The sequence below is a fragment of the Sapajus apella genome, unplaced genomic scaffold (genome assembly GCF_009761245.1).
Source record: "Sapajus apella isolate SASKATOON/1434 unplaced genomic scaffold, GSC_monkey_1.0 scaffold55, whole genome shotgun sequence".
NCBI classification, from domain to species: Eukaryota; Metazoa; Chordata; class Mammalia; order Primates; family Cebidae; genus Sapajus; species Sapajus apella.
In genome coordinates, this window is record NW_022436995.1 from 9983406 (window position 1) to 10127584 (window position 144179).

The window sequence follows — 144179 nt, forward strand, 5'->3', positions numbered from 1 at the left end:
CCTGAGTTCTGCGATCTTGTTTAGCAAATTAATCAAACCCAAGGAGGGAGTCATGGGAACCTGGATTTATAGTGGGTTGGTCAGAAGCACAGCAAACAGCTGGGGGCTTGTGACTGGTATCTAGGAAGGGGGGCGGTCTTGTGGGACCTGGCACTATCTCCAGAGAATAGTGTGGCATTGAATTGGAGCTCACCCAGCTGGTGTCTGCTACAGATGGCTCGGTGTATGGAGAAATACCCCCACACATCTGGGGTCACAGAAGAATTCTATGCTATGTTGTGGTGAGTAGAGAACAGAAAAAACACACTTTGGTTTTTCCTCTATATCTAGAAGGAATAGACCCTAGGAACAGTACTTGGATTTTATGTCTCATTGTGTCCTCCATGGTCTCCAGTACAGGCTGGTATAATGGTGGTTCCTCAAAAAAAGCTTGGTCAAAGGAATGAATAAACAGAAGGAAGGAAGGAGGGATAGACGGATAGGTAGGTGAATGAATGGATGAATGGTGTGCCACCCTGCAAGCAGCATTGACGGAACTCTATTACTGATTACTGTTTGCATTTTGTTTTCCTCCCACCCTCTTTTCCTTCCTTCAGATATTTTTTGCTTCCTTAGTTCTCACCAACCCCATCTTTGGCTCCATTGTGAGCGTCCTTTCTCATAAATTCACTCTCTTGAGATCAGAATGAAAAGCTGGGTCAATTTTCCATTAATTAATTCATTAATTAATTGAGTCAATAACTGTTTATTGAGCTCCAGCTATTTCTTTGTCCATTCATGCAGTCACTTGACAAGATGTTTATTGAGCGCCAGTGGTGTGTCTGATGTGGTGCCAGGAACTAACCGATGGGGAAACAGAAAGATCTAAGCAAGATCCCTGCTCTCTGGGGTCCAACATCTAAATGACAAAGTGGACAGAAACCAGCAAACACTGAGCATTGCTGACCCATTGCTCCCACCCTGATCAGTGTCCCCCCCTGTCAGGTTGTGAAGGTCAACCCACCTCCAAACCCCAAGCTGTTTAGCCTCTTGTTCTCTGTTAATTGGTCTAACAGGTTGCCTGCAGTGGCCACATAATTAATATGGCATTTGCAGAGGCAGGCAGGTGCTGTCTGCTCGCTACCTCCCTCCACCCTGATTCTTGCCTCATCTTCAGTCTTTCCTGCTCCTTCCTCATCTGAATCCTCAGAGCTCAGAATTAGAAGACATTTTGGGGAGCTTCTGGTTCTCCAGTGCGGAGCACAGGTGCCCCATCCACAGCCTCCCAGAAGCTTGTCCCTTACTGTGGCCCCCACCTCCAGCAACAGCCTGCTCTCTCTGCTCCATGAGCGTCCTGTCCTACTCCATGAAGGCATGTTGCCATGTTCAGCTCAAGTTGACCCACTTTGTCTGGACTGCATAAGTTAGAGCTCAGGATAATCCTGATTCATCTTTTGAGCTGCAGCCTTTCAGATTTTAAAATTATAGCTATTATGTTCCTTTTCAGGATTTTTCTCGAGGATAAATATTTCAAGTTTCTCAGTTTTTCAAAATTCAAATATGACTTCTCACAATCCTGAAGATGATTCTCTGGACAGCCTCCTGTTTCTCTAGAGACCCCTCAAAATGTGCCCCATTCCCCCAAACTGACTACTGCAAAGAGGGCTGCCCAGCAATTGAGGTCAGCTGGATTATTGCCTGTTTTTTTGTTTTGTTTTGTTTTGTTTTGTTTTTTGGAGGGGACGGAGTCTCACTGTTGCCCAGGCTGGAATGCAGTGGCACAATCTCAGCTCACTGCAATCTGCTTCCTGGGTTCAAGCGATTCTCCTGCCTCAGCCTCCCGAGTAGCTGGGATTACAGGTGTCCACCACCTCGCCAAGCTATTTTTTTCTACTTTAGTATAGATGGGTTTTCACCATGTTGCTCAGGCTGGTCTCGAACTCCTGACGTTGTGATCTGCCTGCCTCGGCCTCCCAAAGTGCTGGGATTACAGGCATGAGCCACTGTGCCCAACCTATTGCCTGGTTTTAAGTGACCACTTTATTCCTACTTCTGTACCCTAAGTTTTTATTAACTACGATATACATATTATTAGCTCTTATTGAACTTAGAGGCAACTAAAAGTACCAAGTCTTCTTGACATGGATAAAATAAAATAGCCTTGTATGTTAAGGTTAAAATAATCCACAAGGATTATCTACTAGTCCAATCTACTAATTTTACAGGAAAGGAAACTGAGGCCCAGAGAGGTCACGGGACAGTGCAAAGTCTCATAGTTTGAGTGGAGTTGGGCAGAGCCAGGACTCCTAACTCCTGATCCAGTGCTCTTTCGAGGACACCAGGCTGCCTCCTGATTGGCAGCCATTTTGGGGGGGAAATAGACTGCGTCTTCTACTTTCAAGTCAGTTTTTCTCATGCAGTGTTTTATGCTATTGGATGTTTGAACCTAACGCACGACTCTGGGTTTAGCCTTTTGGGATTTCATCTTATTCATTTCATTTAATCTGCCGAGATAATTTCCAGCTTGATTTTGTGAGACATTGCAGTGGCAGGTCCTCCCAGGCTTGTGTCAGGCTGATGTATGGAATGTTCTCGAGCTCTGGGTGCTTTTCATTCTGTGCCCTGTGCCAGCGTGTTCCACCGCAAGCCTGGCCGAGGAGACGCACTGTCTGAAGCCAGACGCACGCGCGCTTCCTCCTCCCAGTCCGTCTGCCTGGTGGATGTCTTCCACGTGAGTCTCTCTCCCCCAACTTGCCTCTTGTCCTGCTTACTAGGTAGGAGCCCCACAAATCCATCTCAACTGTACCACCAGAGTGGAACTTAGAGTCAAATATGCCAAGCAGGATTTTGTTTTACTTTGCGAAATAGTCTTTCTTGAGAATCTACCTGTTGTAGTTAAAAAAAAAAAATCCCCAAACTAAGCATACATACAGACATGTTTCCTATCTCTTTATGAACTCACATGATTAATCTCTCCTTAGTTTTCTTATCTGTGTTAGGGGAGGAGACAGAAACTCAGGGCTAGTGAGCATCTGCTCTGTGCCAGCAGCTATGTCAGGGGCTTCATTTGTGTTTGCCTTTCATTTAACTGTCAACACAAGCCTGCAGATGATATCCCCATTTCAAAGAAGAGAAAACTGACCTAGGAGAAGTTAATTTACCAAGGCTTATCCAGCTAGTAAGTGACAGAGTTTCCTTACCCTCTGCCTTCCCTTGCTGAGTTACTACAAAAATCAAATAACTTAGTAATAAATGTCAAGCTGCTTTGAAAAGTATAAAGCACTCTGTAAACATAAGGGAGAATTGCTAAAATACTGAGGTTCCTCACTTGCTTTCTCTCTCCTTCTTCTTATCTGTTGCCTCCCTAAAGTATAAGCAGCTGCCTTTGGTCCAGACCTATCAAAGAAATGTCATAAAACTATTTTTCAAAATGTCAAATGCCTGTGTACTTTAGCCCAAAGTAATTATGCCCTTTGATTTTCTCGAAGTCACAATGCAAAACCCTGGGAGCTTTGAGGATGTGCCTTTTCTCCTCCATCCTGAACTAATGGAAATCAAGGCTGAAGGCTGAGCCTGCTGGGGAGTCCACAAGAGCCCTTCGGTGCCACAGAGGTCTGGCTTGACTTTGGCAGGTCTCCAGCAGTGACCACAGAGTGCTAAATAATAATAGGGTTGAATTATTTATCCAGAGCCTAATGACTCATGATGCCATGGTCCACTTCTACCAGGGTTCCAGGTCTAAGGTGAGTGGGTGACAGAGGGAGGACTGCAGTCCTGGCCTCTGGACCACCAGTGGTCACACCCCACCATCATCCCACCCCATGTAAAGCAGGCAGAGCTCAAGCACCGTGCCTGGAGGGCAACTAACATTTCAGTGACATTATTGGGTATTTACACTAAGCTAGATATTTGTGCATGCAATTTCCCACTGCATCTCCGAAACAATCTTTATTTTCCATGTCTTTCCTGATAAAGAAAGTGAAGCTTATGTTTCAGGTTACACACTTGGCAAAGCGTAGAGCTGGAACAAGATCCAGGCCTGACATTTCTAAGATATCATGTGTTATTTCTCTTAGAATTCCTCTTTCCTGACAATCATATTTAAAAGCATAATCTGGGATGTGTAGATGGTGCCAAGCCCAGTCTTGGGGCGCAGTGGATTCTTCCTGTGGTCTTTAGGGCCCTCTGTGATCTGATCTCATTCTGGATTCTTCTTATCAGACACAATGCTTTTCATCATCAGAATTACCTGGAAGCTTTAAAATACAGATTGTTGGAATCCATCCTTGGTCTACTGTCATCCAAATATTTGGTACTGGAACCAATTATCTGTATTTTTAAGCCTTCCAAGTGATTGTGATCATCAGTTAGTTTAGAAACTATCATCTTACACAGAAATTCACTTCCAAGTTCCCATCCATATTCCCATTTGTGCGACCTTGCTCGATTCCATGGACTTCACTTAGATTGGCTTTTTTTTCTATCCCACCCATTGTTCTCATCCAGCTCACACCCTATCACCTCTGTAAGGATCTTGGCTCCCATAGCTTCCAGGAATGCTCCATCATCTGTGTTCCATTAACATCTTTGGCTCTCAGCTGACATGTATTAGTCAGGATGAGAGTTTAGAAGCTATCTGAGAGACCCAAAACAGCAGTTTTGCCTCATTTAACACCTAGAAATATATCCCTGTCTTCTCTCACAGTATAGGAATAATCAGTCCATTGGCGGCCCCAGGACATCAGGGACCCAGGCTCCTGCAATCTGGTTGCTCATCCCTACAATGGTGCCTTTGTTCTAGTAGCCCAAGATGGCTCATCACCACGTCCATAGACACTGGAAAAAGGGAAAATGGAGTAAGAAAAAGCAATGACAAAGAATTGCACACAACAATTAGGATCACCTTCCACTGTCCAGAACTTGATCACATAGCCACACTTAGCTGCAACCAAGGTTGAGAGATTTTAACTTTATTTTGCATCAATACAGGCCTAGTAAAAATGAAGGTTCTGTTAATTGGGGTACTGGATGGGACAATGGATATCGGGGAGCAACTTAGCAGTTTCAACTTCTACTTGGAGTTGTAATTTTCTGTCTATGCCTGTATTCCCAGCTAGACTATAAAAGCTCCATGAGAACTAGGCCCCTGACCTAACACCTGTTTGTGATCCTTCTAGGAAGGCACTAGATCAACCAGTACCACTGGTTGGCAAGATAGACCAGAGTGATTGACAAAGCTCTGGACTTGAACTTCGATTTTAGTCCTTGTTTCCTACAGTTTAGTACAAGTTTCTTAACCTCTCTGGGCTTTAGTTTCATAGAACCGTAAAATTTAGTTGAAAGTCACCTTCGATATTATCTAGTGCAACCTGCTCCTTTGGTAACCAGAAAGTACAGTGACTCGTCCAGGACACAAAGCTTTATAAATAGAAGCGCCAGAGACTGTGTCTCCTAGAAACCAACCCAAGGACAGCACTAAGGTGTCTTCTCATATCCAGAAAATGGGCACAAGGGATAAGGTGATCTTTAAGCTTCCTTCCAATTCAGAAACTCTGAGTCACATACACAGTCACATTTGTACCCCTTGCTCAAATTAAGTACAAAATGGGATAATTTCCAAGCATTGAATCACTGCATCCTGCTGGATCTTGCTATGTACTTCAGCAGCTTAGACAGACGCTCAAGAGGTAGAAAAGTTCAGTGCTTTGGGTTCCAGGGTTATGTAAGAAGCAAACTGGGTGGAGAAGGCAAAGGAGAGATACTTGGGTGACCCCGCTATCTGGTGACAAGCAGCAATATTCCCTGTGAGCTTCTTAGGAGATGACACAGCTCTAGGTGTTATGCAGTGGCTGCCCTCAGGGAATTTGGAATCCAGGTCACACACAGTTAAATAGCAATAGAGGAGGGTGTAGGTAACATTAAACAGAAGAAACATCACCAGGCAAACTGGCTGTAATAATAATAACAGCTTCCATTTATTGCTCCACTGCAGTGTGTGCCCCACACGGTGATAGGTATTTATTTTATAGGCTTGATCTCATTAAATCCTCACGACAAGCTTCTGGGATTACTGAAGGTCATACAGCTGGTAAGTGGTGATTAATTGTCAGAGGAGTGGTGTGAAGAACATAAATTATGAAGCAGTTCAGAAGGAGGGAAGCCTGAGGATGGAGTGGTCTGGGAAGGCTCTGTGAGGAAGGAGAGAGTTAAACAGGATCCTGAGGATCAGTGGGACGTGAAGGAGGTGGGAAAGAGGGAAAGTGAGTGTAGGTGGCAAAGGCAACACAGGTGCAGGGGACGCTGAGTCAACAAATTCCCAAGTAAAGTACGGGAGTAATTAAATCCAAGGGCGAACATCCAAGCTGCGGAATTGTGGGACTAGGGAGTGGTGGGGTCAATGAAACGCCCAGTGATCATTCCTGGAGAAGGATGAAAGGTCAGTGGAAGTCCCATAGCTCACACGTGGCCTGCTGCAAAAGAAAAAAGGAAAGAAAATGACTGAAAAACTCTAAGGGACTTGTGTCAAGGGACTTGCAAAAAAGAATGTTTTTTCATCCAGGAATCTCTCTTCAAGGGTTTAAACTAACAAAAATTCCAGAGACAGAGTGAAAACTGAAAGCAAATGTCGAAATAATAGGAAAATTCTTGACTATATTATGGCACATATACATGATCCAATGTTATATAGCCTTTACAGAACATACTTTTGAAAAATGTGTAATGATTTCATATAATGTCAAGAAGCAGAATGCAGGCCAGATGCAGTGGTTCATGCCTGTTATCCCAGCAGTTTGGGAGGCCAAGGAAGGGGATCGCTTGAGCCCAGGAGTTTGAGACTGTCCTGGACAACATGGCGAAAACCTGGCTCTACAGAAACAAACAAACAAAAACAAACAAAAAACTCCACACGAATTAGCCAGGGGTGGTGGTGCATGCCCATAGCCCCAGTACTTGAGAGGCTGAGCTGGAGGATTGCTTGATCCTGGGAAGCTGAGGCTGGGGTAAGCCATGATCACACCACTGCACTCCAGCCCAGGTGACAGAGGGAGTCCTTGTCTCAAAAACAAAACAGCCGGGCGCGGTGGCTCACGCTTGTAATCCCAGCACTTTGGGAGGCCGAGGACGGTGGATCATGAGGTCAAGAGATCGAGACCATCCTGGTCAACATGGTGAAACCCCGTCTCTACTAAAAATACAAAAAAAAATTAGCTGGGCATGGTGGCACGTGCCTGTAATCCCAGCTACTCAGGAGGCTGAGGCAGGAGAATTGCCTGAACCCGGGAGGCGGAGGTTGCGGTGAGCCGAGATCGTGCCATTGCACTCCAGCCTGGGTAACAAGAGCGAAACTCCGTCTCAAAAAAAAAAAAAAAAAAAAAAAAAAAACACCCCTCCCCCAAAAAACAAAACAAAGAAGCAAAATGCAAAAGCTATAGTACCACAGTTCATAATTTTAAATTATATGTATGTATAAATTATGTAAAATCATATGTGAGTGTACACACATAGAAAAAAAGATGGAAGGAAAGACAGCATATTTACTGTGGTTATCATCACAGAGGAAGAATGGGGGTAAGTTTTGCTTTAGACTTTTCCTTTTCTATATTTACTAAGTTATGTTCAGTGAGCACACACTTTTATAGCAATAAAAGTGTTCATTTAAAATTTTTTAAATTTAAAATGCTCATCCTCTGCCATGAAACGATATTTATAAACATCTTGCTTTGTCTTCAAAGATAATTCATTGTCTCTGCCTTCAGTATGCAGACACAAATGTTTCAACCAAATGATTATTCAGTCATTGCTGAATCCATAGATTTTTTGAAAGTTCATTTAAATCGGGCCTTCCTGGGTTCCCATGTAAAGCGCCCAGCTCCATGGCTCCCACGGGACTGGAAACATTAAAGTCTCCCATTAATGTTCTCTGAAGCCATTTAGATAAATTGTCTTCCCCAAGGTCATAAATCCTAAATGAACGACACCCTTATTTCAGGGGACAGGTACCAAAGCCTCTTTCAAACTCGATGATTTATGTATCTGTGGCTTGCAGAATGTCAGGGGTCCTTCATCAATATCCACAGGGCCTTCTCAGGTATTGAAACATACCACATGTGATGGAAAGACGTTACTGTACTTGGGTCAATAGTTTTCACCTTTATCCGTCCTGATTGCTTTGGTTTGGGGGTTTATTTATTTTTCTTTCTTCCACTGAAATGGTTGGGATATGAGCTGAGTAAGAGAGGCAGTGCATTAAATATAACTTGATCAGAATCCCAGGCTGTCTTTGCCCTCACTGCAATAGGGGCAACATAAAGGTTAATAACTGAGAGAGGCCCCCACGCACTTAACCACAGTGTAGCACCCCATCACCAAGTGACAATTAGGAACTCTCCCTGAATGCCAATAACTAGTGATCAAACAGAGCTTCACCCAAACCAGGCGCACTTCTGCATTAGCTCAGCTCTCCATTCATCACTGAGCTGACAGCTTGCAGAGCTCAGTGTTGAGCATGCGGCTCTGTCTTTGTTTTACCCAGTGAAATGATCTATGCTACCAGGACTGAGTGGAAGAAGAGCAGGGGAGGGAAGGAGGGAAATGAAATAGGCTTGTCTTTGGCATGGCTGGGCAACAGTGCCAAGTGTCTGTTTGAAACTTGAAGAGAAATATCACATAATGATCTTGCTTGTGCCTGCTTGCGACTTTCTGGCTCTCAGACAAGGATGGCCCTACCTTAAATAGTTCTCTTTTTGGAGACAGCATGACAAATTGAAGCAAGCACATAGCCAGCTGTGTGATTTGGGCTAAGTCACTCTGGGCCTTTGTTTTCTCATCCATAGAATGAAGGGGTAGATGAGAACAGTGATTTTCAAACCAGGTTTCTCAGAGTGTTAGGGTTCATAGGGGCATCCCAGACCCTGCAAGGGCATGCTTCCTGCAAAGGCAGAGGTGAGGAGGTTAGCAAAATCCAGGCACAGCTGCTCCATGTTGGCTCATTGAATTTTATTAGTAGGCTACTTTAAAATGTGCAGAACATGGTCATGCGTTCTAATTTCATTTGGTCCTCACGATTTGTAAGGTAATTAGGACAGCTATGACCAACTATTCCAGTAATTATTGCTATGTTACAAACCAGCTGAAGACTCTATGTCACTAGACTACCATTTTATTATGTTCACGGATTCTTTGACCCCGGAATTTGGATGGGCACAACAGGAAATGCTCTTCTCTGCTCCATAATGTCTGAGACCTCGGCCAGAGACACTAAAGGCTGGTGGTGACTAATCAGCCATGGGCTAGACTCATCTGGATGTGTCCTTACTCATTTCAGCTGAGCTCCTGACTGGAGCACCGGCACACGGCCTTTCTCTGGGGTTGTCACATGGGCTGGTTTGGGCTTCCTCACACAATGGCAGCTGAACTCCAAGGGCTGGCGTCCCAAGAACAAGGCAGCATTGCACTGTATTTTTATCATCTGAACTCAGAAGTAGTTACATAGTGTTGCTTCTGCCACACCCTGTTGGTTGAGGCAGCCCCAAAATTTCAACCAGGATCAAAGGAGGGACAAGATGGGAGAAGGATCAATGTCACAGGAGAGGAACAGCATGTGGAATGGGAGACAGTGTTGTATTTTCTTGAAAAAATATAATCTGCCAAGCCCTCTTCATGTGAAAGATGAGGAAAGAGACAGAGGAGAATTCACACACATTTACTAAGAGCAGAGCTAGGACTAGTGCCAATTACTTCAGATTCGAGCCCTCGCTTTGTCATGCTGCTTTGGGTTCTTCATTTCATCTTTCTGAGTTAACTCTTTATTAATTCAGTGAATAGACTCATTAAAATATGAATCCTCGTCATGGCAATGCACGGCCAGCCCAGGAAACTGCATCTTCTCGTGGATAGAACACTTCTCTCATCTGTTCTCAGAAAGTTGGAGTGAAAAATATATATTAATTCCATTAAAATTAAGTTAAAAGGCAAGGCTATTCATGTCTCTTTCTAGCCTTCAGCTCAGCACCAGGAATATAACTGGTTCTTAGTAAAGGATTAGGTGTTTTGTTTGTTGTGAATCAACATTTGCTTTTAAATCCTTTCCAAAGTCAAAGCTATATAAACAATTCTTTAAGGTTGTTTCGATTCTTTGATGGTTCCTACTTGGAGTTTACTTTTATCTTCATCCATTCTGACAACACCTAAGTGTATTTATTTCCAATTTACCAACAAGAAAAATGAGAGAGCCAAGGACACAAGGTAAAGTCTGAGGAAAGAGTTGGAATCTGAGGGAAGTCATGAAATAGGATTTTTTTTTTAATTAATTCAGCAGCCATCAGTTGGGAACTGACAATGCCTGGTCCTACATTTGACACAGAATCCAAAGACAAGGTGACAATGGTCCCTGCCATAGAGAGCCTCAGTCTCCAGGAGACATCTAGGTCATCCAATATAATCAGCGCTGAAAGAGGGCCTGAACAAAACACTGATGGGACACAGAGAAAGCAGCTATGGGCACTGCCTGGGGGATTGGATGGCTTCACAGAGGCGATAACATTTAACCTGGACCTGGAGGGAGAGGTAAGAGCTGTCCAGGCAGAGGCAGCGAGCTGGGACAATAGACCTGAGCATAGGGAATGCACATGAGGAAACACAGAGACGTGAAAGGACATAATGTGTCTTGAGAAAGATAGACATCTGGCCAGTGTGGGAGGGTAGCTGTGAAGGGTGGGCAGACAAGCAGGGAAGCAGACTGGAAAACTGAGGTCAGATTGTAAAGGAGTGCCGATAGCATCTCTAGATACTTCCTTTCTGTAAACTTTATCTTCCTCATAGTCCCACCTTACCCCTACTTCTGAGATCTTGATCTCTACCTCTCCACAATTAAAACCTACTCTGGAGAATGTTGGATATCAGTCATTTACACTATAGTATAAATTATATTATGTATAGACTAAAAGCCCATGTGTTCTTTCTTAGAGCATTTTCTTAATTAGAAATTTTATTTCAGGCCGGGCACGGTGGCTCATGCCTGTAATCCCAGCACTTTGGGAGGCCGAGGCAGGTGGATCACGAGGTCAAGAGATCGAGACCATCCTGGTCAACATGGTGAAACCCCGTCTCTACTAAAACTACAAAAAATTAGCTGGGCATGGTGGCGCGTGCCTGTAATCCCAGCTACTCAGGAGGCTGAGGCAGGAGAATTGCCTGAACCCAGGAGGCGGAGGTTGCGGTGAGCCGAGATCGCGCCATTGCACTCCGGCCTGGGTAACAAGAGGGAAACTCCGTCTCAAAAAAAAAAAAAAAAAAAAAAAAAATTTATTTCAGCTTATTAAACAAAAGGCTATGTCTCTCTTATTTGAAAGAATGCTGTGGCGATTCTTCTTATGGCCAATGAAATCCCAGCCCAGAGTGAGAGTCTTGTAGGGAAACATTCACCACTCTGTACCGGACACAGAATCCTGGGCCAAACTAACCACTTGTCCAACTCAATGTGCCTGCATCATTCCTGGCCATTTTGAGCTCCCTTGGTCTCTGGATAAGAGCTTAACTATTCCAAGAGCTGCTAACCACTTCTCCCAATAAAATACAATATACAACCCATAATGATCAACATCAGCAAGCCAAACTCCTTGGCATGGGGCAGAATGTAAATGTTAAGAGTCTCATAGCTCACTGCCTATAAAAATTCTTTAATGTGTGTCTAAGTAATAGGTGATTGTCCACTGCCTACAGCTAGAGTGATAATTCCAGCTCCTCTTTCCTAAAAGAGATGAGTATTGATTCTCTATCCGAGAACATGTGGGTTACAGTGATATTCGGGGAAAGCCAGATCTTGCCAACATATGGACACAGTTCATTTACAGTTCTGCAAGTGACGGAGAAGCGAATTTCCTTAGGGCTTTCTTTCCCCCCCCCTTTTTTTTTCTTTTGAGACAGGGTCTCACTCCATCACCCAGGCTGGAGTTCAGTGGCATGATCGTGGCTCACTGCACTCGGCTCCTGGGCGGAAGCAATCCTTTCACCTCAGCCCCCTGAAGAGCCCTGTACCACCACGCCTGGCCCTTCTTTCATTGTTGATTGGTATCAGGTACTGCCTTATCTCTTAACCCATAAGTGGTGTTCTCATCTTCCCCTTGTTGCCATCCTTGAAGTCTCCCTGACTTGGTATTAGAAGGCACTTGACTGATCGTTAAACTCCATTCTTATTGATTTTTCTCAACTTCTCCTTTAACCTCTTCTTTCTGCCATCTCTCATGCCCAACCCCATCGATGGCTTCTTGATTTGTCTCACCTCCTGATCGCTGGTTTCCTGATCTCCCGCTGCACTGATGAGCTTTGTTCCATGCCTTGCTGTCCTCTGTGGTTGCCAAAGCTATTTTGTACCCTTCTATATACAACTCTATCCAATCCCTCCTCCAGTATTATTACGCAAACATTGAGTCATTTGTAATGTGGCTGTCGCTTCTGTCCCTGGAACATGGTCCCTGCACGGAGAAAGAGGTTCTTGTCTTGTTCCCCTGTGTCCCAAGCCGCTGCCTGTGCCATGATCCAAGTTGCCAGATCTACATCTCATCCTTCTGCTTGAACCCCTACCCTGCCTGATTCCTTTCTAAGTGTTCCTGTCGTATCCTTTAGAATAGAGATTCTGTCTTGCCCTCACCATGAAAACTGTGTTCTCATGGACTGGAGTCTAGTGGGAGTTCCAGTCCTTGGATTCCAAGACTCCCTGCTGTCATGCTCAGCTAATGCCAGGCTATGGCTGCTGGGACCGCCTTAGAGACCCTGACTTCCAATCTGGTTCTCATCCCTTGCCTGTCCATCTCATCTCTGGTCATTGTACTTCGTTTCCCTGCATGGACTTCTTCCTGCCATCTGTTGCTGGGTCTGCCCAGAAATCTGCCATATCTCACTGATTAATGCCAGGTTAGGCCAACTGCTGTGACAAACAACCCCATGTCTCAGCAGCTTCACACAGTAACATGTTTATTTCTCATATCAGTCCAAGTGTTCAACAGATGATTCAGGGACCCGCTCCTTCCATCCAGCGAGCCCTCCATCTCTACTACCTTGGAATCCTTAACTGGTTCCTCTGTATCCAGCCAACCAGTGGATGAGAGAGGCAAGATAGCAAAGGAGATATTAGGAGACTTTTAGGGGCTGACCAAGAAGTGATGTTCATTGCTTTGACTTCATCATCACTGGCTAAAACTAGTATCTGACTTTACCTAGAAGATGAAGTCTTCCTGAGTGCCAGGGGAAAAAGAAACGATCTGGTGTAAGAGTGGCATTGTCTCTGCTACGCAGTGGAACATCTGTTTTCTAAGTGCTGTCTCTTCCCAATGCAGCTTACATCTCCCACTCCAGCTTATCATTCTGCCCAAAGTCTGGAAATGACTGGACTCCTGAGAAGACATTTCAGAAGCAACAGAAAATGGGGACCAGAGTTTTTGCCTTCCTATCACCTGAGCAGAAGGTGGTTCCCAAGGGGAAGCACCCCCAGGGGGACCCTCAAGCCCTACACAATCTTGCAAATTGGGCTCTTTTTGACAAGTGACGGCCTTTCATTTCTTCCAAGAAATATTCTTTTTCCCCTCCTGCGGACTTGTTCAGAGAAGAGAAACTCAAGTGATAGGTGCTTTGCAAATATCTAGATGAAGAGGGAAAATGGCATGAGAAAAAATTTAGACAAAACAAAGTTGATCACCATGGAAACCATCTTTAGAACACACTGAGGAAAAGAAATCATTGTTAACATGGCTCAGATTTTGCAGAGATGTCTAATCACCAAATTCAATTTTAGACCCTTCAATCATTGCTACCTTCAAAATGTCAGGGTTGTTATGACCACAGCACATGCTGATTTTCTGGGAACCCTCCTCTTACTCATCTAATAACCTTTAACGAAGATAATGCTTTAATTAAGGCAACTTACTGTTTCCCCGTTGGTTAATTTGAAATCAGTGAAAGGTCAAGTTACCATTAAACACAGTGAGTTTACTAAGCTATTTTAGAAGTATTTTTATTCTGACAACAGAGGCTTGTAAGAATATGGCCAATAGTTAGTTGAAATGTGAACAAGGAAAATAGGAGGTTTGTCTTTTGGATGGCGTGGTAAGAAAAAGAGAAATCATTCTTAATTACATGAAAGCAGTTTTTCTTAGAGTTTTCTGCCCTAATAGATGTGAAAAAGTCTACAGGTATGGATGACCGTTGGTCAATAATAATGATTCAATATGGCTGTTTAAACAAAATCTTTAGGGGCTGCTAATAAACAGTTTGTTCCAAGGGCTTCTAAAGAAATGTCAGAAGAAAGGCAGTGGCTTTTGCAAGTGAGACGTCAGAGATGGAGGGTCACCACCATCCAGGTGCTGGGCTTCCACCTTGCAGGCACAGAAATGTAGCGTCTGCCCATGGTTATCTGCCCACCAGTCTCATGGGGCTTCATCCCTGTTCATTCTCCAGATTCCCAGTCTTTCTGGGGAAAAAGTTCCCATTTCTCTGTCTCACTCTGTCTCTCTGTCTTTCTCTCTCTCTGTCTTTCTCTCTCTCCCTCTCTCTCTCTCTCTTTCTCTCTCTCTCTCTCTCATTATACACCTTGAAAGCAAGGATGTCTTTCTCATTGGAAGGCATGGCCAGAGTTTGATCTTGTAGTCCCAGGGTAGTAAGTTACAAACTATGCATTCTGAGGCCTTTTGGAAAATTTATATGTATACTGTACATGTTAGAGACAGGGTCTCACTTTGTCACCCAGGTTGGAGTGCAGTGGCACAATCATAGCTCACTGCAGCCTTGAACTCCTGTGATCCTTCTGCCTCAGCCTCCTGAGTAGCTGGAATTACAGGCATGAACCACCACACTCGGCTTGGAAAATGGATTTGTGCTCTGTTCTCTATTTTCCTTGACCTTAGTCTTAGTACATACGTGTGGGCTGAGAGAGAAAGGAGCCAGTGTGCCTATGTGAAATAGAAGGCAAGTCTGGATAAAATTATGAGCTCATTTCTTCCTTTCTCTCACTTCCTCTTGCAAATGTTTGTTGAGCATGTACTACGTACTAGCTATTCTCTCTGGTGCCACTAGTATTTCTTTTGTGTGCCTCATTTCCCTCTCTGTAGCTTTTCTTCTTCCTACTTCACGTATCAGATTCCCTCCTGTCCTTCACTTCCCTGTGATCACAAAACCTATTCTTAGGAAAGTTGAGCTGTGAGTTGTTTGCACTTTTGTGCAAATGTAAGTTGTTTTAATTTAATCTTTTGTTGTTGTATCAAATGATTCCCTGTTCAAGAATTTTTAGACACAGTTTGCAAGCAGGGAAGATATTTTCAAAGTAGAAGGCCTTCTCCAAAACCTTAGAGTCACACCATCTGTTGACCACCTACTTGGAATATGCATGAGATTGTCCCTTTCCTTGGCTTTTTTGTATAATCAAAACAGATAATGGAATTGATCAACCTCAGAAGAACATGCCAACATTGCTATTAGGATAAAGTCCCAAAGCCTTTTACATAGCACACAAGACCCTGCATAATCCTGCCTCCTACCTAACTCTTTAGACTCTTTCTGTGTCATTGGAGGAAAGCCATATTGGAATTTTGTCAGATCTTTGATCAAAATACCATCTAATCTTAGCATGCTTCTGCTTGGAGCGTTCTACTTGTCAACCTCCCTCACCATGCTAACTCCTACTCCTGTTTCACGTCTCATCTTAGATGTTAGTTCTTCTGACAAGCCTTCGCTGACTCTCAGGAGCCTAATGAGAGTGGGATTAGGCTCCCTGACACATGATCTGATAGCACCCAATAATTTTCATAGCCCTTCTCATAGTTGTGCTTATTTATTTCATGGAAGTATACTTCATTAATTTTGGTCTTTACACTGTCTTGTCTATTATTTTGTATCAAACATCTATCAGAGTGGTGGGCTTACAGTAAATATCTGTGGAATGTATACATGACCAAACTTAAATACTAAATCTCTAAGTCAAAACTTCATCAGGAGTCCCCTTGCAGTCTGGGAAGAAGTGGATTAGCTGTGCCTTGCTAAGTGGTCACCTACTGTTAAGGTAATTCCACCTTGGACAGAAACCCGTACTTGGGTTGTGCCCTCATTGTCTCATGTCCAGGATTTCCCCACTTCAACTCGTGAGATCATACCAGGTTAATCTTCCCCAAACTCTGGTTTGACCAGGTCATTCTTCTGCTCAAAAGCCTCTGATGGATTAGAGTTGGCTACAGAATAAAGTTCAGACTCCACCTGGCCTTCCTCAAGCTCTTCTGTATGTTGATCCTGACCTCTATTTCTGTATTAACTTCCTTTCTAAGATGAATTGTTCGTTCCGGCAGACATTTTTACTCACTGACTTTAAGCTTTTGTTTATTTTCTCTACCCAGAAGCACCTCCTGTCTTTCTGTTTATAAAACTTCTATCCATTCTGAGAGAACAACTCATATTCCATCTTCTCTGTTCAATAGTCTCAGGCCACTTGTGTTAGAACCCTTTCAGGTGCAAGTGATGAGGGTGTCCTCAAATTTCTCCAAGTACAAAAGAGAACCTACTGTAAATACATGCAAAGTACTGTGTATTTCGAATTTTAATTGAGTCTGCATGGGTTCTCCCCTACCCCCACAAAGGAAAATTGAGACATTTTACCTATTCTTCTGCTTATATGTCTCAGTTTTCCTTTGGAGAACCACCCACGCCTCATGCTCCATTCATGCAGTTCCGTGAGGCTGACCCCACCCGTGGGTTTCAGGAGTGGAAGTTTTTTCTATCTCTGGGGGAAGTCCTCTCTCCATCTGCTTCTTTCTTCCTACAGCTTCTGGCAAGCTCTGTAGCTTAAGCCTGCATTCTTACACGTTGGAGTCATCCAATAAGTATTAGTTGATTATATTTGACAATGAGGAGTTGAGGGAAGGGTGGAAGACTCAGGTTTTCTCTGCAATTGTGTGGTTCAAAGACTTAATTTTTGCCCTCACTGCTAAAGGAAATCAAAGGTCAACACATCTGTGTTATGGCATTTGAATCACGGAGATCCAAATGTATCTCAATATATTTTCTTAGCTGTAAGTTATCTCCTGGTCAGCTTGGAGATCCCAATATATCTCAAATATATTTTCTTAGCCATAAGTCATCTCCTGGTCAACTTGGAAGTCATTTGACTCTTTGTATGTATGGCCAATCTATATAGCTCTTACATAGGTAAAACGAATTCATACAGGCAATGTACATAACTCAGCCAGCTTTTTATGGGGATTTTCCTTGCTTTTAATAAAGAAATCACTCTTTCACTGAATTTCAATTCACAATGATAAGACTTCAGAAATACAGTATTATATTCAGAAAGACTTTCAATCTTCTTGCTGCTCAAACACCTCTTGCTCTCATGTGGGCACTTTAATGTTGTCAGGATGTCAATTCTATTTCGACAGAGTCCTTATAAATGGAATTTTCCCCTTTTTATTCTTAGCTAACATGAATGGGTAACAGGATGTTTGAGTTTTCTCCTCTGTTTTCATAAAAACATACTTTCCCACAAGACTGGTGGAAAACAGTATGGTTATGAAGCGCTCTAAGCTTTGAAGAGAGAACGTTTCCTCTGGTCCTCAACACCTACTGTTCACTATCTCCAAATAGCTCCACAGTTATTGTTCTCTCTAATTGCTGTGATGCTTCGAAGAGTCTGAAGGCATTGGAATCTTTGTTTCCACCAAGAAATGGCTTCTACTTTCTTTTGGTGCAGTACCACTTGAGTTTCAGTTGTAAAGAGTTATGGCTACAAATCCATTGTCCTTTGCTCTTTACATAATGCTAGGGCCTGTCGATTAGAAGGATGTAAATGTTTACATCTTTTGACCAGGAGCAGGAGTAGACTGAACTACACTCAACACCCTTGTATTAGCTATCTATTGCTGTGTAAAAAGTGATCCTGACATGAAGTATCCTCAAACAATAAACATGTATTATCTCACACATTTTCTGTGTGGAATCTGGGAGAGGTTTAGCTGGGTGGTTCTGGCTCAGGACATCTCATGAGGTTATGCCAAGGTGTTGGCCTGGGGCTGTAGACATCGGAAGGCTTTTCTGGGGCTGGACTGGGGTTTTCAAAATGGCTTATTCACATAGGTATTGGCTGGAAGCCTGTTTCTTGCTCATGGAAGCCCCTGCTTGAAGGCCCTTATGGCATGGCAGCTGGCTTCCTCCAGAGTAAGTGATCAGAGAGAGAGAGACCATGGAAGAAGCTGCAATGCCTTATAACCTTGTCTTAGAAGCAGTCACTTTGGCCATATTCTACTTGCTAGAACTCAGTTACTAGGTATAGCCCATACTCTGGGAGGGGAATTGAGCCCCACTTCTTGAGAGAAGGTATATAAAATAATTTTGGGACATATTTTTAAACTGCCACTGTTCTCTTGATTTCCCTCCTTTATGATTGGCTATCTGCAAAACACAAACATACAGACAAACAAACAAACCAAGGTCAGGGGTTTAGTCTGGAGTCAGCATACGAACAGGTAAATACTGTTCCCTCAATCTTGAGGTAATTCACACAGAATTTCATGCTTCCAACCTAACCAAATAGGTGCTCCTCAAAGCTCTAAAAGGATGAAGTGGAAATTCCGACTGAGAGAGCCAGATTTTTAAACAATACTGTCTTCTGTGCCCTTGTGAATATGCAGTGGCCAGGAGGTAGCTTTTCTGGGGCAGTGCTCAGAGAATGGGACACCAGGAAGGCTTCAGAACGGAGATAGAGCTGCTTGGCTGTACTCACCTAGACTAATAGGTCAGAATGGAGGCAGCAGATGGTAAGACCTGAGTAAGAAGCTAGCTAGTTCTATTCTGCTGGTTGGCAAAGGCCAGTCACAGATGGTGACAGGGAGGCTACAAGTAGATCCCAGTTCTGGGATCAAGCAAGTGCCAAAGCTTCACACTAAAATTATCCGCAGCACCACTGAGCGATGTACAGGATCCACAGGCAGAATTCTAGGTTTGGATAGCAAAAACGGAGACCACAGTGGTTCTGGCCCCTCGGTGGCTCTACGCGCACAACATGAGGAAGGGAACATTTGGTACCAGATGGAGAGGTTGCGGGAACAGAGCATGACTGTCAGACCACAGAGTGAAGCATCGCACCATACAGACAGATGGCCGAGAGGGGTGCCCCACTCTGTGACAGCTCGCTGCCTTTTGAATACTCTTACTGCCTGTGTACCCTTCAAATGGGCCTCTTCAAAAACTTCTACTTCCAAAGCATTTTTATCTAGAAGTCAAATGTAAGTGTTCCAAGCTTGACTCCAGGCTGCGAGCACTTTATAACTTTGCTATTTCCTCACATTTCGAGACTACCAGGTTTCCGATACACTAAGTAACAAGGGAATCATAGAATGGTATAACTTATGAAACCGAGCATTGAAGAAAAGATGTCATATAACGATAGAGTCTTTCCAGTACATTCTTGCTATTAAGACTCCCGTGCACAGGGGTTGGGAAACATAGAAAATGCACAGATTTATACTTCAAGATGTAGGTCAACTCTACATGTCATTACCCTACCAAGGAATTCAGTGGCTCTGCTGGTACCACCTTTAGATGCAGGCAGGCAGGGATCCCCTTTAAAGGCTCTGCTCCGGCCCTTCACCATCTGTGTTTCTACATCTGAGGAGGAGACCATTAAGCCAAGAAATGCATCCACCTGGAGGTGACTGTACCCCTTCAGGCCCCACATCAGGTACCCAGGAGCCAGTATTCCCTACCCAAACGGCCCTAAGCCACTTCCAGAGCCTGCAGAAGCTTCTCCCCTACATCCTGAGATGTGCGTCCTGGACCTGTGGAATAGCCAAGAAATGACTGTTTTGGAGGGAAGAGAGTGAAGACGGAGTTTGGACATGGGGGCTGAGTGTTTGTGGAATGGAGGTACCCGGCACTGTAGGGCTGAAGGGGCCACGGGAAGCAAAGGGGGAAAGGCTGCACCACGTGGGGACCCGCTCTCTCTGACCTGCCTTGTTCCAGCAAGGAGCTCTGAGAAGTCTCAAAATTCTCAATTCAAACTGGGTCTTCCAAGTTGTTGTGATAGTATATTTGTCAAGGTGAAAGGATACAACGCTTTTAGTTCACCGTTTGTTAGCTTTTTAACTTTTATATATTTAGACATTTGGTGTTTGGGTCTCCATGTGTGGCCTTCTCATGGGCGCTACAAATATTAAAATTGGTCCCCGTTCCCCATTTAATATGGAATCCAAGTCAAATCAGCTTGGCCTGATTTTTAAGGCCTTTTACTATTTGGTTTTTCTCTAATCTTACCTCCCACTACTTTTCGGCAGGAATCTTCTATTTGTCAAACCCGTCAATCCACAGCCCAGGCTCAGCCACATCCTTTTCTCTGTGCTCAGGTTCACATTATTTTTCTCCTCTGAAAGGCCTCCATTTCTGCCTTGCATTATATGGCCAACCTACTGTTTCATTAGGACCCAGCTCAAGCCTCACAGCCATGTCTCCTCCCTCTGGACTATTCTAACAGCTTTTGTCTCAGCCACTTATTGGCACTCAAAGTGTGCAACTGTGTGTGGCCATTTTTCCTGTGATGCACAAGGTGTGGCTATAAGATAAGGAGACATAAATATGCAAGCTTTCAAACCAGGACAGGGGACAGGAAAAAAAAAAAAGAAGAGTCACCAAAGAATCAGGAGAATGTAGTTAGACAGCTACTAAGGGAAGAGATGTCAACATTGTCAATAAGCTGAGACAGGTCACCGAGAAAGAGACCCAAAAATAGACCATTCTTCCAGGAGGAAAGAGGTCTTTTGTAACCATTGAGAGAATAGCAGATTGTGTGAGCAAAAGCAACACTGTAGTGGGAAAAAGAAGAGATGAGAAAGTGGAGACAGCAAATATACTTTTATTAATTTATTTAGAGACTGGGTCTCAATCTATGACCCAGGCTGGAGTGCAGTGGTAAGGTCACAGTTTACTGCCACCTCAACCACCCAGGCTCAAGCGATCCTCTCAGTCCCCCCAACCCCTGCCAATAGCTGGGACTATAGGTGTGTGCCACCACATCTGGCTAATTTTCTGTATTTTTTGTAGATATGGGAGTTTCATTCTGTTCCCAGCTGGTTTTGAACCCCTGGGCTCAGGCAATCTTCCAAACTTGGCCTCCCAAAGTGTTGGGATTACAGTTATGAGCCACAGTGTCCAGCAGAAAATAGACTTTAATGTTTCTCAAGAAGGGTGATTCCTATGAGAAGGAGAAGGTAGTTTGGGTGGAAGAGATTGGGTGGTTTTGTTCTGTTCAAAGGATGTGTGAGACTATGTGGGAGACAGAATTTAGGTTAGAGGAAGAAATTAATAATGGGGAAAGAATAGCTGAATAAAATCTGGGAATGGCTGAGAGTGCACAGGTGCAGGGGTTAAACTTGAGGAGAAAGGACACTTCTTACTGTGGGTAAGGGACTGAAGAAGGGAAGATGAATGAAGCTACAGGATAGGTATAATAATGAAAAGACTGGACTTAAGTGTGAAGCCATTGGCTGCCATTATAGAGGAAAGGCTAGGAAAGCCGTATTTTCTGGGGCCAGGCCCAGATTTCACATATTTAAGTATAACAGTCTTCATTTATTCCTTTCACATTATTCAGTGCCCTGCGTGCGCCAAATACTACTGGGCACTGGGGTCTATAAAGGTACGACTTTTCATGTACTTTTGGAATTTGTTATGTTGGTAACTCGAGATTTACTAAGTAGAAATAAATACAGTCATCAGACGAGTCCTTTGTGAGACCAGATGTCCCGGGTCGGGGTTTGAAAAACATGGGCATCTTAACAATGGTGCCCTGTTTAAGGTGGAGAGGGAGGAGAGGCCAAAATCGGGGAAAGGAATTAAACGGAGGTTTAGACGCGGGTAACCGGAGTGGGTGGGCAACCTGGAAGATGGGAACCCCCTGCGCACTTCAGACAACGCTGTAACCAAGGGTAACCGCGCCTCGGTTTACACCGCTGTGAAGAGCAGCCTTCTTCCCAAACCAGGTGTAACTACGGCGGCCTGGCTGGACCACACACAAACCAAGCACGTCAACCCCGCCGCCAACGTCCACTGCCTCCTACTAGTTCAGGTCACTACGGCCTTTGCTCAGTTTATTAAGGAGGGGCGGAGAAGGGGCGGGGCGCATCGCCTTTCTTCTTTTGCAATTGGTCGTAGTAGACTCCGGGGCCTGCCTCCCGTCCCGCCGCCGACAGGCTGCCAGGACTGTCACTCGAGTAGCTGCCGCTGCCGCCCCCGCCCCCTGCCGCGGCCCCGCCCCTCCCCGTGGCTGGGATCTCGCGGGAAGAGCTGCGGGCACGGCGGTGGGTCGGTCTCCCTGGCGCGGAGCGGGAGGGCTTTTCTCACACGAGCGCTTCCTAGCTGAGAGGCTGGAGCTGCAGCCCCGCAGGCCTGAGCCGTCCCTTGCCTGCCGTCTCCTTCCCTTTCTCAGGGCTCCCTGGTCTGCTCGCCCTCCGACGCTGCTCAGGTTAGAAAGCGCGGAGCGCGTCGCGGCTGAGAAGCGGTCGGGGAGCGGGGACACGGAACGGCCGGGGCAGGCGGGCTCCTGACGGGGGCGGCTCCGGGGGTGCGCGGCGCTGCCTGGTGGGCGCGAGGCTTGCCGGTGTTTGGGAGTACGGGGCGCGAGAGGGCGGTGCAGTGGGATCCGGGCGCGGGCGCCCAGGGGCGGTGTTAGCGGGTGCCGGAGCTCCAGAGGTGAGGGGGCAATTTCTTAGGGGTCCTGGGGGCTCTTCCGGCTTGAGGTGGGGGTGGGTGGCGGCACTCGGGGTCCCGGGTCTTTGACGTTGAGGGAGATTTATTAGGGTCTTGGGCTTCTTTGAGGTGCTGTCGCGGGGTTCCGGGACAAGGGGTCCTTTTATCCGGGTCCGAAGCTCTTTGGGGGCAGAGAATGCAGTTTAGCAAGGTTTACACCGGTGTAAACCCTGCCTCTGGAGGCAGACCGTTAGGGTCTTGTGGGTTCTTTGAGCGGACGTGAGCGTCCGTTTCGCATTGCTGGGATGAAGAAGCGGGGTGTCCGGGTTCTGGGGACAGGGGTCTGTTCATCGGCGTCTCTGAGAGCTGTGGATCCGCTCCACGGGGGCCGGGGCCGCCTTCCGGGGTTGTTGGGGGCTGAGGGTGTACGGCGGCGACCAGCGTCTGTACCGGGGTTTCTGCTTTGCCCAGAGGGGGGCGGTAACTTGGCATGGTCTCCAGTCTTTTGGAGGCGACGGGGCGAGTTAGCTGGTCCCCGGGCGATCTCTCGGGGTGGGCGCGGCTCAGTGGGCGCTGGGTCCACTGTGGGCGGAAGAGGGCTTTAGTGCCACCGCGAGCCCGCCCAGTCTGCGGCTGGGCAACATCCTGAAACGTTTTGGTTCAGGTCTCCTTCTCTCTGGATGAGGTTTACTCAATGCTTAGTTGGACGATTGATCGGTGTTGTTGCCTAGTTGAAGAAGCAGCGCATTTGTTCTGCCGTTTTCTTTTCTCTGCCCCGGGATCCCTGTGGGGCCACGCTGGTCTCGCTGGGGCTCAGGGAGCTAGAGTGGCAGCACCTTAGGTGGGCATTTGGTCTGCAGGTTCTTTAAGAGGCCAGTGTCCGCAGGTTGAGCGTGGATACAGCTCCTGAGCAACTGGAATCTGTTGAGGGTAGGGAAGACTGATTTTGGCTTGCTTTTCTAAGTGGCGGTCTGCCTTGCTGATCCTGCATTATTAGATCTGTTCTGAAGTCTTGCCTGAGTGAGTGTTAGGCAGTCAGGTAGTGCTGGAAAGCGTGTTCTGTCTGGCGTCTTTCTGTCCTTTGAAAAGCATTTGTTGAGAGGGTTAACTTCGAATTCAACTTCCAGAAAACAATGGAATTTGAAATCTCAAAGCTAGAGCTCTGCAAAAGCGTTTTCTGTGACCTGTAAGGATGGTTAATCGAGGTCTTTAAGAGAATCTTACTTAGCAGTTTTATTGCATTGTAAAAGTGTATTTAGCCTTGGATATTACAGAGGTTTTGGTAACTAGCGCAGGCTTGGGCGAGATTTATTTATTTATTTATTTATTTTTATTTTTATTTTTTTTTTTGGGGACGGAGTTTCGCTCTTGTTACCCAGGCTGGAGTGCAATGGCGCGATCTCAGCTCACCGCAACCTCCGCCTCCTGGGTTCAGGCAATTCTCCTGCCTCAGCCTCCTGAAATGATATGTATTTATGTGTATTGGTTAAAAAAAATTGTATAGGACAGAAAGCCTGTGGGTTTGCCTGACATTTCTTTTGGTTAGTTGCTCTATCACAGAGGCCTGTATATGAAATTTAATGTGGTAGGCAGTGAAGTCCGTATACAGAGCTATTCTGTAAATGTGTAATCTGGGGATAACAGACAAATATGAGTATACCAAACCAAATAATTTTGCCTGCCTTAGTTTTTCTTCGTGTCAGGTTTTTTTTTTTTTTTTTCTTGTTTTTTGGTTTGTTTGTTTTGAAACAGGGACTGGTTCTGCCTCCCAGGCTGGATTGTGACATCGCTGTCATGGCTCACTGCAGCCTTGACCTCAGGAGCTCAAGCATCCCTCCCAGTTCAAATTCCCATCCCCACCCCCAGTGGGGTAGCTGGAATTACATGGCATTTGCTTGACTAATTTTATTTATTTATTCAGTTAATTAAAGGCCAGGTCTTGTGCTGTTGCCCAGGCTGGTCTTGAACTCCTGCCTCAAGTGATCTTCCAGCCTCAGCCTCCCAAAGTGCTGGGATTTATAGGCATGAGTCAACGTGCCAGTTCTCTTAGACATACTTTTTAAAAAGATGTCATTTCTTCTGATCTGACAGATTAGGGATAATGTACTTAATTTTGGAATTTTTACGTCATTTTGAAAAACGAGGGAATCCCACACAGCAATATTTAATACTTTGAAGGGACTAACATAAGTTTTGTTGTTGTTGTTATTCAGACCAAAATAACCTGGTTGACTTTTTACAGCTGTCACAACTGATTGCTTGAGCAGATATTTCGATTGGAATGACAGCCCCCAAATCCTTAAGCAGATCTTATTTTTCCTGACTATTTTTGGGAGAAAAAGAACAAATTAAGCAGGTTTCAGGAACTTTTTTTTTTTTTTAAAAAGAGCTTTCATGATTTCTAAGTAAGGCATTGACTGATATGTCAACAAATATTTGATTATTTGCTAGGTGTCACAGCTTTGGAGATACACTGATTAAAGCTGTCATGTGACTTTCCTCTCTAAGTCAACAGAGAGAGGAAGACAACAAATACAGTTAAAAAATTGTGATGCTGCTAAGGAAGAAATACACAGGATACTTGAGATTCAGCTCTTCTTTTTTTTTTTAAATAACCCCTGAATGATAATACAATTGATATCTGTTGTGATCATCAGAAACCAAAGCGAAATAGTTAACTGCCTTCTGAATTGTTAAAGAAGAAATGATCAGTAGAGTTTTAGGTGTTAAATATATGTTGACTGTTTGTAGATGCTTGTGCTGTGTAAGCATACAAAAGTCTATAAGGATACACATCAGACTTAACCATGTTTGGATGATTCTTCAGGAGGGAGCTGCAGAGGAATAGAAGACAGTGGTTTAGTTTTATAGTTTTATATTACTTGAATCTATTTCAATGAACAGGCATTACTTTTAAGTACCAGTTATAGAAGCCCCCAAATTAAAACATTTCAGTCACTATGCAAATTGGTGAAATGTACAGTATTTATAAGGCTTTTGTCAGTTACCACTTCCACCTGTGTATACTAATGAAGGAAAAGAGTATTTCAAGTATCTGAAAATTATAAGGGGGTGCAGGGTGGGGTGGTGGCACTGCAAAATAAGAAAAGACATAGACCTAAGGAAAATGTTAAAACATTTTAAGGTTGTTGGATATTTAGTTATGTAAAGATAAATTAATTTTAGGACTTTCTTTTATCAAATTTAATTGTTTCCTGAGTTGGAAAAAGGAAATCTTTAGATTCCTAGAGAAGAATAGGGTGGGGGAATAGGTATTCTTATTGTGATACAGGCTTCAGGAAGTTTCTTTTTGTCAAACATATACACATCTAATAGATACATTTTGCTTGTGAAGCATACAAACCATAAAAATAGTTTTATAGTTTCATTATTACACTGCTGAAAATGACAGTACCAAAGTGTCAAAGTGTCTTTTGAATTATCATTCAGAGTTCTAGAATCATAAATGTGATATACTAAAGCAGTTTCTAGAAAGGAACACTGTGCTACTCATGGTGTGTCCTTGGATAATTCCTTAGTCTTTCAGGGCCCCAGTTTTCATATATACACATATGACTTATACATACATACATACATTAGATATATATATATATTTTTGTTTTAATCATATATACATATATAACATATATGTATGTTATACGTTGTATACATATATATGAATATAATATGTATAATACATAAAATATGTATAAAGGATATATAAACACACACACATCTATACATAGAGTTTTTATATTGCAAGTCTGCAGTATTATATGTACAAAAAGGAAGAGATACCTTAAGAATAGCTAGTTCTCAGGATACAAATAGTTCCATGTAATTTTTACATATTATACCTAATTTTAGAAGCCTCTTCTTTTTAAAGATACATGACAAGTATTTAATTCCAGAATATAGATTCATGTAGGTAGATGATTTTCTTTGTATAATTTAGCTTTATCTGTTAAAGCATTATTATTTTTAGTTCTGATCCTTGGTTCTGTAGTAGATTATCTATATGATAATATGTCCTTATTTAACTCTGGATATAGAATGAAGTCTCTAGTGGTTGTCTCCAGACTTGACCCCCTTTCATCCATCCTTACACTACTGCCAAGGTGATTTTTCTAAAGTGCAAGTCGTTTTTTTTATCTTTGCTTATTTTATCATCGTTTATATTTCAACTTTTAAGTTGAGGGGTACATGTGCAGAATGGGCAGGGGGGTTTGTTACACAGGTAAATATGTGCCATGGTGGTTTACTGCACAGATCATCCCATCACCCAGGTATTAAGCCCAGCATCCATTAGCTATTCTTCTCTTCCTGATGTTCTCTCTCCCCACCCCTACCCTGGTTCTTTATCAGCCTCAACTCTCTATCATTACAAGGCCTTTCATCATCTGGCTCATCTTATGCATTTCCCCCACCATAAATCTCCAGTTCCACCTGTACTAATACGAGCGGTTTACTGAATGAGCCATGCTGTTTCCTGACTCAGAGCCTTCACATATGTTCTTTCTACTGTTTAGAATGCTTTTCCTTCTATTGTCTTGCTGGCAGAGTCTACTGATTTTTCAAGATACAACATAAGCACTGTCTGCCTTTTTTCTTTTTTTTTGTTATCACTTTTTCTTTTTTTCTTTCTTTACTTTTTAAGTCTTCTGGTCCTTCTGGTCCCAACCCTAGGTGTTACTTACTCACTGTATCATGTTTCACATCATTCATTCTCTTGTGTTTACTAATGTGTTGTAATTATGTCTCTCTTTCCTCTTGGACTCAAAGGCAGGTTTATATTTGTCTTACTACTTTTTGAATTCCTGTTGTTTATTTATACATAATTGGCTATCATTACATGTTTGAACTCTAAATACCAAGATTGTTATGTTCATAATGTCAATGAGTTAAACTCAAATCTCAATCTTGTCCTGTTTTCCTAAAATTTGGGGGTTTCTAAAGTATCTTATTCTCTTGCCCCATGACCACAAACTGTTATGAGAATGGTAGTTCTTAGCTTTGTGTTTAAGAAGTAAGATTTCTAGCACTTTAAGAGGTGAGGGTTACTCTGTTAAACTTGTGGAAAAGTCTTATGGAATTTTGAGGCAACTACTAATCCTTATCTTCAAAATTGCTAGGAGAGATATTAACTAGTTTGGGTGTTTTAAATCTTGAATCTCATTATTAGGTAGATATTTTACCTGGGCTGCTTTGTACTTAGAAAATGATAGTAGCTGATGTGTGCAGGTTTTTACATAGGCTTTAATAATTGCTTTACATACATTGACTTTAATTTTCAAAACATATCCTGAACATTTAATAACTTGCTCAGTGTTATTGTCTACTAAGATGCAGACTATGACTAATCTAGGCCTGACTGACTCTAGACTCTATGCTTTTTCTACTACACTGCTTTCTGAATATGACTGCTTATTCAGTGTTTAAAATTACTAACAGATATTTAATTCATTCTGTAAATTGAAGAAGTAGGTTCTACGGTTTATCCATTCAGTTCTTCCAAAAAAGCTAAAGTAGACAATTTGAGATTGGTTGGACTTTAGAGACCATTTAATCCAACTCCTTCCTTTAGCATATGAGGAAACACATATGCAAGAGTGGTGGCATGGTGTGCTCAAGATCACATGACTAGTTGGTCTATAAGATTTTCTTTGTTAAGCTGGTTGTGAACACTGGTGTTATAAAACTGAAAGGGATACCAGATGCCTGATTTTACCCCAAGGGAAAAATGAAGCCTAGAATGGCTTTTTAGAAAAGTGATGCTGAGGATCTGAGAGCCTTACGGACATGGATCAGAGAAAATCCTGACTTTGGATCATAACATGTGGAGACATGGCAGAGCCTTTACCCACATGGTTCCCTAATCTTGGCCTCTTTCCTTCCACTTTTTCTATTTAAAAATTTGTCCACAGTTGACTGATCTTATGCCTGCCGGATTGTTAGAGCATCAGCCTTGCCAGTTATCATTTAAGTGCCAACTATGGGCCAACTAATAGGAATACAGAAATGCGTGAAGTCTAGTCACTACCCTGAGGAGGCTTGGTCTGTTTGGGAGGGGGAGGCAGTATAGATCGAATTGCAAGGTAGTATATAAAGATACCAAGAGTAATACAGCTTTAGCAGCTCAGAAGATTAGATAAATGTGGGCTGGGTTAGTGGTTACAGAAATGTCTATATAGAAAAGTTTCTACTTAATTCTTTAAATGAAGAGTTGGGATGGTGTGGAAGGAGAAAAACACTTGGGAAAAGTTTGTTGTTGTTGTTGTTGTTGTTTTTAATCTCAGCTTTTGCTAATCTTATGCTTGCTCACTTTCCTTCAGTCACACTCCTCACTGTTTCATAAGGTCTGTAACATGTTCTTTCAGATATCTGAATGTCTCCCTCCCTCACTTCCTTTAGGTCTTAATTAAAGTATTATTCTTTAGCTGAGGACTTTACTGGTTACCTTGTTCAAAATGACAATGTCTCTTCCACACATACTCTTTCTATCCTTCTTGCCTGCTTTGTTTATTTTTTTTGCTTTTCACTATCCAACATACTCTAAATTTTTATTGTCTTTCTACCTTTACTAAAAAAAATGTAAAAGCCAGACATGGTGGTGCATGCCTGTAGTGCTACCTACCTGGGACGGTGAGGTTGGAGGATTGCTTGAGCCCAGGACTTTGAGACCAGCCTGGACAAGATAGTGAGACCCTGGCTCAAAAGTAAGTTAAATTAAATGAAAAATGAAAAAATGTAAGACCCTCCAGGATAGGGATTTTTACCCATTTTAGTCAATGCTATATCGTCAACATACAGAGCAGTATCTTTTACAAAGTAGGCGCTCAAATTTTTGTTAAATTAATAAGACAGTGAAACTTTAAAAGATCATTTGATCTAATACTCTCTTCTTTTCTTTCTTTCTTGCTGGCAGGCATGGAGAAAGAGGAACTTTCCATTCCATCCGTATCATTTTTTTCTCTTTGATACTGAGTTTTGCACTTGTTGTCCAGACCGCAGTGTAATGGCTTGATCTTGGCTCACTGCAACCTCCGCCTCTCAGGTTCAAGTGATTCTCCTGCCTCAGGCTCCCGAGTAGCTGGGATTCCAGGTGTGTGCTACCACGCCCGGCTAGTTTTGTATTTTTAGTAGAGACGGAGTTTCTCCATGTTGGTTAGGCTGGTCTTGAACTCTTGACCTTGGGTGATCTGCCCACCTCAGCCTCCCAAAGTGCTGAGATTACAGGTGTGAGCTACTGCACTCTGCCCATCCATTCCATTTTTTTAAAAAAATGATAGGACTCAAGTAAAAAAACGTATACAATAAAGTACACAAATCATAAGTGTACAGCCCAATGAATTACATGTAACCAACATTCAGATCAGGATAGAGAACATTTCCAGGATCGTGGAATCCTCCCTCCTCTTCTTAGTCAATGCTTAACAAAAGTTACCACTTTTCTGATCACCATCACTGTAGATTAATTGTGCTTATTCCTGAGCTTCACTTAAGTGGAATAAAATCATTCTTTTATGTCTAATTTCCTCTGTCGAACATTACATCTGTGAGATCCATGGTTTTTGTGTTAGTAATAGTTATTCTTTTTCGTTGTTCTGTATTATTTCATTGTATGAGTATCTATGTGTCTCTTCTACTGTTGACAGACATTTGGGCTGTTTCCAGTTTTTAGTTCTTAGAAGCAAAGCTACCATAAACAATTTTGTACATGTGTTTTGGTGTGCATAAAAATTCATTATTTGGCAAAGCATTTCATTTAAATATAAAATTATCTCCATATATATACATATATACACGTAATTCTTATGCTCACATGGTTCTTATCACATGAGAGATGATCATTAAATGATTAAAGATGAATTATTAACTAATCTTTTAAGGTTATTTCAGATGTATTAAAATAATTTTTTCTTTGTGCTAACAACATTGATGAAAGTCTTAGTACATAGTCTTTCTCCATACCTGATTTGTTTAAAGAATAGGAATTAAAAACATACAGTCAAAAGGTAAGACCTTAAAGAAAATTAGATATTGCCATATTGCTTTCTAGAAAGATGCTAATTTATATGCAAATATGGAACATTAGTTTTAAAAAACCTTTTGGAATTTGATAAGCAAAATATCTTTTTAAATTTGTATTTCTTTGATTGTAAGTGAAGTTGAAACATTCTAAATTGTTTTAAAGCAATTTGATGTTAAAATATTTATAATAAAACAATTTTTAAAAGAATGCCGCAGACATTGTCTTGTAAGGCAAAAGATATTTTAACTACAATTCATGTTCTTTATTGTAGTTTTTCCTTTTAATAGATAAATTTTGAATAGTTGTTACAAAAACATACAAAATTCAGAGACAGAACTACAGTTGTCCCAGAGGCAGCCTTTGTTACCAGTCTTTTTCTGTATACTTCTAAAGATATTATAGACTATGGATATATATGTATATGTGTATAAATGTGTGTATATGGGTATGTGTGTAAATGTATGTATATATAATATGTAAGTGTGTGTTCATATATGTGTGTAGTATGTGTATATATGTGCCAAAACATTAGATGAATTATGGAAACCATTCATTAAAATACTGTCTGGTTTAGATGTGATATTGTGTACCATTTTGTGTACTAAAAATTAGAAAGGGTCTAGCTATGATTAGTAGCTGGCTACTGGCCCAGGAGGAAGAAAAGCAGGGTCTGGCTATTGGATCAGTTCTTTGACAGTAGCACTTCTGTTTATAGTGATGATTCTGTAGTACTGTTCCAAAGTGAAAAGCCAAGTTTTTGAAAATTAGACAGATGATACCTGAAAGATACTCTTTAAATGTTGTAAAGCTATTTGGAAGTATTTAGGAGAACGAAACTTTATTTAAGCATTTTAGGATTTATTTGCTTGACAGTTATAGTTTTAGCATAATTCCTATGACTACTGTTTAACAGTGAAAATTTGAGCTTGAATAATTGCAAATAAAATTCTTCATTTTCTTAAACTTTTATTTCCCTAATTTAAAAACCCGTCAGCCTCAATATAAACATATTTTTAAAATATTTTAAGACATTTTCATGATAATATATAGTAGTAGTTTGTCTCATACAGAAAATATTTTTGAGCTTGACTGGAATGTCACTGTTTTAAATAAATGGTTTGAGCAACAAGAGTCAAAAATTTTAATTGGATTCTGCAGGGTTTTGATGGTTTAGGGAAAAGATAGTTACTTTTGGGATAGATTCTTTTTAAGGCCCCTATTTCAAAAACTAAAATTTGGGGATAACTATTGTTTACTGAATACTAACTCATTGATGTAGTCAAGGGTAAGTTAGGGGTATTATAAGAATTCCTGTTTACTGGAATTCATGTCTCCTACTAAGGATAGGGTATAAAACTCTTAAGGGCTGCTGAAAGAATTTATACCTAATTGTGGATGGTGATCTTTGGGTAATTTGAAGAAACAATTTGTCAGAGGGAAGAGATCATCTTGATTTTTAAAAAATATTCAATTTTGAAATAGTTATATCTTTATAGGAGAATTGCAAAGATAGTACAGAAAATTTCCATATGCTATGTACCCTTCATTTAGCTTTCTCTAATGTTAACGTCTTATGTAATCTTGTCATATTGATCAAAACTAAGAAATTCATAGTTTTTAAAAGGTAATTCAGTTAACCTTTTTTTTTTTTGAAGACCTGCTATGTAGAAAAGAGTATTTTGACTGCTGAAATACGTACAAGATGGGAAAACAAGTACAGTTTACAAATAATGACAATAGACTGATGAGCTTGGTGTCATTCCTTGAACAAATTCTTAAACAGATTATTGAACACATGTGTCGTTGGTACTTACAAAAGAAGGCACTGACCACTAGGAGCCATCATGGGTTCACAAAGAACAAGTCGTGACACCTAGCTTCACTTTTTTTCTCATAGGATAAGTAAACTATTAATAGTAGGTATATCAGAAGATGTTTTGGCCATGGTGTATGTAGAATTATTACTACGTTTATTGGATTTTAAATTATGTGCTGGGCACTGGATTACGTGCTTTTACATAGGTTGTCTCATTAAGTTGTTGTTTTACAGATGAGGAGAGGAACATACAGTATATATGTATATATTATGCATATAGCATTTGACATCCTCTTATGATATCGTTTTAGACTAGATGGAAAATGTGGTCTGAATAGTTACATAGATAGATGGATTTCTAATTGATTACATGTCCATATCCCGAGCTTGATGATTACTGGGCTCATATTAAAATTAAACTGCAGTACATTCTTAGTGGTGTGCCTCAAGAAGCCATTGTGTCCTATTTAAGATTTTTATCAGTTACTCTCAAAATTGTGAGGGAATGCTGGTATATGTACAGAATCAGGATCTTTACTCACTCTTACTGCCTAATTTCTAATAGAAAGACTGTATTAAGAAAATATTTGTTATGAAATGTTACAAGATTTTATATTTGTTGTGTAGATATTTGATAAATACAGGCCTGTAAATGAATTTTTTTTTTTCAGAAGCCTACATAAATACAAGGTGGGAAACTTGGAGGGCTAACAGCAGTAGATGTGTGTTTGTTTTAAGCAGAGGTGTGTGGTTGGGTGTGTCTCCTTATTTGTCTGTAGTTGGTGAGTCAGTGGCTTTTTATAACTATCCCCAAAACTAACACCTGCTTAAACTACATTATTTTGAAGCATATTGTCCAAAATAGTTGATTATTCTTTTCGACTCAGCATCTAGCTTAGTTCTGTTCTATTTGCCACATTTTAGGGTAGGCATTGATAAACAATATAGTGAGAGGAGAGTAATCAGAATGAAGCAGTGTCTTGAAACAGGTAGTTGCAAAGTAATTGAAACATTTGAGGTTTTTTAGCATGGAAGAAAGAAGATTTGGGGTATATGATAATACTTTTTGAATTGGGTAATTGGATGATCCTTAATGTTCTTCCTGACTCAAATCTGGGATTTATTTTTTTATTTTTTATTTTATTTTATTTTTATTTTTATTTTTTTCTTATTCCTTAAGTTCTGGGGTACATTTGCAGATCGTGCAGATTTGTTACGGGAGATTGTACAGATTCGTTACCGGAGATCGTGCAGATTTGTTGCATAGTTATACACGTGCCATGGTGGTGGTTTGCTGCATCCATCGCGTCATCATCTACATTAGGTATTTCCCCTAATGCTATCCCTCCCCAGTCCCCCATCCCCCAGACTCTGGTGTGTGATGTTCCCCTCCCTGTGTTCGTCGTGTGTTCTCATTGTTTGACACCCACTTATGAGTGAGAACATGCAGTGTTTGGTTTTCTGTTCTTGTGTCAGTTTGCTGAGAATAATGGTTTCCCGTTTCATCCATGTCCCTGTAAAGGACACGAATGCATCCATTTTTACGGCTGCATAGTATTCCATGGTGTATATGTGCCACATTTTCTTTATCCATTCTCTCATTGATGGGCATTTGGATTAGTTCCAAGTCTTTGCTATTGTGAACAGTGCTGCAGTAAACATAAGTGTGGATGTGTCTTTATAATAGAATGATTTATAATTCTTTGGGTATATACCAAGTAATGGGATTGCTGAGTCAAATGGTATTTCTATTTCTGGATCCTTGAGGGATTGCCACACTGTTTTCCACAGCGGTTGAATTAATTTACAGTCCCACCAACAATGTAAACATATTCCTATTTCTCCACATCCTCTCCAGCATCTGTTGTCTCCTGATTTTTTAATGATTGCCATTCTAACTGGCGTGAGGTGGTATCTCAGTGTGGTTTTGATTTGCATTTCTCTAATGACCAGTGATGATGAGCTTTTCTTCATATGTTTGTTGGCTGCATAAATGCCTTCTTTTGAAAAGTGTCTGTTCATATCCTTTGCCCACTTTTTGATGGGGTTATTTTTTTCTTGTAAATTTATTAAAGTTCTCTGTAGATTCTGGATGTTAGCCCTTTGTCAGATGGGTAGATTGCCAACATTTTTTCCCATTCTGTTGATTGCCAGTTCACTCTATTGTTAGTTTCTTTTGCTGCGCGGAAGCTCTTTAGTTAGATTCCATTTGTCTATTTTGACTTTTGTTGCCATTGCTTTTGGTGTTTTAGTTATGAAGTCCTTGCCTGTGCCTATGTCCTGAATGGTATTGCCTAGGTTTTCTTCTAGAGTTTTTATGGTGTTAAGCCTCATGTTTAAATCTTTAATCCATCTAGAGTTAATTTTTGTATAAGGTGTAAGGAAGGGATCCAGTTTCAGCTTTCTGCATATGGCTAGTCAGTTTTCCCAACACCATTTATTAGATAGGAAATCCTTTCCCCTTTGCTTGTTTTTGTCAGGTTTGTCAAAGAGCAGATGGTTGTAGTTGTGTGGCATTCTTTCTGAGGCCTCTGTTCTGTTCCATTGGTATAGATCTCTGTTTTGGTACCAGTGCCATGCTGTTTTGCCTTGTAATATAGTTCGAAGTCAGGTAGTGTGATGCCTCCAGCTTTGCTTATTTTGCTTAGGATTGTCATGGCTATGCGGGCTCTGTTTTGGTTCCATATGAAGTTTAAGGTGATTTTTTTCCAATTCTGTGAAGAAAGTAATTGGTAGCTTGGTGGGGATAGCATTGAATCTATAAATTACTTTGGGCAGTATGGCCATTTTCATGATATTGAAGAGATGAGTCTTGCTCTGTTGCTTAGGCTGGAGACAATGTGAACAGAGTAAACATTCACTCACTGAGGCACTTAAGCATAGATTGAGTAGGGTTTAATCAAGCTATCCTCTAAGGATTTTTCCAATTCCAACCTTTCAAACATTTTCTTCATTGGTTGTAATTCCAATTGGCAAAACTTCTTGGCCACTTATTCACACTTATTCATAATAGTTATGGCTTCATATAATATCAGATGCTATTAGGGAAAAGGATACCTTCCTGATAATCAAAATCTGAAATTAGAATATGAAATAATTTATTTTTTTTGAGACAGGGTCTCACTCTGTCACCTAGTCTGTCGTGAAGTGGTGTGATCTTGGCTCACTGCAACCTCTGCTTCCTGGACTCAAATGATCCTCCAGCATTAGCTTCCCAGGTAGCTGGGACTACAGTAGTGTGTGCCACCACACCCAGCTAATTTTTGTATTTTTGTAGAGATGGGGTTTTGCCATGTTGCCCAGGCTAGTCTTCAACTCCTGAGCTCAAAGTGATTTGCCCACGTTGGCGTCTCAAAGTGATGGGATTACAGGCGTTAGCCACCGCACTGGCCTTAGATGATTTTAAAAATGTTTATTCACAATTCCAAAGGAAATAAGATTTTAGTCTTGTTTTAGAAATGTTACATTTCTAAAATTTACAAATAACTATTTGAAGTTGCTTTTAAAGATGATGGCCTAAGTATTATTAAATTCAAATGCTTGTGGTTTCTCTTCTGTGTATCTTAAAAAAAGTTAATGTCAAAAATGGAAACCACTCATGCCAGTAATCTCAGCACTTTGGGAGGCCGAGGTGGGCACATCACTTGTGAGACCAGCCTGGCCAACACGGTGAAACCCTGTCTCTACTAAAAATACAAAAATTAGCTGGGCTTGGTGGCAGATGCCTGTAATCCCAACTACTTGGGAGGCTGAGGCCGCAGAATCACTTGAGCCCAGGAGGTGGAGATTGCAGTGAGCCGAGATTGCACCAGTGCACTTCAGCCTGGATGACAAGAGTAAAACTATTTCTCTTAAAAAAAGAAAAAAAAAAAAAGGAAACCAATGATTATTAACTTCTAAATGATTCAGTTGTTTAAATCCAAAATGGAATCATAAACTGTTTTATTTACATAAATCAAGAGCTTATACAAATCAAGAGCTTTTTTTGGCCTTCATGACCTCATATTTTTTTTATCCTGAGAATACTCTCTTTCTTTAAGCCCATCTGAAGCCTAATTTTCAGGACTTCCCCATGATCCATTTTTTAAAGTCATCTCAGGTTCCTCTATCTAACACTAATAATTTTCTTTCTTTTCTAACAGTTTGGTAATTTATTAGTACTATATCATATACTGTTACTAATTGCTTTGTAATATGTAACATTAAAAAAACAGCATTATAAGTCCCTTGAGGACTCTTTTACTGGGACTTGAAAACTATTTAATGAAATTAAAATTGAGAGACTCAGTTGTTGAATTTTAGCTAATATTGAAACAGTAGCACAGAAAAAAGCCTATGTGGAATTTCCATGTTTAGTTTCTGCCTTTTTCTTCAGCAATATGATCTTTTTTTTTTATTGCATTTTAGGTTTTGGGGTACATGTGAAGAACATGCAAGATTGTTGCATAGGTACACACATGGCTGTTTGATGTACTGCCTTCCTCCCTATCACCTATATCTGGCATTTCTCCCCATGCTGTCTCTCCCCAACTCCCCACCCCCTGCTGTCCCTCCCCTGTTTCCCCCCTAAAGACCCCAGTGTGTGATGTGCCCCTCCTTGGGTCCATGTGTTCTCATTATTCAACACCACCTATGAGTGAGAACATGTGGTGTTTGATTTTCTGTTCTTGTGTCAGTTTGCTGAGAATGGTGGTTTCCAGGTTCATCCATGTCCCTACAAAGGACACGAACTCATCATTTTTGATGGCTGCGTAGTACTCCTTGGTGTATATGTGCCACATTTTCCCTGTCCAGTCTATCATTGATGGGCATTTGGGTTGATTCCAGGTCTTTGCTGTTGTAAACAGTGCTGCAATGAACATTCGTGTGCATGTGTCCTTATAGTAGAACAATTTATAATCCTTTGGATATATACCCACTAATGGGATTGCTGGGTCAAATGGAATTTCTATGTCTAGGTCCTTGAGGAATCACCACATTGTTTTCCACAATGGTTAACTACTTTACACTCCCACCAACAGTGTAAAAGTGTTCCTATTTCTCCACATCCTCTCCAGCATCTGTTGTCTCCAGATTTTTTAATGATCGCCATTCTAACTGGCATGAGGTGGTATCTCAATGTAGTTTTGATTTGCATTTCTCTAATGACCAGTGATGATGAGCATTTTTTCATATGTTTGCTGGCCTCACGTATATCTTCTTTTGTAAAGTGTCTGTTCATGTCCTTTGCCCAGTTTTGAATGGGCATGATCTTTATTTTTGTCTTCATCTGATGTATTATAAAATTTACAAATAATAATATACCCACTTTAAAATTGAAAAATAAGAAAAAGAATTTTTCATTATCCTCACGTTCTTAATATCACTATCTCCTAAATTTTGGAGTTTCCCTTTTTTTGTTTTTCAATGCATATGCCAATGTCTTTGTCATTAGCCCTCAAAAGTGGCAAATAATTTTAAAATCCTATTTCAAAATGAACTTTTTTATGAGAAATAAAGATCAGGAGATACATTATAGTAAATGTACTTACTGTACCTCCGTGGTATACTTTTTACTTTGTTGTATTAATATGAACACCAAAAAGTTTAATGAGTAAAATAGAATATATTTTAAAATGTTTGTTTGAGAAATATGTCTGTGACAACATCTAATTGAGCTGTTGACTAAATTATAGTCATCAGCTTCATTTTCTATATTTTTCATCCCCCATACAAAATACTTGCCATACCCAATGGGTATTCCAGACTTAGCATGTTTAAAAATCAAGATAGCATTGCTGTATTTTGTGTTGATTGGTTTTGCTCAGGGAAAGTTTGGGTCCATATCAGAGATCTGTTTGCCTTCTTCACTGAATCTAATGACTTCCTGTTATATGATAGGCTTTCACTGCTTCTTCATCTGGGAGCATCTCTGCAATGTAAATTGCTATTTTCCAGTTATTTTAGTTAAATAAAATTTCTGAAGACACTCGGGAAATGTGTGAATTTGCTGAGTATAACCTTTGGACCCTTGAGTAGAAAAATATCATATCACAACTTAGGGAGGTGAGTTTACTGGCTGGGAAATCTTAGATTGTACTTTGTTATGTAACACTATTCACTTTGATTTTAGAAGCTACATGTGCATTATATGCTAGTGCAATATCTCTCAAGTAATTGAAATAATGAAAAATGGATAATCCAGAGCCATTTTATATTTGGCGTGGGATTTGATTATATGCATTACCACATATGAAAGCCTAGAGGGAGTTAATTTTTGTGGTCTAGTAGTTTTCAGTGGAAGTTTTTTGTTTTTGCTTTTGTTTTTAAGACAGGGTCTCATTCTGTTGCCCAGGCTGGAGTGCAGTGGTACGATCTCTGCTCACTGCAGCCTACACCTCCTGGATTCAAGCAGTTCTCCTGCCTCAGCCTCTAGAGTAGCTGGGACTGCAGGTGCACAATTCATATAACCATAACAACAACAACAAAAAAGGAGCACTTCTCCATAACCTCTAAGACACATTAGGTAAAAAAAATAAGTTGCAGAGCAGTGTTTATGGTGTGCCGCTGATACTGTTGTAAATAAGTTGTGTATGTGTTGGTGTAAATACCCATGTATATGCACAATTAATAAACACATTTTGCTTGAAAATGCATAGACTTTTCTAGAAGGATACACAAGAAAGGGAATAGTAGCTTCTGAAGAGGGACTGAAAAAAGAGACCAGGAGATTGGAAATCAAATCTCAATAAGTCTGTGATTGGGTTTGGTTGTGTACACTTTTATACTGCTTCAATATTTGTTTCTTGTCAAGAGAATATTACATTGAAAAAATTTGTGGTATGTAATTATACATTCACAGGAAGTTGGAAAATTCGTGCAGTGAGGTACTGTATACCCTTCAACCAATTTCAAACCCTGCTGGTAACATCTTATGTAACCCTAGTGCACTATCAAAGCTATGAAATTGTTGTTGTTACAATCCACAGACTTTATTCAGATTTTGCCAGTTTTCTAGGCGAAAACTCATTGTATGTGTGTAATTGTTTGCAGTTTCTTCACATGTAGTCTTGACCATCACAATAAAGATGTTTCATCACATCAGAAACCCCTGTGTTATCCCTTTATAGTCATATTTTGTCATCCTAACCACTGGCAACCTAACCGCTGGCTTTAAAGAGTCTTATAGGGAAGATAATAGAGACATACTAACAATCCAGTACAAATAACAAAACAAATGGCCATGTGCAGTGGCTCATGCCTGCAATCCCAGTGCTTCGGGACGCCAAGGTGGGCAGATGACTTGAGGCCAGGAGCTCAAGACCAGCCTGGCTAACATGGTGAAACCCTGTCTCTACTAAAAATACAAAAATTAACTGGTGTGGTGGTACATGCCTGTAGCCCTAGCTACTCAGGAGGCTGAGGCACAAGAATCGCTTGAGCCCAGAAGGTGGAGGTTGCAGTGAGTCGAGATTGAACCATTGCATTGCAGCCTGGGTGACAGTGAGACTCTCTCAAAAACCAAAACCAAAAACATAACAAGTGCCAAAAGAACATATTTATTGCTTTGAGAGTTATGAGTGATTCAATATTAAAGAAGGATCAGAAAACTCTTGGTGGAAAGAATTATAGTATAGTTATAAGGAGAACTGGGTGTAGTTCTGATCCTGCATTAAACACCACTAACTAACTAGAAGTATAAAATGAGAAAGTTGAGATAAAGATTTTTTTTAATGATTCCTTTTAGTATAGTCTTAATACTGCGGATCACTTGGCATCATCCTTGAAGGAGGGCTCTGATTTTATTCATTTATCAAATATTTGACCGTTTTATGTCAGGGACTGCTCTAGGCTCTGTAAGTACTTCAGTGAACAAAACACACAAAAATCCCTATCCTGATAAGACATACATTTTAGATGACACAATTAAAATAAAAAAGTACATGTATAGCATGTTAGAAGATAAGTAGTAAAGAGGAAAAATAAAGCAGGGAAGGGGCAATGAAGTATGAGAGGAGTTACACTTCTCTAAAGGATGGCCCGGAAAATTCACTGATAAGGTGACTTTTAAATAACATGGAGGCAGTCAGTGAGTGAGATATGCACACAAATACAAAGCATTCTAGGACCAGGGAATAGCGAATGTCAAGTCCCTGAGGCTGGAGCATGCCTGAGGTATTTACATTTGAAGAAGCCTGTTATTGGAGTTGAGTAAAGGACTGGGTAATGCAGGATGAAGTCAAAAAAGTAATGATGGCAGTGTTGATGGGCTGGTCTTGATGCCAGGTCAAGCAGGGTCTTCTAGACCATTTTAAGGACTTCAGCTTTTAGACTAAGTGATCTATGATATAGAAAGACATTGGATGGGTTAGAACAGAATAGTGACATGGTTGGACTTTCAAAGAATCGGTCTTGCAACTGCTGAGAACTGAAGGAAAACAAGGGCAGAAGCAGTGAAACTACTTAGGAAACTGTTGCAGTAATTCAGGTGAGAGGTGATGACTTGGACCAAAATGGTAGTAGTGGAGGTGGTGAGTAATTGACATTTTGAAGTCAACAGGATTTGAAGGTCTGGGAAGTGGGGAGAGAAAAAAGGGGGAGGCACAGAGGTTAAGGGTTGATACAAAGTTTTTGACCTGAGCACCTGGAAGGCTAGTTTCCCATTTGCTGTGGTGGGTACAACTATGATGGAGGATTTTGGAGGAGAGAAGTTGGATCTTGGACAAAGTAAATTTAAGACACGTCTTAGGTATCTAAGTGAGATGACTGCTAAATATCTGAGTCTAGAGTTTGAAGGAAAGGAATGGGCTAGAGATTTATGTTTCGGAATTATGAATACATGCTATTTAAATAAATCAGATTAGATGACTTCACTACAGGAGGAAGCATAGAGAGGTGAGGGTCCCAGGACTGAGATTTGGGGCACTACAACATTTAAACTTGGGGAATGAGGAACCAGCAAAGGAAACTTAGAAGGAGAAATCAGTGATGCAAGAGTAAAACCAGGAGAGCATGGAATCTTAGAAGCCAATGAAGAAGATATTTCAAGAGGAGGGAGTAATGAACCTCTGTCAAGTGCTGCTTGTAGTTCCAGTAAAAGGAGAACTGGTAATTGAATTGGTCACTCTAGTTTGCAATATGGAATTCATTAGTGATTCTGACAAGAGCCAGTTTGATAGAATGGTGGAGAAATAGACTCACTGGAATGGATTCAAGAGAAAGGGAAATGAGAAATTGGAGATAGGCAGAAAGAATCATTCTTCTGAGGAATTTTGCTAAAGAGGGAAGGAGAGAAGTGGAATAGTAACTTATGGGAGATATTCCAAGAGATTTTTTGTCTTTTGTTTTTGTTTTGACGTGTTTGTAGGAGGCTGAGAAAAAAATGGAAAATTTGATGGATGGGAGAAGAGGTAGTGGTGGTTAGTGGAGATCTAGTGCATAAGTTAAAAGGTTGGGTTTTGTGTAGAGCAGAAATCATTCATGCTAGTGATGAAAGAGAAATCAGAATATGTGGCACAGATGTAGTTAGGTAGATGTGGTTGTGAAAGTTTGTAAAAGTTCTTATTGCTTCTAGTATTTTAGTAAAATTAAGGAAACAAGGTCATCAGATAGAAGTGAGGATGAGAGGGAAGGTGATGAAAGATTGAGGAGCAAAATGTATGAAATAGCTATGTTAGAGAGTGGCAGAATGATTGAATCAGGAAAATAAGGTATAATTGTCAGTCAACATTATGGACCCGTTTGAGGCTCCTGGTCATGAATTTAAAAAGAAACCAGTTATCAGACATCGTGTGTGTGTGTCTGTGTGTGTGTGTGTGTGTGTGTGTGAGAGAGAGAGAGAGAGAGAAAGTATGTGTGTGAGAAAGTGTGTGTGTGTGAGAGAGAGAATGAGAGTCCAGCCAGCCAGAATGATAGTCCAGCCAGCCACATGCAGCTATGTAGGCATCAACGTAGAATAGTCAGAAAATTGCCTTGGTGCCAACTTTAGCCAAGCAAGATTGATACAGTCAGAAGGAAGACAAGTAGTTAAGGGTATATGCAAAGGAAGGAAGTGAGTAAATGATTGAATATGGATTTAACTTGGGTAAGAAGGGGATTGAGGACAGGGAAGGTAAATGGAAGTGCAGAGGTCCTCAGATTAGTGGACTACAGGTCTGTGAGGTTGGCGGATTGTTGGAGTTAGGATATTAGAGGTAATGAGCTGGTATCAGGATGTGATGCTTAAAATGGTATTTTGAGGCTGGGTGTGGTGACTCATGCCTATAATCCTAGCACTTTAGGAGGTTGAGGCAGGCGGATCACTTGAGGGTCAGGACTTTGAGACCAGCCTGGTCAACATGGTGAAACCCTGTCTCTACCAAAAAAAACAAAAATTAGCTGGGTGTGGTGGTGTGTGCCTGTAGTCCTAGCTACTCAGGAGGCTGAGGCAGGAGAACCACTTGAGTCCATTGAGATGTGATTGCACCACTGCATTCCAGCCTCGGTGACAGAATGAGACCCTGTCTCATAATAAAACAAAACAAAGAGGTATTTTGGAAGCGTTGTATTTATTAAAATTGAGAAGGTTTAAGGTTTGACTATGGGAATGAGTATAAAATAGGGTTGAGGGTAGGATCAGTGGAAGATTCTAGATTTACTGAAGGGCAAAAACTTCCTTTCTGATAACAAGAAACTGACAAGCAAGGGTTTAGAAAGGATCGTTTGTATGGATGATGAGATTCTCAAGCATTATGACAATAATGATGTTGGAGATGGTGTAATAAGCGAGCAGCTAAAAATCTTCAAGAAATAAGGTGGAGAGTTTGGTAGATAACTGCAATAAAGAATGGTTACGGTCTGATGATGATATTTCAGGTTGGATGTTTTTAGGAAAGAGTGAGGAATAATTGTCTGGAATGGGCAACCAGGATTGAGAAAGAATAGAAGCTTTTAATCTGAGGAATTGAGCCACCATTATCAGGCCCAGAGAGGCATTGAAATGAAATAATTACTTCTGGAAGCCACTTGCTGTGTGGACTGTAGACTGACACCAGGTGGCCATAAAATGCCATGTGCTAGATGCCATAACTCATACCCTATAGTTCAACAATATATAGTCAATCACTAATCAATGCTATTCCTGTAAGCCAGTGAGAAGTCCTCTCAAATAATTATGTATCTGTTTGCTCCTTGTCCCCTTTGCCTTTAAAAACCTGCTGGTAACAAAGGCTGAATGGAGCACTTCCCAAGGAAACTGGAAGTGTGTCCTAGGCTGCAGGTCTCAAACTTGGCTCAAATAAATTCTCTAAATTAATTTTACTTCTGTTTCTTCTTTTAGGTCAGCAGGATCAAGGAGGACCTACCTCACTTCCAAGCCTTGTGGTGTGAGGAGTTGGGAGGGAAAATCATAACACTTGAGAAAGCTTCAGGGGAAATGCTGGTAATGAAGAGCAAGAATGACTTTCACTAGTAGAACCAGTGAAGAATATCCTAAATAGAGGAAACACCATAAACAGGGGCACAAAAGGTGTACTGGTTGGTGTTAGAGAATAGCAGAAAGTCTAGTGCAGTTTAGAATTTAAGTTTTATCCCAGCTTGATATCTTTGTAGTCATATTCCTATTAGCATCACTTAGAATTTATAGGCATTCTCTATATATTCTTTCATTTCATAAGAATAAACATCAACCCCAAGATTGAAACCAGTAGGACATGGCTTAATACTGACCCTGAACATTAATAATGATTTTTATTACAGCTTTCCAGCCATTTCTTCAATTTAGTTGTGGCTCTGGGAATGCAATGTGGAATAATGACATCTCTCCTCCCTTATAAACCCTACCTCCCACAAAGTCTTTCAGGAATATCCAGATCAGAGAAAAATCTTATATAAAAAATAAGCATAGATTTGTTCCATCTCTTTCCCAAAGTTTGTTCTGGAATTTGTTTCACCTATTTTATATTACTACATCTAAATTACCCACTAATAGACTAAGTTTTCTTAAAATATTTTTAGAAATCCAAGAGGCCATGTTGGTTCTTAGGCACCTTTTTTTGTCCATCAGCTAAGTGTATTATATCACTAATATGTTTCAGTTAAGCGTCTTTCAACTTTAGGTATCAGAAAGCCCAATTCAAACAAGCTTACACGACGAACTTTATTAGCTTAACATAAGTGGAAGTCCAGAGGAAGGGCAGTCTTTAGGATTAGTCAGTCAGTACCTAATTGAAGACACCAAAGATTCAGATCATTTCTATGGTTCCACTCTGCTGTCCACAGGGCTGGCTTTATACCAGAGTGAGATTCTCAGATTCTCTTTGTAACTTGATTACCAGGAAGGAACCATATGTTCTATAAGGGGGAAGTCTGGATTCCTCCTCACAGAAAGGACAGCCTTAACCAGAGGCTAACCAGCAAACCTCTTCTCCTATCTCATTGACATGATTCTTCTTCGTATCTGAGTCAGTTTCTGGCAGTGAGGATAGATCCACCCTTGAGCTAAAATTAGTTCTCCCAGTTTTTGCCACTCAGAGTTGTGGTGTGGATATTAGAGAAGACAGTCACAATGTCTATTTACAATGCCTGCCTTGGTTGTGTTCTAATGCTCTGAGGTTCTTTATTCATTCTTACCTGTTACATTTTATAGTGAGTTAAAATATGCTTAGTCATACTTTATTGGTTTAATTGCCATGTTCAGAGCTTTCTGTCATATAGAGTACAGCAATTATTAAGCATTCCTTTCTGCAAAAAAGGGAAAAATGTTAGAATAGTGAAAAGATTGAGGATAGTTGGCAAGTTTGAATCTGTACCTCCTTAAAACGAACAGTTTTTAACCTCTTTCATCTCCAGGTAAATTGACTTGGCTATCATTTGCATAGAAACTTTAGTAATTTGATTTGTATGTCCTTTCGCTCTGTCAAAAGTTGCCTGAAGCATTGTGGTAAAGTAGAAAGTGGACAGGGTTGTGATTAAGTTTCTAATTAATTCTAGTTCCACTGCTTTCCAGATGTATGTGATCATGGGCAGATAACTCTCCTCAGACCTTCTGCTTTCTTCTCTGTAAACCTGGAGAGAGCTACCTATCTTCTTGCCAAGTTATTTTTATTGGAGTTAGTGTAGTGAAAACTCTCAAACCATGCTTTTCCTCTACTCCCACACCACCACAAAAATAGCAACACAGAAAACTGCTGTGACCAAAGGTGTGGGGTTTTCCCCTACACACTGAGCAGTGCACACCAGTTCAGTGTCCTTCAGTTCAATTCTGACACTATATCCCTGGAGAATTTAGGAACAATGTCAACCGTCCTTCAGATACCAGTCACAAGTCTGGGCCACCCCATCTGTCAGACACTAGTTGCAAATCTGGGCCCCTGGAACTTCTGACTGACTGGCTTCAAGTTGGGATCAATTAATTTGCTGGAGTAGTGCACAGAACTCAGGGAAATACTTACTTACCTTTACTGGTCTATTATAAAGGATATATGTAGAGGATACAGATTAAGAGATGCATAGGGTGAAGTATGGGGGAAGAGGTACAGAGCTTTCATGTCCTGCCTGGGCACGCTACCGCCTGCAAACCTCAGCATTCAGCTCTCCAGAAGCTCTCTGAACCAGTTTTCTTGGGTTTTTAAAGAAGTCTCATGACATCAACATTCCTTCCTCCAGAGTATGAGGCAGGACACTTTCAGGGGAGGGTCATAAGACCTATCTGAAAGGCTGGGAAGATCAGAGGCCTGCCTCTGAGGCCTCGAACCCCACCATTATAACAAAAGACAAACAAGGGCTTTGGGGTTAGGAGCCAGAAACCATGAATGAAAATCGATGTGTATATATCGTAATGCCACAGAGTTAAATTCAAAAAAGGAATTAAATAATAACAATAAGAAAACAAACCTTAGAATTTGTAGTTGCTATATGATAAAGTAAATTTTGCTATGTTGTGTGCTTTTTAATAAAACACCTCCCTAGCTCTAAGGCAAAATAGTAACTGCCTCCCTGCAAACCATTTAACCTCATCTGTCCTCCTCACATTCTTAGCAAAGTTCCTGTATTTCTTGCTCACCAGCTGCAAGATCACAAAGCAAATAGGCTCAAAACTGCTAAAATGTGTTTCTCAAAATGTTACTTTTCAAATGTAAAGTGCATCACAAAACATGTCACAAGTTAATAGTAACTGTTCTTTGTTCTGGCTGCTGTAAAACCTGCTTCCGACTTCATTATCCTGTACCACCTAGGTGCATAAAAGGCACCCCATTTTCTTTTTCCTTTGCTCAGAATTAAAAAGCAGTTCCACTAAGCTCGTAATCACGTTAAATAAAATCCTCCTGCAACCCCCGTCAGTCTTTCCAAATCTCTAATTTCCCACTACAAAATAAGCTAATATGAAAGAAATTTGATAAATATAGAGTAGTAAACAATTTCAAATTGCCTTAATTATTATATTCTAATAGTAAAGGGTTGGCGGTTAAAGAGAGGAAACCAGAAAAAACACAGGAGATTCTGGTGCTAAAAAATAAATACTTGATCTTAGTTTCTGAGTACCTAAGGTATATCAGTAGAAGACAAGGATGTGTGCAGTTTTTTTTTTTTTTTAAGTAGATGCTTAATGAATAGTTAGCTACTAGTTAGTGTATCCAATGGCTACGTCTCAAGTATTCCCCAGAATTTGTTTTACTTAAATTTTTGCCCCTTTTCTAAAGCTGTTTTTAAAGGTGTCAACTATGTATTGTGAGCTTTAGGGTTTTATGTAGCTTACAGTGTATGACAGACACATTTATTCAAATTATTGACTGTTTTATCAAGTACACTTTTTTTTTTCCCTTTCTTGGAATATCATTCTTTTGAAGAACCACAGGGTTTCACACTGGGTGGATTTTGGTTGTTATTACCAAAAGAGATAGCACATTTCATTGCTGAGAATCCTGAAGAGCAAGACTTTATATTTGGAGTAGAATGAAATTAAAATGACACTAAAGAATTTCACTTTTAAAAAACTAATATATCCTTCATCCTTCATGTCTTAGGTTAATGTTCATAGTGAATCTGAGTATCCTAATAAACTGTATTAGCTATAGTTTCTGTATCTCATTACTATTGGTAAAACAGAGCATATATGCTTCTTAAATTGTCATTCACCTTTTTATTTTGAGCTAGTCACTGTTATATGTCACGTTAGACTTGGGTCAATAGCATTTTCTAGATGAAAAGGCTTATCTTACCATATCTTTTTCTTTTATGTAAGAGATACAATTAATATATACAAGCCTTGAAAGGAAAAGGAAACTAACGTATGTTGACTGTGTTACTGTGTACAACCATACCAAACATTTAACATTTGTATCATTTAATTCTCCCTTCAACCTGATAAAGGTATTAATGTCCCAATTTTACAAAAGGGAACATTGAAACATTGTTATTACCAAAGAGATAGCACATTTCATTGAAACATAGAGATTAAGTAAGCAAAATTAACTATGATGGAGAAATTCCACACTTTCACCTTCCCTTTTACCTTCACTGGGCATTTTTCGTACCTGTTTTCATTTAATTATACAACTCCTCTTTGAGGAATATGTTATTCTCATTTTGCAGATGAAGAAAAACATTAACGTGAATGTACAATTTAAAGAATAAGAAAATGAAAATGTGTACTACATTAGGGATTAGAAACCTATATAAAAAATTTTTTTTTGTTTACAATGATTGATTCTCAAATGTTAAACCAATCTTTTTTTCATATAAACACCACTTGGGGCCCGGCATCGTGGCTCACACCTGTAAAGTCAGCACTTTGGCAGGCCAAGGCAGGCAGATTGCTTGAAGTCAGGAGTTCAATACTTGCTTGACCGACATGGTAAAACCCTGTTTCTACTAGAAATACAAACAATTAGCCAGGCATGGTGTCACACACCTGTAGTCCCAGCTACTCTGAAGGCTGAGGCAGGAGAATTGTTTAAACCCGGGAGGCAGAGGTTGCAGTGAGCAAAGATTGCACTACTGCACTACAGCCTGGGCAACAGAGGGAGACCTGTTCTCAAAAAAAAAAAAAAAAAAATTAGGCGTGGTGGCACTTGCCTGTAGTCCTAGCTACTTAGGAGACAGAGGCAGGAGAATCACTTGAACTGGTGAGCCAGAGGTTGCAGTGAGCCAAGATCGTGCCACTGCACTCCAGCCTGAGTGACAGAGTGAGATTCCATCTCTAAAAACAAAAAAAAAGCACGAACACACACCCACACACAACTTGGTCATGACGTATTGTACTGTTTCCATAGTGTTGAATTTGACTTATAGACTATTAAGTATTTTTGCGTCTATATTCGTAGGAAAATTGGTCTGTAGTTTTCTTGCAATGTGTTAGTCTACTTTTGATACAGGGTCATAGTGGCCTTGTAGAATGACTTGGAAGTGTTTTCTCTTCTTCAGTTTTCTCAATAAGCCTTTTAGAAGAATTAGTATTATTTCTTCCTTAAATGTTAGAATTGACCAGTGAAGACAGTTGAACCTGGAAGTTTTCTTTGTGGGCATGTTTTTAACTACAATTTCAATTTCTTTAATATATATAAGGTTATTCAGATTATCTGTTTCTTCTTGAGTGAGCTTTATTAATTTATCTTTCATGGAATTTGTCTATTTCATCTAAGTTGTTAAATCTACTGACATAAAGTTGCTTATGACATTCTCTTATCCTTTTAATGTCTGCCTTTATCTCTCTCACTTGTGTTATTAGTAATTTATGTACTTTCTCTACACCCCCCCTCCCCCATTAGTCTGGCTAATGATTTATCAATTTTATTGATCTCAGAGAGCCAGCTTTTGGTTTCATTGACTTAAAAAATTTTTTTTAGTAAACTTTATTTTTCAGAGCAGTTTTAGGTTCACAGCAAAATTGAGTGGAAAATACAGTTCTTATGTCCCCCCCAATCTTCTCCACTTCAACCAACATTCCACACCAGAAGTAGTATATTTGTTGCAATTGAACCCATACTGATGTATCATTATCACCCAAAGTCCATAGTTTACATTAGGATTCACTTTTGATGTTGTACACTCTGTGGGTTTTGACAAATGTGTAATGGCATATATCTACCATTATAGTATTATTGTACAAAATAGTTATCCTCTCCTAAAAATCCTCTGTGCTCTGTTTATGCCTACCTCCCCCTTAACCCCTGGCAACCACCGATCTTTTCAGTCTCTCCATAGTTTTTGCCTTTTCCAAAGTCTCATACAGTTGGAATCATACAGTATGTCACCTTTTCAGATTGGCTTCCTTCACTTAGTAATATATACATTTAAGGTTCTTCCATGTCTTTTCATGCATGGCTTGATTGCTCATTTCTCTTTAGCGCTGAATCATATTCCATTGTCTGGATGTGCCATGGTTTATTCATTCACCTACTGAAGGACATATTGGTGGCTTCCAAGTTTGGGCAATTATGAATAAAGCTGCTATAAACATAAGGACATACGTTTTCAGCTCATTTGGGTCACTACCAAGGAGCATGATTGCTGGATCATATGGTAAGAGTATATTTAGTTTTGTAAGAAACTGCCAAACTGACTTCCACAGTGGCTTTACCGTTTTGCATTTTACTGATCTCAAAGAACCAGCTTTTGGTTTCATTGACTTTTTTCTATTTCTTTTCTGTTGTATGTGTGTGTTTTTAATTCTGCTCACCTATCTTTTCTTTCTTCTTCTTCTGCATATTTCTCTTACAGAAGAGGAAGACACACTTACTGCTTAGGATTAGCTTGCTTTTCTCTTTCCAATTTTTTTTTTAACTTTTAAGTTCAGGGGTACATGTGCAGGTTTGTTATATAGGTAAACTTGTGTCATGGAGGTTTGTTGTACAAATTATTTCATCCCTCAAGTATTAAGCCTAGTATTTTTCCTGATCCTGTCTCTTTTCCCACTCTCCACCCTCCAATAGGCCCCAACTAATTTCTAAAGGTGAAAGCCTAGGTCATTAATTTGAGACCTTCTTTTCTAACATTTAGAAGTATATTGTTTAGTTTCCAGATGTCTGGGCATTTTTTTTAGATGTCTTTCTGATTTTAATTTCTAATGAAATTTCATTGTGATCAGAGAATATACTTTGTATGCTTTGAAATTCTTAAAACTTACTGAGAATGGTTTTATGGCTCAGAATATAGTCTGTGTTGGGGTGTTGTTACATGTGTACTTGAAAAGATGTGTATTCTGCTGTAATTCGGTGATATATTCTATAAATGTTAATTACATCAAGTTGGTTGCTAGTGGTGTTCAAGTTTGCTCTGTCTTTACTAAGTTTTTGTCTACTTATTCTGTCATTGAGAGATTTGTTGAAATCTCTGACAATAATTGTGAATTTATCTATTTCTGCTTCTAATTCTATCAGGTTTTATTTTATGTATTTTGAAGCTCTGTTACTAGCTTAAGATTTGTCTTCTTGATTCATCCCTTTACTCATTATGAAATGATTCTTTTTATTCTTAGTAATATTCTTTACTGTAAAATATACTTTAATATTAATACAGCTACTGTAGCTCTTCTTTGATTAGTGTTAGCATAGTAGATCTTTACAATCCTTTAACCATTACGGTTTTTAAAAAAAATATTTAAAGTGGGTTTCTTGAGGAAAGCATGTAGTTGGGTCTTGCTTCTTTTTAGATACAACCTGACAATCTCTATCCCTTTTAATCAGGAGTTTAGACCGTTTACACTTAATATGATGACTGGTATGATTAGACATATGTCTGCTGTTGTGCTGTTTGTTTTCTATTTGTCCCATCTGTTCTTTGCATGTTTCTATTTTTTTTTCTTGCATTCTTTTGGATTGAGAACTTTTTAGTATTCCATTTTATTTGCACTGTTGTCTTATTAACTGTACCTTTTTTCTTTTTTAGTGGTTATTCTAGGATTACATTCTATATCTTTAATTTACGCAGTGTTCCTACACATATTATACCACTTCTATATTTTACTTCTTTCTATATTTGTTAAAAACCCCACAGTAGATTGTAATTATGGTTGTTTTAAACCATTTTATTTTAAAGAATTTTAAAAATAAGAAATATCTTTTATAGTTATCTACATATTTACTCCACTGTACCTCATTTCTTTGTATAGTTCCATGTTTTTGTTTAGTATCATTTTTCTCTGCCGGGTGCGGTGGCTGAAGCCTGTAATCCCAGCACTTTGGGAGGCCAAGGCGGGTGGATCACAAGGTTAAGAGATCGAGACCATCCTGGTCAACATGGTGAAACCCCATCTCTACTAAAAATACAAAACATTATCTGGGCATCGTGGCGCATGTCTGTAATCCCAGCTACTCGGGAGGTTGAGGCAGGAGAATTGCCTGAACCCAGTATCATTTTTCTTCTGCAAAAAATCTTTCTTAACATTTTTTACTGTGCATGTCTACTAGTGACAGATTTTCTCAGCTTTTATGTGTCTGAAAATTTTCATCAACCTTTCAGAAAGATATTTTTACTGAGTACTGAAATTGTAGTGTATCACCTCCAGTTTGGTGGTTGGCTAGGAGGACTCAGGACTGAGCATATAGTCAAACTCGTGGTTATGACTTATTACAGCAGAAGGATAAAAAGCTAAATTAGCAAATGGGAAAGGTTCATGGGTGAAGTCTGGAGGAAGCAAGGCACAAGCTTCCATGAATCTTCTCCCAGTGGAATTATGCAGGACACATTTAATTGCTCCAGCAGTGAATTGTGACAACATATGTGAATACAGTTTAACAGGAAACTTATTAGACACTCAGTCCCCAAGGTTTTTATTGGGAGCTGGTCAGGTAAACATCCTCTGCCTAGCATGTACCAAAATGCCAGTTTCCAAGAAGGAAAGTAGATGTTCAGAATATTGTTTGCATAAATACTTTAGGCACAGTGAACCATCCTTATTAGTTAGGGAATGTCAGGAACCCTTTTGAAATTTAAGTTCTTAGACAACAGCCAAGGCCTAACCTTGCAAGTAGGCCTAACCTTTCTAAGGATAGCACTCTTGAGCCTGCTGTGTTACCTTTTTTCTGCATATCGGGTAGCCTTGTTTTTTCCTTTCTGTACTTTGTAGATTTTATTTTATTGCTTTCTAATTATATAGCTTCAAGGAGAAATCTGTGATGACTTATCTTTGCTCCATTGAATGTAATGTACCTTTTTACCTCTGGCTGCTTTAAATGTTTTTCTTTGTCTTTATTTTCAGCAATATATATGTGAATGTGTGTTATGTTTAGCCTGCTTGGTATTGCTTGAATTTCTGGGAACTGTGGGTTTGTAGTTTTCAACAAAGTGGAAATTTCTAAATTTCTATAGCTATTATTTTTTTCAGTATTGCCTTACTCTTTTTGCTTTCATGCTTTCATTATGGTTATGTTTGATTGCTGACACTGTTACAGAGGTCATTGAATCTTTATTTTTTGGAGGGTGTGTGTGTGTGTGTATGTGTGTGTTTCTCTTGGTCTTCATGTCTTCATTTTTGGATAGTTTTATTCCTGTGTCTTCAATTTACTAATATATTCTTTTGCAGTGACTAATCTGCTACAAATCCCACCAAATAATATTTTTGTTTCAGGTGTTATTTTTTTTTAAATGTAGAAGTTATATTTGATTCTTTTATGTTTCTTTGTCTCCTTATTGTGTTTGGGTTTTCTCTTAGGCTATTGAGGAAATGTTTATTATAGCTATTTTAATGTTCTCATGTCCTAATTTGATCATCTCTTTCATTTCTGGTTCTGTTAATATTGACTTTTTCTAGTTCACGAGTCACTTTTTATTGCTTCTTGATAGGTCTAATAGATTTTTATTGAATGTTCATTATTGTGAATTTTATGTTATTTGCTGAATTTGGTTGCATTATTTAAAGGATGTTGGATTTTTTTCTAGTTTGCCACTGTTACTTACAGATAAGTTTGATCCTTTCAAGGCTTATTTTTATGCAGCTTCAGGGAGAATCTAGAGTAGCCTTAAGGACTAATTTAACCTCACTTCTAATGCATGGTTCTTCTGGAGTCACTCATGGCTGCCCTGCTATTCAGCAAGATTTCCCCATTTTGGGTAATAGGAATTTTAACAATTCCTGGCCCTTTGTGAGCTCTGACAGTTATTTATCTTACAACCTTTGGTAATTTTCTTTTTGTAAAGGTTAATTTTTATTTTGCCCAGCCTCTTGGGGGTTCATCCTTCACACGTATAAATTATATTCAGCCAAAGATCCAGTAGGATGGCTGTGCATTTTTTAGGATCACTTTCTGTGTTGAGCTCTTCTTTTCGGTATCTCCTCCCTCTCCCCCTGAATTCTAGCTGTTTTGGCCTAGTAAACTCTGATACGTGTCTTTTCAATTCAGCAATGTTGCTAAGTTCTTATGAGATTACCTTTCCCTGTGCCACTGTTTGTGAATTATATCCAGGCAGAAGCTGGAAAGCCCTCTCATTATTGCCCTTTTAGGGCAATAGTCTGGTATCCTTGTGGTGCCTTCGTTCAGTGCCAGCAAATAGTTTACTCTATTTTGTCCAATTTCTAGTTGTTTAGGGAGAAGAATATTTCCAGACAGTCATTGTCCTTCATATTCAGAAGTAGAAATCTCCCTATAAACATTTCAGACTTTTCCATTTATACCATAAATGTTTCTCTTTTCTGAAGCAACTTCATCCTCGTAATGTGTGAAAATGTCAAGCCTCTTCTACTTTTTTCTTATTACATTCAGAAGATAATAATGATGGATGTGATCAGGATCTCAAACTTCAGTTTTTGCTCAGATTTTGTTCAGGTATTGCTTCAAATTTTTATAGTCACAAAAATCTATGCCTTCGATGAACATCTAGATATCACTGTGGATTGGGCTCCAAGGAGGGTGAGGCAAGTGGGGCACCTAGGGTACAAAATTTAAGGAGACACTTACTCTCCAGGTACTATAAATACAGGATTGACATCTAAGAGTGAGTGTCTCCTTAAATTTTGTACTCTAGGTGCCTTGTTTGCCTCAGTCTAGGGCAGGCTTTGCAGTGGATATTTCAGACTCCGATCACTTTTATTACCCTAAGGCATTAGTCTCCAACCATTATTAACTAGATCATATATTTCCTTTGGAGTACGTGTAAGTCTTTTTAACCTTCATGGTTAAATTATTTAAACTTCTCTCTAACCATCTATTTTCTTGTAGGAGCTGTAATAAAGACTGATGTAAAATGTCAGTTCCTTAGTATTGGCTGAGAAATGAAAGAAAGAAAAGAGTATTCAAGATAGCAAATACTGTCCCCAAAGCCAAAACCATGTTATGAAGCCTTACTTATTTTTAGTTTAGTCTACCTTGGCCCTAGAAAACACTGGCTCTCCCTACCTAGGCCAGATTTCATTAATTCCATGAGGGCCAGATACCATTAATTCCATTAATTGCCCATTGGGCATGCAGCCATATTTGCAGTTTGAGAGTTCCAAGTAAGCCTGACTAGGCTTCAAAATGAATCTAGATTTCTACTAACAGAAATTTTAATATGGGTCAGGGACATGCAGTTGGTCTCTGTTGGTGGGAAGAACAAAGTTTTTAATCTTACATAAAATATACTCTCTTTGTGGTCTTTGGTTCATGACCCAGTTTTGGATTTCTTTAGGGTATTCTTTGCAGCTGGAATGATAAAGGAATCTCTTTTCTCTCTTCTTAGAATATTAAAGGAGACAGGAAGAAGCCCAGATGAAGTAACTCATGGAACCATTTGTTTATCTGAACCTGAGCTAAATCTTAGAAGGGTAAAAATAATTCATTCTTACTAATTTTAGTCCACATTACCAGGATTTTTCAGATAGTGATGTAGGTATGGGTTCTGTAATAAACAGTGATTTAACCCAGAATGGCCTCTGTTAAATATCTTCCTCTGTCACTTGGAAGTGGTATTTGGTATCTGTTTGATAGTTCAAAGGTTCTAAAACATTGATCCTGTGTGCAGAAAGTAACCATTAATCTCATCTTGCTACTGCTTTAGATGCTCAATTTTCTTTATTTTCTTGGGCTTTTCTTTTTTAAAAAATAAGAATAATAGCATATTTGTGCCATCTGCAAAGCACTTTTATAATGGAATTGGAATGTAAAAATCTCTAATCCAGAAGCAAGATGCTTATGTAGTCAAGTCTTTGTAGATACATGCAATGCACCTTTCTTTAATTACTGGGTGAGATAATACATTGTGAAGGAAAACAGTGAATTTGGATTTAAAAAAACCTAATTATAGTCCAGGTTGAACTGCTGTAGCTCTGTGACCTTGAGCAGGCCAGTTAATCTCTTTGAGAGTCAGTTTTTTTCCATCTGCAAAGTATGTGTATGTATGTAGGAGGTGGGGGAGGAAGTGATAAAATCTGCCTGCCTATTATTCATGTCAGTGTGAAGATCATAATAAAGATGTGAAAGCACTTGGGAAAATGTGTAAAGAACATATACATACAAATGTAAAAATGATATTTATAAAGTTATTTTATCTCAGTGCAACTAAATCTTGTTTTTATCTTTGGGAAACTGTACATATAGTTTCAGATAATTTTTTTTTTTAATCACTGATAGCTTAGAAAAAGAAGTGAAAAATATGTATATTGGAAAATGGATGGAAAACACATTATCAAAGGCTAAAAGTTACCTATGAGAGAACTGATAATATCTCCTTAGAGTATTTGTGTGTGTGTGTGTATTAACAAAATTTGAAATTTTTACTTACCTTCTCTTTCATCCCTAGCCTTTAAAAATCTGTATCAGTTAAATTTTCTGACATGTTGTTTGTGGATTTTCTACTTTGGATTAGCCATGGAAAACCATTTTTTAAAATCAATCTTGTTTCTCCTTGTTGTCTGAGACAATTCTGGACTTTTTCTCCTGATTAGTGTGTTTTCAGGGGAATTCAGACTAATTTAAATCTGTCAGAACATAAATCACAGTGATTGAAACATGAATGCAGTCTTTTGGTACCTCTCAAACTATTAAATTACTCTCCTATATTACATTAGATGGGGGAGAGAATTCCCTTGGTTAGTTCATTCATCCATTAAGCAAATATTAATACCATGCCTACTATTGCTAGGTACTGTTGTATGTTGTACAACAGTAAACAAAACAGACAAAAATTCCTGCCTCTATGGAGCTTACATTCTAGTGGAGAGAGAAACTGAAACTAACAGATAAAATATGTATACTTTATTAGATTGCAAAGTAAAGGAGGAAAAAGGAATGAGGGGAGTGTTGGAAGGCATGGAGATTGGAGGAAGGCAGGCCTGGGAAGGATTGTGACATTTGAGTGAAGACCTAAAAGGAACCTATATGGATATCTCAGGGAAGAGCATTCCTGTTCTAAGGTATAACAGGGGTAACAGATTTGAGCCAAGTGTGTGCCTAGTATGTTCAAGGAACAAGGAGGAGACCAGTGTGGCTGAAGTGAACTGAGCAATGAGTTTTAGGCTGGTGCACACATAATTGCGGTTTTTACTTTGTTGGAAATTTGCCATTTGATACTGAAATACATTTCTTAAATAAATGTGGTTATGTTCTGCATCATTTTAATGTACATTTCTTGCTTTGTTTGTTTTTGCTAATTATTACTTGCTGTTTATTTTATATTTATTTTAGACTATGGAAATGATGTTAGACAAAAAGCAAATTCGAGTGATTTTCTTATTCGAGTTCAAAATGGGTCATAAAGCAGCGGAGACAACTCCCAGCATCAACAATGCATTTGGCCCAGGAATTGCTAACAAAGGTATAGTGCAGTGATGGCTGAAGAAATTTTGCAAAGGAGACCAGACCCTTGAAGATGAGGAGCATAGTGGTCGGCCATTGAAAGTTGGCAACGACCAATTGAGAGCAGTCACCCATCCTCTTACAACGACACTGGAAGAACTCAACATCAACACAACATTGACCATCCTGTGGTCATTTGGCATTTGAAGCAAATTAGAAAGGTGTAAAAGCTTGATAAGTGGGTGCCTCACAAGCTGACTGAAAATTAAAAAAAAAAAAAAAATAGTCAGTTTGAAGTGTTCTTTTACTCTGTGCAATAGCAATGAACCATTTCTCGATTGGATTGCGATATGCAATGAAAAGTGGATTTTGTATGACAACTGACAAGGACCAGCTCAGTGGTTGGACTGAGAAGAAGCTCCAGAGCACTTCCCAAAGCCAAATTTGCACCAAAAAAGATCACTTTGGTCGTCTGCTGTGGGTCTGATCACTACAGCTTTCTGAATTCAAGCGAAACCATTACATCTGAGAAGTGTACTCAACAAATCAATGAGATGCACAGAAAACTGCAACGCCTGCAGCCAGCATTGGTCAACAGAAAGGGCCCAATTCTTCTCCACAATGCTCAACAGTGTGTCACACAACCAATGCTTCAAAAGTTGAATGAATTAGGCTACAAAGTTTTGTCTCATTTGCCATAGTCACCTGACTTCTCGCCAACCAACTATCACTTCTTCAAGCATCTCAGCAGCTTTTTGCCGGGGAAATGTTTCTACAACCAGAATGCAGCAAAAGCTTTCCAAGAGTTTATCAAATCCCAAAGCACAGATTTTTTATACTACAAGGATAAACAAACATCTCTCATTGGGAAAAATGTGTTGATTGTAATGTTTTCTGTTTTGATTAATAAAGATGTGTTTGGGCCTAGTTATAATGATTTAAAATTCATGGTCTAAAACCGCAATTACTTTTACACCAACCTAATAAGATTAAAACCAGTAGAGTTGGGTGTTTTGAGAGCCATGTATTTCAAGGACAGAATCATTGTTTGTATCAGCAGCTGCTCATAGGTAAAATAAGAGGCAGTCAGAGAATCGATTGTGGTATTTAGCAATGTGGAAGACATGGTGACCTTAATAAGGGCAAGTTGGTAGACAGATGGGACGAAAAGCTTGGTTGATACAGATTCAGGAGAAAATGGGAGATGTGGAGACTGTGAGTGTAGACAACACTTTTGAGTTTTATTGTAAAGGGGGGAACTATGCACATTTGGTGTGTAGAGTTAAGAAAGTGGGCTTTGAAAGATTATTTTGGTTCCATATTTAATGTGACAGGAATAATCCAGCAGCAGGGGAATATTTGCAATGCAGTAGAAGGAAGAGATAATTGCTGCAGCAGTTTTCTTGAATAGGTGGGAAATAATTGGGATTACTTTTAGTTTTCCAAAGTGATCATTATGTTTCTTTGATGCTTTTAACTCATATTCTTCCCTTTTAAGGAACATCAGTGCCTAAGCCTATATATATATCCTTTCTTATGTCTATACCTTACCCCTCACAGGTATACTTTTTTCTTTTTTTAAAAAAAAACCCTGCATGTGGCATTCAAACACAGGTATACTTTTATCAGAGCTCCTAAAATACTTTATTACATGCATTTACATGTCTCACCCATTACTGGATTGTTGATACCTTGATCTGTCTTATTATTCAACAATTGGTTCTTTGACTACAGTGTTTTTATTCATTGCTACATGCCTATATTAGTTACCTATTGCTGCATAACAAATTACTTTAAAACACACCCACTCAAAACACATATTATATTGCAGTGAATCAGGAATCCAGGAACAGCATAGGTGGTGGGTCTTTTACAAAGTTATGAACCAATGTGTTGACAAGGCCTGAAGCCTCATCAGAAATCTTGATGTGGAAGGATCCATTTTCTAGGTCACTTACAAGGTAGGAGTCATATCTTCTCAGGCTGTTGGCCAGAGGCCTCCCTTGGACCCACGCCATATGAACCCATAGAGTATCTCACAATATGGCAGTTGACTTAGAGCAAACAAGCAAGAGGGCAAGAAAGAATGCCAGCAAAACAGAGTGGTAGCAAGAAGGACATCACAATTTTTATAACCTAATTACGGAATTGACATCCCATCGCTTTTGCTACATTTTCTTTATTTTTAAAAATTGAAACAGAGTCTCACTATGTTGTCCATGTTGAACTCCTGGGCTCAAGTGATCCTCCTGCCTTGGCCTCCCAAAGTCTTGGGATTACAGGTGTAAACCACCATGCCTGGCCAGTATTTTCTTCTTTATAAGCAAGTTACTAGGTCTAGCCCACACTTAAAGGAAGGGTTATACAACATGTGACTATCAGAAGGCAGGGATCACTGCAGGGACACATTAGAAGTCTGTCACCTAGACCCCAAGCTCTGGAACTATAAAATGCCTAACATGTTGAATGAATTAACCTTTTTCCAAGCACCCTCATAACTGGTAGTGTACATTTGTAAGGGGTGGTCAAAGGTAAGAATTCAGTTTGAGACTGTATACAGAATAACTTGATATTCAGGGATTATTTCAACTATGTTTCTGGTTTCCTTAATGATTTGCTTTTATGAAATAATGAAAAATTAAAGTCATTTTGTATCTTCAGGAGCCAACCAAAACCAGGAATCCTATTCAAGAAAATCAGAATACGTGCAATGTATTTTAATAGGACTTCTAAAAATAAATCTGATAGCAAGCTATATTTTGAGATAATTCAAGCTTCCAATCATTCTTAACATATATACCCTTTTATGACATAGATGAGCATAAGAATATATAAAAATTAGTGCAATTGAATTTGATCTCTACTATGGAATAATCTTTATGAAAATAAGATTTTAACAGGTAGGAATAAGCATCATCAGATCATGGATTTCAATTTTTTTTTTCATAGTTTAAATGTTGAGATGATTTAATCTTTCTAAAAAAAACCAAGGAATCTCATCCTAGACTTATAACATGTTAGATGTTCGAAATAACTTGTCCAATCCTATATTTTTATAGATGAGGAAATGGCTACCCAGTGACGTACCCAAGCTTGTTGGTGGCACAGCCAGTGTCAGATCCTAGGCCGCCTGGCTCTATTCAGTGCACTGTACCATGCCTTATTGTTAGTAATAAACCATACTGGAGCCACGAGGGGAGTTTAAAAACTTTGATGCCTGTCTTATACCCAGCCCTTCTGATTTAATTGGTATGGGTTGGAACTTGGTCATTGGAAATTTTAAACACTCCCCAGGTGATTTCAATGTCCGTCATAGTCTGGGAACCTCTATCCCCAGAGAATTAGTGTGCTTAAGGAATTGGAACTAGAGTGAAATCAGTAGTGCAGACTTCTATCCATTATGACTCCCTAATCACAAATTTGGCTGGGTTTTATCAGAGTAGTATGAAAAATTTTTACATTGAGAAATAATTAAGATTTATGTTGAACAAAGACTTTCTTAATAAAACTGTCCTTTCACTAGTATTTTGGGAGATAGCCTATGACAAAATTTTTCCTAATCATGAAATAGAACAATTTTTTGACACTGATCAGGCAAGGAGAAAGTTTTCTGCCATCTGTGTTGTGGCATGCTCTGCTGTTGTTTTAACTAGATAAAATTCTAATTACTGTTAAACAGATTGTTTATGAGGTTGTTTTTAATATTTTAGAGCAAGCATATAAATATAAAGAGGCAAAGAAATGGTTCCAGATTTAAAAACAAAAGACTTTTTCTTTGAAAGTAAATTAATCAGAATTTGACACACTGGGTTGTTTAATAACACATTTCAGTGTGGGTCCTTGGTACTGCAATGTTGCAAGGAATATGAAATTTATAGTTTGGTTATAACCATTCTGTGCTGCCGTTTTATACTCTTGGATATAAAGCTGACCGAACATTCTAGCTAGAAAATACTAATTCATGATTGGTAAGTGGCATTTTGTTTCTATATATTGTTCTTTTAAATAAAGTCTTTTCCTTGATAATGACAGATGTAGGGAGTATGAAGTAGAATAAGTAAGAATAGGCGATTATGATCAGGTCAAAGCATTTCAGAATTTTAGATCTTGTATTGAAGCAGTATCAGGGTGATGACAAGAAAAGCTATATATTTGGGTTGCTAGAGTAGAAGCGATAAGGGGCATGTTAGTTTTCTATTACTGCCATCACAAATCAATACCGACTTAGTGGCTTAAACAGAAATTTTTTAAATCTTACAGCTCTGTGAGTCAGTAGGCCAATTCTGGTCTCATTGGGCTAAAATAAAAATTTCAGCAGGGTCATGTTCCTTTCTGGAGGCTGTAGGGAAAGATCACTTTACTTGCTTATTAGGGGTTTTAGTAGAATTCAGTTCCTTGTGGTTGTAGCACTGGGATCCTTGTGGTTGTAGCATTTGTCTTGATCAGGGCCCTTTCTAGCACCTACATTCCACTCTTATTCCCTGGCATGTGGCCCTCCTTCATCTTCAAAGTCAGTAACAAAGGTCAAGTCCTTCTCCTCGACCTTCTCCTTTTCCTGGTATCTCCTTCTCCTTTCACTTAAATTCTCTGATCCACCTTCTGTTTTCCTCTTCTACTTTAAAAGCCTCATATGATGAGATTGGACTTACCTAGATAATACAGGATAATCTCTCCCATCTCAGGTTCCTTAACCTTAATTACAACTGCACATCCCTTTTGCCGTGTCAAATAACTTAGGTCCCAGTGGTTAAGAGCACAGACATCTTTGGAGGGCCATTGTTCTGTCTGTCAAAGAGGACTAGGTCACTGGAATCAAGAAAGCCAAGTGTCATTATTGACATAGCTGTTGAAAGTCTTCATTTATCCACAAATATTTTTCTAGTGCTTGCTATGTGCTAGTCATTGTAGTAGGCACTGGGGCTACTGTGGTAAACAAAGCAAACAGCGTATTTGCCCTTGCTTGTCTAGCAGTATACTTATAAAAATGAGCAAAACATATAGCATTGCTTTATAAAGAATTCTTCATGTATTCCATATTATGTAAGCTCTTTGAAAGCCAGTACTAGTGTTCTTTGTTTTGACCCTTTCCTCATCCCATCACTACAATAGTGTTTTACATACTAGATGCTTTACAGAATTGCTAACAAAGACTTACTTTGTTTTTCTTTGCATTGAGTTAGGAACTTATCTCTCTTTTTGGCTATTTCTGCTTCAAATGCAGTGAGGAAATTTGGGATCAAAAATCCAGACTTAGAGGACAATTTAAGATTTAATCAGATACCCACTGAGGAATTTTTAAAAAGGCCTTAAGAATGGCCATGTACTCCATTTTACTTTTCTTAGTAAAGATTCTAAAGTGCAAGGGCAGTTCTATTTTGCTTTTTCTTCCTATTACTATTATTTTTGAGAAAGGATCTGGCTCTGTCACCCAGGTTAGAGTGCATTGATATGAACACAGGCTTACTGTAGCCTTAATCTCCTCAGCTCAAACAATCTTCCTTCCTCAGCCTCCCAACTAGCTGGAACTACAGGCACACTCTACCATATCTGGCTAATTTTTAAATTTTTTGTAGAGACGGAGTCTCATTCTGTTGCCCAGGCTGGTCTTGAGCTCCTGGGCTCAAGCTATCCTTCCACCTTGACCTACCAAAATGAGATAACAGGAATGAACCATAGTGCCCAGCCTTGCTTTCTCCTCCTAGATTCAACAGTCAGAAAGTACTTACCCAATTAAAAAATAGTAATCAGCAGTTGCTTTAAACCAGTATTCACCTACAGTGAAGAATTGCCAACTCAGAAGCAAATTAAAATAAATTTTTCAATATGGCTTTTATGAGATAGACTTATTTTATCTGTTGTTTATTGCTCTTAGAGCTTCTGTCTTTCTCATATAGAATTTCCTGTTGTGCTCCCACTGTGTGCTGAGTGTGGGTCTACTCTTCATGGAAAAACTGCAGTATTCTTACCAATTGTTAAATGCCTTCTAAAGATAGTTATTCGTAGTTCTCTCAGTAAGAGTCATGGTTACAATCCTGTATCATGTAGTTTCCCAATGCAGCAATAGGGAACTTTAGTAACGGTGGACTGGAGTAAGCACAGATATATGAGATTTATAGTCTACCCAGGCATTGCTTTCAAACTTGTCCATCATAGAACTATTAGCAAGTGGCTAAATATACTTGTAACACAGGTTTGGGCTACGGAATGTAAATATCACATGAGGTCTTCTTAATTTCAGTACATACTAAGTATGTACTGAATTTGGATACTAAGTATCCAAATCCCTTCTCGATTCTTTGATAATTTAACATTATTTATGGATAATTTCTTATTCTGACCTTTTGTGTTTCTTAACAGATAGCCTAAATATATTTTATATAAACTTCATTTCTAAAGAAGAACTTTTGGAATAATGGGTAGAAAGCTCGTTTGATTTGCTTAAGTGTAGAGATGGCTATTGTGATATTTAAGTTTGGATGATGTTAATTTGGGTAAAGGAAAGTAATAGCCACTCTTATAGAGATAGGTGGTTTATTGTACTGTAATCTTTAAAATGTTACTAGGTAATGTTGATTTCTGTGAATTTAGCGTTTCAGTGGCTAGTAAGATAAAGCATCCTGTTGGGTTTAGTTCATATGTAAAAGTTGTTATTGGCAACTTTTGAAGACAGCTGGAAGTTTAAGTGTGAATAGTACAATACTAATCATTGAAGTTTTCTTGATTATTTGAAAAAGAGAGGGGAAAAAACTCCTGTGTTTATGGTCATTAAAATATAGTAGTGACTTAAACACATTTAGTATAACAGAGAGAAGAGACAGGATATTTACTAACCTACTGAAACTTTAGACAGGTGTAGTGCATCTGTGGAAGTCAGATTTTGATTATTAATAAAACAGCCTTTGTTTAGTGAATTGAAAATCTAGTGAGAAGATTACATGGAGCAGTAAGCATACAGATTTGCAGTAGGTACTCCATTCAGTGGGTTTTATTGGGTGTCAAAACTAAACTGACTTTAGTGAATTACTACAGCTACTACACACAAATGTAGAAAGGATGTGGTTAGAAAGGATGTGGTACCAGATAATGTCATCAGCTTTTCCAAATGTGTTTCTGAGGAAAATAACCTAAATTCTTGAAGCAAATCATTTCACTTATAATTGGATGTGATATTATGAGAACAAAAGGCCTTAAGGCAAAAACTGTTCCTTATAGAGGCCCTTAGTTTTCCATTTAAAATTAGTGCAATTGCTGATTGGTGTTTAAAAAAAATCTCATATTCTTTTAAATATAGTAATCTGAAGGTATTGCTGAATTTAGTAACACAGCTGAGAACAGTATCCTTAAAAACAAATAATCTAGTTTAGGTTAAATGGGAATAGTTGGCTAAATATGATTTTTAAAAATAATACTTAAGGTAAATGTAGGAACCAAATATATTAGCATGACAAAAAGTGTTCAGAAGAGGTAGTACCTTTGTACTTAATTTTTAAAAATTTAAATGCCTGTATTGTGTAGGTTTTAACATTTTAGGACCACATGTATGTATAGCATAGTAATAATTTACTGTAAGTTTTTAGTGCACTATATTAGTTGAAGTACGATAAAGAAATTCTTGCAGAAGAGTGGAATTACTTCTGAAATACTGTGTTTTCCTGCTTGTATTCCTCATCCTACGTACTCGAATAAAGCGACTATTTTTTCCCTGATAAGAAAGGTAGAAACAAATGATTGTTTTACTTTTTTTTTTTTTTTTTTTTGAGGGGGGGTCTCACTCTGTTACCCAGGCTGGAGTACAATGGTGTGATCTTGGCTCACTACACCCTCTGCCTCCCAAGCTTAAGCGATTCTTGTGACTTAGCCTCCCGAGTAGCTGGGACTACAGGTGTGTGCCAGCATGCCCAGCTGATTTTTTTGTAGTTTTGTAGAGATGGGGTTTCACCGTGTTGGCCAGGCTGGTCTCAAATGCCTGACCTCAGGTGATCCACCCACCTTGGCTTCCCAAAGTGTTGGGATTGCAAGAATGAGCCACCTTACCTGGCCTGTTTTACTTTTTTTGTCTTCAGAATGCTTATTATGCAATGAAAGTAGAATCCCTCTCACTGTCCCACAATGTGGAATTCTCTAATGACTGTAAATCAGTATTATTATTTTTTAAATCATTACTGAAAGTTCTTTTATGATACTAAGCAGATGTCAGGATTTACTCTTCAATTAGGTGGGATAGTGGTAATGAGCAGATTAGACTCCTTTGCCGGTGACACATTGCTTAGGAGAACTGACATTTAGACCACTGATCCCCCTAGTGATTTTACATGTCAGGACTGAGCTATCTGTCACTTCCTCTATCTTAAAAATAGGCAGAATAAACAAGAGGATTTTTACAGACTATAAAATCCAAACTAAATAATTCTGAAAAAGCCTTGATGATTTAAAAGTCTTTTAAGTATCGTAAATTTTATTTTTTCAAATGAACATGCAGTAAAACTTTTTCTGTGTATAGTTGATAAATTTTAGCACGTATATAGATTTATCTCGCCGCCATCACAGTCAATATCTGGAATAGTTTCCTTAGCTCAAAAAAACTACCTTGTTATACCTGTGTAGTTGTGCTCCCTCCATACCCCTCAATACCTGGTAACTCTGCCATTTTACTTTTGTCTTTTCAAAAATGATCATGAAGTAGAATAATAGACCATGAAGCCAGTTAAGACTGTTAGGTGTGCTTTTACTCAGTATAATGCCTTATAAGATTCATATAAGTTGTTCTGTGTATTGATATTTTATTCCTTTTTATTACTGAGTAGTATTCAGTTGTATGGATGTGTACCACAGTTTAAATTCATTAATTGGAGGACATTTGAGTTGTTTCCAGTTTTTAACTATTTTGAATAGAGCTGCTATAAACATTTTTGTATAGGATTTTGTGCAAATGAGTTTTCATTTCTGTTGGGTAAAAATACATAGGTATGGGATTGGTGGGTCATATGGCGTTTATTGTGAAGAAATTGACAATTTGTTTTCTGAAATGGCTATACCACTTTGTATTTACATCAGCAATGTATGAGTGTTCTAGTTGTTCTGCACTCCTGTCAGCACTTGGTATGGTTCATCTTTTTCATTTTAGCCATTCTAATAGATTTGCAGTCGTACCTCATAATGAGTTTCATTTTCATTTTCCTGATAGCTAGTAATGTTGCACATTTTGTCATATATTTTGTTACATTCTCTTTGGTGAAGGATCTATTCAGGTCTTTTGACCATTAAAAACAACATTTTTATTTTGGAAGAAGTTTAGATTTATAGAAGAGTTACAAAGATAATACAAAGAGTTCCTTTATATTCCTCACATAGCTTGCCATAATAATAACATTTTACAAAACCAAATGCATTTTTCAAAACCAAGAAACCAACATTGGTACCTTACTACTAACCAAACTCCAGATTCCAAGCTGGAATTTTGCCAGATTTTCCACTGGTCTCCTGTTCAAGAATCCATTCCAGGTTTACATGTTACCTTTGTCACTCTTCCCAAATCTCATGTAGTCTATGACAGTTTCTCAGCCTTTCTTTGTTTTTCATAAACTTGACAGTTTTGAGTACTAGTTCCAGTCAGATACTTTGCAAAGTGTCTCTCAATTTGTGTTTGTCTAATGTTTTTCTTGTGATTAGACTTAGGTTATAAGTTTTAGGGAAGAATCCACAGAGGGAAATGCCCTTTTCCTCACATCTTATCAAAGTACATGATGACAACATTACTTGGTTAAGGTATTGTTTATCAGATGTCTTCACTGTAAAGTTGACATTTTTGTCTTTTTGTATTCTGTTCTTTAGAAATGAGTTGCTAATTTCAGCCCACAATCCAAGTGCTTGGGAGATTGTTTCATCTTATGGATGGGGTATATGTATTTGTTATTAAGATTTCTTCTGTAAGTAAGCTTTTGTCCCTTTTTTTCCATTTATTTATTCAGTTATTTATATCAATATGTATACTTACTTTATACATTGGCTTATAATTCAGTACTGTTATTTTTTTGCTAAAATTGTTCCAGTGTTGTTCCCTGTATTCCTTTGACATGTCCCCATCCTTTTCTTTTTTGAATACTTCCTTAATTTTTGGTTCTACAAGGTACTCCAGGTTCATCATACATTTTATCTGCCTTACCCGTAGAATCGGTGATTTCCTTTTAGGAGCCCTGGTTTCTTGTGTTGGACAATTGTGTTTAGATCCATTGTCTCTCTGGGTACTAGATATACTTGTTGATACAGGGGTATCACCATTTCAAGGCCTTCTCAAAGGATAGAGCTAGGAAATAATACATTTGTATATTAATCATGTATTTATGTACATCTATAATTGTTTCTGTATCCATTTGTATTATATATTATGCTGTATATATATCAAGTTCATACTGATGTCTGTGACTAATCCAGTAGCGCAGGGTTCATTCTAGGCTTTTCTACTTTATCTGTAGCTTTCCTTTCTAACAGAAACCTGGCCTTGATCATCCATTTACTTACTTGTTCCATCTCAGTAAAGCAAGTTCACAATTGTTAACCAGTACCCCTGTGAGAAATAAATTTACCCTACACCCTTTAGTTGGGTTATGTCATTCATTTATAATATAGCCAGATTCATTTGTCATGGACTGCCTTCTATCTTAAAATTTCCCCAACATCTTAGTTGATTTTTAAACATTTGCATACATTAAAGCTTAATATTTGTGATGTGCAGTTCTGTGGGTTTTGACAAATGCACAATGCCATGTGTACACCACCTCAGTATCATACAGAACGACTTCATCACACTAATGATGTTGACCTTTTTTCCCCAATCTTTGTCTCTGCTCAGATTGGATCACTTTTATTCATCTGTAGTAAGTTCACTGACTTTTTATTCTGTCATCTTCATTCGACTATTGAGCTCATTTAGTGAGCTTTTTATTTTGGTTATTGATATTTTTCTACTTCTAAAATTTCCAATTGATTCTTCTTTGTATCTTCTGTTTTTTTTTTTTTCTTTTTTTTTTCCAAGCTTATCCTTTGTTTCAGGAATGTTTGTAGTTACCTGTTAAAGTATTCTGTAATAATGGCTGTAATATCTTTAATATCTTAGGTAATTTCAACATCTTTGTTTTCTTGATGTTGGCATTTTTTCTGTGCAAGTTGAGATTTTGTTGATTCCTTGTATTCCTAGTAATTTTGGATTATATCCTGGACATTTGACTATTATGTTAGGAGACATTGGATCTTGCTGAAATACTATGCAGAATATTGATGTATGTGTTTTAGACCGTCAACCCAGTTAGATTCACACTGCAAGTAAGTTTCTGTGGGTTATAGTTACAGCATCAGTTTGATTTTCAAAGCTTTTACCATACTACTTGGTTCTGTCCCACATGTGTGTCACCCATTGCCAGTCTGGAACTTGGGTGGGGGTCTATTCCATAATTCTCAAAGTCTGTGTATGTTTGTTTGGGTCAGATGCACACAAGTGCCACTTGAGGCTGAGTCCAGCAGTTCATAAAACAACTTTGAGGTGTTGCTTTCCCATGTTCCTTGTCTGTTATCTCCCAGTAATTTCAAATTCTGCCTGGCTTCCCTTCTCTGACCAGGAAATGGGTCTTTCTCTCTCTTTAATGTTCACTCCCTGCAACTATGCCCATATTCAGGGCCAAATGGCAAGAGGACAGAGAAAGAAGCAGTAGGGATTCACCACATCCTTTTGGGACCACAGCCTCTGTGTTCAGAGTTAGATTCCCTCTCTCAGAGTTTTAGGTTCTTAATGGCCTCCAGTGCCACTGTTGCCACAGCTGGGATGGGTGGCTGGCCTTGAGAGCGAAAAAAAGGGAAGAAAAAGGAGGGATTTGCATACTTTCTTGTGAGTGTTAGGAGTCTTCTTTCCTTCTTCTCGAGCCAGAGGTAGAGGGATTCTCCTGCAGCTTTCCATTTGGTCTGTATTATGTTTAGTCTGCATGAAAGCGGGGCAGGGGGATATAAATGGTAAACCTGTGGTTGCTTCAGTGGTACATCAAATTCTGATTGTCTTACTTAATCTGCCTGCTACTGTTACTTTTCAAAATTCCCTAGTAGCTGCTCAATGCCTTCTGTCCAGGTCTTATAGCTACATTAACTTGTTGGCATGTGATTACCCCATCTTATCTGAAACTGGAACCTGACTTAAGGTTTTCAATTTTGTTTCTCTAGGAATTTGACAAGAAACTGAAGTTTTGATTCAGATATATTTTGAATTGAAACCAGAGATGTACTAGAGTTTAGATTCCTTCATTTGATTAAGGTAAGATTGTTTAATAAAATTTAATCATACCTTTACTATCCATTCTCAGAGATGTGTTAGAATTTAGATTCTTTTCGTTTGATTAAGGTAAGATTGTTTAATAAAATTTAATTATACCCTTACTATGCATTTTTAGACATATTTTAATGTGTATTAACACGTTTAAATTTCCCAGTCTAATTGGAGATTCTGACCTCAGGAAATATTTTCCTGGTTTCTTTACCATTTAAATAACTAATGTTCCTTGTAACAACTACTAGATGCAAGGAAAACATGATTATACATTTGCTGAAAGTGTTATATACTGATATCAAATCTGTTTGCAGGAGTCAGCGAACTATGGCCTACAGGCCAGCCACCTGTTTTGATAAAAAAGTTTTATTGGAACACAGCCACACCCACTTAATACATACTGTATGTGGCTGTCTTAGCACTACGGTGGTGGAGTTTTTAGTTGGAACAGTGTCTGTATGGCTCATAAGCCTAAAATCTGGCCCTTTTAGGAAAGTTTGCTGACCCTTGGCCTAGAAAACTGGAGCAGGGTATCTTATGCTATGTAATTATAATGTATGAAAACTTATTAGAGATTTATATATGCATATAAATATATATGGAGCTACAGGAACTCTAATTTCTTGAAGTGAGGGGTCTGTATTATTACTTAGAGGAGGTGCTAGTTTTCTGAAGTAATTGATTTTTAAAATAAGACTTAATGTTGTTAGCAGTTAAGTACTAGGTGCTTATTTTTTAAGTAGAAGCCTTCATTTTGCTTAGATTTTCAAAAATAAAAGTTTATATGATAAAGGTCAAGTTTGTTCCCTTTCTAAAAACTTCACACAAACGCATTTAATTATATTTGTCTTTCCTACTAAATTTAAACTGAACGAATAATATCTTGAGAGTGATGATTGTGTGTTTTTAATATCCATTCTAGTAATTTAAGTAGTTTAGCATATATAAACTTAATTGAAAACATGCTAATATAAAACTACATTTAGTGGCTAAAGTTGGAGTTACGTTTCTCTCTGAGATTTAAATGGAACTGCTTATACTTGTTTGTGATTCCTAAAATTATGAGTATTTTAAAAAACATAAGATAGAAGGAGAAATTTAAATTGGAGCCTAGAAAGTCTATAAAATCTTTGCTACACTCCTCAGGAATCTCTTGGCTAAAGACAAAAAAAGTATATATTAAAAACATGCCATGTAAGTTAGAATTTCCAACCAAGATCATAAAGGAATTTCTCTGTTTATTGCACCAAAATCAGTATCATAAAGGAATTTCTCTGTTCAAGGCACCAAAATCAGAAACAAATTATTTTTGCTATTTTCTATGTAATTTTAGCAAAATAAAGTAAGCTTGTGAAGTCTTCATCACATAAAGAACTATTATTTGACTTGAAAGTAGCCTCTTGTATATCATGCCTAACCAGAAATATATTTGGTTTCCTAATAGACTTGAGGTATCTTTGCTTGCATTTTTATAAAGCAAATTTAAAACTTTTTAAAATTTACTTTTTAAAGGGACGGAATCTGGAAACTTACTAGGAAGAAAATACTTTGCATCCTTTTGTGCCATCATGCATTTTATATTTAAATCAGTATGGATTTAGAATTTGAGGGCTTACACATTTGAATTATGAAAGGTGATAAAATTAAGCTCCAGAAGGGATAGAAATCTTGATAGCTTTAATATGTTAATAAGGCCACCTTAGCATTGTGTGTGTTTAGCTGTGGAGAGTATCTGATTTGTAAACTAAGATTTATGAATAAGTAAAATTTTCTTTTAAATGATGGATGATACAAGAAGGTAATGCTAATGGTTTTTGCATCTATTAATATCATATCTTAAGACATCTTTTTTTTTAAACTTCCCTGATTTATGTTCTAGTTGTGCTACTTAAAAGTAAAACAAGGGGAAATAAACTTATAGGAAAGTTTACACTTTGATTTTCTTTTTCATGTAATCTTAGATTATTTAGATTTTTCTAGCTCAGCATAAAAAAATCAAATACTGAGTCATTGCCGGCTTGATAGTATCATTGAAATTAAATATGTATACGTTAAAGACAGGCATATAATTTTTTCTTTAAATTGAATATACTGCTTATCTTTTAAAGTATATTGTGGCTAGATAAGAAAGGGCCTGAATGGACCTGATTTGGAATTTTCTCTGTTCAAGTCTTTGAAGTTATTCAGACTAAAAGAGAATGTCAGCTTTTTAATTTCGTAAAACCTGATCCATATTAACAAAAAGTTAATACTTTCCCCTTAATTAATATATATTTGGGGGAAAATGCTTTGAGGCTTCACAAATATCTTGTTTCTCCTTTAATTTTTGGCCACTAATTTTGGCATTTATAGGTAGATCTTCTTTCTATTCTCCGTATTTCCTCTACATTTATCAATTATAATTCTTCTGTAATACCGAATAGTCCCTCCTCACATTTATTTACTTAATCATTTACTTATATCAGTGTGACCTCATGGATATTTATTTTATTCTCTGGATTCGAATCAAAATTCCGTTGTTGTTTATTTTGTTGCTCATATTGTTCCAGCTTTGGCCACTAGGAGCACTTTTTAATATGTCATTGTCTTTTTCTTTTCTTTTTTTTTTTTTTTTAAAGCAATTCCGTACTTTCTGACTTTATAAGATGCTTCAGGCTCAACTTGTATTTTCCCTGCTCTAGCACTGAAATCACTTACCTCTCCAAGGAACCCAGGTCCAACTTATTGGAGGATAGTATTTAGAAACCAGCATCTGGGTGCTAGGTATTTGCTGAGCTGTTACTACCTTTAGGCCTTTCAGGGGTCAGAGTTAGGAAATGTATACTGATATGGTTAGGTTTTGTGTCCCCATCCAAATCTCATCTTGAATTGTAACCCCCATAATCCCCACATGTTGAGGGAGAGACCTGGTGGGAGGTGACTGGATCTGGGGCAGTGTCCCCATGCATTTCTCGTGAGTGAGTTCTCACGAGATCTGATGGTTTGGTAAGTGTCTGACAGTTCCTCCTTAACACACTTGCTCCCTTGCCTGCTGCCATGTAACACATTCCCTTCTCCTATGATTGTAAGTTTCCTGAGGCCTCCCTCAACCATGTGGAACTGAGTCAATTAAACCTCTTTCCTTTAAAAATTACCCAATCTTGGGCAGTTCTTTATAGTAGTGTGAAAACAGACGAATACATATACCAAGCCACATATACACAGACATCTATATTTATATCTGTGTTTACTTTCATATACATGCTTAAAATATTAATTCATACTGGTACCTTCAACTCCAGTTTTGCACCACAGGGATTATTCTAGCATTTCCCCTCTGCTTATTTGGAGTTTCTTTCTCCCATAGTGAGAAAACTGACTCTCATTCTCTACACTACATTTATGTATTTATTATACATATATAGTAGTTTCCAAATTGCTAACCCATACTCCTGTGAAAAACACATTTACCAAATACAATACAGTGTTTGTGTACAGTTATTTTTATCTTTATTCTCACATGAACCAGCCAAAATGCTTTTTTCCAAAGTTAGTTGTCAGGCCTTTTCTTCTGTATATCCCCTTCAGTCTACTCTGCCATTTCATTTGTACCACAGTTAGATTCATTTGTCACAGTTCGCATTCCATCTTGGGTTTCCCTGATATCCTGGTTATTTGCATGTAATTTATATACAGTAAAATTCATTCTTTGTGTTGTACAGTTTTGTGAATTTTGAAAAATGCATAGAGTCACATATCTACCAACAACAGTTCTGTGACCACCCCCCCGCCAGTTTTTTGTGCTGACGCTTTGTGGTCAGCCTGTCTCCCCAGTCCCACATCCTGGCTAATGCGTGTTCTGTCTAATGTGTGTTCTATCCCTTTAGTTATTAGCCTTTTCCAGAATCTTATATGCATGGAATCTTGCAATATGTAGCCTCTTAGATCTGGCTTCTTTCATTTAGCAAAATACATTTTAAGTTTTATCCATTTGTTGCATAAATCCTTAGTTTGTACCTTTTTGTTGCTGAGTAGTATTCTATTATATGTACATAATTTGCTTATTCATTTATCTGTTGAGGGACATCTGGGTTGTTTGCAGTTTTAGTCAATCATGAATAAAGGTACTACATTTACAAATAGGGTTTATGTGTGTGTGTATATACATAAGTTTTAATTTCACTTGAGTGAATATCTAGGAGTGAGATTATGGACCTTATTTTAAGCGTATATTTAATTTTATAAGAAACTGCTAAACTGTTTCCAAGTGAATGTACAATTTTGCATTCCTGCCACCAGTATATAAGAATTTTTGCTTCTCTGCATCCTTGTCAGCACTTGATATTGTGCAGTATAGTTTTCCCTTTTATCTGTTCTAATGTATGTGTAGTGGCAGCTTGTGTTTTTCAGATGACTCATAATGTTGAGCACCTTTTCATATGTCATCCTTATATGTTTGTGAAAAGGTAGCTGGTCTCTTTTATTTCTCTGTGTTTTCTTTTTTCATGATCAACCAGGTAGATAGTCTTTCCAATATCTTTTTACTCAAATTAGCTGCCATTATCTCTATTTAGCTATACTTTATAATAAAATACACATTTCCATATGAGTTTTGGTTATCTGTACCTATTCAAAGTAAATGTATGTATAGTTTTATATAGCTGAGAAATTGAATGATAATTTTATTGTTGTCTAAAGCTACGTTGCAGTGTAGGAATCTATCCAAAGATTACATCTGTGACTGAAACAACATGTAAGATAAGACAAACTGTGATAAATTCTGCTAGTGCTGAAGATTGGCAATTGGGTTGACAAATGTTGCCTTAGAAAAATAAATTTTAGGGTATTTGATGAGATCTTTTCACCTTTGAGTATCAAATGAACAAAGAAACTGATGCTCTCTTGGGATATCTGTCAGTATGGACAACCTTTGGTATGTTCTTACAACTAATCAGTTAATATTAGGTGCAAGATTAGAAATGAATGTTTTTAAACTTGGGCTACTTTATATAAACATTTAAACTAACAACTTAAATACTTAAGGCTTACATTTAGTTTCTGTCAGAATGGAATAAAGACATAGCAAGTTTCAGAGGGAGTTTTCTACCCTATTTAAGCCTGATATTTACTATTTCTTTTTGTAAAGACCTATGTTTACCATTAGAATATGTGCAGGGATGCCATGTTATTTAATTAGGCCTTTCTATTTGTTTGCTGTATAACAAATACAAAGTTATACAGCAAATTGTATAACTGCTGTATAGCTCTTGCCCTTTTAAGAACTTACTATATTACATAAAATAATGTACTTAAATTTGGAAAATACTGTATGCCTTAAAGGATACCATTCCTGTCACATTATGTGGGTAATTATGATTGATTCTGTTGATAATTCTAGTTAGCTAAGTGAGTTATTCCCTATTTCAGTAGGAGAAAATCAAATGAAACAATGTTTTATATACATATTCAGATTCTGAAAATAATGTTAGTATTAGAAGTCATTACATATGGGGAGAAGACTTTTTCTGCTTTAGAATAAGCATACCTCTTTAAATGTCATACTTAATAGTGTGATCACATGACTGATGTTTCTAATGGCTAAACCCAGTGTTGTGATGATGATGATGATGATGATGACAATCTTTGATTTAAACCAAAACCATTATAGAAAGGTCACCTTTTCCAATATAAAAACATATATGTAACATATTTGAAAGGGCAGACCTTTCTATAATGGCTGCTGTAGTCATTGTATATATATTACATTGTCTTCCCATCTCAGGCCCTATTTGTAAATGAGATTTATTTTTGTTTGTTTTTTATTGATCCTTATTCCTAGAAATGTAAATGAGATGTAAATAAGACAGACTGTTTTCCAATCCTTGTAAAAGTAGAAGAATTACTATTTATACATACATTATACATATTTTATTTCCTTCTTCCCTTCTCCTGAAAAGCAGGAAAAAAAAAAAGGGAAAGAATGTGAGATTTTATTTTCTGTAAGGTCTTAATAGCAGCCTACTTCCTTGTTTATAGGAGACTAGGAAGGCGAACTTTGTGACTTCAATTGAGTATGCTTTAGAACCTGAAACATAATAAAGTGGCACCTGCTAGCAGTTGTGCATGTATGACAGTTGACATTATCAATTTCACCTTCATTGTCGAAATCAGCACTTCTGAAATTGGGGGACTGAGGAAGGATGGAATTTAACTTCTTTTGAATAGCTGTTCTTTGGTTGACTATGACTCAGGCACTTTGTTTCCTTATTATTTTATTTAATCCTCACAATTTATTTAATCTTCACAATTAGCCTACAAAATAGGCGTGATTACACATATTTTACAAACAAACATTATTCAAAGGAACATAGCTAATAATGTTAGAGTGAAGATTTGAACCCTTGTCTTTTGAAAGTTCACACTTTTATCAACTATACTATATTGCTTCTCCTAAGATTAGAAAAGTAGGCTGGGAATGGTGACTTATGCCTGTAATACCAGCACTTTGGGAAGCCAAGGCATATGTGTTGCTTGAGCTCAGGAATTCAAGAGCAGCCTAGGCAGCATGGCAAAACCCCATCTCCGCCAAAAAATACAAAAACATTAGCTGGGCGTGGTAGTGCACACCTATAGTCTCAGCTAAGCGGGAGGCCGAGGCCAGAGAATCACTGGAGCCTGAGAGGCAGCCTTTGTCCATTTTTGAATTGGGTCGTTTGCTTTTTGTTGTTGAGTTTTAGAAGTTATCTGTATATTCTGGTTACTAATCCCTTATTAGATATATGATTTGCAAATATTGTCTCTCATTCTGTAAATTGCCTTTTTACTCTGCTAATACTGTCTTTTGATGCACATTTAAAATTTTTCATGAAGTCCAAATTCTCTATTTTCTTTTGTTGTTTGTGTCTTTGAGTCAGATCCAGGAAATTATTACTAAATCCAATATTGTGAAGTTTTGTCCTGTTTTCTTCTAAGAGTTTTATAGTTTTAGAATTTATGTTAAGTCTTTCATCTATTTTTGCATATGTAAGGATCCAGCTTCACTCTTGTGCATATGGAGATCTAGTTTTCTCAACACCATTTGTTGAAAGGACTGTGCTTTTTTTCCCCTTTGTGTGGTCTTGCCACCCTTGTCAAAAATTATTTGATTGCTTGAGCCTGGGAGGCAGAGACTGCAGGGAGCCAGGATCGAGCCACTGCACTTCAACTTGGCTGACAGAGTGAGACCCAGTCCCAAAAAAGAAAACAGAAAAAGAAAAGTAATAAGAATTATTAGAAAATCTCTCTAAAGTTAAGCCTCTGGGAGGGAAACTAAATAATTAGACAAGACTCAAATTTCAACCTTATGTAGTACTTTTCTCAACCTCAAGTAGCTTCACTTTTGGAAAACCTGTTTTTTGTGTGTTATACAAGAGAACCGTCAGCATATTACCTATTAATGCTAATTATATGGCTAAATATCCATTTGATAACTTGGAAAAGATTAATGATATTACTGATAATAGTTTTCTTGGAAACAGAAATTACCTGTGAATCAGAAATAATACACATATCTGAATTGCTATTAGCAGCAAAAATACTCATCTCACAGATTCAACACTGCAAATGTAACTTTCTGGTAGTCCAATTAAACTCTTAAAATGATACTTAGTACAATATTTGCAAAACAAACTCAGATAGCTGCAAATAATGCTTTTAAACTGTTTTGTCAATAAACTCTTTATGGTAGATCAGTAAATTCCATTTGCATAGTGATTAAAGTGTCTTTATCTTAATTTTATTGAGATAGTAATGTAATAATGTTATACTATGAGCTTTAGTAACTTTATGTAGAATTATCAGTTGTAAAGGTTTTTCTTAACATTTTTATTATATGAGCAGTCTTATTGTACATTTAATATAAATTTATCTGTAGGCCAGTCATTAGTTATTTAGTATTTATTTCCAGCATATTAATATTTTAAAATCAATAAAATACAGAACATGTTTCAAGGATAGTTAAATTGTATGGACAGTTGTTTCAGTATATATAAACTGTCAAACTCTAGACTTTCTGTTGAAAAAGTGATAAATGTTAGTTGACATTTGATAAGGGGAAAAGTCCAATAATTCAATATTTCTTTTATAATATCCCAGGGTAAAGTATATCGTAATACTAAGTAGGATATGTAAAAGTAGTATCTGAGTCTGTGTATTTATTTTCAGTGTTGTAGGTAGAACAACAAAGTTAGAAAGCTGTAATGGGAAGTAAAGCCTTCATAAGTAGTCACAAAACATCGTTCTAGTGTTGGTGCAGCCAGAACTAGTTGGGTGACTTTGGACAAATCACAAGAGAACTATCTGCATAATACCTATTAATGCTAATCATATGGCTAAGAGGAAGCAGGGGAAGTTTGGAAAATTTGCAACCTGAAGATGCAATAGAAAAACCCCATTTTCTGGGGAGAAATTGAAGCCAGCTGCAGAAATTTGCACAAGTAATGAGGAGTCAAATGTTAGTCACTAAGACAATGGGGAAAATGTCTTCAGGGCATGTCAGAAACCTTCATGGAAGCCCCTCCCATCACAGAGGCCTAGGAGGGAAAAATGGTTTCATGGGCTGGGCCCAGGGCTCTTCTGCTGTATGCAACCTTGGGACATGGTTCTCTGCATCCCAGCTGCTTCAGCTCCACCCATGGCTAAATGGGGCCGACATACAGCCTCAGGCCATTGCTTTAGAAAGTACAATTGCCAAGCTTTGGTGTCTTACACATGGTGTTGGACCTGTGGATGCACAGAAGTCAATAATTGAGGTTTGGGAACCTCTGCCTAGATTTCACAAGATGTATGGAAATGCCTGGATGTCTAGGCAGAAGTTCGCTGCAGGGACAGAGCCCTCATGGAGAACCTTTGCCAGGTCAGTGCTGAAGGGAAATGTGGGGTCAGAGCCTCCACATAGGGTCTCCACTGGGGCACTGCCTAGTGGAGCTGTGAGAAGAATTTTTCATTTTGTACTTCTCGGCTCCAGAATTTCTTTTTGGTTCCTTTTAGGTTCTGTATCTCTATTGATGTTTACATGTTGTTCATACATCATTTTCTTGACTCTATCTGCATCTTCCTTTAGTTCTTTGCACATGTTTAAGACAGCATTTTACAAGCTATGGTAGATTTGCTGTCAGGTCTTTTTCAAGGACAATTTCTGTGATTTATTTTTTTGCTTTTGAATGTGTAATACTTTCCTGTTTCTTTTTATGCCTTGTGATTTTTTTTGTTGTTGAAAACTAGACACTTAAATCTAATAATGTGATAACTCTGGAAATCAGATTTTCTCCTTTCACTGGGGCTTGTTGTTTTAGTATCACTTTGTTTATTGTTTTTAGTTTTTGTAGACTGGGTAAGGAAACAGGGATCAGCCTATGTCAGGGATAGAAATATAAAGTAAGGCCTTCTCAGGTATTTCCTTTGTACCTTTTCCTGGGCATGTATGATCGTTTTCCAGTTTTGTCCATATTTACAATTGTGTTTGAATGTCCCAGTCTTTTAATGTCTGGCTCCAAAAATGGAAAAAAAAGAAAAATAAATACAGGAAGAAAAATTGGCTCTGGTCCTTCAAGTTTCCTAGAAGTCATTTCAGGGGAGCAGGGGGCCCTTGCAACAGTTGGGAGGAGGTGCAAAAACAATAGCGCCCAGCCTCTTTGACTACACCCATGTGATCTTTGGCAACAATCAGTGATCAGAGTACAGAGCTCCATATTTGGAGGACAAGGTCCTTTTTTTGCCCACCGCCACTCCTGCATGCTGAGTACAAGCCTGCCACCACACCTGGCTAATTTTTATGCTTTTAGTAGAGACTGGATTTCACCATGTTGGCCAGGCTGGTCTCAAATTCCCGACCTCAGGTGATCTGCCCATCTTGGCCTCCCAAAGTGCTGGGATTACAGGCGTAAGCCACTGCACCTGGCCAAGAGTGAGCTTTCTAATTAGTATAGAGTCGGATGTCAGTACGGAAAAAAATATGTGTATAAAATATATATAATTATTGCCTGACTAAATCAAGGATGATTTACTGTTTAAAAAAGTAAGAAAAAAAGTAACAAAGAAAAGATGAGACAAATAGTAAACCAATAACCAGGCATTAGGTATATACCCAGTCATAGCAATAATCACCTTAAATGTAAATGGTCTAAACACTGCAGTTAAAAGATGGAGATAATCTGATTTGATTTAAATAATTTATTTACATATTGTTTACAAAAACTCACATTGAATATAAAAATACAGGTTAATAATAAACAGGTGAGGCTGGGTGTAGTGGCTTATGCCTATAATCCCAGCACTTTGGGAGGCCAAGGAGGGTAGATCACTGGAGTTTGAGACCAGCCTGGCCAACATGGTGAAACCCTGTCTCTACTAAAAATACAAAAATTAGCTGGACATGGTGGCACACACCTGTAATCCCAGCTACTCAGGGGGCTGAGGCAGGAGAATTGCTTGAACCTGAAGGCAGAGGTTGCAGTGAGCCAAGATCGTGCCACCGCACTCCAGCCTGGGTGACAGAGCGAGACTCCATCTCAATTAAAAAAAAAACAGATATGCCGTGTAGACACTAATAGAAAGAAAACAGGAGTTCCACAATAAGTGTCACATAAAATAGATTTTAGAGCAAGAAATATGAAGGGCAATGATAATGTAAAAGGGGTCAATTTACCAAGAGTATATAGTAGTTCCTAAACATATAGACCCCTAATAATGGAGCATTAAAATAGATGAAGGAAAACTGGTAGAATTCAAAGGAGGAATAGATAAATATACAATTATAATTGGAGTCTCTATTCTTTCTCAACAACTGGTTTAGAAGTATCAGCAATCAGAGGTCGGTAAAAATAGCAAATATTTATTGGGGCTTACTAGATGTATTTATGTCTTATTGTTATTATAGCAAATTACCATAACCATAGTTGCTTATAGCAACACAGATTTATTTTACAGTTCTGGAGGTCAGAAGTTCAAAATGCATATCACTGGGCTAAAATCAAGGGGCCAGCAGGATTATGTTCCTTCTGGAAGCTGTAGTGGGAATCTTTTTCTTGCATTTTCCAACTTCTAGCGGCTGTTTGCATTCATTGGTCATGGCTCCCTCCTAAAGAAGTAAAAAGGCCTGTATTTCAGATGGAATACTTTGTATATGTAATCCATCAAGTGAATAAAACCACTTTTTTGGTTTATTCAAACAAGACCATGAAAGTAAAAGTTTTGAAAAAGAAACAAAGTATCAATTTAAATCCCCTTTGCAATTCTGACAATGGTTTTTCTCCTGGTGCTCTACTTAGGTATGGGTAAGTAAGGGGTGAGACAGATTTTACTATACTTTAGATTTTTGAAGACAAAATATCTCATTTTACCAATTTTTATAAGCAGCTAAGTATTTTGCTTTTACTACCAGTGTTTTTTGTCCAGTCATTCCTAAAAAATCACATGTTAAGTAGATTGATGAAATATTCCCTGAGCACTTGGCAACATCCTCAGCAAATGCCCTCATTTCATTGTTTTGTTGTTTTTGTTTTTTTATCTAGCTCTTAAAGGACTTTTAAATACCTTTATATACACCTATAAGCTTTTCCCCTTTAGAATATACATGTGTTTCAGATTTTTTTTTTCTTTTTTCTTTCTTTTTTTTTTTTTTTTTCTGAGACGGAGTGTTGCTCTGTTGCCCAGGTTGGAGTGCAGTGGCTCAATCTTGGCTCACTGCAATCTCTGCCTCCTGGGTTCAAACAATTCTCCTGCCTCAGCCTCCTGAGTAGCTGGGATTACAGGCACACACCACCATGCCCAGCTAATTTTTGTATTTTTAATAGAGACAGGGTTTCACCATTTTGGCCAGACTGGTCTTGAACCCCTGACCTCATGATCCACCACCCACTTTGACCTCTCAAAGTGCTGGGATTATAGGTGTGAGCCACCACGCCTGTCCTCACGTTTTTAAATATACCTTTGGATGGAGTAAAGTAGGGTATTGTCTGAATGATTATAGTTTCCTTTTATTTGCAAGAAAATAACATAATTATAATAACATAAATATAATTATATTGAGCTAGAGGACAACTTCCTGTGTCTAGTAAGTTAATGGGTCAAGCCATAGTGTCAGTCTGGTAGGACAGTATGGTAGAATAGTCATTAATGCCTTTGTAACAGCTAGTGCTAATCTAGGACTAATACTATGTACTTAGTAATTGCTGATACTTTCAGGCAGTGGCTCCTAAGGTGAGATACATTTTGTGTTATATAACAAAATGTCTTCCTAGAAACAAAAGTCTTGATTAGTCACTTGGTTTTATGGGGTTGGTATGACTACATGAATCGTGTGTGTGTGTGTTTGTGTGTGTACATTAATATGTCCATATGTTCTTTTTCCTGGACTGTCATGAAAATAGAAATCATTGAGTTGTGCCTTTGCCAGTTGTCTAAAGTATTGCAAGTAATTTTTAAAAAAATGTATGCATTGCTTTGTAGTTTTTATTGTTGCAGAGTTTGGAACCATTATACTTCCTAAACTAGCACTGCTTCTTACAGGGAAAAAATAAGTGTTTAGAATAGCAGAGTAGAATTTGGGGGGGGGGGCGGGAATTATATTCACAGCATTTGTTCATATGTATACTACAAACAATTAGACAATTAAATTGAGAAGAAAAGGGGGAAAAATTTATTCACACATGGCCTCTCCTCTCAAGGAGTTTATTTTTTGACATAAATGCAATAGCAAGGACATGTAAGACATTTATCCTTGAGTGTAAGCTTTTGGTTATTCTAATGTCATAGACTAAATGAGAGTATTTCTGTTTGTGTGGAGAATATGCTGTTTGGGGAGGAGCAGCAGACAGTAGGAAAGAAGCCAAGAATATGCAGTTGAGAAACAATTTTCTAACAGTGTAAGATGACTTATTTGATGTTGATTATTAAATATTGTAAAATATTCATATTTGAGCATTTTAGGATAGCTTCTTATTGTCCTGGAAAAGCTGAAAGAAAGAATACTGGCTTAAAATTTCATAGTCATCATAAGGGGGTTCCTTTCAGAAAAGTGTGTTCAGGATGGGCACATTTAACTGTTGGGTGCTCTATAACCTCTAAAGATTTAGGGGTAAAGTATGAAAAACATGTAAAAGATTCTACATGGGCTCCAAAAGTTTTGAAGTTTGACCTCCTCAGTCACTTCTTGTGACTAACATGGAGAAATGAGACATCAAAATTTTATTGACTTTGTTTGTTTTTTGTTTATAAATTCCCCTTGTTTTATCTCTACATTCAGGCTGTGTAAATTTATACCAAGAAACTGCTAGAAAAATTACATTTTAATTCAAGAAATAGAGATCAGTAACATACTTGAATGCTTTCTCCCTCCCTACCCTGGGCAATAGTAATGGGGGGGAAACATTGGTGTAATGTCTTCAAATTCAGTATATGTTAAACTTCTTTTTAAATTCACTTTGCTTCCTAGAGGTAGAGTTTTAGCACTAAGGAGAAAAGAACAGTCTCTATATCCTTATTACATATGTGCATTGTAGGGTATGATAAGAAACTCAATTTATAACCCAAGTACCCTATTAGACTGTTTAAAGACCATAGCTGCTTTGTGGTTGACTTAATAGAGAAGGAAAGATTTGTATATCATCTTAATTTCTTAATCAGTATTTGCCACAATTTGAAACCTAGAGTTTATTATGGGGTGTGAGTAGTAATTTAAATTCTGTCCTAAGGAAGCAATTTTTAAAACATGAAGCAGTGTGTAGGCTACATGATACAGCTTGTTGCAGGATGAAAACACATACGTACATACATGTAAAATATATGTGATACACATACATGGAAAAGACCTTTTTTTTTTTTTTTTTTTTAAATTGAAACAGAGTTTCGCTTTTGTTGCTCAGGCTGAAGTACAATGGCACGACCTTGGCCCACTACAACCTCCGCCTCCCAACGTTCAAGCGATTCTCATGCCTCAGCCTCCCAAGTAGCTGGGATTACAGGCATGTGCCACCGTGCCTGGCTAATTTTTGTATTTTTAGTAGAGAGGAGGTTTTACCATGTTGGCCAGGCTGGTCTTGAACTCCTGACCTCAGGTGATCCACCATCTATGCCTCCCAAAGTGCTGAGATTATAGGCATGAGCCACTATGACTGGCCAGAAGATTTTTTTTTTTTTATTTTTTTTTTTTTACCTTATTTTTTCCAGGGCTGCTGTTCCCATGGCCAAGGTGGGGATGCAGCCCCCTGAGAAGATGATTTTTGATTTGAGAAGAATGACAGGAAGTATAATTTTCTCTTTGCCAAATATTTGTAATTCAGGTTTTGCCTTTGTAAATGATCCCAAGTGCCAAGATCTTAAGTTGTTTATATAAATGTCTGTGAAAACTTAGTTTCAACCCTTAGAAAATGTATTGATATGTATATGTAATATATTTATATGCAATAAGAATTAATCTGACGCAAAATTTCATTTCTTCTTTTCCACCTTATTTTTTTATTTTCCACCTTATTTTTTTTAGGTAAATGCTGTTTCTGTGCTGCAAGTTGCATTCGCCTCAAATTTATCTATAACCTTTGCTCAGCATGTAGCAAGGTTTTTAGCAGGAGGTTAATAAAAGTTCTTGCAGGCTGAAGTTAATTCAATTTGGTAACCTTTTTATTTGCTTAGAAAATTGTGCATCTGGGAAATCTTAATTTAAATCTTATTTCATTCACATTTATTGCTGATAACATTTATGTTCCCTACCAATATATCATTCTTTGGAAAGGCAGATTGTATTTGTTTCTTGATTGCTATTCTTATCAACTTTTATGAGATAATAAAAATTACAGAAGCTTAGAGAAAGGTGTTCTTTTCAGGTGAATATGTAGTCTGGTTTTATGGGTTGCTTATTTGGAAAAATGTTAACATACCTTATAACAGATCTTTAACAAATATTTATTGATTAAATAAACTGATGTAGACAGATGAAGATTCTTCTGGTTTTTTGCTGTTGTTGTTGTTGGTTTTTGTTTGTTTGTTTTGAGATGGAGTCTTGCTCTGTCACCCAGGCTGGAATGCAGAGGCACTATCTCAGCTCACTACAACCTCTACCTCCTGGGTTCAAGAAATTCTCCTGCCTCAGCCTCCGGAGTAGCTGAGATTACAGGCATATGCCACCACGGCCTGCTATTTTTTTTGTATTTTTAGTAGAGATGGGATTTTGCCATGTTGGCCAGCTGGTCTCAAATTCCTAACCTCAAGTGATCTGCCTGTCTCAGCCTCCCAGAGTGCTGGGATTACAGGTGTGAGCCACAATGCCCAGCTTGAAGATTATTCATTTTGTTAATTGACTTAAATGTCACTTCATCCATAAACATTTTCCTTTCTTTGCCTTCCATGAGTGCCCACTGTGTGGCAGGCACTAAATTAAGTGTTCACTTAATCTTACAACTACCTTATAAAGCAGAAAGTATTATGTCAGCTTTAAAGATGAGGAAATTGAGATTTGGAAAGGCCAACTAACTTGTCCAAGATTGTCAAGTTTACCAGGTTTCAAATTTAGGCTTATCAGATTCAAAAGCTTAGGTTGTCCCCAAAATATTCCTTCTCCTTTTGTTTATATAACTATTTAATTAGTTTCTTCTATATTTTCATAGCATTTATTACTCAAAAAACGAAACTATAGAAACACATTTATTATAGATTAATTTTACTATTTTTTCTAAAAGCCAAATTTATTAAGGTATAGTGTACATAAAATAAAATGTGCTCCTTTAAAATTTATAGTTGGATGAGTTTTGTTAGATGAATACAGTCATGTAACTACCACCACAACAATCAAACTCTAGAACATTTCCATCCTTAAAAGCCCCTCATCTATGTCCCTTTATAGTAACTCCCTTCCTGCCACTGCTGATTAACTTTTATCCCTATGATTTTCTTTTTCCAGAATGTCACATAAATGAAATTATATAGTAGGTACCCTTTTGTGTCTGACTTTTTTCACTTAGTGAAATGCTTTTGAGATTCATCTATATTGTTGCAGGTATCAGTATAAGTACATTGCTGGGTTGTCTTCCATTGTATGGATTAACCACAGTTTATCCAGTCACCATTTGGTAGACATTTGGGTTGTTTCCAGCTTGGAATTATTATTAATAAACTGCTGTAACCATACATGTTCATAACCTGTTTAGTTTTTAAATTTCTGGGTTATCATGGCATTCTCTGGAGTGATATGGCCTTCTGACTAACGAGTTCATGGATTCCTTAGTTTTAGATGTTAGATACCTCATTGAAGGCTCTGATCCCTTTGTTAGAAATTGGACGTGAATTTGTTGATTGCTTTCAAAATTTGGAGATGACATTTGAGGTATACCTTTAAAAAAATTAGCATGTTGTAGTCATCGAAAATATATGAAAAGTGCCGGGAAATGTAGTGTAATGGCAAACACTGGACTAAGAGAAATTTGGGTTCCGAACCTATAATCTAGTTTCATTTTCCAGCTGTTATCTCTTAATAGATTTCGGGCAAATTGAGACGAGAAAAATATGGTAACCTCTCTGAAAGAAAAATGGAACTTACATTTCCACATTCTTGAGTATATATGCTTATCGCATTTGGTACTCAAGACACTTGTGAGGTACCTGTGAGCTAGACAGTACTAGTGCCAGTTTACTGATGAGGAAACTGTGACTCGGAGAAGTGAAATAACTGACAGTGGAAGAAAAGTACCGAGTGATTGAGTTAATAGGTGCTCTGTATCAGTTTCCTTATCTGAAAAACGAAGGTGATACCCACTCTGTAGCTATGAGAATTAAGTGGCATTGCATTAATAAGGACTCAAAACTGCTGCTAGTCTCTTCCTCTACTCCCCTTTTTATAAAGGTCCTCACTTCCCAGTGTCTTGACCTGCCATTCTGTTAGCTGTTAATTACTAAGAGAAAAATGTTTCTTTAAGATTGCAAAAGATTATGCAATATCTGAAGGCTGGTATATTAAATGTTTCTTTTTATCATAAGCATTAGAAAAAACATTAAGTCAAATTGCAAGTAGAATTTGCAGTATCATTTATCCTACCAGATTATTCTCACATTTTTCTATCAGCATATTCTCTCAATCATTTCTGATATGATGCTTTCTGAATTGCTTTGTGCAGTAGCTCAAAACTGCATTCTATACCAAAAATTATCCCAATAATAACTCATTTAAAACCCAATTTGGGGCCAGGTATGGTGGCTTATGCTTGTAATCCCAGCACTTTGGGAGGCCAAGGCAGGCGGATCACCTGAGGTCAGGAGTTTGAGACCAGCCTGGCCAACATGGTGAAACCCTGTCTCTACTAAAAATACAAAAAAATCAGCCAAGAGTGGTGACACATGCCTGTAATCCCAGCTACTCAGGAGGCTGAGCCAGGAGAATCGCTTGAACCCGGGAGGTAGAGGTTGCAGTGAGTTGAGATTGTGCCACTGCACTCCAACCCAGGCAACGGAGCAAGACTCTATCTCCAAAAACCAATTTGGTCACTGATTTCTTCCACATACAACTTCTTCTGCATGGCTAATACTCTGTATCTTATGATTTTTGAAATTGCTATAAGCAGGCTTCTTTATGAACCTTTCACCTTTAGACATCTGCAAATTCCAGATTTGCAGGATGACACCAAACTTGATAAAAGATGTTTCATAAAAACTTATTGTCAGCAACTATTCTATAGGACCTATGCTTGAACCATGCAGAGTAAACACATCATTAAGTTACTTTTTCTTGGCTTTCCTAATGAGTGGAGAAATCTTAACACAGCTGGAGAAGCCTGGGACTCCTTTCTGAACTGGTTTATTTACTTATCATATGCTTAGTTTGACACATTTCTTAGAAGCAAGCAGAGGGCTTTTAAAGTTAAGTACTATACAATACTTTAAAGCACATTATAGCTACACTGTAATTGTTCAGCTTTTCTGGATACAAAGTATCTCTTTCCTGTTAAAAAAAAAATTCCTGTCCCACTTTTTTATATTATTGCTTTCAATGCTAGAGAAAAGGAAGCTGAATGTATTTAAAAGTTCTTTTTAAAAACAGATTTTAGTTTCAGAAGCTGATGCATAATGCCAGTAGCTTAAGATTGTGTCTGCACAACCAAGGACAAATCTTTCTGCTCTTATCTAGTTGATGTGAAAGTATATGGTGATTTGGAGCCAGATAGTATGATACTATGGTCTAATGTAAAGAACTTAACACTTTGAAGCCAGGTAAATCTAGGTTTAAATCCCACTATGTGATCACTAATAATTTTTCTTCAGCAGAGTTAAAAACTACTCAGTTTCTTCAACCATATGTGGGTGATAAAAAATTAACAACAACAACAAAAACTCCTTCTTAGGGTTCAATTTCAATGACCAAAAGTATATCTAATGCTTAGCATATATGGTAAAACTACTTGTTCAATGTTTCCTTTCTCCGTAACCTTCCCCACCCTCCCAAAAAGCAACAACTTCCTTTCTCATTGAAATTTTTTTTTTTAGCCTAAATATGTTTTATTAAGGTTTGAGGATAAACGAGAGTAGCAGGGTTCATCTGTCTATGGAGTGCTGATGAGGATTTTCATTCAGCACAAGCTCTGGATTGTGGGAAGAATAGGTTGCCATACAGGTAAAAACCCAATAAATTAGTTTGAAAGTAAACATACGTAACTATAAAGATGGTGACAAAATACGTGCCTTCACTGTGTCTAAATAAGGCATGTTTGAGTTGAATGTCTGAATAGGCATTGATAGAGGGAAATATATATACATAATAAAAAATGCTCTGCATCTTCAAGGAACTCAAACTAGAGAAAAATACCCACAGAGTCATAATTACTTGCAAACCAGACTTGAAGAATTTGTGTAATTGAGATATAGTAAAGGGCTATATAGGGAGAGAGTAATTTATACATTGAGAAACTTCCTGGTGTGATGGTATGATGGAGACTGTGGGTTTCTTCCCAGGGTTTGTTTTCTCCTGAATAATAGAACCCTGTTTTTTCCACTTGACATATAGCTGCCTAGAACAGAAGTACCTCCTAGTTTCCCCTGCAGCTAGAGGTGGCCATGTGACTAAGATTTGACTAATGAAATGTCGGAAATGTTGTGTCAAGCTTGAGGAAAGTCTCATTAGTGTGAATTAGCTCTACTGAGATACCTACTGTTTTGCCCTTCTGCCTTTCTTTTTCTTTCTGGGATACAACACAGACATGATGGCTGAGGCTTCAGTAGCTTTCTTGGGACATAAGGTCATGTAGAAAGATAGAAAGCACCTAGGTCCTTGATGAGCATGTAGCTGCATGTATGCTCCAGACTGCCTGTTTCTAGGTTTATTTTATATGAGTGAAAAATAACAAAGGCTGGAACATAAGATGGTTTATTTATGGTGTCCGTTACTAATAGCAAAACCTAGTCCTCACAGGCACAGATAGCAGTGTGGAACAAGCATCTGACTCCCTCTAGCCTACATCTAGTCACCACTGAAACGTCTATAAATCTATCTAAAAATAGCATACTGGTCTTGAAAACACCAAAAAGGAAGTGTTCACATACCTGACATACTGATATCTCAAGAAAAAGTAATAACTACAATAGATTGAAACATATCAAATATGTGAAAAATCTATGAGTTCATATGTTACTTTTTTCAAAGCTTGTTATTTTTGGAGACTAGGGATCCAATTCATTATTTTGAAAATTGATAAATGGAAGATTTAATCATTAATTCTGCCCTTCCTATACAAACTATATACCTCAGAGTAACCAAGTAGTTGGCAAGGGCAAGATTTTCCTTATAGAAATATTTTAACTATACATTAAGAAGGGCTGATTGAATATCACCCACTTTGCAACTTTTAATGAAACAATCATCAATGATTGCCAAAAGTAACATTGGGTAAACTCCTAAAATCCTTTGTAATTTACTTTGTAATGACTTTCCTCTTCTTTCTGGGCTACAGCACAGACATGGCTGAGGCTTTAGTAGCTTTCTTGGGTCATATAATGGCTTTATAATAGATTAGGCCGAACATAGGGATTAATCTTAACATCATAAAGAGAGACAATTGAACATTATATACTTCCTGATGAAAGCTCACATCTCTATCATGAAGTATTCTTGCTGAAAAATCAAACCCTACTTTTATCTAACCTCTAGATTTCTAGTAACTGACATATAGGAAATACTGAGGAGACAGACTCTGAAATAAGATTCTACAACCATAAAAGTACAGGAATGTTGCATTCACTACCAGGGCAAAAGCACATACTCTTGATATAAAAGGCGACTTTTGTAAGAAGAAAATTGTAGAAAACTTTTTTTTATGCTTGTAGGTTTTTTAAATTATGGAGTCTTTGGAGTGAGATGTAGAAAGTAAGTTCATAAGGCAGCAGGCTGGGATGAAAGTGAGGGGCTAACTAATAGGGAGGCATACAATAAAAGGATGTTGGATATTAATAAGTAAGGCCTATAGGATGGAAACTAAAAAATGCAATATCCAAATAAGAAACAATAAAATGAAACCTAAATATGCAGTATATAAATTACACTGCACCAGAAGCAACAGAGAGTGGATTAGAAAATCGAATTCGTGATACAGACTACAAGTTTGGGAAGCTCACCCAAAATGCAGAGAAAAGGGGGAGAAGAGATGAAAAAAGAAAATTTGAAGAGAAAGGTAACAGACATAAAGGACAGAGTACAGAGATTCAATATATACAATTGACATTTTGGAAGAGACCAGAATAAATTCAACAATTATTGAACACACTACGGGATAAAAACATTTCTGAGATGAAGGATCTCTTGAGCCTGCAATTCAAACAGGCTTGTTGCCAAACACCAGGAAAAATTAATGAAAACAGCCTAATGACTAAATCTATTCTGGTGAAACTTTGTACCTTCCCTTGTTAAAATCATCATTGTCATCATCATCATCAGTCATCCAGGAAGGTGGAAAAACAAGAAAACATACAAGTTGTTCACAAGGGGAGAAAATGTGGACTAGCTCTAGATTAATTGTTCTTATGATGAAACATCAGCTTATTCTTAACAATGAAACATCGGCTTGTTCTTACCATTAAACAGTTGAGTAGTGTATACAGAGTTCTGTAGGCAATTTGGACCCCAAAATTCTTTATTCAGCCAAGTTGTTTGATGAAGAAGCAACACATATTTTCAATTCTGCAAGACTTCAATATATATACCACCCACCTACCCTTCCAAAAGAATTATTTCTAAACATACTGTAGCTAACTGAGACATTCTTCAACATACAGGCAAAAGCCAAAACTTACAAATTTTTTCCAAGCATGACTTTAGGGTTTAGCTAACTCCTGAATCACTGCATTGTAAATTGATTCAAGAGCTAACTAAAGTCATTCTCACTGGAGCATAAATTAATTATTCTGTAAGAATCAATATGCTAATGACCTTAATTTTCAGAATTGCCCAAGATAGTTCTGCGTTTGGGCAACATATGTTTCCACTTGAACATAGTACCTACTTAATGCCTATGGTATATTACAGTGATTCTCAAAGTGTGATCCCCTGACCAGGAGCATAGGTTTTACTGGAACTTGGTAGAAAAGCAAGTTCTTAGGTCTCTACCTAGATTTCGTAAATCAGAAACTGTGGAGTTTGGGAACAACAATCTATGTTTGAACAAGCCTTCTAGGTAATTCTGATGCCCAGTGAAATTTTAGAACCAGTTATATTGGTTCTCAAAACCAAATTAATCATCAGAATCACTTGTGAAGACTTCAAAACATCTTTTATCAGCCCAGATGAGATTAAATTATCTGGATTTGTAAGTCACTGATCTGATAAAGCTTAGAACCAAAAGACCTAAGTTCTATTCTTCGTGCCACCTTATCAGTTTGGACAAGCTGTTTAATATTACTGAGCCTCAGTATTTTCTGTTGTAAAATAGCACTCACTTTCCTGACCATTTCATTGGATTGCTACAGAGATTAAATGAAGAAATGAGTACAAAAGTACTTTGCAGTGTAGATAAGGAAATCCATAGCTGTTAGTTCATTTATCCTGTGTTTGAAAAGGGTCTCACTTAATGGTTGTTAATATTCTCTTGGAGACCATTATATACTATCTGTGTTGGACTTCAGTAAAGTGCTCTGCCCATATAGCTCTTTCTAACATCTTTCCGTTTCCTAATTAAACTATCTGCCATACTACTTTTTATTTGATTTTCAAATTCAGTTATTATATTTTATTTTTTTAAATTTTACCACCTTTTCAATGTGGGTTTGTTTTTAGTTGCTTTCTATATATTCAAGTCCTGTATCTTCAAGGTTCTAAGTTATTTGAGAGCAGAGACTGTACTGTATATGTTTTGTATTTTCCTCAGTATCAGATCTGAGGCTAAGCTGTATATCTATATATCTATGTACTGTAGATATACAGTAATACTAAGTAAAATGCTTCGTTCATTGAATTTAGTCCATTCATTAGCTCATTGCCATTAACTGTTTTAGGAATTTATGAGGATTTTCTTTCTCTGTTTCATCAATTTAGTGCTTTGATACAAACAGCTTTCCTTCTAATAGTATGAAAAGTTGGTTGGTCTGGAACCAGTCAACATATGTACTTCTTAACATTATTTTTTAAATTCACCATATTATTCTTTCTGCCTAGTTTATGGTTGCTGAAGTTAAGAAAACTGGAGCTGGGTGTGGTAGCTTATGCCTGTAATCCAGCATTTGGGAAGCTGAGGCATGGGGCATTGCTTCAGTTCAGGAGTTCAAGACCAGTCTTGGAAACATTGAAACTTCATCTCTACTCAAAATGAAAATAAAAATTATCTAAGCATGGTGGTGTGCATCTGTAGTCCCAACTACTCAGAAGGCTAAGGCAGGAGGATCACTTGAGCCCGAGAGATTGAAGCTACAGTGAGCTATGAACATGGCACTGCACTCCAGCCTGGGTGACAGAGTGAGAGACCTTGTCTCAAAAAACAATAAAGAAAGAAAACTGGAATTGCTTTGGTGTCCTGTTAGGGGTAAGACGAAGATTTTCCTACAAAAGTATGTCAAGTAGAAGGCCCAGTAGGCTTAGAATATGAATTTCTACACCCTGAGCTAATAGAAGCCACCAGGTGGCCTCAAGTCTCCTTATAAGCAAAGCACAACAACCACGAATATGTCTTCCCCCAACTTCTCAGTTCTGTTTTGCATTTTTATTTATACATTATCTTTAAAGGCTAATACAATTAGCTTTCTTTAGATGGTTCACCTTTATGTCTATAGTGTTGAAATTTTTTATTTTTGTTTTCCTTTTTTCTTTCACAGCTTCAAAGCCAATTTATTGGCTGGGCTCAGTGGCTTACATCTGTAATCCCAGCACTGTGGGAGGCCAAGATGGGAGGATCACTTGAGCCCAGGAGTTCAAGACCAGCCTGGGCAACATAGTGAGACCCTCCCCTGCACCTCAAAAAAAAAAAAAAAAAAAAAAAAACAACAAGAAAAAGCCGATTTGTGTTGAGGCACCTGAGCAAGTAAATTTGACCTTTGATGTCAGTGGTGATTTTCATTCTAAGGGTAATTACACTCTGTATTCAAGATTATATGTTCTTGCCAGAAATTAAGTAGAAAAAGAAAGTTAAAGTCTTTTATTAGGCTTGATTTATTTTATTTTTTGCTTTGGCTAATAAAAATACAGTTATAGAATAAATTTTTTCTTTTAAAAAGACAGAGTCTTATGTTACCCAGGCTGGTCTTGAACTCCTGGCTTCAAGCCATCCTCCCACCTTGGTCTCCCAAAGTGCTGGGATGACAGTTGTGAGCCTCCATGCCCAGCCAAAAAAATAGCTTTATCTTTAGATTCACCTTTTTTACATCCTAATTTCTTGTACTAATGTTAGTTACTCTTATATATACTGCCACCTTTGGGCTTTTAGGACACCAATACATTTTCAAAACCTCAGATTAACATGGGGAAAGTTTTGCTTCAACGAACTATACCATAACATCACAATAATTATTAACAGAAATAAGGCATTATAATGCATATGTAAGCTATTGCTGGATTTATGGGGCCACTGAGGATCCTGTTTTCAAGAGGTTGATTATTCTGATCCACCTGGGGACCAGGTAGCTTTGTTAGAATATATATATACACATAGCATTCACAATCATGACTCTCATTTATGTCCTTTTCTAATATTAATATGGCATGTAATTATACTGTTAGATTTCAAGAAAATTCAGAAATTTCAGTAGCTTCATTCAGAAATGCTAATACGTGTTTAGAACAATTAGATAGCTTTTCCTAAAATTGTATGTACCTGGGTGAACTGTTGATTTAAGGTAAAATTAAACTATAGCCAAAACAAGACCTGTGAATGTCTGAATTCAGTTCATAATCTAGTAACTTGTTATAAGTTAAAATCTTCTGGGGAAGGGGAGTATTCAGCTTCTGAAATATAATATTTATGTATCTGTTCTAAGATACCCTGTGACATATCAGAGCACAGGTTTTGGAGTCAGACTAAAAAACTGGAGTTAAAATACCATTCCTAATACTAGTTATGTGAGCCATCAAATAATCATGTGGCTTCAGGTAAATTACTTAACATCACAACTCCTCAGTTTCATCATCTGTAAGTAGGGAATGCACAAAATTTTTTTTATCAGATTCAAGTTCTCATCTTGGCTTTGTTCCTGTCCTTTTCCTTTAGTAAATCTTTTTCTTATGCCTTAGTCTTTTCATCTCTGAAATTCAAATAATGTAATTTACTATAAGAATACATTGGAGTTATAGGAGCTTGTCTAGATCACCATAATATGAATATAACAATAAAGTAACTCATACACATTTTTTGGTTTCCTAGTGCATATAAAAGTTATGTTTATTCTATCCTGTAGTCTGTTAAGTGTAGAATAGCATTATGTCTAAAAAATATACAGACCTGGCTAGGCGCAGTAGCTCACACCTGTAATCCCAGCACTTTGGCAGACCAAGGCAGGTGGATCACTTGAGGTCAGGATTTCAAGACCAGTCTGGCCAACATGGGGAAACCCTATCTCTACTAAAAATACAAAAATTAGTCAGGAATGGTAGCAGGCACGTGTAATCTCAGCTACTCAGGAGGCTGAGGCACAAGAATCGCTTTACAAAATGTATTTCTTAAATACTAAGAATTGAAAGTTTGCTGGGCGCGATGATGCCTATAATCCCAGCACTTTGGGAGGGTGAGGTGGGCAGATCATGAGTTCAGGAGTTCAAGACCAGCCTGGCCAACGAGGTAAAACCCCGTTTCTACTAAAAATACAAAAATTAGCTGGGCCTGGTGCTGCATCCCTATAATCCCAGCTTCTCAGGAGGCTGAGGCAGAAGAATCGCTTGAGCCTGAGAGGTGGAGGTTGCAGTGAGCCAAGATACTACCACTGTACTCTAGCCTGGGCAATAGAGCAAGACTCCATCTTAAAAAAAAAAAAAATGTGAAAGTCAAATTGCTTTTTGATCTATGGACTGCAGAATGGATGTTGTGTTAGCAAGCATGGATACAGCATTAATCTCCTTGCATGTCTCCATCAGAGCTCTTAGGTGACCAGGTGCATCATCAATGGACAATAATATTTTGAAAGGAATCTTTTTTCTGAGCAGTAGGTCTCAACAGTGGGCTTCAAATATTCAGTAAACCATGCCGTAAACAGATGTGCTGTCATCCAGGCTTTGTTCTTCCATTTATAGAGTGCAGGCAGAGTAGATTTAGCGTAATTCTTAAGGGCTCTAGTATTTTCAGAATTATAAAGGAGTATTGGCCTCAACTTAAAGCCCCCCGTTGCACTAGCACCTAACAAGAGTCAACTGGTGCTTTGAAGCCAGGCATTGACTTCTCTCTAGCTATGAAAGTCCTAGATGGCATCTTCTTCTAATAGAAGACTGCTGTGTCTGCATTGAAAATCTGTTTAGTGTAGCTGCTTTCATCAGTTATCTTAGCTAGAGCTTCTGAATAACTTGCTGCAGCTTCTACATCAGCACTTGATGCTTTACCTTGTACCGGATAAACCAGCCTCTGCTAGCTTCCAACTTTTCTTCTGTGGCTTCCTCATCTCTCTTAGCCTTCATAAAATTGAAGAGGGTTAAGGCTTTGCTGTGGATTATTAGCCTTTGGCTTAAGGGAATATTGTGGCTGGTTTGACTTTAAGATGGCCAAGATTTTCTCCATATCGGCCATAAGGCTATTTCACTTTCTTATCATTTATGTGTTCACTAGAGTAGCAACTTTAACTTCCTTCAAGAACTTTTCCATTGCTATCACAACTTGGCTGTTTGGCACAAGAGGCCAAGCTTTTACCCTATTTTGGCTTTAGATATGCCCTCCTCACTAAGCTTAATCATTTCAAGCTTTTTTTTTTTTTTTTTTTTTTTTTTTTTTTAAGTGAGAGACGCGTGGCTCTTCCTTTCACTTGAATACTTACTGGTCACTGTAGAGTTATTAATTGGCCTAATGTTCATATTGTTTTTATCAGAAAATAGCAAGGCCCAAGGAGTAGATGAGAAACAGGAAACAGCTGGTCGTTGCAGCAGTCAGAGCACACACATTTGTCAATAAAGTTTGCAATCTTATGTGAGTGCAGTTCATAGTACCCCAGAACAGTTACAGTAGCAACATCAAAGATCACTGATAAGAGAGCACCATAACAGATATAATTATGAGAAAATACCAGAAATACTATGAGAATTCAGTAACACAAAGCATGTCCATATATACCCCCTACTCAGTTTTTGTGGGATTTTTTTCCCAGAAATACAATCTTATTTGAAGTATTATGAGCACTTATATCAGAGATAATTTTAATTTTGTTACTAAAAAAGTAAAATGGACTAGCAAAATTTCCTTCCTGTTTTGTCTTACTATTGTGAGTAGCTGCCATAGAATTCTACTTGTTCATATTACTGGAAGGGTCTAACAACCAAACATATTAGGCAATTCTCCTTTGAGTTACATCTACCCCTGGATATTTAACCATTTGACTGTATAATTTAAATCTTGGTCTATTAAGCAATAAACAGATGGAACATTACTAACAGCAGTAATTAAATTGTAAATGTGTTTTAAAGTTGGCCAATATACAGCATCACAATCCATATTCTGTTATGTCAGTTATGTTCATTTTTATTTGGATTACGATTTCTGAATACCCAAATATTGGAAAGAAAACAAAGCCATCTTGTTGAAATGGCTGTCTTTTTTTTTTTAATTATATAGGCCAAGTGCTTGCTTGCTTGCTTGCTTTCAAGAAAGGAAGGAAGGAAAGGAGGAAGTAACAGAGAGGAAAGAATATTTAACAATGTTCATTTATTCAACAAACCTTTAATGAATGTCTACTGTGAGCTTGGCAAACTTTTTTTTTTTTTTTGAGATGGAGTCTCTATTGCTCAGGCTGGAGTACAATGGCGATCTGAGCTCACTGCAACCTCCGCCTACTGGGTTCAAGGGATCTCCTGCCTCAGCCTCCCGAGTAGCTGGGACAACAGGTGTGCATCACCACAGCCAGTGATCATCCTGCTTTGGCCTCCCAGAGTGCTGGGATTATAGTCATGAGCCAAGCTAGGCACATTTCTAAGTAATGGGGATAAAACAGTGACCAGGAGAAGCAAAACCCCAGCCCTCATGGAACTTACATTCTAGTGGATTGGGGATGAATAATGTAAATGTGTAATATGTCAAATGTTGATAAATGCTATGAAGAAAAATAAAACTGAGTAAGGACCTAGAGAATGATGGGGTGAGAACTGGTATTTTAGATAAGGTGGCCAGGGAAGCCCTTTCTAATACATTGGTATTTAAGCAGTGACCTGAATGAAGTGAGAGAGCCATCCAAATGGATATCTGGGGAAATAGAGTGCTAGGCAGTGGGAATGACAAGTGCAAATACCCTGACGTAGGAGCATGCTTAGCTGTCAATCGTCAGTTCATTCTATCTGGAAGCTTTTCTTAACACCTTAAAAGGGTACGGTATTTTATAGAATAATCTACATAACTTTTTTTTTACAGTTCTTAAATCATAGCATTATTATTTTTTATGTCTGCTAATCTGTCCTTTAGGGACAGGGATAATGCCTTACCTGCCAGATAGCTGCTGAACAAATATTGATTGAACCAGTCAGTGAGTTTGATTATTTGTTGAATACCTACTATTTATTCCACTTACTCAGTATCAAGAAATTATTTTTTTGTCAGAGTAAGCATTCTTCTCAATCAAGGAATTATAGGAAACATAAATAGTTAGATACATAAGTAAATAAGAGAAATAATAAGCAGGAAAACCTTGGCCTACAGTATTCAGAGGAAAAAAAGCCAGTAACACTGTAAGTGAATTATTTTTAAAACCTGTTGAAAGGTTGTTCTTTACTGAAATACAACCTTCATATTTTGAAAGCTCATGATGATATCCATAGTTCCTGATATTTAGTGAATTACTCTAATAGTTACTTGAGGTAATTAGAAAAATAAACCTGAAAAGTAAAGTATCACAGAAAAGGTCTTTGAATTGCAAATTGCTTTAGAATAGAACAATTTGCTTTCCCAAAAAACCCCTGAAAGTTATATTTTACTTTTCCTAATTTTTAACTATTTCTACAAAGAAATTATTCTAGTTTATTTATGACGCTTACTGCATGATATTTTCTGTTTTAGATCTCCAGCATTGTAAGACCTCATTTTTATTGGATTCTATTTCTAATGAAATAAATCTTTAGGGTCAGCAGTAGGTGAGGTTTCAAGATTTTTTATTTTATTTATGAGTTTTTCATTTGTTTGTTTTACCTGAAATATCAATCTATTTTGTGGATGTGGCAAAAGCTTCAAAATAAGTAGGAAGCTTCTCACCACTCAAGGTTACCATCATTTATGTCTAGCAGAATGTCAGTGCAATCTACTTAAAATTTCGATGCCTGTGGTCAGTTTTTTATAATTTGTCAACATTATAATGAAATTACCAAGTTTCTCTTTAGATAAGCCTATTTTTTAGTTAATACTATATGTCCACACTCAAGAGATTTCCTTATCTTCATCCTCCTTCCATCTCCCTAATCATCCCCATCCCCTGAAAAACGCCAGTGCTCATTTGAAAGCTAAGTCTTTCTACAAATTTTTAACTACATTTTTTTCTTTCAGTATTTTAACAAATTTGAACTTTCCCTTTTTAGTTTTACATTTTTTTTTTTAAGAGACAGAGTCTTGCTATGTTGCCCAGGCTGGAATACGGTGACTGTTGACAGGTGCAATCCCACTACTGATCATCATGAGAGTTTTGACCTACTCCATTTCCAGCCTGGGCTGGTTCACCCCTCCTTAGGCAACTTGCTGGTCCTCTACTCCTGGGAGATCATCATATTGATGCCAAACTTAATGTGGACACCTGAGTGGCATAGCACCCGGTAGCCCAGAACTCCTAGGCGTGAGTGATCCTCCTACCCCAGTCCCAAGTAACTGGGACTTCAGGCACATGCCATTTTTTATAGTTTTAAAAAAAAAAGTAAGCACAATCATGGAAAATTAGAAAAATAAAGATGTACATATACATTGTTTACTTAAAACAAGATTATACTAAATGTGCTATTTATAATCTGTTTTTTTTCAGTTAACAATCTTCATTTCAATATCCTTCCATTTTATCAAGTCCATTGTTGAATTTCTCAGCCTAGGACCAAGTTTCACATCTGGTTATTAGGTACCTAAGTCTCTTAAAAAAAAAACAAACAAAAAAAACCCAGCCCTTTCTTTTTTCTTTTGATATCACTAATTGAATTGAGAAGACAGGACCAGCTGTTCTACAGAATGTCTTACCTTCCAGATGTGTCTAATTGCTTCCTCCTTTAACTTGTTCCTCTATCCTTTGTATTTCCTGTTAGCCAGAGATTAAATTTTAAGTCCTGAGAGATCCAAGTGAAACACTCTGGGCTGGAATATATGATAAATGGTGTATTTCTTATTATGACTTATCAGGAGACAGCATCTGGATGGGTCACAGTTAAGGAGACTGAAGTTGACCACCAAATTAGGATATGACTATCTGATCCTTTCCCTGGCAAGTTTAATCTTTTTCTTCTTTCAACTAGAAAATAATGTATTTGGTGTTACTTTGCACAGTATGAATCTCTAGGTCATGGCAAACACATACCTGCATTTAGCACTTGCCTGGATCTGTAATTTCATGAGGAATTACATAATACTAATTTTCTATTTCTTTTTTAATTTTACTTCTTATTATTAGATAGCCTTTTGTCAAATGGAGTACTTTATTGACTAGGGTTATTGATTTGTTCCGAAATATAGTTGCTCCTGCAAAGACAAGATAAATAATTTTTTTTTACTCAGTTGCCAATTTTCATCAGCTCAGAAGATTATATAAATTTTTTGTTGTATTTCTCCTTTTTAAATATTATTGTAGATACATGGATTTGTATTGCTTCAGTGTGTTTCAGTCTGCTTTTTGACACCCTAGATTTTGATCTCATTGGTAGTTGAAAATTTGTTTTCTGGTGTGGCAAGGTGTCCCATCCCTAGTCCTGGGCTTACTCATTTCTTTAAGAAGCCCTGAGTGCCTTTAGTAACGAATGGCATCAGACAGTAAAACCTGGACATAAGGATTATTGAAAGTTTTTAAATTTTATTTTTCTTTACTTTCCCATCATGTGGTTTGTCATATTGGTAGCTGTGTTAGTCTGTTCTTGCATTGTTATACAGGAATGCCTGAGACTGGGTAATTTATTTTTTTAAAAAAAGGTTTAATTGGCTCACCGTTCTTCAGGCTATACAGGCATGGTACCAGCATCTGCTCAGCTTCTGGGGAGGCCTCACAGAACTTTTACTCATGACAAAAGGCAGAGCAAGAGCAGACAGGTCACGTGGCTAGGGCAGGAGCCAAGGAAGTGTAAACAAGGTACCACATACTTTTAAACAACCAGATCTCATGTGAACTCATTCATCACCAAAGGGATGGCACTAAGGCAGTCAAGAAGGATGCACTCCCGATGATCCAAACACCTCCCACCAGATCTCACTTCCAACGCTGGGGATTACATTTCAACATGAGATTTGGGTGGGGACAAATATCCAAACTATATCAGCAGCCTTGCTCCATAAGCAAGGTTACTGTCATTCGAGTAGTGGAGGAAGGGTGCTTCTCAAAGATAGGATAAAAACTTTCTGTTTCTATTTTAATTGGTTAAAATGTTAGGCATAGCTGACAGATTACTTAGCTGTTGACATATAAGTGTTTTTAATGAAGGATTTAAAAAAAAATAAGCACCATTTAGTGTTATCAGTTTGCCCCCACTACAATATAAGGAAATCCTTAATTTATATGATTTCTAAAGTTTTGCTTGTTACACGCTTTGATTTTTTTAGCATTCAACACATTTTTTCAAAGTAATAATGCAGATGATGAAATGAATTATTCTCAGTTAATAGGGTTAAAAATGTATTACTGGGTTTCCAGCTCTTAAAATTTGTATTCACCTCCTTTCCCTTCTGATGCCCCATCAAAATAAAATGTCTAAAAACGAGAAATGAAGAAACCAGTAATCATAAATAGAGGGACTACCCAAAGATGATCGTTGAACTGATTTCAGGATCTCTATTTGAGTACCAGCAGGCCCAACTATACCCTTTCCTTACCTCCTCATACCTCTCTCACCCCTGCACTTGGATACAGATAGCTGGCAAGAATCCCAGGCAAACACTAGGCAGATTTTCTTTAGAGAGCATGAGAAAGACGAAGGCTTCTAAAGTGAGTGCTGTGTTCATGTAACAAAAGAGAAAACACCATCCTCTTTCTGGCATTTGAAAGGTCTGCTGGCTACCCACCCACTCACCCTGTAGGAACACTGCCAGTCAGCTTATGTCCAGCCCACACAGAGCTCCCTCTTTTTATCCCCTCCAGGGGAATAATATAGCCAAAATCAGACTATCTTCAAAATAACACAGGAAATCTATGTTGGCTTAATGAGTCATTCTCTCCTAAATGTGAATGAGTAACCAAAGATCATCAGGCATGGTGGAAAAAACTAATGGCATGAAAGACTAAATAACCAGGAAAATTGCCAGTGTAAAAAGTAAAACTAATCAGAAAGAACTTTATTTTTTTAAAAAAGAAGTCATCTAATATATTCAGAGATCCAAGAAGCTACTATATCCATTAAACAAGAACAGGAGGACACAAGTTTTTCAGTTGCATGGACACACCAAGCGCTGAAATAGAGAATCAAACATGACACTGTGACATATCTCAAAACTGCGGAATTCCTAGGATAAACAAAGACCCAGAAAGAAATCACACACGTAGTAACAAGAGACTGAAGTCAAAACCCTTATTAATAACTCTTAATGATTTAAGAGCAAATATTGCCTACAACATTTAGAAAGAAAATAGTATGCAACCATGGATTCAATATCCTGCCAAACTGTTAATCAAGGGTAAGAGCAGAATACAATTGTTTTCAGACACAGAAGGGTGCAAAGTTTGCTTCCTTTGGAAGTAAAAGAAATGAATGAATTACACATTCACCACCAGCTTCTTGAGAAACAGAAATTTAGCACTTGATTTTTAAAAATATCTCATTGATGCCAAAAGGATTGAGGAGAAAACGAGAAGGGGGGGATTAACAACAATAAAATTAGTAGTTGATTCACACCATACAATCAATTACAGAGCTACTATAGCAAACGGCAATGAAACGACTCCCTTTTCTCTCAGCAGGCTGAAACGTATCCTATATTATACATAGAACTATTCATAATTTCCCATGTTTCCCAATCATCCCAGCAATAGGTGACCCAGGACTACTTGCATTGTGATCACAACAAGCTGATAGACCATATGGCCAGAAGGAGTGACAGCATCAGATTTTCCTCCCATCAGGACTGGAATGACATGATCTGACTTAAATTTAAGAGCATCATTCTGACTGCTGTGTTGAGAATAGACTTGAGGGTGGAGTAGTAGGGTAAGGGTAGAAAGAGAGAGAACAATTTGAATAGCCCTGCTGTGTTCCAGGTAAGAGACAACAGTGGTTTCTGACATGGTAGTAACAATGTAGTTGGTTAAAAGAGGTCAGATTCTGGGTATAGTTTGAAGGCAGAGCCAAGAGAATTTCCTGATGTATTAGATATTGAGTGAATAAGAAAGGATTGAGATTTTTAGCCTGAGCAGTAGGAAGGGAGGAACAGATTGAGGAAGACATTGGGAGTTAAGTTTCATGTGTTATTTCAGAAATTTATTTGACCTCTAAATAAAGATATATGTATTTAGAGATTTTATATATATATATATATGTATATATATCCAAAGATATATGTATCTGAATATATGTATCCAGCTCTGAAGAAAGGTCTGGCCTGGTGAGAAAATTTGGGGATAGTCGGCCTGGTATTTAAAGGCATGAGATTGGGTGAGATCAAAGTGAACAGGGATAAAGAAGTCAAAAGACTGAGACCCTAAGGTACTCGTACATTTAAGAATTAGGGAGATGAAAAGGAAGACTCAAAGACGACTGAGGAAGAACAGCTAATGAGATAATAGGAGAACCAAGAGAGAATGGTGCCCTAGAAACCATGGGAAGAAAATGTTTCAGGAAGGAAAGAATCATTGACTATTTTATGCCGTTAAGAGGTCAAGTAGGATGAGCACTAAAAATTCACTGTTGGATTTAGCAACATGGATGTTGGTGTTTTCCTTGAAAAGGTCTACTATGTTTTTTCAGATAGCTACTAAGATGTTAGGACATAAATGCTTGTACATAAGTAGTTATTTGGCCCTGACTATTTAATAAATGAAACTACATGTTGAGCATCCCAAGTTCAGAAATCCAAAATAAAAAATGCTTCAAAATCAAAAACTTTTTGAGCATCAACATGATGTTCTAAGGAAATACTCAGAGAAGCATTTCAGAGTTTAGATTTGGGATGCTGAACTGTTAAGTGTAATACAGATATTCCCAAATCTTAAAAAAATCCAGAATTCAAAACCCTTCTGGTCCCAAGCACTTTGGGTACAGCATACTCAAACTGTGTTAACTATTTCTTTTGGTTTAGGGGGCATTGTGAAAAATTACTGAGATACCAAGGGAGCCACAAACTAAGAAAGTTTGAACATCTCTGCTTTAGAAGCTTATTCTAAGGATTTCACCAAAAGGAGGAAACACCTCTTACCTTTTCTTTGTGTTGAAAAGTTTGAGTTAGAAATTTTAAATTCGATACAAAACTGTCCTAATACAGTTGCTCAACATTAAAAAAAAGCAAAAAAAAAAAAAAAAAAAAAAAACTTTATCCTATGAAATGTCAATAGTACCTCTTTACATGACTTTTTTTCTTCTTGCCTCCGTAGGTATGCTCTGAATATGCGTTGCTTGGCAGCTCGGGTCAACTATAAGACTTTGATTATTATCTGCGCACTCTTCACCCTGGTCACAGTACTTCTGTGGAATAAGTGTTCCAGCGACAAAGCGATCCAGTTTCCACGGCATCTGGGTAGTGGCTTCAGAGCGGATGGATTAGAAAAAAGGGCGGCAGCATCTGAGAGTAACAACTATGGGAACCACGTGGCCAGACAACAGTCTGAGGAAGCGTTCCCTCAGGAACAGCAGAAAGCACCCCCCGTTGTTGGGGGCTTCAATAGCAATGTGGGAAGTAAGGTGTTAGGGCTCAAATATGAAGAAATTGACTGTCTCATAAATGATGAACACACAATTAAAGGGAGACGAGAGGGGACTGAAGTCTTTCTTCCTTTCACTTGGGTTGAGAAATATTTTGATGTTTATGGAAAGGTGGTTCAGTATGATGGCTATGATCGGTTTGAATTCTCTCATAGCTATTCCAAAGTCTATGCACAGAGAGCCCCCTATCATCCCGATGGTGTGTTTATGTCTTTTGAAGGCTACAATGTGGAAGTCCGAGACAGAGTCAAGTGCATAAGTGGGGTTGAAGGTTGGTATCTGTCTGCTTCACTTGCATTTTTCAAGCCTGGTTGTGTTGAGGAATAAGAAAATTTGTTAATTATACAACAAGTACATAGCTTACTGTCAAAAGACCTTTCATCACTCTAATGTAGCAGGGAGGAACAGGTTAAATCTGAACCTAGGGCAACTTTCAAGATGCTATGACTTAAGGGCTGCAATGAGACCATACCTAAGCAAATAGAATTATTTTATTAACTCAGAATCTAAAATTCTCACCAGTAAGGTAAAAGCACTGCCTCTCCAGAATTTTGCATTAAAATATATAGCTAGAATCCTATGAGAGATGGGAAAAGGAGAGAGACCATCCAGTGGACCCATCAATGTACCAGTGCAGTCTGGTTACCTAATTAGCCAGGTGTCATCTCTGGAAGGAGGTTTCAAGTCTTCAAAACAAGACAACACATAGATGCTTCTTCTCTGAACTTATGCTGAACTCCTGTAGTCTATCACATACTGTTTTTCATTGTCTTTGAAACCTGGGGCAGTATGGGTTCCTTGTGGATACAATTAATATGCTTTGGAATTTGCTTTTCAAACCAGAAAGCCAAATTGAATTTGGCTTTAATAAGCTTAATATGTTTTGAGATTTCTTGGTTTGGGTTTTATTTTCCTCATTTTGTTATAAAGTGATTTAAGATCTTAATATTTTAAAATCTGTATTGAAACTAGCTTTTAACTAAATATATTTTTTCACTCAGGAAAGTAGTTTGTGCTCACTTGGTGACCATGTGGATGTTTTCAGACTCCCACAGACCAAAGGATTATAGCCCACCCATGTCTGTGAAGTTAATGGTGTATTTATTCATCAGATTGGAAGTTGGAATTTATATATTCTGATGCAGGAGTTTTTTCCTTTGTTTTTACTACTTATATAAATTTTTCATAATATATTTTTCTCTTTCTTTGAGACAGAATCTTGCGCTGTCACCTAGGCCTGGAGTGACACTGTCATGGCTCACTGCAGTCTAGATCTCCCAGGCTCAAGTGATCCTCCCATCTCAGCCTTCCAAGTAGCTGGGACCATGGGGATGCTCCACCATGCCCAACTAATTTTTTAAAATTTATTTATTGTAAAGACAATGTCTCACTGTGTTGTCCAGGCTTGTCTCGAATTCCTGGACTCAAGCAATCCTCCTGCCTTACCCTCCTAAAGTGCTGGAATTACAGACATGAGGCACTGTGCCTGGCCAGTATCTTTGCCAAATGTTTAGAAGAGAGAAGCAGATTCACCTATAGTCTTCACCTCAATATAATTATTATTATTTTTGTATATTCTCTGGAGGTCTTTGTACTTAGACATACGTATTAGCATAATTGTAATGATATTTGCTATATGGTGATTCAGGAGAGTAAGAGATTTCAGAGATATTCATAGTCAAGCCTTTTTTTTAGCAATTTTTTTAATGCATAAAAGTAATAGGTGCCTAGATTCTAAAATAAAAAAGTAAAAAGTACCCATAACCATTATTAATATTTTGATTTTTTTCTTTCTGTTGCTGTAGAAATATATTGTGATTTTATTTTATTTTAACTTTTAAGTTTAGGAGTATATGTGCAGGTTTGTTATAGGTAAACTCATGTCATGGAGGTTCGTTTTACAGATTATTTTGTTACCCAGATATTAAGCCTAGACCCCATCAGTTAGTTTTCTGATCCTTGCTCGCCACTTACCCTCCATCAGTAGGCCTAGTGTGTGTTGTTCCCCTCTATGTGTCCATGTGTTCTCATCATTTAGCTCTCACTTAGAAGCAAGAACATGCAGTATTTGGTTTTCCATTCCTGCGTTGGTTTGCTAAGGATAATGGCCTCCAGCTCCATCCATATTTCTGCAAAGAACATGATCTCATTCTTTTTTATTGCTGCAGATCATACTGTATGGTCAATTTTGTATTCTGATATTTTCTACCTAACATGCTGTGACCATTTCCCCTTATCGAATATTTATTGAACATTTTAATAACTACTAATATTTGTGGTAACAGCATGCCATGATATACATAATGTATAAGATCCCTTCTCTTTAGTTGTATACTTAGGTCATTTCCAGGTTTTTTATATTTTTTAATTTATGTTTTATTGTAATTATTGTGTGTACATAGTAGGTATATGTATTTATGGGTATATGAGATTTTTTTTATACAGGCATGCAATGTGTAATAATCATCACATCAGGGTTAATAGGGTATTCATCACCTCAAGCATTTATCCCTTCTTTGTATTACAAACAATGCAGTTATATTCTTTTAGTTATTTTTAAATGTATAATAAATTAGGATCGAGAGAATAAAATCTGATATTTGATTGCACAAAGGGACTACATTTCCATTTTTTTTGCTATTATAAATCTTACAGATTTTCATTGTTGATCTTTATTTGCTATTTTAATTTTATTCTCAGTGTAGTATATTCCTGTTCTGAGAATACAATTAACTGCCATGACAAATAAACTGCCAAACCTTCAAACTGTTTTTCCAGCTGTTTTTCAGAAAGGTGGAACTTGCTCATATTTCCAGTAGCAGAGTATGAGGGTGCCCTTATCAGCCAACTCTTGCCATCATGGAACATTATTTTTTCATCTGTTGGTTACAAAGGGATATTATAATTTTCTCTCTTTAACAACTAGTGAGGTCAGATATCTTTTTCTTATACTTCTTGCCATATTTTCATGTTCTTTACCTCTTTTTCTAATGTGATAAGTGGAGTTTTTAAAAAATGTATTTGTGTGAACTTATATAGTAATGGTAGCAATACTCAAAAGATATTTCTTCAATTTGGTTGTCTTTTTATTTTACTTATGATTTGTTGGTTTTAGAAGTTTTTAGTTCCATTTACTAAACTTATGGGGTGTTTTTGGATCTTTGTACCTCTTTATGTTTAGAAAGGTACTTACCACACCAGATTATGATTAGCTTTTCACCTGTACTTTCTTTTTTCTTTCTTTCTTTTTTTCAATTTGAATTGCAGGCAGAGGGGATCTCCCTCTTGGAGGAAAGATAGAAATATTAAAAAGCTTATCTGTAGCCTACCCTAATTCTGTAAACATTGTTTTGAAACTACAACAAAACACATAAAATTTTGTAGATTCCCAGTCTCTGCTGTGCTTATCAGATTCTTAGTAATTTTAAAACTACAGATAATTTCTCTCTCAATACATACATGATTCAACAATACAATATTGTGTAACTGTAGTATTTGTGGCTCCTATCTAGGAAATTACTAAGATAAACACTAATACCAAACATTTAAAAGTTGTACTTAGAACTTTACAAAAGGTAATCCATTAATGAATTATTTCAAGAATCTGTGGTTAAATATACAACCTAAATTCGTGTTTTAAAAAACACTTCTTATTCTTAAGAATTACATTGTAACAGGAAAGATAGAAAAAAGAATTTTAAGCTGTGTTTACATTTTAAATTACCAAGTCACAACTGGCTTCTTTTTTTTTTTTTTTTTGAGACCAAGTCTCGCTCGGTCACCCAGGCTGGAGTGCAGTGGCGCAATCTCAGCTCACTGCAACCTCCGCCTCCTGGGTTCAAGCAATTCTTCTGTGTCAGCCTCCTGAGTAGCTGGGATTACAGGCGCCTGCCACCACACCCAGCTAATTTTTGTATTTTAGTAGAGACAGGGTTTCACTGTGTTGCCCAGGCTGGTCTTGAACTCCTGAGCTCAGGTAGTCCATCCACCTCAGCCTCCCAAAGTGCTAGGATTACAGGCGTGAACCACCGAGCCCCACCACAACTGGCTCCTTAAGCAAATACTTAAACCATCAGATAACATACTTAGTAGACCACACTTTGACATTGGAGGGAAAGATGAGTGTGTAATAACTTGATAAGTATAAATGTTTAAGAAAGTTCTGTGATGACATTAACTACATGCATCTAGATAGTGCAGAATTTGAATGTATGAAACAGGATTCTGAAACATGACATCTGTAGCCATAAGCAAAAGTAACTCACATAAGAAGCCAGTCCTTAAAAGGTAATTTATAGCATTGCACTCACTGTTTATTAACAAATAATGAATGAGAGGGAATGAATACTTACTTAATTTTTGTTTTTCATATCTGGTTAATTTGGTACTAGATCTGGTCATTATGAGAGCAGTATTATAAGGAAGCTCAAAACATCCTGATAAACCTGTAAGATTCCCCAGAAGTAAATCAGCGAGGAGTGTTATTAGGAATATGCTTGTAAATGTCTGGATATGATTATTCATTTTGTTTCTTTATTTTATAGGTGTGCCATTATCTACACAATGGGGACCTCAAGGCTATTTCTATCCAATCCAGATTGCACAGTATGGGTTAAGTCATTACAGCAAGAATCTAACTGAGAAACCTCCTCACACAGAGGTATATGAAACAGCAGAAGACAGAGACAAAAACAGCAAGCCTAATGACTGGACTGTGCCGAAGGGCTGCTTTATGGCTAATGTGGCTGATAAGTCTAAATTAACCAATGTCAAACAGTTTATTGCACCAGGTAAGTTCTATATTACGTGTGCCTGCTAATTTTATGTTGATTTGTGGGACCCTGATGTTCCCTTAAGTTTTTGATATGGTTTAAAAAGAAAAAAACCATTAAGCAGACCCCTTATATTACATATATAAAGCAACAAATGGTGTCACCCCAGTGAAATCCCTAAAAAAGATATAGCTGAAACGTCAAGGTTATAAAAATGAATATTTACTATGTAAAGAGCCAAGCCATAGATTGAATGTTAAGCTCCAGATTACTGTAAAATGTGTACCTGCCTCCAGGGGTCTATATCCAATAGGAATGAAATTCCTCCATTTAATATTTCAGTCCAGTGTAGTTTAATTTTTAAACTTTTGCAGTAAATAGAATGGTTTCAAAGCCATCCTTTCTTTTGATTATTTTTTGCCAATAGCTTTTAATTTTTTCAGGATAATACAGCATTACTGAAGAGGCCTGTTTCCCGTATTGGATTTTGTTAATGTACTAGATTATCTCAAACTTCATGTAAAACCATTTTCCTTAATAAAATAATTTACAAAATCAAATTAACTTTATACAACATTTCCCCTTTTACTAAGACAGTCTCATTAATTAGAATGTAACGCATTTTCCTGCATTAATCAATATCGATGAGAATTAATGAGTCCGTTACTTAAGAAGACAATGAAATAATTTTAGTTAGCACCTTAGGCTTAATTCTCTATGGGGTAATGTTATCAAGTACAAAATTTGTTCCACCTTCCCACCAACCTTGCAGTTGATAAATAAAAAGAGAGGAAAGGTTATAAGACCTCTTTTGTATTTTCTCCTTGTCCTTCATTGATAACTGTGTAATTTACAGACCCTGAAAGCCGCAATACAAGCCTGCTCATTCTAGATAGCCTTAAGTAATGGATTTTTGAGTACTGAATGCAGTGCAAATAATGGGTGACGTTTAATTTTTATTCTGTGACTAGAACTCCTTTTCCCCCATGGCATGTTGTAATATTCTGGTACACAGAGCATCTTTGCTTATTGTAAAATAACAGGTTTAGCTGAGTGATAAGGTACAAGGAAATTTAAGAATATTTAGCTTGTGTTACCTAAGAGGTTATTGTAACAGGAAATGATTAGACTATGCAAAAGAACTTTTGGATACCCTCAAGAAACTTATTTTTGCGATAGTTAATAATGGTTTTCTGGATTAGGGTAGAATCAGCAGCCCTCACCTTGATCATCTTGAGTGACTGGATGGTTTTCCACGAGTCTTTTGAACTCTGTTCTATTTAGAGCAACAGATTTCATTGTGCAGTTTTGGCTGCTCTGAGTAATACAAAAGATAGGTTCCCACATCTTAAGTGAGGGATCCTCACCGTAGGCCCTCATTCTGTAGCCAATAGCTGGAGATAAAACTACCTCCTAAGATGGTTTTAAGTATATAGAGGAGAGAACTCTGTAGCAGCCACTCTGTGAGTGGGACATAGCTATTCTAAGTTGGAGCTCCCTGTTGCTGGAAGTGTGCTAGCTGGAGATGGAATGCACACTTGGATAATTCTGTGTGTGCATGTACAGGTTGAGTACATGCACACACAGTGTCTGAAATGCTTGGGAGTAGAAGTGTTTCAGATTTTGGAATATTTAGATATACATAATAAAATCCTGGGGATAGGACCCAGTCTAAACACAAAATTCTTTTATATGCTATATACGTAGCCTGAGGGTAGCTTTTTATAATATTTTTAATAATATATGCGACCCATCATGAGGGCAGATGTGGAATTTTCCACTTGTGGCATCATGTTAGCTTTCAAAAAGTTTTGGATTTTGGAGCATTTCAGATTTCCGATTTTTGAACTAAGGATGCTCAACCAGCAGTTGCATACTATAAGGGTATGAGGGAAGGTGAGGTGGAGTTACATGGGAGTTATTGCTCAGAACAGAGCAGGAGAAGGGAATCAAAGTGTTGAGACTATTTTATTGAAGCACAGGTATGAGAAATGAGGCTTTTGGGAGGATATAGACCTTATGGGAGATAAATTCAGAGAATCACCATTAAGAGGAAATTGGAACTTGTGCCTAAAAGCATAGGCCTAAGTGAGTTGAGACCCTGGAGGACCACAAGCTGAATGCTGTTGGCCCTTTTTTTTCTTTCTTGGCCTTGAATTTTTTTTCTGAAAGGAGATAAAATCAAAGAGTAAAGAGTCATGTAATATGGTTCTGCAGCATATTTTTGTTGTTTTATTTGTTGAATAATGTTTTATTCCTTTTTCTAATTTTAAAATGGAATAAATGAGCTTTCCCTTTCCCCAAGCCCTCTTTTTATTTGATTTCCATGACCTCACTTTCTCCTATCTCTGTAGCCATTCTTGCTCAGGCTTCTTGGGAGCTTTTCTTCTTCTGCCTGATTCTTCTTTCTCTTGGTGTTTCTCAAGATTTTGAGTAGGGCGTCTTCTCATGCTACATAGTAAATCTGTTGATTAAATGAATGGGTTGATAACAGTTTTTGTTGGATATGAAACACTGATGTAAAGGCTATTTTTTCCCCAGCTTTATTGAGGTATAACTGGCAAATGTAAGTAATGTGATGCTTTGATACACATATATATATATTGTGAAATTATTATCATAATTAAATTAGTTGACACATCCATCACCTCATAGTTACCTTTCTTTGTATGGTGGTGGTGGTGAGAACATTTAAGAAACATCTTAGCACATTTCAGGTATATAATACAGTATTATAAGCTGTAGTCATCATGCTATACATTAGACTCCTAGAACTTATTTATCTTATAACTGAAGTTTGTACCCTTTGACCAGCACCTCCCCATTTTTCCCACTCCCTAGCCTGACAACCACCATTCCACTGTTTATGTGAGTTCAGTTGTTTTGGAGTCCACATATAAATGAGATCATACAGTATCTTTCTCTGACTTGTCACACGTAACATAACACCCTCAAGGCTCATCTGTGTTGTCACAAATGGCAGGATTTCCTTCTTTGTTATGGCTCATGTTCCATTATGTATGTATATGTGTGTGTGTATATATATACACACACACACACCATATTTTCTTTATCCATACTAGACACTTAGGTTACTCCTATGCCTTGGCTATTGCGAATAATGCTGCAAATAACATGGGTGTGCAGATATCTTTTTGAGATAATTGGTTTAATTTCCTTGGGGTATACACCAGGAAGTGGGATTGCTGAATCATATGGTAGTTCTATTTTTAATTTTTTGAGGAACCTCCATACTGTTTCCCATAATTGCTATGCCAATTTACCTTTCCATTTAAACAAGGGTTCCCCTTTCACCACACCCTCACCAGTACTTATCTCTTCCGTTTTTGTCATCTCAACAGGTGTAAGGTGATGATATATCATTGTGGTTTTGCTTTGCATTTATTTCTCTGGTGACTGATGTTGTTGAGCACCTTTTTATATACCTTTTGGCCCCTTGTATATCTTCTTTGAAAAAGTGTCTCTTCAGATCATTTGCTTATTTTTTAATCAGATTTTTTTCTTTTTTTTTTTTTTTTTTCCGCTGTTTGGTTGTATAATTTCCTGATAGATTTTGGATATTAGCTTCTTATCAGATATATGTTTGTACATATTCTCTCTTATTCTGTAGGTTGCTTTGCATTTTGATTGTTTCCCTTGCTGTGCAAAAGCTTTTTAGTTTGATATAGTCCTACTTCTCTGTGCCCCTTTTGCCTGTGCTTTTGTATCAAATCTAAACAATCATTGCTAAGACCAGTGTCAAAACTATTCTTAAATGTTGACCATCCTTTATTGCTTAAAGTGCATATACATATGTCGCATATACCAAAAATAAACAGTTATAGTAACTCCTGGGAATAACTGATCAGAGAGAGGATGAGTCATGGATTTCAAACAATAAAAAGACCAAAACTTTCTATTAGATTTGTAGGAGGAATCTTCAGATAGCATAGTACTTCCAGTAGAGCTCAGAACCTTACCTGGTATATTGCCAAACTGGTTGCCACCATCCCATTTGCTACCATTCAGATCCTCCTGAATGATGCCAGCAGGTTAATTAACCTCTCTGTATATCTATAAATGGGAATTAAAAGACTTATGGGATTGTTGTAAAGATTATAATTGTTGGTTGGTTAATTTAAATTGAGAATTGTGACATCTGTCACTTCTCCTAGATGACTCAGTAACCCCCTCTGCTGGTGTTAAGGTTTTAGGGAAATTAATAAATTGGCTTTTTAAAAGGTTACATCCCCTGACGTCGTTCATGACTGAGTTCTTTGGACTGATTTGCTATATGAAGACATAAAGTGAATGATTAAACCATGTCATTTCATTAAATTTGTGTAAATAAAGTTGAAATTTTCAGAGGAAATAGGTACTCTTTCTGCTTCCTCACATTTGGACTTCTAAAGATGGGTCATTGTTATCCAGTTTGGCCAGAATAGATGTCATAGATAATAATCCCATCTGATGAGAATGAAAAAATAAGTAGCATTCAAGATAGTCTGCTCCACTGAATATAATTTAATCTTGAGTGGTTCATATGTCAATTCAGAATCCTGCAGTGTTTCAGGAATGTTGTCTTGAACTTCAGATCCCATTTTACTATAAATGCAGAAAAATGCTAGTTAAGAGAGAGAGTACATGTTGACATTTTGCCAGATAAAAATGGAATTTTACTGTATTAGAAGTTTACTTCTGAAATCAGTTTTTCTATTAAGTCTTGAGTGACTTAATAGAAATTGTTTGATGCATTGTTTGATGCATAAGTTTATCAGGCTGTTCTCATTCTTGATACATCTTTCAAAATTGTCTGTTCTATCCAATGAAGTAATTAAGAGCTTTGGGCCAAATATAACCATACTGCTAGAGTCCAGTGTTGCAAGAGTTAAATGATCAACTCAGCATACTGATGCCCTCCAAGTGTACACTATCATCAGTTCACATTTCTTTTTCCCTTTATTTATTTCTTTTTTCTTTTTAAAGAGACAGTCTTATTCTGTCACCCAGACAACAGTGCAGTAGTATGATCATAGCTCACTGCAGCCTCAAACTCCTGGGCTCAAGCAATCCTCCCACCTTAACCTCCCAAGTACCTAGGATGACAGACACATGCCACTGCACTTGGCTATTTTATTGTATTTTTTGTAGAGTTAGGGTCTCACTTTCTTGCCCAGACTTGTCTCAAGCTCCTTGCTTCAAGCAGACCCCTGCCTTGGCCTCCCAAAGTGCTGGGTGTGAGCAGCTGTGCCCGGCCCAGGTCACATTTCTGCTCTTTGCTCCTGGTAACACACTAAAGATTTTTTCAAGGATTCTGCAAAGCAGAGATCTGCTTCTATGGCTGCGCCTAGGAGAACCCTTCTCTTGAATATTCATAAGAATACCATTTCCAATATCATTTGTCTTTTTCACAGTCTAAACTTGAGTCCAGGAAACCTGGATTCTAGTCCCTTCTCTACCACTAATTAGCTTTTGGCATCTGGCAAACCATTTAACCTGGCAAAGCCTGCATGTCTTCATCTCTAAAATGGAGACGTAATAATAATAATTCCTGCCCTACCAGCCTCAGAAGATTAAGTATCAAATGAGATAATACATGTGAATGCACTGTGGACATTTAAGCTGTGGAAAGATCAAGATACTCATATTTCCCTCTAATATTTTTAAATGTGTACTACATATATTTTTGTTCTTGTTGCTGCTGCTATTTTAATATGCTCAGTTTCTTGGTAGATCTAGATGAGCAGTATTCAAAAAGTCATCTTTCTGGGAATTAGCCACTATTAATACTATAAATATTCAAGAGAAATTTCCTCTTTAATAATTTGTCAGAGGCCGGGCATGGTGGCTCACGCCTGTAATTCCAACATTTTGGGAGGCTGAGCCGGGTAGATCACGAGGTCACGAGTTTGAGACTAGCTTGGCCGACATTGTGAAACCCTGTCTCTACTAAAAAAATACAAAAATTGGCCAGGCATGATGGTGTACACCTGTAATCTCAGCTACTCAGGAGGCTGAGACCAGAGAATTGCTTGAACGCGGGACGTGGAGGTTGCAGTGTGCCAAGATTGCGCCACTGCACTCCAGCCTGGGTGACAAAGCAAGACTCTGTCTCAAAAAGAAAAAAAAATTGTGAGATAAAACAGCTTTAACTATTTTATTAGCCTCTGAAGCTAGTGATTCCAGAATAATAATAATAACTTTCATTTATTACTATATTCCACTCCATTATCTTTTTTAAAGTCCTGGCAATTACCCTGCAAGGTAATGTTATCACTATTTAACATGTGAAGAAACTGCGGCTCAAAGAGGTGCATCTTGCCAGACTTCTCAAAGCTAGAGGTAGAACAAAAATTCAAATCTGAGGTTTTTTAACTCCAAAGCCTGTGCTTTACCCTTGCACACCCCACCATTCTCTCACTTTTTGTTGTACACATGAGCCTGTTGCTTAATTTCCAGAATTTTTATTAGTAATTCTAGCAAGTCTGTGAAACCAAATCTATCATTTTCAAAATCAAATCAATAATGTATTGTAGAACCAGACTAGGCAACCTGGGTTCAAGTCTTGTACCTTGGGCAAGTTACTTCCTTGTGTCTCAGTTCCTCATCCATAAAGTACGAGTAATAATAGCACCTACTCTTGTGATTGTTCAGGGGATTAAATGAGTAAACAGGTGTAAAGCACTTAGAACATCGTAAGTACATATGAAATGTTCATTAAACAATTTAAAATTCATGTATAATTATTTTTTCTAGCCTCTTTCTTGCAATATTATGTGCTGAGCCAGCTTTTGGCTGTTTTTTTTTTTTTTTCTGTTCGCAGAATAGGTGTACTAGAATAGTCATTGATTACTGATCAGCTAACACTAGATTTAGGAAAGGCAATTTTTATCAACAATGCCTTGGCCATTTGCTATTAATCCTCTACTATAAACCAGACAGGGAAAAAGGTAAGAGCTTTGTACTGATGCTCACAAGCCATCATGAACTCACCAATTCTGTCATTTGTTTTTAGTTAATTTGGTAAAAAAGGAAATTATGAATAATCTAATACCAAAAATATTGAAGTGTTAATTTTGTGTGGTCAGGGTTGTCAAGGATGAATTGCAGTTAAATTTCAAATACAAAAGTGCTTTTATTCTAACCAGCCTTTGTTGGTATATTCTCTCCTACAGAAACCAGTGAAGGTGTATCCTTGCAACTGGGAAACACAAAAGATTTCATTATTTCATTCGACCTCAAGTTCTTGACTAATGGAAGTGTGTCCGTGGTTCTAGAGACCACAGAAAAGAATCAGCTCTTCACTATACATTATGTCTCAAATGCTCAGCTAATTGCTTTTAAAGAAAGAAATATATACTACGGCATTGGGCCCAGAACTTCATGGAGCACAGTTACCAGGGATCTGGTCACTGACCTCAGGAAAGGAGTGGGTCTTTCCAACACAAAAGCCGTGAAGCCAACCAAAATAATGCCCAAGAAGGTGGTTAGGTTGATTGCAAAAGGGAAGGGATTCCTCGACAACATTACCATCTCCACCACTGCCCACATGGCCGCATTTTTTGCTGCTAGTGATTGGCTGGTAAGGAACCAGGATGAGAAAGGTGGCTGGCCAATTATGGTGACCCGTAAGTTAGGGGAAGGGTTCAAGTCTTTAGAGCCAGGATGGTATTCTGCCATGGCCCAAGGGCAAGCCATTTCTACATTAGTGAGGGCATATTTGTTAACAAAAGACCATATATTCCTTAATTCAGCTTTAAGGGCAACAGCCCCTTATAAGTTTCTATCTGAGCAGCATGGAGTTAAAGCTGTGTTTATGAATAAACATGACTGGTATGAAGAATATCCAACCACACCTAGCTCTTTTGTTTTAAATGGCTTTATGTATTCTTTAATTGGGCTGTATGACTTAAAAGAAACTGCAGGGGAAAAACTCGGAAAAGAAGCAAGGTCCTTGTATGAGCGTGGCATGGAATCTCTTAAAGCCATGCTGCCCTTGTATGATACTGGCTCAGGAACCATCTACGACCTCCGTCACTTCATGCTTGGCATCGCTCCTAACCTGGCTCGCTGGGACTATCATACCACCCACATCAATCAGTTGCAGCTACTCAGTACCATTGATGAGTCCCCAATCTTCAAAGAATTTGTCAAGAGGTGGAAAAGCTACCTAAAAGGCAGCAGGGCAAAGCACAACTAGAGCTCACAACCAAAATTATACTCAGCCTCTGCTGTACACAGAAACTACAGGCTCTGTCTCAGGAGAGCATAGGCACATTTTAAAAGGTTGTGTACTGGGTTTTTGTGGATTCTATCGAAGTGATAAGTGATCCTTATAACCAGTCTTCTAAAATAATTGCATTCCATGGGTTGGGTATTTAGAAATGTAGGTGGCATTTAGAACAAAATGTTTAATCAGTGGGCTGAACAAAGATGCTTCACTTTGCCTTGCCCACCACCCTATGCGGTTCCACAGATAGTCTAGTCACTCTGTGTGAGAAAGATCATGGTAAGTAGTTGTTACTGGCCAACTGTCTAGCACTTACCTGAAGACTAGGTATGGAGCTCTTTTAAAATGTGATTATTTATATTTATGTTGGAAGCAGACTTAAGAAAAATAATGTGCTGTAAAACAGTAAATATGTACTTGTAGCCTGGATAGTGGACTGTGTTCAACTTTTTAAAAAGATGTTTCTTTTCTATAGATTAATTTCTTGGGAGCAAATGAGTATTTGTTGCATTTGTTCAATTTGTTGTATATGGTGAATATTTAATTATGGTTTTCTTGAAATGTGTAAATTAAAAACACAACCAGTGTTCAGGCTTCACAGTTAAATAATGTAAGCACAACTAAAATGAAACTTGTTGACTGCACAAGAAATTACAAAGATGTTTCTGTTTTGAAACTTGATCTACAATCAGTAAAAGTTTGATAATCACTATATCCCTCCCCAAGCCTCGTCGTGATAGTTTCTTTTTGTCACTATCTAGAATTTTGTATTTTATTTCAGACTACACCTTGGAATTTTGTATATTTTGAGAGAGACATTTTTGGAACATTATTTGGGAAACTTACTACAAATCTAAATTTGGAAAGGAGCTAGTAGTTTTAAGGCCACCACCATTTTTAATTTTTTTAGGATTTTTCCCCCTTTAAATAAAAATACTAGGTCAGATACTACATACACGAATCATAGCAAAGCTTTTTTTTTCTTCTCCTACCCAGATCATTCTTGATCATCAGCTTTCCAAACCATTGAGCCTCTGCATCATTGGCGTTTCTTTTGAAATTTAATTTTGAATTATTCCAGTTATTAGATAGAAGAGATGTTACTGGTACTGCATTTGCTATACATGTGTAATCATATCTTTATTTAGGTTATGTATATCCTCCTGTACCTCACATAAGTAGATTTCGGAGCCCTCATGCAATGGGCAGTGTCTGCTATAGGGCTTCAGGCATTAAGTTAAAACCATGGGATGTTGATTTTGCTGTGACTTTTGTTTTAGGGTATGACAGTACACTAAATCAATACTGTATCTTACAGAGTTTGAAAATATGATCCCTGTACTTGCAGGGGACTGAGTCTGACAAACACAGTGCATTGATCTGTGACCTATATCAAGTACACATTTAGGAGCCAGGTAGGTTACCTTCTTACACACTATATTTTAATTGAATTCAACCTACCAAGCACTCCTTAGAAACTGGAAAATATATATACACATATATGTTAGCATCAAAGGGGGCAGAAGCAAAGAAGATATAGATCTGCACTGAAGACAGTAAACTGGCCATAGAAAAGTAAGCTTGAATTCCCAATTTATGTGACCACATTCCTCTTAATTTTGATCACAGTAAAAACACTTTTGAGTTATTAGATTTACCCCTAGCCTTTGACTTTTGCATTTCATATATGTTAGATATCTCAGCAAGAATATCTGGTCTCCCTTAATTTTTATTCCCAGTGGCAATGTTCAAAATAAACTTTCTCCAATCTGGGAACCTATTTTACTCCCCATATTTGTTATTATTTAGAATGGTTCCTACGTCTGCTTTGTTTGCAAACTGGTCTTCAGATTATAGGAATCAATAATAACAGTATGGTACTGCTTCTGTGTTGAATATCAGTGCCTTAACAATGTGGCTGTCCATTCCCGCTGAAGAAGGAAAGACTTTTGATCTAGAAATAACGTTACAATTTCCTTGCTGTTGGCTTTACACTGCCTTCCACATTGCAACAGCAACTTGATTTGTCTGTGATCCCAGAATTTTCTAAGAGGATGAGTTGAACCCATAGCAGCATTGTTGGTACGACCAGTGGTTCTCAAACTTGAAAATGCCTCAGCATCACTGGGAGCTTATTGAAATGCAGATCCCAGATAGTCAGTAAATCTGCCTGTGAAGTATGATAGTCTGCATTTTTAATGAGCATTCAAGTGATTCTGATGCAGGTGAGCTGGGGGCATACAGGGAGGAACACTGCCCTAGACTATCCATTGCATTTTTGCCTCTAAAAAACTACAGAGTTTTCTAGGGTTTAAAATTATGTAAAATGTTTACTTATTCTGAGCTTAGAGAGAATGGGGAGGGTATTTTTTACATGTTATTGTTTCATTTCTTCTTTGCTTTAATATTATAGGTACTAGGTTTGTTTGATTTTTTCCCACTTATCTTGAGTTCACTTTGATGTTAAATCTGTTGCCACTTCAGTTGTAAAACCAGCCAAAAGTTTCTGGATGAAGGTCAAGTTTGACCTTTTAGGAGTTATTGTACATAAAGGCTTCATCCAAGAACCATCCAGTGTACAGAAGCAAATGCGAAAAGACACAAGCACAACTCTCCAGATGTGGCAGTCCTTTTCCTTTTTCAGTGCGAACTCTCACTGAAAGCTGCTATTTTCATCCTCCTTGTGATTGTTTTCCTTGTTTCTCTTCCATTGTACATGTGGGTTATATACCATGTGTCAAATATGCAATAATGTGTTTACAGGATGCCCTTCTGAAGGGTAGTCCTTTGTAAAGCTGTACAGACTTTGCAGTTTAAGCACAATGTGCACATGTTAGTTTTATATACAGCAAAACTTGATTTTTTGCAGATGGAAAAGTATTTTGTTTCTATACAAAGTAAATGGATTGTTTGTGCTTAATGTAAAGGCGCTTTATAAAATTGTAAAATAAAGTTTTTATCTTAAAAGGAATATACCTGGATATTTCTCTCTCTCCTCAAATTATTCAAAGGTTATTTGAGCCCAGCAAGCAGACTGCTGCCTATTTCCTGTTCAACCTCTGACGAGAAGTCAGGCAATAAATATTGTTCATCAAAGGCATACCAGGCCCTCTCAGATAATGTGTGGGAACAAAGAGTATGCATGGGCTTTAATCCTAAGGAGCCTTAGTCTACAAGGGGAAACAATGTATGCTAAACACTTTCAGAAAAAGAAAATGCTAAATTGTGTACTCAGGGAAGGTATTATGGAAGAGACAGAGCCTAAGCTGGGGTTCCAGCAGTGGAGACCTGGTGGAAGAAGAGGAGGGAGTAACCTGAGCAAAAGCAGCTGCCCATGTGCCAGATGCGGTGGCTCACGCCTGTAATCACAGCACTTTGGGAGGCTAAGGTGGACAGATCACCTGACATTGGGAGTTTGAGACCAGCCTGACCAACATGGAGAAACTCCGTCTCTACTAAAAATACAGAATTAGCTGGGTGTGGTGGCGCATGCCTGTAATCCCAGCTACTCGGGAGGCTGAGGCGGGAGAATCACTTGAACCCGGGAAGTGGAGGTTACAGGGAGCTGAGATCATGCCTTGGCACCCCAGGCTGGGCAACAAGTGTGAAACTGTCTTTAAAAACAAAACAAAACAGGTGCCCATGCCAGGTGAGAGGATGGCCTTTCCCATGCTCATTAAATCTGGGTAACCATTTTTTAACTAGTTTTATTTGAGAGTTTGTTTCTCATATATTTTCCTCTACTTGCCTCTTCAGAACAATTGCATTATTTAATGTTTGCCTTCTCAGAGGGTAGTGATTTAGCCTTTCAAACATAAAACCAGAGACCAGAGTCTGGGTTCATGTTACGTTTCACTGCACAGTATTTTTTGGACTGTAAACATTCTGTACCACTTATATAATGGAATTACAATTGATCACCAATCAACTTTTTCCAGCTGATGGGTGCACAGATTTTGACAGGCTACTAATCAATATTCTTGGCAGCTTTTCCTTCTCCACCGTCTTCAGTTGGGAAATGGCCATAAGGTTGCAAGCAGTCTTGAGCCGAATGAGGTCTCCAGCTGCTCTTGCTTTGATTTTGCTGCTTGTGGCCAAACTGGTAATATGTTGGCTGTTCTGTGTTAGTGCACTGAGCATCTCATATTCATCTCCCCATTGCCCTTGAGAGGGGGTGGGCCCTCCATACTCCAGATAACTTAACTGATGAGTAGTCTGATGAGTGCTTCTTCCCTTCATATCCACAGGCTCTGGCGGCCACTGTGTGCCTGTGATCCTGCCTCCTCTGGCCATGACTTAGACGAGGGGCGAGTCCCCCTCACTCAAGCTGGCCGGCCAATCAGTCTTTTCCCCAGGAATTCAAAATGGGATGGATTAAAAAACTAAAGCAGATGCACAGTGAGACGCAGAGATGAAAAACAGAATCTTGACAATGCTCCAGGCCCTGGATCCAATGCACTTCTGAGGCCAGCTGTATTCCGCTCAGGTTCCATGAGATACCGCTGTATCCTTAGGATAAATTCCTATGTTTGCTGAAGTTGGCTAGATTTGGTTTCTGTTACTTGCAACAAATGAGCCCTAATTAATAATATATATCCTTCATTATGAGGAAAATACAGTGTAAATTCTGCATTTTCCTCCAATCTGGACCCTACTGTATTAGCTTGCTAGCGCTGCTATAGCAAATACCACAGACTGGGTGGCTTACACAAGAAATGTATTCTCACAATTCTGGAGGCTTGAAGTCCAAGATTAAGATGCTGGCAGGTTTGGTTTCTTCTGAGACCTCTCACTGTGGCTTGCAGATGGTGCTTTCTTGCTGTATCCTCACGGTTGTCTCCAACTGTGCTCTCTGTGTCTAGGGCCCACTCATGTGACCTCTTTTTACCTTAATTACCACTTTAAAGGCCTCTCTCTAAATACAGTCACGTTCTGAGATGCCAGGGAGTTAGGATTTCAACGTGTGAGTGATGAGGGGGACACAGTTGAGCCAGTAACAACCACTCAAAGGGTTGCCATTTAATTTGATGATAATCAGTGCAGACCATAACTCAGAAATCTCTAGGGAACATTAGTTGGGCAGAAATCTAGACTTGGGACTCAGAATACAGAGCTCCCTGGCTCAGCCATTAAAGCATCAAGAATTTACCCAGGCTGAGCATGGTGGCTCATGCCTGTAATCCCAGCACTTTGGGAGGTCAAGGTGGGCAGATCACCTGAGGTCAGGAGTTCAGGACCAGCCTGACCAACATGGAGAAACCCCGTCTCTATTAAAAATACAAAACTTAGCTCGGCATGGTGGTGCATGCCTATAATCCCAGCTACTCGGGAGGCTGAGCCAGGAGAATCGCTTGAACCCAGAAGGCAGAGGTTGCAGTGAGCTGAGATTGCACCACCACACTCCTGTCTGGGCAACAGAGTGAGACTCCATCTCAAAAAAAAAAAAATTTTACTCTTTCACACCATTGGTGTCAGTTGCCTCATGGTACCTTTGAATAAATAGAGAACTCTGCTCTCAAAGTTTGTAATGAACTAACAAAAGGTAGCCACCAAATTTAAGCAGTGGTTAAAAAACAAAAACATAAACTTCTAGGTTTTTATTCTTCTTACCCGTACGCCATTTTCATTAGCTCATTCTGAATGCAGAACTCTGGGGTATTGCGGTGGAAAGTATAGATACAGAATATATAAAAGTGCAAATAGTGGTGAGATTTTGTTTAATGAAAATTTTTTAATCCCACATCTGCATTATTGTAACTTACAAATAGTCAACAATATAGGGATAAAATATTGATTTTCATTATACCAACTCATTAAGAGTGTCAAACTGAAAATGGATGTGAATGTAAATGTTGTATTGGTGATGAATTTGAATGTTTGCTGCTCAATTTCTGGTGAAAAGAGATACATTTACCATCTGGTAAGAATGATTGATAACTTGCATGCCTATGTTGCATTTCCTGAATGTTAAGTAGCAGCAACACTGTGTAATTTTGCTAATCCTTTTCTAGGAGGATATTACAAAATGACAGGACTGCAAAGCAAGCCATCAAGAAGCAGTAGCAGAGAGGACAGCTAAAAGGGGCAGAAAGTCCTGTGAAGGACCAGAAATAGAGCAGCCAACAATTGGTATTAAACACACAGTTTAGATAGAATGTTCTTAAGCAACCAAAACCTCATTGCATCTAAGCTTAACATCAGGAGACCTGGTGTCCCCTGGGATTTTGCTCTGTTCTCATCAGCACCTAGTGAAATCACTGAGATAAGAATGGCTACTCCATTTCAGTTCAGAAAATCTAGTAAAGAGAGTTCACCTCTTTGGGGACTAGAGAAGGAAGTAAATCTCTGAAGTGGGGTGAGGAAAAGGTCTTGTTTTTAAGCAAACACATAGCAAAGATGCATGATCTTAATTTAATGCCTGTTATCCTTTTTAACACCAGTGAAGTTAAATCTCTGCAGTTCAGTTGAAGACAATGGGGGGCCCCAAACAGATTTCCAAATCCTCTCAATGGCATGGCAAGGTAGCCTTGGGGAAAGTGTCTATCTTTTCAGCTGCTGCAGGCAACAGAGAGAGCACTCTCTCCATCTGGAAATATCCATCAGAAGAAATTACCTGGGCAACTTTTTGTGAGCTTGAATTAATAGGTTTTAGTGTCTGGGGTACACGAAACCATGGTTCTGGATTAGTGTTTCTTGCTAATGAGTGTTTAGGAATAGCAAGAGGAAGCAGGCACCATTACAGATGCTCCTCAAACTAACTCTCATTAAGTACTCACCATGACTCTGGAAATCCGACTCCTGGTAGGTAAGAAAAGGAAGCACTGCTGCCTAGAGTTCCATTATTGGAATGCCAAGCATGTGGGAGTTATTTACTTCCTACTGCTCAAGGTCATCGCCAAGGTCTGAGTTTTTATTCATGCAGCTCACTGCAACCTCCGCCTCCCAGGATCAAACAATTCTCCTGTCTCAGCCTCCCAAGTAACTGGGGTTACAGGCACCTGCCACCAAGCCTGGCTTTTTTATTTGATATTTTTAGTAGAGACGGTGCTTTACCATGTTGGCCAGGCCACTCTCAAACTCCTGACCTCGTGATCTGCCTGCCTCAGCCTCCCAAAGTGCTGGGATTACAGGTGTGAGCCACGGCACCCAGCCAAGCCCAATTATTTCTGCAGGAGCATGAGCTTATGTCTCCTCAGTTTTGCTTGGTAAGAGTTACCTCAATTTTCCTCCTCCATACTACTGTCAGTTCTCCCAGGGGTCTGCCCAGCTCCAAGGCTCAACTTAAATAGCCCCTTCTTCCATGACGCATCCCTGATAGCCCCACAGCCAGACCTGCATCCCTCTGCCCGTCCGTTCCTAGCCATGGGGGCGGTGGCACTGCAGTGTGCTCCCTGAGTCCTCTCTGATTTGATTGTCGACACCCAGTCCCCAAGCTGTTACCCTCACTCGGAAGCTATCTTGCTTCCTAGGTGACATTTGGCAACGTCTGGAGACATTTCTGAGGGTCACAGATTGGAGGGAGGGAATACCACTGGCATCTAGTTGGAGAGGCCAGTGATGCTGCTAAACATCCCACGATACACAGGACAACCCCTCACAACCAAGAGTTACCCAGTCCAGACCGCTTGAGGGCAGGGCTGCGTCTTGGTTAATGCAGTGCTCCCAGGGCCTAGGACACAGGGTCTGGCATGCAATAGGCACTCAACACTGGCATGTTGATGGGGTTTAATGGCAGCAGGCTAGGTCAAAAGGGAAAGACCCGATCTCAGCCCCAAATAGCTCACAGCTAGATCAGAGAGGAGAGCACATGCCCAGCTGGCCCTCCTCTGCAGTGGATGATGCAAAACCAGGGCCGGGAAACTATGAAATGAGTTTGCTCTGGGAGGGGTTTCACCAGTTTCAGGAGGGGGCATTAGGACTGGGTATTTGTTTCAGCTGAGCTCTTTATTGAAAAAATCAGAAATGAACTCAGGGCTCCTTAGGAGGTGAAAGATCCACTGCCAAGAGACACCTGGATGGACACCCCGGCCTGAGAAAAACAGTGTCCGTCCATGGGAAAGCTGGGCTGGGACGGTCCCATGGGTGCTGTCCACTAAGGAGATGCAGAGATAGCCCCACCTCTTCTCTCCACCCCACCCACCCTAGGGTCACCCAGACTTTGCTGCTTCCCCTTGACCTGGGACCCCGCCAGGGCCAATTTATCTGCTAACCACAGTGCCTAGGGCCCACAATACTTCTTAGGGGCCCTTAAAAAATGTTTAATTTTAATTTCTTTTAAAATCAGAAGAATACAAAACATAACAATGAATCTAAAATAAGGAATCCAGCCTGAATTATATTCAGCTTTATACCAATGCTGTCATATAATCTAATTGTTTCTATATTTTTATGGAGAGGGGCCCAGAGGTACCACCCATCACCACCTCCCAGGCCTCTCTACTCCTCCCAGGTGAAAATTGCACCACAGACCAGAGTTCCTGGGTTCTTCAGGAAAATCCCACGGAGGATCCACTGGAGACATTTTTCTTCCTTTTTTTTTTCATTCATACTACCAAATATTTATGGCGATTTTGTTGTTGTTGAGAGGGAGCCTTGCTCTTTCACCCAGGCTGGAGTGCAATGGCACAATCTCGGCTCACTGCAACCTCCACCTCCCAGGTTCAAGCGATTCTTCTTCTTCCCAAGTAGCTGAGATGACAGGTGCCCACCACCACGCCAGTAGAGATGGGGTTTCATCATGTTAGCCAGGCTGGTCTCGAACTCCTGACCTCAAGTGATCTGCCTGCCTCGGCCTCCAAAAGTGCTGGGATTACACATGTGAACCACCGCACCCAGCCTATGGAGATATTTTTAATACAAACCTGTAACTCAGAAGCTCTCTGACTTTGATGAATTTTCCTTGGGAAAGGGTTTTCCAGAATGGACTCTATTAAATCAATTTAATTCCTTGATCAATTTTCCAAAAGCCTCAATCAAACTATTTCCAATTTTTCCACTTTTTCATTTCCAGTGGACTGAAAGTATTTTCACTGAGACCAATTCTTTTTCACTTACATTTTATATCAGAAATTTGGTTCATAGATCAATTTCTTGCCAGTGTCAAATTTCGCCAATGATCGCTGCTGCCGAAGCCGATTTTCTTTTGTGGACTTCATTTCTACCACTTCTGTTTTCCAGGGTCAAATTTTGTCAAGAACATTTGATTCTTTCGTGAGTTCTACCGGATAACAACCTATCTAATTTATATCTTAGTTTTTCTATGCATTGGATAATGACTTTAGAGTTTGTAACTGTTTCTTGGCTTAAGCCACGAGAAAATTGCGACTGTATTTATGACACAGAGAGGGTGAGGCAGGAGAGCGGAGAGGCAGGGCAGAAAGGCAATGCGTTTAGCAGCACTGTTAGGTTGAATGCACGCCGGAGGTCACGATGATGTCCTGGGGAGGAGAAGAGAAGCAAGTGGTAGGATCAAGACACTGTTCTCTGTTCCAGCTCATTTTGTGTATGGTGTCATGTTGCAGGTCACTTGGCTGCCCTTGGGTCAACTGTGGGTAAGGAGGAGTCCTGCAGAATGAAAAATGACTACCTAGCGTTGCCACCAAAATCCAGCAGGAGTGCCTTAGAAAGCAGGTAAGGAACAGGAGATCCAGTTTTGGGGAACAAGAAGAATGGTTTCCATCTGTCCACTTCATGGGAGGAGCCCTTGCCTGTGCACTCTTTTTTTTTTTGAGATGAAGTCTCACTCTGTTGCTCAGGCTGGAGTGCAGTGGTACAACCCTAGCTCACTGGTTCAACTGATTCTCCTGCCTCAGCCTCTGGAGTGGCTGAGATTACAGGTGTGCACCACCACACCTGGCTAATTTTTGTATTTTCAGCAGAGACAGGGTTTCACCATGTTGGTCAGGCTGGTCTTGTATTCCTGATCTCAAGTGATCCACCCACCTCGGCCTCCCAAAGTGCCGGGATTACAGGCGAGAGCCACGGTGCTGCGCTGCCTCTGCACTCTTTCACGGGATTCTAAGCAGCACCGGGAAGCAGGCAGGATCACTTTGGCTTCCGATGATGGAAGAAAATAAAGCTAAAGTGGGTCATCCTGTTTCAAACGCAGTGATTGTCCCATCATGCCTGGAAGCCTCTCGAAAGAAGAAGTGTGAAGGTCAGCACGTCACTTAGCTGTTGGCAGAGGTCTTTGGACTGGCTCCCCATGCCTCTGAGCCCTGGAACAAGCGAACAAATGGAGGCCACCCACCATGTCTCTAAATATTATTTGAAAGTTGTTAATCAGGGGCTGAGCACAGTAGCTCACACCTGTAATCCCAGCACTTTAAGAGGTCGAGGTGAGAGGATCACTTGAGCCCAAAAGTTCAATACCAGCCTGGGCAACATACAAGATTCAGTCTCTCCAAAAATGTAAAAATTTGCTGGGTGTGATGGCATGCCTATAGTTTCAGCTACGTGGGAGGCTGAGATAGGAGGATGGCTTCAGCCCGGGAGGTTGAGGCTGCAATGAGCCGAGACTGCGCCACCGTGCTCTAGCCTGGGCCACAGAGTGAGACCCTGTCAAAAAAAAAAAAGCCGGGCGCAGTGGCCTGTAATTCCAGCACTTTGGGAGGCTGAGGCAGACGAATCACAAAGTCAGGAGTTCGAGACCAGCCTGGCCAATATGGCAAAACCCCATCTCTACTAAAAATACAAAAATTAACTGGGCGTGGTGGCCGGCACCTGTAATCACAGCTACTCTGGAGGCTGAGGCAGGAGAATCACTTGAACCCAAGAGATGGAGGTTGCAGTGAGCCGAGATCACTCCGTTGCACTCCAGCCTGGGGACAGAGTGAGACTCCATCTCAAAAAAAAAAAAAAAAAGGATTAATCAGGCTCACAAGCCATTAAATGAAAAATATTTTCTTTTTCTACTCTGACAAATATACCTTCACAATGGTATGTCTGAAAAAAAAAATAGTTGTTTCTCACGCAACTGAAAGCTAGTTTTTATATGACCAAAAGTTAGTAGTATATTTCTCAGTGTTCTGTTGATGGGCTAATGATACTTGAGTAAAGAATAAAATAAAAACCCATGGAAGTTACACATTATTCATTTATTTCATGAAATGTGTTTCACTTTATTTCAACAAAATTACTAATTCTATTGTCATAATAAAAATTTTTACAAAAATTGTGCTGTATTGGCAGAAGTGCCAATGAGCTGCTCTTTCTTGAGTCATTGTTCTTAGACAGTTTTTTTATTAAATTCAATTTTCTGAGACAACAGCAACTGGAATTATCAATTCACTGTATTCCTTGAAGCAGTAAGTACTTTGATTTGGAATGAACCATAAATTTTATGTATCATGTTCAAACAGTGTAATGGGTAACCCATGTATTGTTCAGAATATATAACTTATGTAAAAATTAGAAGTTATCATATATCATGGAATATTTTATCATATTCATAAAATAAATATCATAACATATCATACAATATGATAAAATATTCCATGATATATGATAACTTCCGTATATAACTTATCATAGAAAACATTATGCAACATTATAGAAACAATATTCTAATTTTTTCAAACAAATTTCTATCACTTTATAGTTTTTGGCATCTCACAGAGTGAGACCCTGTCTTAAAAAAAAAAAAATTACTCCTAAGCGCATTGATCAATTTGCTCCTTGTTTTTGCAAAGCAAGACTTTCTTAACGAAGCAGTATGCTAATTTACTTTCCTTAATTAGCATTAAGAATTCACATATGGCGATCTAATGTGAGAAAAAAAATTTAAAAAGAAGAAGAATCCATGTAGCATTTCTTAAGTTCTTCTTCCACACTTTTCAATGCTGAAAAGTGGTTTTCAATCAAGAAAACCAAAATTACTGATATTTTGCTCACTTGTTCAACTCTTTCTTCAATTGAGTCTGTCCCTTGATCTATAATGGCCAGAAAATAGTCTCTATAAACAAGGCTATTTGAATGTGAACCTCCTCTGGTATATTAATAGGAGCGTTTTCTTTTTTGTTTAATTTCTTTGTATCTTCTATTTTCAATCCTTTAAAAATGACTCAACCAACTTGTTTTGTTAGATCTGTTTGTTTTTTAAAATAACTTTTGCTGACATTATTAATGACAAGCCACAGTTTAAATAATTATGGATAGCACAAATTTTCATTACTAAAATAATTTTATTTTCTATTAAAGACCACGATTTCTCTATATTTGAGGATTTCTGCTATTTCACTGGACTCTTCTAATTATCTTGTATTTTGTCCAAATTATATCCGATTGCTTTAAGGTCACGTTGCTGGCATTCCCATCAAGTGTCTGCAAGTGGTGTAGGGTCAAATTTGATATGTGTTTCATCAAGACGGCCTATCTTGGGACAAATCCAGAAAATATGTGCAATCATTGAATTGTCCGTTGCAACAACACAGTGGAAGCCACATTTCCTAGTATGAATCAAAACCATGCACCAGACATGGCAAAGAGAGTGCTTCTGCTTTTATGGCCAAAATTCTGGCTCATACACTTTTTCTTTACAATCTTGTTAGTGGCTATTACCATAGGTTTACCCTTGACAATTAAAAAAAAATCAGGACTGGGCACATTGGCTCATGCCTGTAGTCCTAGCACTTTGAGAGGCTGAGGTGAGCGGACCACTTGAGGTCAGGAGTTCAAAACCAGTCTGGTCAACATGGTGAAACCTGTCTCTACTAAAAATACAAAAAAATTAGCCAGGCATGGTGGTGCATGCCTCTAATGCCAGCTACTCGAGAGGCTGAGGCAGGAGAATCACTTGAACCCAGGAGGTGGAGGTTGCAGTGAGCTAAGATCATGCCACTGCACTCCAGCCTGGGTGACAGAGCAAGACTTCATCGCCCCACCCACCAACCTGCCACCAAAAAAAATCAGTGCCTATAACTGAAAGCTGTTTATGCCAGGCGAGGTGGCTCAGGCCTGTAATCCTAGCACTTTGGGAGGCCAAGGTGGGTGGATCACAAGGTCAGGAGATCAAGACCATCCTGGCCAACATGGTGAAGGCCTGACTCTACAAAAAATGGAAAAATCAGCTGGGCATGGTGGCAGACACCTGTAATCCCAGCTATTTGGGAGGCTGCAGTGAGTCGAAATTAGGCTACTGCACTCCAGCCTGGAAACAGAGCGAGATTCCTTCTCCAAAAAAAAAAAAAAAAAAAAAAAAAAAAAAAAAAAAAAAAAAAAAAAAGAAAGAAAGAAAGTGAAAGAAAGAAAGAAAGTAAAAGAAAGCTATTTATTCAATTTGTGACTTAAATCAAAAGCTTTACTTTCTATAAAGGGTGCAAAACTAATGAAATACTCCTGATACAATCTGATTGATCTGAGTAATATTTACTTAAAAAAAACTTTATGTACAGGTTGGGCATGGTGGCTCATGCCTGTAATCCCAGCACCTTGGGATGCGGAGGCAGGAGAATTGCTTGAGCCCAGAGGTTCAAGAACAGCCTGGGCAGCACAGTGAGACCTCATCTCTATAAAAAAATTAAAAACTTAGCCGGTCATCGAGGTGCATGTCTGTAGTCCCAGCTACTCAGGACGCTGAGGTGGTGAGATGGTTTGAGCCCAAGAGATCAAGGCTGCAGTGAGCCATGATCGTACCACTGCACTCCAGCCTGGGCAACACAGTAAGACCCTGTCTCAGAAAAAAAAAAAAAAAAAACGAAAAAGGAAAAGAAAACAAATTTTGTATACAATTTTTTACTCACCAAATTAATAATCTCATTATTAATTCTACATCCAAGATCAATGTTTGTCTCATTTTTAAAAAATTTACACATTTGGCTATTTTAGCATCAAAATTGAAAATCATGTCTACTATACTTCATTATTTTATTTTCTTTTCTGTATATATTATGCCATTAGTGCCTCCTCCCCCCGAAGTAAAACTTGCTTGGCTGAATATAGGGCACATGGCTTTATTCTTTTAAGCACATTCTTTTTTTTTTTTTTTTTTTTTGAGACGGAGTTTCGCTCTTGTTACCCAGGCTGGAGTGCAATGGCCCGATCTCGGCTCACCGCAACCTCCGCCTCCTGGGTTCAGGCAATTCTCCTGCCTCAGCCTCCTGAGTAGCTGGGACTACAGGCACGCGCCACCATGCCCAGCTAATTTTTTGTAGCTTTAGTAGAGACGGGGTTTCACCATGTTGACCAGGATGGTCTTGATCTCTTGACCTTGTGATCCGCCCGCCTCGGCCTCCCAAAGTGCTGGGATTACAGGCTTGAGCCACCGCGCCCGGCTAAGCACATTCTATCAATATTCCCATCCTTATTTATTTATGTTTATTGAAAGCCATCCATGATTGGCTGTTTATTCAGCCATTTTTTTGTTTGTGGTAATTGTATGTGTGTTTTGGGGTTACAGGTGAAATCCACTCACTTTTGTTTTTAAAATTTTAAGCAGACTGCCTCTTTCAAGATTTTCTGTTTCTCTTTGCTCTTTTATTTTTGAGGTCCACTTTAACAATTGCCCTACCATAACCTCAATGACCCAAGGGATTAAAAATAAAATGAATTATACCGAGTAAAATATTTGAATATATTTGCATCATAGAAATGTAAATTAAATCAATTCTAAAAATTAACTTTTTTGAAAATGCATGTGAAAAATAAAATTATTAACGGTGTTTAAATTATCTCAAATACTTAAAAAAAAAAGGCAAAAGGCGAAATACAAATTATAAGTAATGAATATCCAAACTTCAAATAAAATTACTTAAGTGAACCTGGAATTCTCAATTTGACTTTTTGAAATTATAATTAAATCTTATTAAATATTTTATAAAAATAAAACCAGCTGTGATTTGAGCATTCGGTGTCCACATAGCTGGCAATGTAAGGAATGGGATAACCTCTCCTGATTCCGGGACACAGCACAGTTGCTGAAAACAACTGCTAACATTTGTTCAGTGCTTTCTGCATGCTCTAACAGCCCTATGAAGCAGGAAGGATTATTCCCTTTTATTAGGGTGGGAAGATAAATAAACTTAGGGCTTGTCGGAGAGTCTTCAGCTTGTGCGGGGGCAGAACAAGGATTCCAACCACGTTTTCCGGACTGACACGCCACGTCCCCGGGAACCCCCGGAAAGGGTCCACAGAGCAGGACCCCTGATTCTTTGGACAGGTGGGCAGACCCCAGACCAGGGTTTTCTCTGTCTTCTCACTGTTGCCACAGCAGCTGCTTCTGGAGCCTGGAAGCCTGGGGTCCCGCAGACACTACCTGTTGTGTGGCTCTGGGGGGCGCAGGGTGGGAACCAGAGCTGGCCGCGGGCAGTCCCTGCAGAGAGCTGGACCCAGTCTGCAGCCGCGTCTGGTCCGGCACGCGGGCGCCACCTGCAGGACAGTGGGGGCCGTCGCGGCAGCCTGCTCCTCCCGGAGACCCGCGCCTGAAAGTGTCAGGCTGCGTCCGGCCTTGCCGGGAAGGGAGGATAGGGCTTAACACGCCTATTCTTTAACAAGAAAGGAATGATGGTTTCCAGGTTCATCCATGTCCCTACAAAGGATACAAACTCATCGTTTTTGATGGCTCCATAATATTCCATGGTGTCTATAGCAAGGGGAGAGATGCCAGATGTAGGTGATGGGGAGGAAGGCAGCAAACCACACTGCCACGTGTGTACCTATGCAACAATCTTGCATGTTCTTCACATGTACCCCAAAACCTAAAATGCAATAAAATAAATAAATGGGAAAAAAAATTAAAAAAATAAAAAAATAAAAAAAAATGCTAACAAGGAAAAAAAAAGGAAACTTTTAAAAGGATTTTTTTTTTTTTTTTGAGACGGAGTTTCACTCTTGTTACCCAGGCTGGGGAAAAAAAAAAAAAGGAACTTTTCTACTTCCCACATGTCTATCCAATGAAGTCTTCATAAAAGGCTTAGGAGGACGGGGTACAGGAGCTTCTCGATAGCTAAACACACGGAGGTTACAGAGAATGTTGCATCGAAGGAAGGCATGGAAATTCTGTTTCCCTTCCCCATACCTCACCCTGTGTGTCTCTTCATCTGTATTCTTTATAACAAACCAGTAAACATAAGCAGAGTTTCCCTGAGTTCTGTGAAACCGCTATAGCAAATTAATCAAACCCCAGGGGAGGGTCATGGGGACCCTGATTTACAGCTGCTTGGTCAGAAGCACAGGTAAAACAACTAGGGGCTTGTGATTGGCAGTGGAAGTGGAGGGAGGGGAGCGGAAGGGGGGCAATCTTGTAGGACTGAGCCCTCAACCTCTGGGATCCGATGCTGTCTTTAGGTAGAAAGCGTCAGACCTGAATCAGAGGACTCCCAGCTGGTTTCCATGGCAGAACGGATTTCTTGTTTGCTGGCGAGAGAAATCCCCACATTTTTGGGCACAGAAGTCTTCTGTGTTGATTGTTGTGGTGTGAGAGCAGAGGAAAAACACTTTCAATGTGTGCCTTTTTTCCACTCACATATCTATATTCAAAACAAAAAAGAAAGGACGTCACATACCACACCTTACACAAAAATGAACTTAAAATGGATTATAGTCAGAAATGTAAAACAAAAACCTATGAAACCTCTAGAAAATATAGGAGAAAATACATGGGGTTAGCCAAAGAGTTCTCAGATACCAAAGCAATAATCTATAAAGGAAAAAACGGCAAATGAGATTTCATCAATATTAAAAATGTTTGCTCAGCAAAAAGAAAAACAGTGAAGATGAAAACACAAACCCCACAGATTGGGAGAAAATATTTACAAATCATATATTTGACAAAGGCCATAAGAAGACTCAACAGTAAGAAAATAAATACATTTTGCTAATTAAAAATAGGCAAAAGTTTGACTAGATACTTCACCAAAGCAGAAATGAGAATGTAAAAAAACAACACACACACACGCACACGCACACACACACACACACAGCACACATACACGCACACACCCAGCACACATACACACGCAAACAGCACACATACACACACACACAGCACACACACACGCACACGCACACACACAGCACACATACACACACGCACACACACGCATACGCACACACACAGCACACATACACATGCACGCAGCACACATACACACACGCACACACACACAGCATACACGCACACACGGCACACATACACACGCACACACACACGCACACAGCACACATACACACACGCACACACAGCACACATACGCACACAACAAACACACACAGCACACACACGCACAAGCAGCACACACACACATAGCACACATACACACACACGCACACAGCACACACACACGCACACACACGCCACACATGCACACACACACATACACGCACACATGCACACACACAGCACACTCATGCAAAGATGTGGAACATCATTAAAGGTAATATAAATTAAAACCACAACAAAATGATCTAAATACTCAAAAATAAATGATTAAATAAATTAGGGTGTATTTGTGCAAAACGTTTTCCATCCTTTAATAATTATGTTTTGCACCTTAAAATAACACGAAAAATAGTTATGGAACAATGTATTAAGTAAAAGAAAGAGAATTTAAAGATATACACTGTATTACCCCAAACTTGAAGGAAAATTGTGCGTGTATTGTATACACGTGTTCAACAAACACTGCAATACATTAAAATATAAACAGGCCTCATTTCTGGGTGTGGAAATTATAGAAATTTTATTTTTCTTCTTTCTATTTTTTAGACTTCTAAATATTTGCCAACATGCACAAATTATTTTCTTAAATTATCTGATTAAGATGAGAGAAAAAAATAGACGCATATCTGAGTCCCTTCTGTGCCTCATTCAGCCCTTTTTGTAGGAGATGCCACTGTGGAGACCCCCCAGCAGTGGGAGTCACGTACCTCAGTTTCCCCTCCCATCAGCCTTTCTCAGAGGCCTCCCCTGGCTCTCAGCACTTGGTGCTGCTGCCTTTCCTTCCAACTGGGATGCCTTCCTCCCCTAGCCGTCCCCTTCACTGATACTCCTGCTGACTCTCTCCTAGGTTGGAGGTCCCTGGGGATCCCTTCCTTCCCCTTTTCCTTCCTGACCCTCATTCCGTCCCTGTTGGATTTCATTTACTTCCATGGTATCAGCAAGGGTACCCAAGACACCCACATCACTGTGTCTGGCCTAAACCGTTCTCATGGGCTCCAGGCCCATCCACGCCACAGATGTTTATTAGGTATCTATAGCCAGGCGCAGCTCCAGGGGCTGGGGACTCAACAGGGGCAATCACAGCAGAGGTTCTGCTTTCAAGGACCGTGCATTCTAAAGAGGAGTCAGGCATAGACACATCAACAAAGCAATGAGCACATTAACTTCAGGATCTGCGTCTTAGCAAGATTCCCCAGGACAGATGAAGGCACATTAAAGTTTAAGGCCCACTGCCCTAGACCAGTGGTTCCCAATGTGTGATTCCCAAACAGCGGCTCTCCTAGGAGCTTGTGAGAAGCGCAGCCTCTCAGCTCCAACCCAGACCTACTGAATCAGAAGCTCTATGGGTGGGGCCCAACATACCTGTGTCCTCCAACTGATGGAGGGCCCTCCAGGGGATTCTTCTACTGTCCCACAAAGGACTCCTCAGGGCTAGGGACCATGTCTCATTTATCTTGGTATTTGTTAGTTTCCAATTGTAGCGATCACAAATCACCACACAAGTAGTGGCTTAAAGCAACACAAATTTATTATCTTATAGTTCTGGAGATCAGAAATCTGAAATCAATTCCACTGGGCTAAAATCAAGGTGCTGGCAAGGCCGTGTTCCTCTTGGAGGCTCCAGGAGATGGTCCGTTTCCTCGTCTTCTTCAACTTCCAGAGGCTGCTAGCATCCCTTGGCTCACGACCATATAGCTCTGACCTCCACTTCCGTCGCCACACTTCTTTCACTCTGATCCTCCTGCCTCCTTAAAAGGACCCTGTGAATACCTTGGGCCTACCCTGGTAACCCATGATGATCTTCCCATCTCAAGATTCTTAATCACATCTGCACTATCCTTTTTGCCATGCATACTCACAGGATGTGGGGATCAGGATCTGAACATCTTTGAGAGACACTTAGCACGAGGCCTGTACAGAGCAGATGCTCAGCAAGGATCTGGAGAAAGGATGGATGGGTGAATGAATGAAGAAAGAAATCAGAAGCCAGATGAAGCCTCTGCTTCTCTCCTCCTGAGCCCTGGCCCACCTGTGAGCATCTGACCTGGATCAGATGTTCTAGCTCAAAGGTGATGAAGCCCCACAGAGCTTCCTAATGCATGAGTTCTTCCATTTAAGGTGAGGCTCAGGGTTGAGGCTTGGCCCTCAGGATGGAGCTCTTCAGGCAGCACTAACCAGGCAGTGGGGCAACCAGGCCAGTGCTGTGGAGGTCGGCAGTGAGGGGTCTTCTGGGGTCCTAGCTGGTAGGCATGTTGTCTGGGGGCACCAAGAGGACATGGGCTTTTGTTTGAAGTCCTGACTCAGCTGCTAGCCAAGCGTGTGAATGGAACAAGCTACTCAACCACCGTGAGTCTCCTTGGTTAATGCCTCCTGCATATGGGACGGTAACAGCAGCCTTGCCAGGTTGTCCTGAGAATGAGAGAGAGGACACAAAGGGCCTGGCCCTGGAGTAATGAATGAGGGTGGAGGTGCTGCTGTTGGAAGTAGGCTAAACAGGGAGCTGGGCTGGCGGGGTGGGCTGGGTGCTGACTTTGGCTTGTCAGGAGGTCAGTCCCCCGCCCCGAGGCACACCAGTCTCCAGCCTGGACAGGCCTGGGCGCGAATTACCCTCTAGGTTTCACGCAGTTCCTTCTCTCTGTGTGATTTGCTGACTCTCTTTAGTCATTCAGTACAGATGAACTGAACTCAGAGAAGGGAGGAGTCACTGCGGGGCCTCCCTGCAGATCCCAGACGGGGACAGAAAATGCACAGGATGTGGATGAGGAAACCTGGGCTCTGGAACTCACCAGCTTCCTTGATCCTTTAAACGTCAGTTTCCCCATCTATAAGCAGGGATCTGTAATCTGTCCCTCTTCCTACTTCGCCCCTGGTGGCAAGGACATGTCGGGGAGGTATTCGGCCTGGCAGGATGCCGGGAACAGAACCTGGGACCAACAGAAAGAGGCTCTAGCCAGAGACTTCTGACGGGGGGTTTTGGCAGTGAGCCTGAGAAAGGATTGTTATCTTTAGTTAGACCTGGGAATATTAAGACATTAATGTTCTGTAATTAAGGCTACCAGCTTGGGGCTAAATTAAATATTTACACAGCCCTCGATTATCTTCTCCCTCTCTTTTGCAACTCCCTCCCCATGCTAAAATATTTAGCAGGGATTTCAGAAGTGTTCTCAAACCCAGCTATGGTTCAGAAAGTTACTTACTAGCCAGGAAGTTTGCGAACACTGCTCTTGTCGGAGCCTGGGATAATCCACGTGGCTCATCGGATGGGGGTGTTAGCTGCAAGCTTTTACACTTGGATTTTTACAACAGAACCAAAATAAACTGTAGGGTAGGTGTGAGACAAGCTGGACCCAGAGTGACTCTCTAATGCAAGTGTCAGAAACTGCCTCCAAAACAGGTGCACAAAAATGTTTAAGGGGGAAGGAACCCCAGCCGGACAGGTGGCCATGAATGCAAAGTCAGCCTTTAATTCATGAAGTGACAAGCAAGTCCCTTGCCCCTTTAGGGTCTTCCTGTTTCTAGAATAGCTAATAGATTTCTGTGGTCCCTTCTGGTTTATTTATTTATTTATTTTTATTTTTATTTTATTTTTTTTTTTTTGAGACAGAGTTTCACTCTTGTTACCCAGGCTGGAGTGCAATGGCGCGATCTCGGCTCACCGCAACCTCCGCCTCCTGGGTTCAGGCAATTCTCCTGCCTCAGCCTCCTGAGTAGCTGGGATTACAGGCACGTGCCACCATGCCCAGCTAATTTTTTGTAGTTTTAGTAGAGACGGGGTTTCACCATGTTCACCAGGATGGTCTTGATCTCTTGACCTTGATCCACCCGCCTCGGCCTCCCAAAGTGCTGGTATTACAGGCTTGAGCCACTGCGCCCGGCCTCCCTTCTGGTTTAATGTATGAAATGGACTAGAAGTACTCTATATTTCCCGAAAGAACAGTGGACAAACATTATCTGAATATTCACCATTTTTGCCTCAAGGGCATGTTCCTATAAGAGCTTCCAGATTGGCTGGTTGACGGGAATGGAAGCCCTGTTTTGAACATTAGCTATAGGATATATGTGGCGGTGAACTCAGAGCATATATTGTAGAAGAATTGTATCTATACTTAATTTTTGAAAATCTAAATGTACTCTCTGATTGCTAAGGGAAGTGGTACAGCACAGCAACCGAGAAACTTCGGACAAGTCCTGATTTGAGATCCAGCTGTGAGATCTTGTAGATCACAGTTGACGTCCTAGCCTCAACTTTCCAATCTATAAAATGGGATGGCGATAGACATGGAGTCTGGCGAGTACCACATGAGCTCTGATCCTACAAAGCTCTTGGCACCTAGCTTGTAGTAAGAGCTTGGTAAACGTCGGCTATTATTATTGCTTTAAATCCTCTTGTCAAAGTGAAGCCTCCCCCTCCCATGGAGTGTTTCTTGTAAATCTGACTTCCACACCCTGAGCAGACTGGGTATGTCAGAGGGTCCTTCAGCTTGCCCTGAGCTGCCCCACAGCCAGCCAGGCCAGGCCAGACCCCCGCAGAGCAGCCAGGGAGAACTTCCTACATCTTTTGAGCTGGGTGGGAACAGAGAACAGAGAACACAGCGAGGCTTCCTCCAGCCTTTCCTGAGAACACAACTTCAAAACATCCACACCCAGACTTTAAGAAAGCCCCAGGCCCAGCGCCAGCCCCCTCCTCCCTGGGGTCAGCACCCTGTCTCAGCCTAGAAGAGTCCATGCCCCTCCAGCCGGCTGCAGAGGAGGCTCAAGGAAGCCGGTCAGCTCTCCCCTCCCCCATCTCAGAGAGAAGACCCAGAGACAGAGGGAAGAAGGCCCTTGCCCTTGGCTGAGACCACCTAGGTTCAGATCTCAGCCCTGCCTTGAATACACTGTGCCCCTCCGTCCCATTCTTACTCTTTCAAAGTATCCCCATCTGACCCTACAGATATTCTTTTTTTGAGATGGAGTACTTGCCCTGTCACCCAGGCTGGAGTGCAGTGGCCCAATCTCAGCTCACTCCACCTCCCCGGTTCAAGCGATTCTCCTACCTCAGCCTGACAAGTAGCTGGGACTACAGGCACACGCCACCATACCTGGCTAATATTTGTATTTTTAGTAGAGATAGGTTTCACCATGTTGCAAGGCTGGTCTCGAACTCCTGACCTCGGGCGATCCACACACCTTGGCCTCCTAATGTGCTGGGACTACAGGTGTGAGCCACCACACTGGCCCAGATATTCTTAATATGGAGTAAAATACTCCCTATTAAATACTCCAGAGAATGTGAGGCTCGGAGTCTGACTTGCCTGTAAGCAATCCATAACAGTCTGTCCCCTTCCTGCATTGCACAAAAGAGTGTGCACTGAGCTAGAAAGGCGGGTGGTCCTGTGGGTGGCTGTGTGGGGAGAGGGTCGGCTACAGGTGGGGAGCTCAGGGCCTTTCCCTGCCTGTAATAAAATAGCTGTCACCCAGGCTGCAAGGTAGGCTTCTTTCAAATGCAAATACTGCAGAAAGATAGCCCACGTGAGGACCCGTGCTCATTGACACCTGTGCTGGAATAGGTGCATTCAAGAACCTTCTCTGGACACACAACAAATTATTATTATTATTTATTCATATGAAATATGTATTGCACAAACAATATTATAACACCTCCAAAAAAAAAAAAATGACTCACAAACCCCCCCAAACCTAGTAAATGGGCATTTGGTTTTCTTTTTATTTTTACAATTCCTCCATCTCCCCTTCATGCACGCACAATCTTCTCGTAGCTGGGCTCCAGTGCAGTGCAATTTGTGCCCAGCACCATACCATCAGCGTTTCTCCATGTTGCCACAGGCTTCACAGTTAGCTTTTAACATGGACGTGCCGTGGCTTACCAGCACTCTGGAGCTGGACATGTAGGTGGCTTCAAGTTTCTGGCTATTAGATATAACGCTGAAACTTTGTTCAAGGACTTTTTCATTTTTTGAGGATTATTTCCATGGGCTACCTTCCTAGGTGTGGGATTACTGGATGAAAGTGATGATTGTTTTTGTGGCTCTTGAAAGAGAGAGCCTAGTAGAAGTTCTGCTTGGAGCTTGCAGACAGCTGGTCCCTTAGGGCTGAGAGGGAGCTGGGGTCAGAGGATTCTCTGCGCCTGCTTGCCGAGGCAGTGGAAATTTTGTCTGGAGCAATCCTTAAAGGCCTTTAGCCTTGAAGGAGAGGCAGTGTCTTCAGGCTGAGAGCAGAGCCCAGAAGCTGCTCAGAAGGCGCTCCCTTCTTCCGGTTCCTCCCTGAGTGTTGACAGCCTCAGCATCTGCAGTATCCATTCACTGGGAGATGGGGCGTGGGCAACAAGGAGAAACCCAGGAAAGCAGCAAGCACCTTGTAATTGATGGCCCGTGATTCAGACAGTAAGTGCAATTGGAAGCATCCGCTGTCACTATTTGCTGGCGTGGCAGGATAAGGCTCCGTGCATCCACAGATACGTATTTATATGTCTTTGCTGTGTGCTGGGCCCGACCCAGAGCACTGTAGGAATGAGATGGTGAGGAGGCAGCCGTAGTCGCACCTCTCAAGGTACCCCAAGAATCAAGCAGGTGAAGTGGTTGGACTACCTGGGAGTCTCCACCCTGGCTGCAGAGCAGAATCCCCGGGAAGCCTTAAAACAGACCCAGGCTTCACCCCCAGAGATTCGAATTAAATTGTGTTGGGTGCTAACTTGTTGCCAGGATTGAGAACCAATGGACCAGATGTTCTGTTTTCTTATCAGGGCATTTTTGGATGCAGAAACAGAGACCCTCTGAGGCTAACAGGATGAAACGGAGATTACTGTGGGTGACCAGGGTGCTTGCGGGGGAGGGTGGGCTAACTGCCTTCCTAGAAGTCTCCATAATTGCCCTCCTCCGAGCCACCCCAGTAAAACCCTCCCCTAAATGAAACAGCCTGCTTCTATGCTATTGTAGCTTCAAGCCCAGTCCCCACCCCAGCTCTCCCTTTGCAAGCAGGGGGCTGCCCAAGAGGCACCGCGGGCCCTCAGCTGCTGTAATTATATTACCTGGGCTTGGGAAGCTGGCACCAAGACAGAGGCAACCTGGATGCCACAAGCCTGCTGGTCCTCTCACTGCATCTCTGCTTCTCTGCAAGCAGCTTTTCTCCCCAGGTCAGCTGGCCCTGACGGCCCTGCTGAGTGTTCTGGTCCTTGATGGCGACTGGCCTTCAGGAGCCCGCCTGGCACAGGGCACGCCTGGGGCTTCCTTCAAGTACCAGATGCAACAGGCCCTTGTGACTCTGGCCAAGGCGGGTCACCCTCCCCCTGTCTTGGCATCTTACCCCTGACACACACTCTCCAAGGGCCAGCTTCCCATGCTCCACCTCCCTCAATCCTGCTCTCAGGACAGGGTCACACCTGGGGATTCATGCCAGTCACAGTGTCCCCTGCCCCAAGGGGTTCTGCCTGAAAGTCTGTGCTTTCTGCATGGAATTCAAAGCTTTGTGGCACTCTGGCAAAGGGGCTGTCAGGACCTGGGCATCAGAAGAAGGGCTGGGGGCACAGGTGGCGTGAGCAGGGAGAATAGGCATCTTCTCTGAGCCTATTCAATGGAAGGGGCATCTTTCCATAGGGACCCCATGATGGGAAGATATTAGAGGAAGGGGCATCAAGGGTGGTTTTGAAAGGCCATGGCTGGGTGGGGCGTGGTGGCTCATGCCTATAATCCCAGCACTTTGGGAGGCCAAGAAGGATGGATCACTTGAGGTCAGAAGTTTGAGACCAGCCTGACCAACATAGCGAGACCACATCTGTACTAAAAATGCAAAAATCAGACAGATGTGGTGGCATGCACCTGTAGTCCCAGCTACTCGGGAGGCTGAGGCAGGAGAACCACTTGAACCTGGCAAGCAGAGGTTGCAGTAGGCCGAAATCTCACCATTGCACTCCAGCCTGGGTGACAGAGCAAGACTCTGGAAAGAGAAAGAAAGAGAGAAAGAAAGAGAGAAAGAAAGAAGGAAGGAAGGAGGGAAGGAAGGAGGGAAGGAAAGAAAAGAGAAAAGCCATGGCCAGACTGTGAAGTGGTAGGAACGGGAGTTAGAGGGAGGTAAGTCCCCAGCGCTATGCCCCAGCAAGGACCCTATATGGCTTTAGCCTCCTTTCTCCTCCATAGCGTGACCAGAGAGGAGAAGATGCTACAGGAGACCCTCTCTAGCACAGCGAGAAGTTGAGGGAAGGACAAAAGGAGGAGACTGACCTTACTGGACCCCCTTGTGCTGCCAGTGGGGGAAAGACACCAGTGTGGATTGAACAGTGTCCACTTCCTTACCTCTACCTGTGACTGTGGCCTTACTTGGAAAAATGGTCTTTGCAGATGTAATTAAGTTAAGATCTTGAGATGAGCTCATCCTGACTCCAGTGACTGCTGTCCTACAGGGAGGAGAGGCGCAGACACACAGAGACAGGCTGTGAAGACAGGCAAAATTGCGTGATGCTGCCACGAGCCCAGGGATGCTGGGAACCAGAAGCTGGGAGACACAGGAAGGACTCTCCCTCTCAGGGTTACTGTGGTCCCTGCAGAATGCATTTGGAAGTGGCTCTGTAAACAGCAGAGAGCTAAGCAAATTCAGTATTTGAGGTTGGGTTTTATTTTCCAAAGGCCTCAGTAAGCATGTGTGGATCTGACCCATGTTGGATTGGGTCCTGTGTCTCTTCAGGGTAATGGGCGGAGGGACCATAAACGCAGGGGGCAGGGATGGGCAGCGGTCAGAGGGAGGCAGGGAAGCTTCAGAGGGAGCACGGCTCTGCTAACGCCCTGACTGGGGACTTCTGGCCTTCAGGACCATGGGAGAGTACACGTGTGTTGTTTTAAGGTGCTGTGCATGGTCATTTGTCACAGCAGCACTAGGAAACCACTGGCAACATGGACCCCTTGTCTGGATGTAGTGGCAGAAAAGAAACCTCTGAAGAAATTCCCATAAAGCAGGTCCTTGCCATTAGCAGCCATTTCTTCCTCCATTAATGAGGCAAATACCTCCAGCCCTGATGAGATGATGCCTCATCAGCAGGGCAACTCCCATGGTGCGGGTGAGGCTGTTCTAGGTTTCATGCTGCTGGGTTCTGGCACCTCTCCCAGCCTCTGTATTCTCATCTGCCAAGTGGGCCAGTAAGCCCTGCCTGGTGACTCCATTGCCGAGGAGATCAGAGGAGGGAGCGGACTTACGTATTAGGGTAGGGTTGAGTGCCAGGGAGCCGAGAATGCCCGTGAAGGACCAGAGTCTGGCCATGTTAGCTGAGCACGATGGTTTCTGTTGTACCTTTTCTGCTGTTCAACAAGGCTTTGTAAACAAATATGACGTCTGGGTCCACCCAGGAGGAGCTGGTGAGTGCCTGAGGGGTAGACGCCTGGTGGGGGTGGTTCATGAACACATAGAGTAGTGATATCTGATATGGTGCCCCTTGAATACACGGGCATTTTGAGTCACAGTAGGACTGTTTTCCCCCAAAAAGGCTTTTTGAGTTATGCTGTAAAGATGTCAGAGGGAGACTGACATTTAAGACTGGAACTCTCCTTCCTTCCCACCCTCGCCGGGACTCCCTCTGCCCACTGTTGTGAGGAGACTGCTCAATCCAGTATCAGTCAGTTCCATAAATGTTTACTGAGGCCTTTGGAAAATAAAACACAACTCCAAATACTACGTTTACCCAGCACTCTGCAGTTTACAGAGCACTTCCAAATATATTCTGTGGTCACCACAATAATCCTGAAAGGAAAAGAAGATTATTCTCTCCCACTCCACAGATAAAGAAACTGAGGGTCAGAGAAGAGAAACAACTTGCTCCAAAGCCATTTGAACAGAGGTTGCCTGACTCCCGAGCTGCTCTGCC

At 39.2% G+C, this 144179-nt stretch overlaps 1 protein-coding gene across 2 annotated transcripts; it reads left to right on the forward strand.

Annotated features, from left to right (window-relative positions):
- Positions 1-22264: 22264 nt before the first annotated feature.
- Positions 22265-120158, forward strand: GLCE (glucuronic acid epimerase). Of its 2 annotated transcripts, none has more exons than XM_032244633.1 (5): positions 22265-22465; positions 69407-69497; positions 103848-104446; positions 108720-108965; positions 116123-120158. In XM_032244633.1, exons 3-5 carry the CDS (start codon positions 103861-103863, stop codon positions 117145-117147), a joined length of 1857 nt encoding a protein of 618 aa, XP_032100524.1. In that variant the 5' UTR covers positions 22265-22465; positions 69407-69497; positions 103848-103860; the 3' UTR covers positions 117148-120158. The 2 variants fall into 2 exon arrangements, with proteins under 2 accessions (XP_032100524.1, XP_032100525.1); XM_032244634.1 differs by lacking the exon at positions 22265-22465 and adding an exon at positions 22503-22692.
- The last annotated feature ends 24021 nt before the right edge of the window (positions 120159-144179 follow it).

Bases quoted from the DNA above. Each gene is read 5' to 3' on its own strand.
- GLCE (XM_032244633.1), top strand. From the start codon at position 103,861: ATGCGTTGCTTGGCAGCTCGGGTCAACTATAAGACTTTGATTATTATC. The intron at 104,447-108,719 runs GTTGGTATCTGT...TTTATTTTATAG, and splicing joins GTGCATAAGTGGGGTTGAAG to GTGTGCCATTATCTACACAA. The intron at 108,966-116,122 runs GTAAGTTCTATA...TCTCTCCTACAG, and splicing joins CAAACAGTTTATTGCACCAG to AAACCAGTGAAGGTGTATCC.